Below are 121,896 nucleotides of genomic sequence, written 5' to 3'. Positions count from 1 at the left end.
ACAGAGAGTTCCAACAATACGCTGTGGCTAATAGCCACTGGTGGACCTCTGCTCCATACGCTTATCTGCTCCCCTCTGGAAGCCGTCTATGCTTGTAGCCGCCGCCACTTCCTGTGGCAGCGAATTCCACGTGTGAATCACCCTTTGGGTGAAGAAGGACTTCCTTGTATCCGTTCTAGCCCGACTGCTCAGCAAAACCCCTGAGCGTCCACAAGCTCTTGTATCGTGAGTAAGGGAGAAAAGGACTTCTTTCTCTACCTTATGGTCTTTAAAAGTGCCCCACTGGACTTGAGCAAGGTTATTATCCGGCGAGGATTAAACCATGTTTGCATCCTGTGGTTTCTCAGGCATCCTCTGGGTCAAAAAGCTGGCATCTACATTTGTAAAAAATAAAGAACTAAGCGCAGTCACAAGGCTCCGGTTGTCGGCTTTTGCATCATCACAAGAGCTTTCCCCGTTTCAGTGGGAAACGTCACCCGTTTCTCAATTTCGGCTACGAGAAAGAGGAACGCTTCCCAGGGTTCCTTCCCTCCCCCCCCCCCCCCCCCCACCAATGGCTTTGTAGAGAAATGTAATCCAAGGCCAACATCCCTGAGGGTACAGGCCGTTAGGACAGACACCGAGGAGCAGCCGGTTAGATTCTGGAAATGCTGGGAGCATTCGTGGACGCACCGTCGGTCTCCCCGTTTCTTCCTTCTCCTCCCCCCCCCCCGCCAAAGCATTTGTGTCATCATCATGTGTGACATAACCCAAACACGTTGGAGGGGAGCTTCCCTCGACGGAGAAGCCTTTAAACCCGCTCAGCCGCATCGGCAGCAGCCGCTTTAGGTTGGGCAGAAAAGGGAAATTCACGCCGGGGACGCAAACAAAATCCAAACGTGGTTGGGGAGGTCCGATCTCGGGTCGCCCAAGGACTTGGTTCTTGGCCGAAAGCACAAAACAGCAAAGCCGATGCACACAGAGCAAGGGGAGGGGCAGGGGGGCGGCGGAGAGAGCGAAGGGGTTTGCCGCAGAGCTGTAAGGGGCGCAGTCTGGTTTGTCCTTTCTCTTCCCTGGATGGTTATTTGTTTTTCTCCTTATTTTTTTTTTTCGCATTTGGCGTTCGTCAGCCTGGAGACTCTGGCCCAACAGATGTTCTCCTGCTTCTTCCTCTGAGGTCAGTTCCAGAAGGAAATCCGCACAGCTCTCTGGGTGTGTCCTGAGAAAAAAAAGCCAGACGGTGCGGTGCCCACCGCGCGCTCCGTCCTCACTGCATGGTGCCCCGCGAATGGTAGAAGTCCGGGACGGGCAAGCCGGTATGGAGTGTCACCTGCAAACAGAGAAGACGACACTGGATTTATATTCTGCCCTCCGCTCTGAATCGGAAACTCGGAGCATCTCGCAGTCTCCTTTCTCTTCCTCCCCCACAACAGACACCCTGTGCAGTGGGAGGAGCTGAGAGAGCTCTGACAGAAGCTGCCCTTTCAAGGACAGAGTCTCAGAGCGGCTCACAATCTCCTTTCCCTTCCTCCCCCACAACAGACACCCTGTGAGGTGGGTGGGGCTGGAGAGGGCTCTCACAGCAGCTGCCCTTTCAAGGACAGAGTCTCAGAGCGGCTCACAACCTCCTTTCCCTTCCTCCCCAACAGACACCCTGTGAGGTGGGTGGGGCTGAGAGGGCTCTCCCAGCAGCTGCCCTTTCAAGGACAACCTCTGACAAAGCTATGGCTGACCCAAGGCCATTCCAGCAGCTGCAAGTGGAGGAGTGGGGAATCAAACCCGGTTCTTCCAGATAAGAGTCCGCGCACTTCACCACGACACCAAAGGTTGCACCGTTCAGTCTTGGGAGCATTTGAAAGCCCCTTTGCAATCACAATGCCTAATCATTTAGGGTTGGGAAATAGCAGGAGATTTGGGGGCGGAGCCTGAAGAGGGCAGGGCGTGGGAAGGGGAGGAGCTTCAACCGAGTATAATGTTAAACAGTCCACTTTCTAAAGAGGCCATTTTCTCCAGAGAAAATAACCTCCATTGCATGGAGATTGGTTGTAATCTTGGGAGATCTCCAGGCACTACCCGGAAACTGGCACCCCTACCTTCTCTAGCATTGATGAAGGGAGCTCTGACTCTCAAAAGCTTCTGCCCACAATATCTTGTTGGTCTCTGTGGTGTGACTGAACTCAAATATGGCTTTTCTGCTGCAAACCAGGAGGCTGGACTAGATTGACCCTCACTGGCCTGATTCAGCAGGGCACTTCTGATGTTCTTATGAAGGCCTCGGCCTCTATGCCCTGTTGTTGGCCCTCCAGAGGAACTAGCTGGCCACAGTGTATGAGACAGGAGGCTGGACTAGATGGACCCTGACTGGTCTGATCCAGCAGGCTGCTTCTGATGTTCTTATGAAGGCCTCGGCCTCTATGCCCTGTTTTTGGCCCTCCAGAGGAACTGGTTGACCACTGTGTGAGACAGGAGGCTGGACTAATTGGACCCTCACTGGTCTGATTCAGCAGGGCTCTTCTGATGTTCTCATGAAGTCCTCGGCCTCTCTGCCCTGTTGTTGCCCCTTCAGAGGAACTGGCTGGCCACTTTGGGAGACAGGAGGCTGGACTAGATGGACCCTCACCGGTCTGATCCAGCAGGCTCTTCTGATGTTCTCTCTGCCCTGTTGCTGACCCTCCAGGGTGAGACAGGAGGCTGAACTTGATGGACCCTCACTGGTCTGATCCAGCAGGGCTCTTCTGAGGTTTCTAATAGGCTTTCTACTCCCTAGGTGGGGATGGAGGAAGCCCAGCTTTCACAGGTTCCTGTCTGTTGTCTCTGCACCTTCTTGGCTTCTCCATCTCTCCCTACAGCTCTGAGTTCTAGTCCTTCTGCTCTGAACCGGATTTCCTCCCTCCAACATTGGATGGCGGCACACCCCCACTCCATAAATGACAGCCTCCACCTTCTCTCTTTGCAGCCCCGCCCCCCCCCCATCCCTCCCAGGCCTCACCTGGACATTTCTGTTCAGGCTGACGGCGGGGAAGAAGACGCCCTCCAGGTTCTCAAAGGCGACAGGCCCCTGCTGGTCTTCATTGATGGAGAAAGTCAAGGTCCTCCGGCTCAAGTCGAGCAAGACGCCCACCGTAGCCCCCTTGGTTATGCCTCCCTCGGTCCTGTCAAGGAAGAGAGCAAGTCAGAGCGTGAGCAAAACAGCCAAGGAAAGCGACTGGAAGGCGTTTTCTGTTGCAGAGCTCGCCAATGTATCCCGGCAACAGAGAAATGGGTTTGCACTGGTAGAATTCAGCTACGCACGGAGTATACCCTTATGCATGGCAGTAGCTTTTCCATCCCTGGGTGAGGGCTGTACCACCCTGGAGTCTCAAGCAACATGACTACTTTCCCTATGAAGAAAGGTTGAAACGCTTGGGGCTCTTTAGCTTGGAGAAACGTTGACTGCGGGGTGACATGAGAGAGGTCTACAAGATTATGCATGGGATGGAGAAGGTAGAGAAAGAAGTCCTTTTCTCCCTTTCTCACAATACAAGAACTCATGGGCATTCGATGAAATTGCTGAGCAGTCGGGTTAGAACGGATAAAAGAAGGTACTTCTTCACCCAAAGGGTGATTAACATGTGGAATTCACTGCCACAGGAGGTGGTGGCAGCTACAAGCACAGAAAGCTTCAAGAGGGGACTGAATAAAAATATGGAGCAGAGGTCCATCAGTGGCTATTAGCCACAGTGTGTGTGTGTGTGTGTGTGTGTGTGTGTGTGTGTGTGTGTGTGTAGGCCACAGAGTGTTGAACTGGATGGGCCATTGGCCTGATCCAACATGGCTTCTCTTATGTGTGACACAGAGTGTTGGACTGGATGGGCCATTGGCCTGATCCAACATAGCTTCTCTTATGTTCTTATGTGTGACACAGAGTCTTGGACTGGATGGGCCATTGGCCCGATCCAACATGGCTTCTCTTATGTTCTTATGTGTGACACAGAATGTTGGACTGGATGGGCCATTGGCCTGATCCAACATGGCTTCTCTTATGTTTTTTATGACTATATAATGAGGAAAACAGAAGGAAACCGCTAGATTCAAGTCCAATAATACCGCGGAGCCCAACCAAATTTTCGGGGTAGGGGCTTTCCAGTGCTCCCTTCGTCAGATACACCACTGTGGCCAGACGGTGGCTCTGGAGCCACATGTGGCTCTTTCACTCATATTGTGTGGCTCTCAAAGCCCCCACCGCCCCATTGGCCAGCCTGGAGAAGACATTTCTCTCTTTAAATCACTTCTCCAAGTTAAGCCTCATGGCGCAGTGTTAAAGCTGCAGTTCTGCAATCCTAAGCTCTGCTCACGACCTGAGTTCGATCCCCGGCAGAAGCTGGGTTTTCAGGTAGCCGGCTCGAGGTTGACTCAGCCTTCCATCCTTCCGAGGTCGGTAAAATGAGTCCCCAGCTTGCTGGTGGGAAAGCTTAGAGGACTGGGGAAGGCAATGGCAAACCACCCCATAAAAAGTCTGCCATGAAAACGTTGTGAAAGCAACATCACCCCAGAGTTGGAAATGACTGGTGCTGGCACAGGGGACCTTTCCTTTCCTTTTCCCAAGTCAAGGCATCCCACAGCTTGGAGAATGCATTTAAAGATAAAGTTGCTTTCTTTCTACCTCTCCCTCCCCCAACGTGATGGAGCATAAGTCCATCGGTGGCTTTAGGCACAGTATGTATATATATGTGTGTGTGTGTGTGTGTGTGTGTGTGTGTACACACACATATATTGGCCACTATGTGACACAGAGTGTTGGACTGGATGGGCCATTTACCTGATCCAACATGGCTTCTCTTATGTTCTTAACTATTTTCCTTCCTTCCTTCCTTCCTTCCTTCCTTCCTTCCTTCCTTCCTTCCTTCCTTCCTTCCTTCCTTCCTTCCTTCCTTCCTCCCTCCCTCCTCCCTTCCTTCCTTCTTCCTCCCTCCCTCCCCCCTTCCTCCCTCCCTCCCTTCCTTCCTTCCTCCCTCCCCCCTTCCTCTCTCCCTCCCTCCCCCCTTCCTTCCCTCCTTCCTTCCTCCCTTCCTTCCTTTCTCCCTTCCTTCCTCCTCCCTTCCTTCCTTTCTCTCTTCCTTTCTCTCCTCCTTTCTCCCTTCCTTCCTCCCTCCCTCCCTTCCTCCCTTCCTTTCTCTCTTCCTTCCTCCCTCCCTCCCTCCCTCCCTTCCTTCCTTTCTCCCTTCCTTCCTCCCTCCCTTCCTCTTCTCTCTTCCTTTCTCTCCTCCTTTCTCCTTCCTTCCTCCCTCCCTCCCTTCCTCCCTTCCTTTCTCCCTTTCCTCCCTTTCTCCCTTCCTTCCTTCCTTCCTTCCTTCCTTCCTTCCTCCCTCCCCCTCCCCTCCCTCCCTTCCTTCCTTCCTTCCTTCCTTCCTTCCTTCCTTCCTTCCTTCCTTCCTTCCTTCCTTCCTTCCTTCCTGTGTCTTTACTTCCAGCTCTTGCCTGACATTACCGATGTGGCTCTTACGTGAAACAATAGACCAGCTTGAGAATTGATTCCCAAAAGCTTATACCTCAAAAGTCTTGTTGGTCTCAAAGGTGCTAGCTGTCTATCGCAATGCGCACAGCTACCCTCCTGAAATGAAGGCCGATTCCCACTACCTTCTACCTCTCAAGCTCCTTTTTACCGTGCTTCCAGCCTATTTCCTTGGCATCAGCGATTTGCAACTGCCCCGGAGCTGCGACTTGCTCCGCCTCTTTCCCAAGCTCTCTTCGCGGCTTCAAAATGCAGTTTTCAGAGAATCCTACAGCCCCGGAGTTGGAAAGAGCGGGCAAAGTCTCTTCTCTTTACTCTGCTCTGGGAAGGCCTCACCTGGAAGCTAGTTTGCTCAGTTTTGGCACATTTTAAGAAGGATACAGACAAGCTGGAACGGGTCCAGAAGAGGGCGACAAAGATGGTGAGGGGTCTGGAGACCGAGTCCTATGAGGAAAGGTTGAAGGAGCTGGGGATGTTTTGCCTGGAGATGAGGCGGCTGAGAGGTGATACGATCACCATCTTCAAGTACTTGAAGGGCTGTCATCTAGAGGAGGTGCGGAATTGTTTTCTGTGGCCCCGGAAGGTAGGACCAGAACCAATGGATTGGGAATTAAATCAAGAGTTTCTGGCTCAACATTAGGAAGAAAGTCCTGACCATTAGAGCGATTCCTCAGTGGAACAGGCTTCCTTGGGAGATGGTGGGCTCTCCTTCCTTGGAGGTTTTTAAACAGAGGCTAGATGGCCATCTGACAGCAACGAAGATCCTGTGAATTTAGAGGAAGGCGTCTGTGGGTTTCCTGCATTGTGCAGGGGGTTGGACTAGATGACCCTGGAGATCCCTTCCAACTCTAGGATTCTATGACCGTTAGAGCGATTCCTCAGTGGAACAGGCTTCCTCGGGAGGTGGTGGGCTCTCCTTCCTTGGAGGTTTTGAAACAGAGGCTAGATGGCCATCTTACAGCAATGAAGATCCTGTGAATTTAGGGGGAGATGTTTGTGGGTTTCCTGTACTGGGCAGGGGGTTGGACTAGATGACCCTGGAGGTCTCCTCCAACTCTAGGATTCTATGATTCTATGACTGTTTGAGTGGTTCCTCAGTGGAACAGGCTTCCTTGGAGGTGGTAGGTTCTCCTTCCTTCACGGTTTTTAAACAGAAGCTGGATGGCCATCTGACAGCAATGAGGATTCTGTGAATTTAGGGGGAGGTATCTGTGAGTTTAGAGTGGTTCCTCAGTGGAACAGGCTTCCTTGGGAGGTGGTGGGCTCTCCTTCCTTGGAGGTTTTGAAACAGAGGCTAGATGGCCCATCTGACAGCAACGAAGATCCTGTGAATTTAGGGGGAGGTGTTTGTGTACCCAGCTTGCTGGGGGGAACTGTAGAACACTGCAGAAGGCAATGGCAAACCACCCCGTAAAAAGATTGGAGGCGGGCGAATGTTGTCCCCATCTTCAAGAAGGGGAAAAAAAGAGGATCCGGGTAACTGCCGACCTGTCAGCTTAACGTCTATACCTGGAAAAGTTTTAGAACAAATCATCAAACAGTCGGTCCTGGAACATTTAGAAAGAATGGATGTGATTACTAAGAGCCAGCATGGTTTTCTCAAGAACAAATCATGTCAGACTAGCCTGATCTCTTTTTTTTGAGAAAGTCACCACCTTGCTGGATCTGGGGAATGCTCTAGACATCATCTTGATTTCAGTAAGGCTTTTGATAAGGTTCCACATACTATCCTTGTTGACAAGTTGGTAAAATGTGGTTTTGGATCCTGTTACCGTTAGATCCGTTAGATACCGTTGACAGATCGCACCCAAAGAGTGCTTGTGAATGGTTCCTCATCCTTTTGGAGAGGAGTGACAAGTGGAGTCCCTCAAGGATCTGTCCTGGGACCTGTTTTGTTCAACATCTTTATCAATGATTTGGATGAGAGAATAGAGAGAATGCTTATTACATTTGCAGATGATACTAAATCGGGAGGGGTTGCAAACACAGAAGAGGGCAGAAACAGGATACAGCAGGGGGCGGCCAACGGTAGCTCTCCAGGTGTTTTTTTGCCTACAACTCCCATCAGCCCCAGCCATTGGCCATGCTGGCTGGGGCTGATGGGAGTTGTAGGCAAAAAAAACATCTGAAGAGCTACCGTTGGCCACCCCTGGGATACAGGATGACCCTGACAGGCTGGAAAACTGGGCTAAAACCAATAAAAAGAATATTAACAGGGATAAATGTAAAGTTCTGCATTTAGGTAGGAAAAATCCCATGCATGGCTATAGGATGGGGGAGACTTGTCCTTAGCAGTAGTCTGCGCGAAAAGAATCTCGGGGTCTTAGTGGACCATATGCTGAACATGAGTCAGCAGTGTGATGTGGTGGCTAAAAAGGCAAATGCAATTTTGGGCTGTATCAACAGAAGTCTAGTGTCCAGATCACGTGATGTTGATGGTATCACTTTACTCTGCTTTGGTAAGACCTCGCCTGGAGTCTTGTGTTCAGTTTTGGGCACCACATTTTAGGAAGGATAGAGACAAGTTGGAACAGGTCCAGAGGAGGGCGACGAAGATGGTGAGACCAAGTCCTATGAGGGAGGGTTGAAGGAGCTAGGCATTAGCCTGGAGAGGAGGCGGCTGAGAGGTGATAGGATCACCATCTTCAAGTCCTTGTAGGGCTGTCATATGGCCCCAGAAGGTAGGACCAGAATCATGGGTTGATATTAAATCAAAAGTGTTTCTGTTCAACATGAGGAAGAACTTCCTGACCGTTAGACCGATTCCTCCGTGGAACAGGCTTCCTCCTCGGGAGGTGGTGGGCTCTCCTTCCTTGGAGGTTTTTCAACAGGGGCTAGATGGCCATCTGACAGCGATGAGGATCCTGTGAATTTAGGGGGAGGTGTTTGTGAGTTTCCTGCATTGTGCAGGGGGTTGGACTAGATGACCCTGGAGGTCCCTTCCAACTCTAGGATTCTAGGGCTCTTCTGATGTTCTTCTCAGAGGAAGGCCTCAGCCTCTGACCTGTTGTTGGCCCTCCAGGCTGGCCACTGTGTGAGACAGGATGCGGGACTAGATGGACCCTCACTGGTCTGATCCAGCAGGGCTCTTCTTGTGTTCTAATGAAGGCCTCAGCCTCTCTGCCCTGTTGTTGGCCCTCCAGAGGAACTAGTTGGCCACTGTGTGAGACAAGAGGCTGGACTAGACGGACCCTCACTGGCCTGATCCAGCAGGGCTCTTCTGATGTTCTTCTCAGGGGGAGAACTCAGCCTCTCTGCCCTGTTGTGGCCCTCCAGAGGAACTAGTTGGCCACTGTGTGAGACAAGAGGCTGGACTAGACGGACCCTCACTGGCCTGATCCAGCAGGGCTCTTCTGATGTTCTTATGAAGGCCTCAGCCTCTCTGCCCTGTTGTTGGCCCTCCAGAGGAACTAGTTGGCCACTGTGTGAGACAAGAGGCTGGACTAGATGGACCCTCACTGGCCTGATCCAGCAGGGCTCTTCTGATGTTCTTCTGAAGGCCTCAGCCTCTATGCCTTGTTGTTGGCCCTCCAGAGGAACTGGCTGGCCCCTGTGTGAGACAAGAGGCTGGACTAGACGGACCCTCACTGGCCTGATCCAGCAGGGCTCTTCTGATGTTCTTCTCAGGGGGAGAACTCAGCCTCTCTGCCCTGTTGTTGGCCCTCCAGAGGAGCTGATTGGCCCCTGTGTGAGACAGGATGTGGGACTAGATGGACCCTCCCTGGTCTGATCCAGCAGGGCTCTTCTGATGTTCTTCTCAGGGGAAGGCCTCGGCCTCTCTGCCTTGTTGTTGGCTCTCCAGAGGAACTGGCTGTCCACTGTGTGAGACAAGAGGCTGGACTAGACGGACCCTCACTGGCCTGATCCAGCAGGGCTCTTCTGATGTTCTTATCAGGAGGAGAACTCAGCCTCTCAGCCCTGTTGTTGGCCCCTCCAGAGGAGCTGATTGGCCCCTGTGTGAGACGGGATGTGGGACTAGAAGGACTATTGGCCTGATCCAGCAGGGTTCTTCGGATGTTCTTATGAAGGCCTCGGCCCTCTATGCCGAACCAGCAGACCACCAGTGCGGTGTAGCAATTGTAGTCTCTGACTAGGATCTGGGAGACCCAAGTTTGAACCTCCACTCTGCCATGGAAGCCGGCTGGGAACCCTGAGCCAGTCACTCAGCCTAATCTGCCTCCCAGGGTTGCGACAATAATATGGAGGAGAATGTAAGCCCCTTGTGACCCCCATCGGGGAGAAACGCAGAGTATAAATCAGCAAACAAATAGTGAAATGAATGTTTTCCGCCTAGCTCCAGCCTATGAAGAGGGAGTAGATTATTTTTCTGTTGCGCAGCAGTGCCACCAGCTGGCCAGGAGCTAATATTACATCTACCAACTTGCAAAGGCTCAGGTGACATCGGAGAGCCCGATGGCTGCCAACTCCAGGCTGGGAAATTCCCAAAGATTTGAGGGTGGAGCTTGGGTTCAGGTTGGAGAAGGACCTCAGCGGCTGTCAACCTCCAGGCGGGGCCTGGGCATCTCCTGGAATTGCAACTGATTCCAGATGACAGAGATCAGTCCCCCCCACCCCCCCCACCCCGAGGAAGTGGCTGCTTGAGAGGGTGGTCCCTATGGCATTATGCCTTGCTGAGCTCCCTCCTCTCCCTAGGCACACCCTCTAAAAATTACAGGTATTTCTCAACTTGGAGTTGGCAACCCAAAGAATAATGCAACAAAGTAGCCATTTTCTCCAGGGGTTCTGATCCCTGTGACCTGGAAACCCATCTAGGGAGCCCTTCGGATTGCACTGTGGTCCAACAAGGAGCTGAGTGTGGCCTATTCCTTCACTTTGAGCAAGCTGTCACTCAAGGAGAGACGAGGTGACCTCCTGGATGGCTCATAAGAACATAAGAGAAGCCCCTGTTTGGATCAGGCCAATGGCCCATCCAGTCCAACACTCTGTGTCACATAAGAACATAAGAGAAGCCCTGTTGGATCAGGCCAGTGGCCCCTCCAGTCCAACCACTCTGTGTCACATAAGAGAAGCCATGTTGGATCAGGCCAGTGGCCCCTCCAGTCCAACACTCTGTGTCACATAAGAGAAGCCATGTTGGATCAGGCCAGTGGCCCATCCAGTCCAACACTCTGTGTCACACAGTGGCCAAAAAACCAGGCGCCATCAGGAGGTCCACCAGTGGGGCTAAAACCCTTCCACTGTGCCCCCCCCCAGCACCAAGAATACAGAGCATCCCTGCCCCAGACATAAGAACATCAGAGAAGCCATGTTGGATCAGGCCAATGGCCCATCCAGTCCAACACTCTGTGTCACACAGTGGCCAAAAAAAAACCAAGTGCCATCAGGAGGGTCCACCAGCAAGGCCAGAACTCCAGAAGCCCTCCCAATGTTGCCCCCCCAAGTACTAAGACTACAGAGCATCACTTGCCCAGATAGAGTGTTCCCTCTATATATTGTGGCTAATAGCGGCTGATGAACCTCTGCTCCAGATGTTTATCCCATCCCCTCATCAGAACATAAGAGAAGCCATATTGGATCAGGCCAATGGCCCATCCACTCCAACACTCTGTGTCTCACAGTGGCCAAGAAACTCAGGTGCCATCAGGAGGTCCACCAGTGGGGCTAGAAGTCCTCCCGCTGTTGCCCCCAGGCACCAAGAATACAGAGCATCAGGGCCTCATTGGTCATGCTGGCTGGGGCTGATGGGAGGTTGTAGGCAAAAAACATCTGGAGAGCTACCGTTGGCCACCCCTGCTCTAGAACTGAGGTTCCTAAACTTATTTAGCCTAACACCCCCCTTTTCAGAAAAAAAATTACTCAGCGCCCCCATGAAAATCTACCTTCAAGAAGTGGACTAAAAGATGCCGTGACATATTTGCACACAGAGTCAACCAAGCTGTTGTAAAAAAGACACTATGAAGCGTGCAATTCTAAAATTATTTTATAAAAATCAGCTATGGAAACATTCGCATTCACAGAGAATTTTTGAAATTTCAATTCCCGCTGACAAGGACAGGAGGCCATCTAGTTTAACAGGTATTTGACAGAAGATTTAGATGGGTTCAGCTAAATTGGTTGTTTTGTACCAACGATTGAACATAAGAGAAGCTATGTTGGATCAGACCAATGGCCCATCCAGTCTAACACTCTGTGTCCACATAAGAACATAAGAGAAGCCCTGTTGGATCAGGCCAATGGCCCATCCAGTCCAACACTCTGTGTCACATAAGAACATTAGAGAAGCCATGTTGGATCAGGCCAGTGGCCCCTCCAGTCTAACACTCTGTGTCACATAAGAACATAAGAGAAGCCATGTTGGATCAGGCCAATGGCCCATCAGTCCAACACTCTGTGTCACATAAGAACATAAGAGAAGCCATGTTGGATCAGGCCAGTGGCCCCTCCAGTCTAACACTCTGTGTCACATAAGAACATAAGAAAAGCCCTGTTGGATCAGGCCAATGGCCCATCCAGTCCAACACTCTGTGTCACATAAGAACATAAGAGAAGCCATGTTGGATCAGGCCAGTGGCCCATCCAGTCCAACACTCTGTGTCAAGAACCTAAGAGAAGCCATATTGGATGAGGCCAATGGCCCATCCAGTTCAACACTCTGTATCACATAAGAACCTAAGAGAAGCCATGTTGAATCAGACCAATGGCACATCCAGTCCAACACTCTGTGTCACATAAGAACATAAGAGAAGCCATGTTGGATTAGGCCAATGGCCCATCCAGTCCAACACTCTGTGTCACATAAGAAACCTAAGAGAAGCCATGTTGGATGAGGCCAATGGCCCATCCAGTCCAACACTCTGTGTCACATAAGAACATAAGAGAAGCCATGTTGGATGAGGCCAATGGCCCATCCACACACACACACTGTGGCTAATAGCCACTGATGGACCTCTGATCCATATTGGTTGCACAATTCTAGCAGTTTGACACCCAATCAGGGATATAAGTGGATTAGTAAAATATCAAAACTCAAGAAGAGGAACAGAAGGCCAGAGCCTAGGCAGAACCCCACGCGCACCCCGCCACCCCCCGTGTGCTCCTAAGGGGGGATATTCTTCGCATGCCGGTGATGATGTCATCACGCCAGCCAGCAGGCAAGCCCAGAGTCCCGGGTGATGCACACAAGCGCTGCCGCAATGCCGCTTTTCTTCACTGGGCAAACGTTGTCTGTGCTTGTCGGAGCCTTCAAAGGAAACCTCTAAAGAGTGCCCAGTTTTACTGCTGCCTGCTGTTTTCGGATTGAAAAGATTCCAATTAACAAAAGTAGAGGGTTCCTTTTTGTCTGCTACTTAGTGCGAATTCACCCAATTAGACTAGTAATGAGGATCAGAACTCTGTCCAAGTAAAATATAAGAAGGATGCAGTTTATTTTCAAGACAGAACAAGAAAAAGAGGTGTACAGACACACAAGCAACACAGAAACAAAAAACCTTCCTCGTCTATCCTAGCCAATACTTGTTACAGCTAGCAGCTTCTCAAGGTTGCTTGCAGTTGCACTCGTCAGCCCCAACTAGTGCAATGGGAAGGTGCCGCCACCCAGCCACTTTTAACCTGAAAGCAGCAGGCAGCAGTGAAATGGGGTGCTCTTTGGAGGCTTCCTTGGAAGCCTTCAACAAGCGCAGGCAACGTTTGCCCTGTGAAGAAAACCACCCAGGGCTCTTGGCTTGCCTGCTGGCTGGCACAATTGTGCCACATGGGAAGGGGAAGTAAGGGGGTGCCCAGCAGCACACCCTAGGTGGTTGCCTACCCTGCCTACTCCCATGTGCTGGCCCTGCAGAAGACACTGTGTCTGGGGCACTGCAGTTGGTTGAAATCAACGGAAGCAAGCAACTGGTAGCCAGAGGACTGTAAGAAGTTTGATGGTCTGCAGAAAACTTTGTGTGGAGAAAGCCACAGGTTGGAACTCTTCTGAGAGGTCTGTGCAATTGCCTCAATGCTCCCATTGTCCTGATTTAAACTGTGTTGTGTTGCTAAAGAGAAACTGCAAGCAACCTTGAGAAGCTGCTAGCTGTAACAAGTATTGGCTAGGATAGACTAGGAAGGTTTTTTGTTTCTGTGTTTCTTGTTTGTCTGTACACCGCTATTTTTTATTCTGTCTTGTAAATAAACTGCATCCTTCTTATATATTTTAATTGGACGGAGTTCTGGTCCTCATTACTAGTCTAATTGGGTGAATTCGCACTAAGTAGCAGACAAAAAGGAACCCTCTATTTCTGTTAATTGGAATTTTTCTCTAAATTAGAAATTCTGGACACAGAAACATGATGTTTTGACACCTCCCACCCTCTCCTCTCCTCTCCTCTCTTTATGCTTCCACCGCCCTCTTATTTTTATTCACCGCCCCCCAGTTGCACCCAAGGCTACTACCGCCCCCCCTGGATCGTTCCAGCGCCCCTCAGGGGGCTATATCGCCCACTTTGGGAAACACTGGTATAGAACCTACTGTAAGCTCTTGGAGGATTGGCTACATCAGGGGGCGTGGCCTAATACCGTGTTTCCCCCCAAAATAAGACACTGTCTTATATTTGTTTTTCCTCAAGAAGACACGCTAGGGCTTATTTTCAGGGGATGTCTTATTTTTTATTAAGTATGATACAACAATCTACATTTATTCAAATACAGTTGTAGCAGATAAAAGGTATTTCAGTCTTCCTTACCACTCTGCTCCGAAATGCAGGGCGTGGCTATGCAGATACGCTGCATAGCCACACCCATCACTAGGTCATTATCAGGGAAGGGCTTATATTTAACAAATGAATAGAAATCCCGCTAGGGCTTATTTTTTGGGTAGGTCTTATTTTCAGGGAAACAGGGTATGCAGAGGAGCTCCTGCTACAAAAAGAGCCCTGAGGGTGGGCGTGGCCCCCCCAGGCCCCACTGTAACTATTGTCCTGCCCCCGCCTGCTGGTCTTCTGGCTGGTGGTGGGGAAGAACCTACAAAACCGGAGGATCCCCCATCGGGTGCTAGGGGCCGGCAAGCCTAGCGTCAATCGGACAGGAGGGCCCGGGACCACGTACCTGTTGGTGTGGGAGTTGTTGTGCATGAACCAGCTCCGGTTATTGTCCACGTACATGGCCCAGGCCTTGTCATCCTTCCCCAGCATGACATCCTTGAGAACGTCAACACGAGCCACCCCGAAGGCGGGGTCCGGGTGGTTATCGTAGCGGTCAATCGACAGCTCCCAGTAGTGGAGCCCTTTGGAGAAGCCGGTCTTGCCCAGCACGACCCGGTCGTCGTAGCTGTTGCAAGTGACGGTCAGGTTGTCATTGGAGAAGATGATGTCAGAGTGGGCGGTGTTGGGATCGAAGGAGAACCAGGCCACTGGAAACATACACAAGGGGGGGGGCAGGCGAGTTAGTAGCAGGAAGGCAAATGGGGGATGCCCGGGAGGGATGGGAAGGTGGACGGGTGCACGTTGCCATGCAGGGAGGGGTGCCGGATAAGGCCCAGGCAGTTTGGGCTTTCAGAGCGCTTCTGGGAAAAGGGCAAGCAGCTGCGGTCAGCGACGTCAGTGTTCCCTCTAAGCTGAGTTCGTCTGAGCTAGCTCACGGTTTTTAGCCTCTGGATCGCACATTTTTGCCTTAGCGCAGGAAAAATGGCCCCAGGGCATACTAAGACCGATTCCCCACTAGGTTTGTTCCGACATCGGAGCTCCCCTCCCCCCCCCCCCCCCGACGCTTCCATCTGATTTCACACAAGCTGCCGTGCGGCTGTGACTCACCCCGCCTCTTTCCCGTGGCAAGCAAGGGTCTCTGAAAACTGGGTTCTGCTTGCCACGGGAAAGAGGTGGGGCGAGTCGCAGCCCCACAGCAGCCTGTGTGAAATCGGATGGAAGCGTTGCGGGGAGGGGAGAACTCTGACGCCGGAACAAGCCTAGGGGGGAATGGGTCTAATACTTATACTGGAGCTCAGAACTTGAATGTGAGAAGCTCACAAAGCAGAATTTCTGCGCACAAGACTCCAGAGCTTAGAGGGAGTATTGGCCAGCGTCAGCATACGGTGAGATGGGGCAGAGGGCAAAGGCCCCCCACATCCACACACCTGGCCTACTGTCTACCCTTCCCCCACCTGCAAATCAGGGCTCACCTACCCATGCTCCCAGCTAAATAGGAGCCCAGCAGGGCTTTTTTGGGTAGCAGGGACTCCTTTGCCTATTAGGCCGCACACCTCTGATGTAGCCAATCCTCCAAGAGCTTACAGGGCTCTTCATACAGGGACTACTGGAAGTTCCAGGAGGATTGGCTGCGTCAGGAGGGTGTGGCCTAATAGGCAAAGGAGCTTCTGCTAACATTCCACCTCTGTAGCCAATCCTCCAAGAGCTTACAGGGCTCTTCGTACAGGGCCTACTGGAAGCTCCAGGAGGATTGGCTGCGTCAGGAGGGTGTGGCCTAATAGGCAAAGGAGCTCCTGCTAACATTCCACCTCTGTAGCCAATCCTCCAAGAGCTTACAGGGCTCTTTGTACAGGGCCTCCTGGAAGTTCCAGGAGGATTGGCTGCGTCAGGAGGGTGTGGCCTAATAGGCAAAGGAGCTCCTGCTAACATTCCACCTCTGTAGCCAATCCTCCAAGAGCTTACAGGGCTCTTCGTACAGGGCCTACTGGAAGCTCCAGGAGGATTGGCTGCGTCAGGAGGGGGTGGCCTAATAGGCAAAGGAGCTCCTGCTAAAATTCCACCTCTGTAGCCAATCCTCCAAGAGCTTACAGGGCTCTTCGTACAAGGCCTCCTGGAAGCTCCAGGAGGATTGGCTGCGTCAGGGGGATGTGTGGTCTAAAAGGCAAAGGAGCTCCTGCTACAAAAAAAGCCCTTGCTGGGGAAGAGCATACAGGTTACGCGGGACCGTGGTGCTCCTGCCAGACACAGTGGCATCAACTATATGCATCGCCTGGTGCTCTTAGGCAAAGCGCGGGCAGCTGTGACTGCAGATGAAGGTTCACAAACAGGGGAAGGACACACAAGCACCTGGAGGGGGGCACAGGTTGGGAGGGGAGCGAGGTGCAACCAGTTCAGGCACAGAAGGGGCCCATGAGCACTCTCTGCCCGAGCCCCCCGTCCCCAACCTGGAACCAGCCTTACCAACTGGCCAATCCAAAGGGGGAACCACAGAAAAGCAGGCTTGGGGAGACGGCATGCAGGAGATCAGTCTAGCCTGGGGCCACCCATGTCAAGGCAAGAGAAGAACAGAGGTGGTTGGCCCTTGCTTGCCTCTGCGTAGCAATTCTGGACTTCCTTGGTGGTCTCCCATCCAAGTATGAACCAGAGCTGATCCTGCTTAGCTTCTGAGATCTGATGAGGTCGGGCTAGCCTGGGCCACCCAGGCCAAGGCAAGAGATGAACAGAGGTGGCTGGCCATTGCCTTCCTCTGCGCAGCAACCCTGGATTTCCTTGGTGGTCTCCCATCCAAGTACTAACCAGGGCTGACCCTGCTTAGCACCCAGGAGCTGATGATACTGGGCTACCCTGGGCCAACCAGGTCAAGGCAAGAGAAGAACAGAGGTGGTCTGCCTTGCCTGCCTCTGAGTAGCAACCCTGGACTTCCTTGGTGGTCTCCCATCCAAGTACTAACCGGGGCAGACCCTGCTTAGCTTCCAGGAGCTGATAATACTGGGCTAGCCTGGGCCACCCAGGCCAAGGCAAGAGAAGAGCAGAGGTGGTCTGCCCTTGCTTGCCTCTAACCTGATGAGATGGGGCTAGCCTGGGCCACCCAGGCCAAGGCAAGAGATGAACAGAGGTGCTTTGCCCTTGCCTGCCTCTGCGTAGCAACCCTAGACCTCCTTGGTGGTCTCCCATCCAAGTGCTAACCAGGTCTGATCCTGCTTAGCTTTTAGGATCTGATGAGGTCAGGCTAGCCTGGGTCATCTAGACCAAGGCAAGACATGAACAGAGATGGTTTGCCCTTGCCTGCCTCTGCGTAGCAACCCTAGACCTCCTTGGTGGTCTCCCATCCAAGTGCTAACCAGGTCTGATCCTGCTTAGCTTTTAGGATCTGATGAGGTCAGGCTAGCCTGGGTCATCTAGACCAAGGCAAGACATGAACAGAGGTGGTTTGCCCTTGCCTGCCTCTGCGTAGCAACCCTAGACCTCCTTGGTGGTCTCCCATCCAAGTGCTAACCAGGTCTGATCCTGCTTAGCTTTTAGGATCTGATGAGGTCAGGCTAGCCTGGGTCATCTAGACCAAGGCAAGACATGAACAGAGGTGGTTTGCCCTTGCCTGCCTCTGCGTAGCAACCCTAGACCTCCTTGGTGGTCTCCCATCCAAGTGCTAACCAGGTCTGATCCTGCTTAGCTTTTAGGATCTGATGAGGTCAGGCTAGCCTGGGTCATCTAGACCAAGGCAAGACATGAACAGAGGTGGTTTGCCCTTGCCTGCCTCTGCGTAGCAACCTAGACCTCCTTGGTGGTCTCCCATCCAAGTGCTAACCAGGTCTGATCCTGCTTAGCTTTTAGGATCTGATGAGGTCAGGCTAGCCTGGGTCATCTAGACCAAGGCAAGACATGAACAGAGGTGGTTTGCCCTTGCCTGCCTCTGCGTAGCAACCCTAGACCTCCTTGGTGGTCTCCCATCCAAGTATTAACCGGGGCAGACCCTGCTTAGCTTCCAGGATCTGATGAGGTCAGGCTAGCCTGGGCCACCCGGGCCAAGGCAAGAGATGAACAGAGGTGGTTTGCCCTTGCCTGCCTCTGCATAGCAACCCTAGACCTCCTTGGTGGTCTCCCATCCAAGTATTAACCGGGGCAGACCCTGCTTAGCTTCCAGGATCTGATGAGGTCAGGCTAGCCTGGGCCACCCGGGCGAAGGCAAGAGATGAATAGAGCTGGTTTCCCCTTGCCTGCCTCTGCGTAGCAACCCGGGACTTCGTTAGTGGGCTCCCATCCAAGTACTGACCCTGCTTAGCGTCTGAGATCCGAGGAGATGGGGCTATCCCATGTCATCCAGGGCAGGGTCCTCATATGTATATGATATCTAAAACAGGGGTTCCCGCTTGGAATGCTCTCTGCCCAAAGATTTCAGGTTTTCACGGCTGGTAACATCATTAGGGTTTGTGGAATCTTTCGGGCTCAAGTGCCGTGTTCTACTGGAGAAAGTTTTCCTTCCAGACGTTTCGTTCTCAGCTGCGGAGAACATCCTCAGTGGCGTTGCAGCCGCAGCAGGCGCTCAGACCTTCTTGGCTGCTGTGCATTGAGTGGGGCCAGGGCTGCTGGAGAGCTGCTATTTCTAGGCTGGAGGGGTGTGGTGAAAGGGCAATATTGCCTAGAAATAGCAGCTCTTCAGCAGCCCTGGCCCCACTCAATGCACAGCAGCCAAGAAGGTCTGAGCGCCTGCTCCGGCTGCAACGCCACTGAGGATGTTCTCCGCAGCTGAGAACGAAACGTCTGGAAGGAAAACTTTCTCCAGTAGAACACGGCACTTGAGCCCGAAAGATTCTACAAACCCTAATGCTCTCTGTCCGTTTCTAATACAGAAGAGGACGAAGGAGCCTCCATACAAGCCCTGAGGGGCCGTGGAGCTTCCCGAGAGCGATTTCAGGAAGTGCAAATTCCAGCTCCACAATTTTGATTGGGTGACAAGAATTAGCGCGGACAAGACACCGTCTTCTTGACACAAAAGGAGCACACTTCTTTGGCCATGCCACATGTATTTTTAAAAATAAATAAATAAAATAAACATCTCCAACCAGCCAGTATGATTTCCTGGCACCTCCACCCCACCCCACCCCAAACCACGAATTCAAGAATTTCCTACCTGCTACCAGTTTTTTAATATCGACTGTAGTCATTTCCCAGAGAGAGGCATGAAAGAAAAACACACAGGAAGCAAAATCGGGCATTATAAACAGGGGCTGACAAGACTGCCCGGCGGGTTGGACAGCGTTCATCCGGAGGCATGTCCGTCGCCCCACACAAAAAAAGCAGTACATCGTTTGGAGGTTCACAGAAACCCTGCACAGGTATACATAAAAACACACCTAAGACCACGTTCACGTGCGGCGATGGAAGAAAGAGGATGCACAAAGCCAAAAAGACTCATTCCAAAAAATGCACCCTTCTTTTTTCGAAAAAAAGAAAATAAAAGCCGAAGAAGAAGACAACATTGGAGTCTCAGAGCAGCTCACAATCTCCTTTATCTTCTTCCCCCACAACAGACACCCTGTGAGGTGGTGAGGCTGAGAGAGCTCTCCCAGAAGCTGCCCTTTCAAGGACAACCTCTGCTGGAGCTATGGCTGATTCCAGCAGGTGCAAGTGGAAGGCCAAGGCCATTCCAGCAGGTGCAAGTGGAAGACTCAAACCTGGTTCTCCCAGATAAGAGTGAGCACACTTATCCACTACACCAAACTGGCTCTCTCACATTTATCTTTTTGGCCGTCCATGAATCCCTGCTCAGCTGTTGTGGATTGTGGATTGAACTTATCTTTGACCTGGCCACTGTGTCTCCATAGAAAGCTAAAGACCAGGAGTCCCCAATGCTGCTACCTACTGACTCTTTTCCTGGTTGCCCACCAATGTTTCAAAAAATAGGAGGGACCAGATGGGACTTTCCCAGCAAGGTACTCAGTAAGGTACAATTCTCTGGAGCTTCAAGAGGGGATTGGAGAAACATATGGAGCAGAGGTCCATCAGTGGCTATTAGCCACAGCTTATCGTTGGAGCTCTCTGTCTGGGGCAGTGATGCTCTGTATTCTTGGTGCTGGCGGGGGGGGGCAAGAGTGGGAGGACTTGTGGAGTTCTGGCCCCACTGGTGGACCTCCTGATGGCTCCTGGGTTTTTTGGCCACCATGTGGCACAGAGCATTGGACTGGATGGGCCATTGGCCTGATCCAACATGGCTTCTCTTATGTTCTTATGTGACACAGAGTGTTGGACTGGATGGGCCATTGGCCTGATCCAACATGGCTTCTCTTATGTTCTTATGTGACACAGAGTGTTGGACTGGAGGGGCCACTGGCCTGATCCAGCATGGCTTCTCTTATGTTCTTATGTGACACAGAGTGTTGAACTGGATGGGCCATTGGCCTGATCCAACATGGCTTCTCTTATGTTCTTATGTGACACAGAGTGTTGGACGGGATGGGCCATTGGCCTGATACAACATGGCTTCTCTTATGTTCTTATGAGTCCACCCTCCAAAGCAGCCATTTTCTACAGGGGAACTGATCTCTCCTGGAGATCTGGGATATCTCCAGGTCCCGCCTGGAGGCTAGCATCCCCAGGCTCAGTGTTGCTTTCTGGTAACAGCTCTCTAGGATCTCTGGTACAGAAAGGTCTCCTTCAACAGCTGGCATATTTTCATTGGACGAACCAAGAACACCGCTCTCTGCCTTGTTCTCTCTCTCTCTCTCTCTCTCTCTCCCTGACTGGAATTCCACTTGAGCTTCTGACCTACCATTGTGTCATATTCAGATTTTTGGAGGGGGGGGGGGAATAGGCGACAGAATTTGTGTCCAGAAGAGGTAGTGATGGCCACAGGCATAGACAGCTTTAAAGGGAGATGAGATAGATTCATGGGAGAGAGGTCTACCAGAGGCAGTCAGTGCCCTGTTGTTGACCCTCCAGAGGAACGGATTGGCCCCTGTGTGAGGCTGGACTAGATGGACCCTCCCTGGTCTGATCCAGCAGGGCTCTTCTGAGGTTCTTCTCAGGGGAAGGCCTCAGCCTCTCTGCCCTGTTTTTGGCCTTCCAGAGGAACTGGCTGGCCACTGTGTGAGACAGGAGGCTGGTCTATATGGACCCTCCCTGGTCTGATCCAGCAGGGCTCTTCTGATGTTCTTCTCGGGGGAAGGCCTCGGCCTCTATGCCCTGTTGTTGGCCCTCCAGAAGAATTGATTGGCCTCTGTGTGAGACAGGAGGCTGGACTAGATGGACCCTCACTGGTCTGATCCAGCAGGGCTCTTCTGATGTTCTTATGAAGGCCTCAGCCTCCGTGCCCTGTTGTTGGCCCTCCAGAGGAACTGGTTGGCCTCTGTGTGAGAAAGGAAGCTGGACAAGATGGACCCTCACTGGTCTGATCCAGCAGGGCTCTTCTGATTTTCCTATGAAGGCTTCAGCCTCTCTGTTCTGTTGTTGGCCCTCCGGAGGAAGTGGTTGGCCACTGTGAAGGACAGGAGACCGGATTAGATGGACCCTCCCTGGTCTGATCCATCAGAGCTGGTCTTATGTTCTTTTGAGTCCTGCAGAAACCTAGACCCTTACTTTCCCAGCCCAGATTCTACAGGCAGGCTCAAAACTCATCCAGTGAAGTTCAAAGGGAGAGAGGAATGTATGGTGTTTCCTCTACTGGAGGGAATGAAATAAGAAAAAATCCTCGGAAATGAATTCCAAACATTCACTGGGCATCAAAATCTGCTTTTTACAATAAGCTGAGCAGATCAGGGGAATAAAACTTTCTCCTCTTGAAATCAAAAACGGTACACATTAGTTTTAAAAAAAACACACTACAAACAAGTATAGACAGGTTAGGGCTGCCAAGCCCCCGATCCGGCAGGGAAAACTCTATGCTACAATAGGTACCATAGAGTTTCAACTTCCCAAATGGCTAGAGCATCTGGGGAAACCATAGAGTTTCCCCGGAAATGCCTAGAGCGGCCCCACACGGATGCCGCCATTTTGATGATGTCACTTCCGGGTGACGTCATCGCGGAAGCTGGGGATTTGGCAACCCTGAGACAGAAGGACATGTCCTCAGATCCAACGGTCATCAGAAGCAAATGAGAAAACCAGGGAAAGGGGAGACAAGGGCCCGAGGGCCCAGAAGCGGAATAAATATACTTGCCTAATTGAGAGAAAGGTCCTGACTGAGGATCAAAACCTACAAAGAGATACTACATTTCACACGTCGACACTTGGAAATACAACCCCACCCACACAACAGAAATCCCTCCGAAGCGCTATCAAAACGTGGCTGGAACAAACTGCCAGATCCATGTCAAAAATCGGAAGACCCGGCTGTCCACATTCAGAGGCTAAACCTCTGGATCCCAGAGCCTGGAGAGGCAACATCAAGGGAAGGCCTCAGTCTCTCTGCCCTGTTGTTGGCCACTGTGTGAGACAGGAGGCTGGACTAGATGGACACCTTTTCTGATCCAGCAGGGGTCTTCTTAGGTTCTCATGAAAACCTTGGCTTCTGTGCCTGTGGCTGGCCCTCCAGAGGAACTGGTTGGCCACTGTGGGAGACAGGAGGCTGGACTAGGTGGACCCTCACTGGTCTGATCCAGCAGGGCTCTTCTGACATTCTTATGAAGGCCTCGGCCTCTCTGCCCTGTTGTTGGCCCTCCAGAGGAACTGGTTGGCCACTGGGAGACAGGAGGCTGGACTAGGTGGACCCTCACTGGTCTGATCCAGCAGGGCTCTTCTGATGTTCTTCTAAAGGCCTCAGTCTCTCTGCCCTGTTGTTGGCCCTCCAGAGGAACTGGTTGGCCACTGTGGGAGACAGGAGGCTGGATTAGATGGACCCTCACTGGTCTGATCCAGCTGGGCTCCTTTGATGTATTTATGAAGGCCTTGACCTCTGTGTCCTGTTGTTCGGCCCTCCAGAAGAACTGGTTGGCCCCTGTGTGAGACGGGATACTGGACTAGATGGACTCTCAGTGGTATGATCCAGCAGGGATCTTCTAATGTGCTTCTCAGGGGAAGGTTTCTGCAATTGTAAAAGCTCAGCTCTCCAGCACATCAGGCAGAAGTCTTATCCAAAAAGACCGGCAGCCATTTTCTCCGGGTGAACTGATCTGTCATTTGAAGATCAGTTATAATCCCAGGAGATTTCCAGCTTCCACCTGGAGTTTGGCAACCCCAGTTGAGCGATACCTCAGCTGGGCAAAGTGCCAGAAAACCTACCCTGCAAAGGAGATATTTTCTCCAGGGGAAATGATCTCTGTACAGCGGAGATCAGCTGACATTTCAGGAGAGCACCAAGTCCCACCAGGAGGTTGGCAGCCTGGCGTTCCAGAGACAGAGCAGACGTTTGTGCGTCCAGCTCTGTTTATAGGAGTTTTGGAGGGCATCCTTCCAAATGAATCTGGCCTCGAACCAGCTTGGGAAACCACCTTTGTGACAATCGGGTGTTCTCCCAGTATGCAGGAAAGGAAAGGTCCCCTGTGCAAGCACCAGTCGTTTCCGACTCTGGGGTGACCTTGCTTTCACAATGTTTTCATGGCAGACTTTTTTACGGGGTGGTTTGCCATTGCCTTCCCCAGTCATCTTGGGAAACCACCTTTGTGACAATTGGGTGTTCTCCCAGTATGCAGGAAAGGAAAGGTCCCCTGTGCAAGCACCAGTCGTTTCCGACTCTGGCGTGACGTTGCTTTCACAATGTTTTCATGGCAGACTTTTTTACGGGGTGGTTTGCCATTGCCTTCCCCAGTCATCTTGGGAAACCACCTTTGTGACAATTGGGTGTTCTCCCAGTATGCAGGAAAGGAAAGGTCCCCTGTGCAAGCACCAGTCATTTCCAACTCTGGGGTAAACTTGCTTTCACAATGTTTTCATGGCAGACTTTTTAATGGAGTGGTGTGCCATTGCCTTCCCCAGTCGTCTTGAGAAACCACCTTTGTGGCAATCGGGTGTTCTCCCAGTATGCAGGTTCTCCTTAAATCATGGTAAGAGCAGTGGGGAAAAGCATCAAAACGAACATTTTAAGGACTCCGCTTCCCCCCATCCCTCTCTGCCCAGCTTAAGACCAGGTTGCTCCAAAGATACAAACTCCACGTACAGGTAAGCAGACAAAACCATTAGCTCTTTGTTCATCGGACACGAGGCAGAAGACGGAACAGGAAAGCCAGTCTCACAAAAGCATTAGAGATGCAAAACCCATAGAAAAACACAAGGGGGGGGTAAGAGAGAGAGGCAGGGAGGAGGAGGAATAAAACCAAAAAGGGGGACTCCAAGCCGAGGCCTCGCTGCGTAGCCGAGCAATGAAAAAACAGCATCATTCCTCATTCCAAATCATGAGGTGGAAAGAAAACAAAATGCCCGGGGCTGTTCTCCGCCAGCTAACATCAGGCAGGCGCTGCTGATGGGACTATGAGGGGCGTAAGCATGCGGCGATGGCGGAATTCCGCCCCCCCCCCCCCCAAAAAAAAAGGAAAAGTGCAAATGCTGAGTTTTGCAAAAGTGGAAAAGGAAGATCTGGGCCGTTTTGACAGGGTGTGAGAAGAGACCTGAATACCACCTGAAGCCTTGTGCTGGAACAGAGGGTATCGATGTTGCCACCAGCCAGCAGTAGCGAGATAAAGGCAAAAAACACAGAACCCCGCAGGACTTTCCTCCTTTCTGGTTGGTTGGAGAAACGTCGACTGCGGGGTGACATGAGAGAGGTTTACAAGATTATGCCTGGGACGGAGAAAGTAGAGAAAGAAGTCCTTTTCTCCTTTTCTCACAATACAAGAACTCGTGGGCATTCGATGGAATTGCTCAGCAGTCGGGTTAAAACGGATAAAAGGGAGTCCTTCTTCACCCAAAGGGTGATTAACATGTGGAACTCACTGCCACAGGAGGTGGTGGCGGCTACAAGCATAGCCAGCTTCAAGAGGGGGTTAGATAAAAATATGGAGCAGAGGTCCATCAGTGGCTATTAGCCACAGTGTATGTATATATGTGTGTGTGTGTAAATTTTTGGCCACTGTGTGATACAGAGTGTTGGACTGGATGGGCCATTGGCCTGATCCAACATGGCTTCTCTTATGTTCTTATGTGACACAGAGTGTTGGACTGGATGGGCCATTGGCCTGATCCAACATGGCTTCTCTTATGTTCTTAAGGCTGGCCTGGCTCGCCAAAGGCCCTGGCGATGGTTTAGGGTTTACGGTTTTCCCCGGATGTTCTAGCAATTTGGGAAGGAAAACTCTATGGCAGCGGTCCCCAACCTTTTTGGCCCCAAGGGATCGTCCCCAGGGCCGGCCCGCCTACTGTGGCCCCAGGACCAGCAGGGTGGGGGCACCGAATCTGGCCTCCTCCCCCTGCAGTGCCTCCTCCTTCCCCACCTCCCTTGCGGCACCTCCTCCTCCCTCCGCTTGTACAAGTTTAAGGCCGGGGAAGGCGGCGGTGAAACGCTCCCCGGCTCTTTAAAGGCCGACCCCGCCCCCCACGATCAGCTGATCGGCGGGGAAACTGAGGCAGCAGCGTGAGCCACCGGCTGAAAAAGCTGTGCTGACCTTGCCTCCTTCCCACTTCCTTCGTGAGTGTGGGAAGGAAGAAGGCAAGGGCAGCACGGCTTTTTCAGTTGGTCACTCGCGCTGCTGCCACGGTTTCCCCACCGATCAGCTGATCGGTGGGGGCGGGGCAGAGGTCGGCCTTTAAAGAGCCGGGGAGTGCTTCACCTCTGCCTTCCCTGGCCTTAAATTTGTACAAACGGAGGGAGGGAGGAGGTGATGCAGGGGCGAGCATGGCGGTGAGGCTGTGCGTCGCTGCAGGGAGAGGGGGAGGGGTTGTGTGGCCCAGTTGCCAACACGCCACGGATTGGTACCGGTCCACGGCCCAGGGCTTGGGGACCCCTGCTCTTTGGTACCTATTGGCGGAGGCTGCAGGGGACTTAGCAACCCTACTAGGGTTGCCAAATCTGGGTTGGGAAATTTCTGGAGATTTGGAGGGGCGGAGCCTGGGGAAGGTGAGGGTTGGGGAGGGGAGGGGCCTCCGTGGGGTACAATGCCACAGAGTCCACCCTCCAAAGCAGCCATTCCCTCCAGAGGAACTGATCTCTGATGTCTGGAGATCAGTTGAAACACCAGGAGATCGCTAGGCGCTCCTGGAAGTTGGCAACCCAATGAGTCCACTCTATGGCCCTCACTACGAATCTTCTCTGTTATGCGTTTGGTGGGCTAGCAAAGAAACCAAAGATGACTTCAAAATGTATAAAGCTTCGTATGGGGCTCCCTGACATCAAAGCCTCCCTGCCCCTAGAAAACCAGCACAAGAAAGCCCAGCCTTATCCCTGACAAGCTAGATTTCTACGAGCGGGAAGGTTTTTGTTTTACAAGAGGGAAGCTGCAGTCAGACATCCTCTGACCTGCATTCCAAAATGGCCCTGACACTTCACCAAGAGCCAGTTTCGGAAACTGTTTATTTTATGCTGTTTTGCGTGCGCGTGTTCACTTTCATTTAGTGGAAGTGCAGCTGCTGGGGAACCCTTTGACGGTAATAAAAGAGGAAGAAATGAAAACTGTATCGAGGGGAACTGCACTGATGTATATTTATTTATATATTTATTTTAGGGAGTGGGGAAGTCTCCAGGCTCCACCCCAAAACTCCCCAGATATTTCCTGAGTCGGACCTGGCAACCATAACTGACAATCTTCTTGGTCTTTTTAAGGGGCTACTGGATTTGAATCCAACTCTTCTACGGACGACCAACACCGCTACCCTCTGGAAACTTGATTGCTCTAGTATGTTGTTATTTTAAAAGCCGTCACAGAAACATCCTTTGCACCTTTGTGACAATTCCACTCCCTGATGCCTCCGCTCCGGAACCCTGTGGAGCCTGCAGGAAGCAGCTTCTGCACAGAGACTGCCAGTCTACCCAGCACAGTGTGCGATTGCGACAAAAAAGGCCAACGCCATGCTGGGAATTATTAGAAAGGGAATTGAAAACAAATCAGCCAGTGTCATCATGCCCCTGTATAAATCGAAGGTGCGGTCTCATTTGGAATACTGTGTGCAGTTCTGGTCACCGCACCTCAAAAAGGATATTATAGCATTGGAGAAAGTGCAGAAAAGGGCAACTAGAATGATTAAAGGTTTGGAACACTTTCCCTATGAAGAAAGGTTGAAACGCTTGGGGCTCTTTAGCTTGGAGAAACGTCGACTGTGGGGTGACATGAGAGAGGATTACAAGATTATGCATGGGATGGAGATGGTAGAAAAAGAAATCCTTTTCTCCCTTTCTCACAATACAAGAACTCGTGGGCATTTGATGAAATTGCTGAGCAGTCAGGTTAAAATGGATAAAAGGAGGTCCTTCTTCACCCAAAGGGTGATTAATGTGTGGAATTTGCTGCCACAGGAGGTGGCGGCGGCTACAAGCATAGCCAGCTTTGAGAGGGGATTGGATAAACATATGGAGCAGAAGTCCATCAGTGGCTATTAGCCATAGCATATTATTGGAACTGCCTGGGGCAGTGATGCTCTGTATTCTTGGTGCTTGGGGGAGGAAAGTGGAAGGGCTTCTAGCCCCACTTGTGAACCTCCTTTTTTTGGCCACTGTGTGACACAGAGTGTTGGCCTGATCCAACATGGCTTCTCTTATGTTCTTATGACAGGAACAAACACAGCACAAGTCCACATCTTCAGAGTTTCCTCCACACAGGAAAGCAGGCCACTGACAACACGGAACAACTGACCCCATCTCACATGGATGTCATGGGTGGGAGGGGCATGAGGGGAACAAAAAAATCCCAAAAGAAAAGAAGCAAAACAGCAACAAAACAAGAACCGGACTCCCCCAAAACAAGCAGGAGGGAACGTCCGGAAGCACAGCATCACAGGCGATGTCCGGAAGCGCAACGTCACAGGAGACGTCCGGAAGCACAACGTCACAGGAGACGTCCGGAAGTGCCACGTCACAGGCAGCGCCCGGCGTGCTCGGCTCACCCACCAGCGGAATTGAGAGACTGCAAAGAAGAGTGCAAGCTCATTTGGTGGGCTGAGGATCGAAGCTCAAAGTAGGATCTCCCCGGGAAGCTGTTTTGCAGATTTAAGGTGGAAGAGAAAGGGCTGGATCTACGCAGCTGCAGCCTTTCCAAAGGCACGGGGAAGGTCAAGGCCTGCTCCTCGGGCTCGGAGTCTAAACGCAAGATCAAGGGAAACGCAAGGTCAGAAGAACATCACGATACCAATCAGAATGGCAAAGGGATTGTAGAACACTCCTCGACGAGGACGCCTGGACCAAAATATGGAGCTCAAAACTGTTAACTTCACCGATCATAACTACAAAGCTCCACAATCGTGACTAGATGGTACAATACACCTCTTACAATCTCACATATGATACCATCCCAAAGCCTTAAATGTTGGAAAGATTGTAAGCAGATTGGGACATATATTCATTGCTGGTGGTCCAGTGGAAAAAAAAATACAAAAATTCTGGAAGGAGGCACTGTCCCAAATTAATTTGATGAACATATGAAGCTGTCTTCTACTGAATCAGACCCTGGGTCCATCAAAGTCAGCCTTGCCTACTCAGACTGGCAGCGGCTCTCCAGGGGCTCAAGCGGAGGTTTTTCACGCTTATTTGCCTGGACCCTTTTTCAGTTGTAGATGCCGGGGATTGAACCTGGGACCTTCTGCTTACCAAGCAGATGCTCCACCACTGAGCCACCGTCCCTCCCGACTGGCAGCAACTCTCCAGGGTCTCAAGCTGAGGTTTTTCACGCCTACTTGCCTGGACTCTTTTTAGTTGGAGATGTCGGGGATTGAACCTGGGACCTTCTGCTTACCAAGCAGATGCTCTACCACTGAGCCACCACCCCTCCCCGAGGGATATATAATGTTAATATATGAAGCTGCCTTATACTGAATCAGACCCTTGGTCCATCAGAGTCAGTCTTGTCTACTCAGATTGGCAGCGACTCTCTATTTGCCTGGACTCTTTTTAGTTGGAGATGCCGGGGATTGAACCTGGGACCTTCTGCTTACCAAGCAGATGCTCTACCACTGAGCCACCGTCCTTCCCCGATATCTGGGCGTGACATTCCAGTTAGACCTGAAATCTTACTGCTGAACTATTTGGCCACAAGAAATGTCTCCTCCAAGAAACAAAGACCTAATAGATGCAACGACTGGAGCTGCCAGAACAACAATTGCCCCCAAAGGGAAAAACCCAGCAGCACCTAACTCATGTCAATGGCATTGCAAACTGTAGCATCAATATAAACTGGAGAATATTTCAGATAGAATCCACGGAACAATGAAATTTCCTAAACAAACTCACTTTACTGAAAAATGGTGCCCCTTACTAGACTACTTGGTAGCCAAAAACTTTATACCACTGGATTAGGCACAACTACAGGAAAGGAGGGAAAGGTCCCCTGTGCAAGCACCAGTCGTTTCCGACTCTGGGATGCTGCTGCTTTCACAATGTTTTCACAGCAGATCTTTTTACGGGGTGGTTTGCCGTTGCCTTCCCCAGTCATCTACGCTTCCCCCCTCCCCCCCAGCGAGCTGGGAACTCATTTGACTGACCTTGGAAGGATGAAAGGCTGAGTCAACCTGGAGCTGGCTACCTGAAACCAGCTTCTGCTGGAATCGAACTCAGGTCCTGAGCAGAGGGCTCCGGCTGCAGTACTGCAGCTTTACCACTCTGCGCCGTTACAGAGATGGCTATAAAAACTGCTTTTCTAGGACAGGAAACGTTATCGCTCTTTGTTACAAATACATTTTTGTTGGTGTGACTCTTTATACCTCTGTAACTCTGTGGAGGTGGGTGGGGCTGAGAGGACTCTCACAGCAGCTGCCCTTTTGTCATGAGCCCTGACGAGGAGGAGCTGGAAGGGTTAACAGACCTGGAAGAGTTGCCGGCCAGTTCCTCAGCTGAACAAACAGCAGCTGGCCCATCAATCACTCTCCAGGCACCAGTGTCAGCTGTTGACGATCAATCTCCTCTAAGCTCTCCTCCTCCCATCTCAAGAGTTCGAAGCAGGCTCCGGAAAGAACTTTCAGTGCGATGACATGAGGCACGCCGAGCCTTCAGATCTCTCAGCCCTCAGTTCTAGCAGAGTCCCTGCCACCCAGGGAGCAGCCTGACTGAGACTCCCATATAGCTCCCACTCAGGAGCTGGTAACCTTGTGGAAGCAACAAGTCTATTCTCTGGCTTGCATCCATGCTCCTTCATGATTCCTGACCTGCTTGATTTCCTTGGCACCCTGACCTTCTGGCTTTTGGACATTGACTTCTGATTCCAGTTTGTGATTTTGCATTGGTGACTTGGCTCCTGCTTGACTTCCTGGACTTTGACCTTGGACTGGCTTTGGATCCTGCCTGCCTGCACCCGGAGAACGTGACACCTTCCAAGGACAACCTCTGCCAGAGCTATGGCTGACCCAAGGCCATAGAAGTTCGATTGTCCACTACTTGAGCCAGAGCATTCTCGGTAATAGCCCCCGCTCTGTGGAATGCCCTCCCCCAAAACATCCTCAGTTCCGCCAGGCCTGTAAGACCGAATTATTTAAGGGGAGGTAGCAAATGTCCCAAAGCACTGACAATCCCGTTGGACAAATGTAGATATTGAGAAACACCAACGTGCATCTTGATGATGATGATGATGATGATGATGATGATGATGATGATATTGGATTTATATCCCGCCCTCCACTCCGAAGAGTCTCAGAGCGGCTCACAATCTCCTTTCCCTTCCTCCCCCACAACAGACACCCTGTGAGGTGGGTGGGGTTGGAGAGGGCTCTCACAGCAGCTGCCCTTTCAAGGACAACCTCTGCCAGAGCTCTGGCTGACGCAAGGCCATGCCAGCAGGTGCAAGTGGAGGAGTGGGGAATCAAACCCGGTTCTCCCAGATAAGCGTCTGCACAATTAACCACTACACCAAAACAGGGACAGATGATGAATAAAAAGACTGCAGATTTATACCCCACCCTTCTCTCTTAATCAGAGACTCAGAGCGGCTTACAATCTCCTATATCTTCTCTCAGTCACAACAGACACCCTGTGAGGTGGGTGGGACTGGGAGAACTCTCACAGCAGCTGCCCTTTCAAGGACAACCTTTGCCAGAGCTCTGGCTGACCCAAGGCCATCCCAGCAGCTGCAAGTGGAGGAGTGGGGAATCAAACCCGGTTCTTCCAGATAAGAGAACTCTGGCTGACCCAAGGCCATTCCAGCAGGTGCAAGTGGAGGAGTGGGGAATCAAACCAGGTTCTCCCAGATAAGAGAGCTCTGGCTGACCCAAGGCCATTCCAGCAGGTGCAAGTGGAGGAGTGGGGAATCAAACCAGGTTCTCCCAGATAAGAGAGCTATGGCTGACCCAAGGCCATTCCAGCAGGTGCAAGTGGAGGAGTGGGGAATCAAACCCGGTTCTTCCAGATAAGAGAACTCTGGCTGACCCAAGGCCATTCCAGCAGGTGCAAGTGGAGGAGTGGGGAATCAAACCAGGTTCTCCCAGATAAGAGAGCTATGGCTGACCCAAGGCCATTCCAGCAGCTGCAAGTGGAGGCGTGGGGAATCCAACCCATTTCTCCCAGATAAGAGTCTGCCCTTTCAAGGACAACCTCTGCCAAAGCTACGGCTGGCCCAAGGCCATTCCAGCAGCTGCAAGCAGAGGAGTGGGGAATCAAACCTGGTTCTCCCAGATGAGAGAGCTCTGGCTGACCCAAGGGCATTCCAGCAGGTGCATGTGGAGGAGTGGGGAATCAAACCCGGTTCTCTCAGATAAGAGAGCTATGGCTGACCCAAGGTCATTCCAGTAGGTGCAAGTGGAGGAGTGGGGAATCAAACCTGGTTCTCCCAGATAAGAGAGCTCTGGCTGACCCAAGGGCATTCCAGCAGGTGCATGTGTAGGAGTGGGGAATCAAACCCGGTTCTCCTGTCAAGCATGGTGAAATTCCATTGATAATTGATTGTTATAGGGTCCTGCCTAACACTGGTCTGTGAACTATCATGGAGGACCCAGCTTTGCTAGCTCTGTTATTCTTTCCCTCCCCCCTTCTTGCTTTATTGCCTGAAAAATAGAAGTAGTGAGAAATGAAACTAACTTGAGAAGAAGTAATCAGCACCTTCCCATACATTCCTGGTAGGGAGTGCGACACATCTGGGGAGAGCAAGGACAGAGTCCTGATAACACTATGAGAACGTAGACATTTATGATAGTTTATGTGTGAGAGCTACCCCGCCCCCCCCATCCTTTGGAATCCTTTTGAAGTAAGCCTTAAAAGTATTGTATCAATGTATTTGCAGCATTACTCTCAAGAACCTGTTACACAGAAAGTATCGGTCTATCAATAAACGTAGTCTTTGTATCAACTTTGACTCGTCATTGAACCCGCATGCTTGACATCTCCCAGATAAGAGTCCGCGCACTTAACCACTACACCAAACTGGCTCTCAGTGATACTATTGCCGTAGAGGTATCCTTCTGGTATTTAGGGGAGGCTCAGAGCTTGAAAATCAAGACATTGGGAGGGAGGAGAAAGTGAACTCCAGGAGGTGGGAAGGCCAAGAGGCAGGGGACAAAGAGGGGCACAAACTGCCTTCCATCCAGAGTGGGGGACACCTCCGAAACGACAGCTCTTTTCTCAAGTAAACATGGCCTCTTGGGCAACATATTTTAAGGACAAAAGTGGAGACAAATAATTCTTGGGTTCCAACTTCCGCTCTTTTTTTGTTGGCTTGTTTGGTCCTAGGTCTGCAAGTGGAATTAGGGTTGCCAAGTCCCCCACGTTCCCAGGCGCTCTAGCATTTTGGGAGATAAAAACTCCATGGTACCTATTGAACCATAGAGTCTTCCCTCCCAAAATGCTAGAGTGTACAGGGAAACCATAGAGTTTACCCGGAAACGCCTAGAGTGGTTGGCGTGCGCGTTGCTGGCACGATGACCTCACTCACAGGTGATGTCATCATGGCCGACAGGTTGGGAACCTCCCAGGCAGGAGAACCCCTGCCCGGCCCGGGGCATTGGCAACCCTAAGTGGAATCCAGACAAGTGGTGACGCCAAACAATGCACACGACCTCTAACAGAGTGGATCCACGGTGCCCACAGAAGAAGGCCCTTTCAGCTGTGGCTTACCCTCAGAGGTCTGGAGGACCAGCGTCTTGCTGTAAGGGCTGACCCCTGTCTTGTTGAAAGCTTTGACCCGAGCGCTGTAGGTGCTGTTGAAGTGAAGCCCATCCACGGTGCACATGGTCTCCTTCCCGACGTAGACCTCCTAGATGCCAAAGAGAGGAAATGGCTCTCTAACAGCCCAGCAAAGCAAAACTGACCCCCCCAGAAACATTCATAAAACAAACATCTCACGGGATAGAAAGCCACAGGTCAGCTAATGTGGATCAGAGCAAGATCTGAGTCCGGTAGTACTGACCTGGATGACCCGTGCTGTTTCATCAGATCTCACGATCTAAGCAGGGTTAGTCATAAGAATGTAAGAGAAACCATGTTGGACCAGGCCAATGGCCCATCCAGTCCAATGCTCTGTGTCACACAGTGGCCAAAAAACCCAAGTGCCATCAGGAGGTCCACCAGTGCGGCCTGGACACTAGAAGGCCTCCCACTGTTGCCCCCCTCAAGCACCAAGAATATAGAGTATCACTGCCCCAGACATTGGAACATAAGAGAAGCCATGTTGGACCAGGCCAATGGCCCATCCAATCCAACGCTCTGTGTCACACAGTGGCCAAAAAACCCAAGTGCCATCAGGAGGTCCACCAGTGGGGCCAGGATACTAGAAGCCCTCCCACTGTTGCCCCCCCCCCAAGCGCCAAGTATATAGAGCATCACTGTCCCAGACATAAGAACATAAGAGAAGCCATGTTGGACCAGGCCAATGGCCCATCCAGTCCAATGCTCTGTGTCCCACAGTGGCCAAAAACCCCAAGTGCCATCAGGAGGTCCACCAGTGCGGCCAGGACACTAGAAGCCCTCCCACTGTTGCCCCCCTCAAGCACCAAGAATATAGAGTACCACTGCCCCAGACATAAGAACATAAGAGAAGCCATGTTGGACCAGGCCAATGGCCCATCCAGTCCAATGCTCTGTGTCCCACAGTGGCCAAAAACCCCAAGTGCCATCAGGAGGTCCACCAGTGCGGCCAGGACACTAGAAGCCCTCCCACTGTTGCCCCCCTCAAGCACCAAGAATATAGAGTACCACTGCCCCAGACATAAGAACATAAGAGAAGCCATGTTGGACCAGGTCAATGGCCCATCCAGTCCAACACTCTGAGTCACACAGTGGGCAAAAAACCCAGGTGCCATCAGGAGGTCCACCAGTGGGGCCAGGACACTAGAAGCCCTCCCACTGTTGCCCCCTTCAAGCACCAAGAATATAGAGTATCACTGCCCCAGACATAAGAACACAAGAGAAGTCATGTTGGATCAGGCCAATGGCCTCCAAGTTGGGGGATCCCCTGCCCCCAACTGGGGATTGAGAAACCGAAAGAGTAACGTGGAAAAGCGCAGCAGGAGCAAAGCCCGAAGGCATCCACGAAAAGCCAGCCTCAATTATGAAAAAATTAACAAATTTATACAAGTTACTTCCTACATAAGCAGACGATACTTCTTCTAAACGGCTGCCACGGTGTGGTGCAACTACTGCCAAAGCAACCTTTTTTTAAAAAAATCTCCATAAGAACATAAGAGAAGCCCTGTTGTGTCAGGCCAATGGCCCATCCAGTCCAACACTCGGTGTCACACAGTGGCAAAATTTTTTATATATACACACACACTGTGGCTAATAGCCACTGATGGACCTCTGCTCCATATTTTTATCTAAACCCCTCTTGAAGGTGGCTATGCTTGTGGCCGCCACCACCTCCTGTGGCAGTGAATTCCACATGTTAATCACCCTTTGGGTGAAGAAGTACTTCCTTTTATCCATTTTAACCTGTCTGCTCAGCAATTTCATCGAATGCCCACGAGTTCTTGTATTGTGAGAAAGGGAGAAAAGGACTTCTTTCTCTACTTTCTCCATCCCATGCATTATCTTGTAAACCTCTATCATGTCACCCCGCAGTCGACGTTTCTCCAAGCTAAAGAGCCCCAAGCGTTTCAACCTTTCTTCATAGGGAAAGTGCTCCAGCCCTTTAATCATTCTAGTTGCCCTTCTCTGGACTTTCTCCAATGCTATAATATCCTTTTTGAGGTGCGGCGACCAGAACTGCACACAGTACTCCAAATGAGACCGCACCATCGATTTATACAGGGGCATTATGATACTGGCTGATTTGTTTTCAATTCCCTTCCTAATAATTCCCAGCATGGTGTTGGCCTTTTTTCGGCCTTTTTTTTGGTCGACTCTCCAGTGGACTTCCACCACAAAGAAAATGAACTTTGGCTTTGAATGAAAGGACTTTGGGTTCGGGCGATATTGTATTTGTATTTATAGGAAGTATCGTCTGCTTATGTAGGAAGTAACTTGTATAAATTTGTTAATTTTTTCATAATTGTGGCTGGCTTTTCATGGACGCCTTTGGGCTTCGCTCCTGCCCAACGGGGGATTGGTAACCCTACTTGTAAGACACCAGGAAAGGTGTCCACAGATGCCTTGACAACTTTCTTGGTGCCCACCGAGAGGTTTTAAAGAGTGGGTTGGGCTACTGGCCACTGGAAGAAGATGAAGATATTGGATTTATATCCCGCCCTCCACTCCGAAGAGTCTCAGAGCGGCTCACAGTCTCCTTAATCTCCCTCCCCCACAACAGACACCCTGTGAGGTAGATGAAGATATTGGATTTATATCCTGCCCTCCACTCCGAAGAGTCTCAGAGCAGCTCACAATCTCCTTTACCTTCCTCCCCCACAACAGACACCCTGTGAGGTAGATGAAGATATTGGATTTATATCCCGCCCTCCACTCCGAAGAGTCTCAGAGCGGCTCACAATCTCCTTTACCTCCCCCCCCCCACCCACAACAGACACCCTGTGAGGTGGGTGGGGCTGGAGAGGGCTCTCACAGCAGCTGCCCTTTCAAGGACAGAGTCTCAGAACGGCCTACAATCTCCTTTCCCTTCCTCCCCCACAACAGACACCATGTGAGGTGGGTGGGGCTGAGAGGGCTCTCCCAGCAGCTGCCCTTTCAAGGACAACCTCTACCAGAGCTCTGGCTGACCCAAGGCCATTCCGGCAGCTGCAAGCGGAGGAGTGGGGAATCAAACCCGGTTCTCCCAGATAAGAGTCCGCACACTTCACCACTACACCAAACCGGAGAGTCAACCGGCAGTGAAGATTTTTTTTAAAAAAAAGTTGCTTTGGCAGTAGTTGCACCACACCGTGGCAGCCATTTTGTGGCTGGCTCCGCCTCCTGCTGTGGCCATTTTGTAGCAGCCATGTTGCAATTCTGCCCACCCCACTGGCTCTTGGGGACCCCAGTTCCCCCCATACTGATGTGTGCACCGCCTCCCCGAAATACCCACCCTGAACTGGCCCCCGTTGCCGTCATCCAATTCCAAGATGTAGCCGTCCACCTGCACGGAGGAGAGAGGAGGCTGCTTCCAGGACAAGGTGGCGCTGTTGTTATGGGTGCAGCACTCTTCCAGTTGCAGGATCGGAGCAGCCGGCACTGGGGAGCAAGCTAAACAGACATTAGTGTCACCCCGACTTCTCCCACTAGCCACAATGGAAATCTTTAGCCTCTGGGCTCGACAAGGATTCGCTTGGTTCAGATTTGCAGGCAATTTCAGAACATTGTAATGAACGAGGAGAAGAATAGGACAAAGAAGAAATTAGATTTGTATCCTGCCCTTCGCTCTAAATATTAGAGCAGCTCCCAAACTCCTTTCCCTTCCTCCCCCACAACAGACACCCTGTGACGTGGGTGGGGCTGAGAGAGCTCTCCCAGAAGCTGCCCTTTCAAGGACAACTCCTATGAGAGCAATGGATGATCCAGCAGCTGCAAAAGGAGGAGTGGGGAATCAAACTCGGTTCTCCCAGATAAGAGTCCATGCATTTAACTATGGCTCTCGAGGGGGGTGGTCTTCCTGAGCCCCTGTACCTTTCATCTGGACAAAGTCGAGCTGATGGATGGACTGCAGCAGAGGTGCGCTGTCCAGGTTCAGATCGAAGTCCGTAGTCATCCTCGGGGAGAGCGTCCCCTTCCCCCACTGGTCCTCGGTCAGGTGGACTCTCCGGATAAGGGCGTCGGAGATCTGATGGCAAAGGAGACAGGAGAACAGGCATGGACTGTCAATAACAACAAACAAGTACTGGGAATAAACATATGCTGCAGGGTTTCCCAACATGGTGCCCATGGGCACCAGGGTGCCCTCCAACATTTTTCCTGAGTGCCCACTAATTTGTAAGAAACTGGGTGGAGCCAGATGGGTCTACTTCTGGACAGGGCTTCTAATTGGCCATCTCATTGGCTTTCTATCTATCTGTCTGTCTGTCTGTCTGTCCTGTCCTGTCCTGTCCTGTCCTGTTCTGTTCTGTTCTGTTCTGTTCTGTTCTGTTCTATCTATCTATCTATCTATCTATCTATCTATCTATCTATCTATCTATCTATCTATCTATCTATCTATCTATCTATCTATCATCTATCATCTGTCTGTCTGTCTATCATCTATCTATCATCTATCTATTCCAGGGGTGGCCAATGGTAGCTGTGACGGAACCGGCCCGATTCTGCCTTCAGACCCGGTCCCGTCAGCTCCCTATTGAGTCGCCAACTCCTGGAGGGAGCTATTTCTCCTCCTGCCCCTTGGGCTCGCTGCCACCACCTGCTCAGTCCCGGGGTTCAGATTGAGAGGAACAGGACTCCCAATCCCCCTCTCCAGCTATGAGGCCGGGCCTCCAGGTCCTCTGCCACCCTGCACTTGGGTTTCACAGAGACCTCAGCGCTTCTTTGGGGCACCCCTGGAGGATTGGCACCGTATCCAACTGCATGCCTTCCCCCTTCCCCGGGGCCCCCTTCTCAAAAACAGCGTGGTCTAAAGCGGTCTGGGGATCTAGGTGGTACAGAGATTGACTGCCAGCATTTAAACAGTAAAAATATATTTATTTAAAAAGAGAAAAAGAGTTGGGAAAGAAAAACAAAACAAAAACAGTTGCCTTTAAAAAGTTAACACAGCACAGCACAGCAAACAGCATAACAAAGAAAAGTTGATTATAAACGCATCCGGTTGGCCCTGATCTAAACATACTCTGCCCTTCTTGATGACTTACTTTGTCTTGCTGCCTGGAGGCCTCATTTCCCTGAGCAGGCCTCCCCCCCCCACAGGCAGGAGCTCACAGGCAAGCCACCTCTCTTCTCGAGCGCCAGCTGCAAACTGAGAAACTCTTCCTGCCTAGCACATGGCAAGAACAACAGCACTTCCTGCTTCTCTAGGAGACTTTCCCCCTAGCGTTGTTGGTTTGGCTCTGGAAGGGAGGGGGGGGAGTGAGGGGAAGGCCACAAAGCCTGCTGAATGGATTTACTGATCCCTGCCTTTTTGGATGAAGCACCAACACTCTCAGATGGCATTTCTCCACACGTCCCCCTCCTTAAATTCTGAGCCGGAGGGGTTGCCTCCTACAGAGGTGACCCCGTAGCAGAATCCAAACAAACAAGGAGAAACCCGTTAACCAAAATATTTCACAAACATTCAGGTATTTCTCCAATAATACACAAAGTCCCACAACCTGGGTGTCCATGTCCTTTCTGGACAAGTCGCACTGCTGCAGTCGGAAGGAATGTCCAGTCTTTAAGATGTACTCCTCTATTTCCCAGGACCACCTCTGGAGTTTGGTGCTCTCCCTCCGTTGCTGCTGTTGCTGGGGTGAGTGGCCCATCAAAGGAGGGAATTCCTGGCCCCACATATGAGGTTGGAAACTGCCCAGTTCCCACACAGTTGCTTCTTTATCCCTCATTGGTGGAATGTTCCCTCTGTCCACTCTGACCTCCCAGAAACCCACCCCTGGGGCCCCAAACAATTGCTGTCCCAGCTTCTTTTTGTCTCCTTCCTTCCTACCTCTATGCAACACCATGGACCTTGCAGAGACTGGCTGTGGTGCATCCACCTGCACCACTTGAACTGCCTTTCCCATTTTCTCCATAGCTACCACATAAGTAGCATCGCCCAGGTCATCCACAATCACATGGGGTCCCTCCCATTCCACTTTCCATTCACCAGTATGAAGGGGCAGGAAATCCATCACCCTATCCCCTGTCTCAGCTTCTGAGAACTCCACTTTCTGGTCCCTTGCCACCTCACACAGTGGATCCAGCCTAGGGTCACTTTGAACCTCAGACAGGAACATTTCTGGCTCCCCCAGACTTCCTGTCACCTGTTCCTTCAAGCCACCCCTAGTCCCACTGTTTCCAGAACACTCAGCCAAAGTTTGATCTGGGTTCTCCGCCCCCTCAGTTGGTTTTTCAGTGTCAGCCAACTGAGCTCCTTCCTGCCTGGAACGCTCCACAGCATACTGCTGCCCTTGTGGAAATTGGCACCCCTCTTCCCATTGGGCACACCCTCCTGCAGGGCTTGAGACAGGCTGGTCCTCCCCCTCCCTGGTTGGTGAGGTGGCTTCCCTAAAGTCGCCTTCCTCCCCCCACCTTCCCCTGAGGGTTTGGCTTGGGTTCTCAGTCCCCTCGGTTGGTTTTTCAGCACTACCAAACTGACCCCCTTCCTGCCTGGAAGGTTCCACAGCTTCCCAGTATTCCTGTCTGCCCTGCTTCAAGACGACCTGTTTTGAGAGCGTCTCGGACGATCCCACTTCCTGATCCACAGCTACTTGGTGAACCAGTTCCAACCTAAGGCCGCTCCGGACCCCCTTCTGGAACCGCTCCCGTTCCCCCAAGCCTTCAGCTATGTGCTCCTCTGAGCCCACATTAGCCTTGCTGCTCTCAGAACCCCCTGTGAAATCTCCACTCTCCACCTCGGTCTCTTCAGGATGCACATCCTTTACGCTAGACAGGTTCCCTTCCTCGCTAGGAACATCCACAGCCTCTTGCTGCACTTGGGGAAAGCTACACCCCTCTTCCCCTTGGGAACACCCTACTCCAGGGCTTGAGACAGGCTGGCCCTCCCCCTCCTTGGTGACTGCCCTCTCTTCGTCCTCAGTAACCTGGGCTGTTTCCCCCTCCCTGGTTGGTGGTGAGGTGGCTTCCTTAAAGTTGCCTTCCTCCTCCCACTTCCCCCTGGGGGTTTGGCTGCGGGGTACAGCCTTGATAGAGTACTGGCCAACCACCAAATCCCGGCCCAATAACATTGGAACTGTTTGTTCCTTCATTACCCCACATTCAGAATAGGATTTACCTTCTTGTGGAGCCAAACCCCTGAACTGCTTTCGGGAGTGGTCTGGCCCCAGTTTAAACCTTTTAAATACAGTGGCTTTATAGGCCGCAAAAGTTATCCCCCCATCTTCCATAGGCATGCTGTGATAGATGGCTGAAAGCTCTCCAGTCAGGTTGCTACAGAGGTAAGACATATAGTCCTCCTCTGCAATCCCCCACTGTTTGGCTGCCCTCTCAAAGTTGGAGAGGTATATGGAGGGGTCTTCTCCCTCTTGGTACACTGCAAAGTCCTTAGGGGTGACTTGGATCTCTTTGCTTAGTTCAGCTTCCAGACGTAGCACCTCAAGCTCATGGCGACGTTGCTCTTCCTGCTCCCGTCTGTAGATTTCAGCTTTCTCTCTTTCTTCCTGTCTGCGGATCTCAGCTCGTCTCAGCTCTCTCTCTCTTTGTCTTTCCTCCCTCTCTCGTTCCTCCTGTCTGCGGACTGCATCCCTCTCTGCTTGTCGTTCCTCTCTCTCTCGTTCCTCCTGTCTGCGCTCTTGGTACGCCTTGGTACGGATTCTTGCCAGTTCCAACCGTAGCCGCAAGAGTTCTTCTGACTGGGTGGGAAACACTTTTGCAAGTGCCCCTGCATGCTGATGATACTCCAAAAGGAGGTCTTTCATATCTACTACAGTCATGTTGTCACACTCCAGCTTGTGCCTTGCACACTCTTCCTGGAGCTGTGGCTTTGTCATCTTCAGGATTTCCAGCATCTTAGCACGCTCCATCCTAACTAGCTAAACTTTCCCTACTCCAGTTGACCCGAAAATAAAACAAAACCGCTGTTGCTTCCTCTGGGTGCTTGCAGGTATCAAAAAAACCCAAAATGCCTGGCCAATCAAGTTCTCTGTTTGTTCTTATCCCACCGCTGCCGCCAAGTGTGACGGAACCGGCCCGATTCTGCCTTCAGACCCGGTCCCGTCAGCTCCCTATTGAGTCGCCAACTCCTGGAGGGAGCTATTTCTCCTCCTGCCCCTTGGGCTCGCTGCCACCACCTGCTCAGTCCCGGGGTTCAGATTGAGAGGAACAGGACTCCCAATCCCCCTCTCCAGCTATGAGGCCGGGCCTCCAGGTCCTCTGCCACCCTGCACTTGGGTTTCACAGAGACCTCAGCGCTTCTTTGGGGCACCCCTGGAGGATTGGCACCGTATCCAACTGCATGCCTTCCCCCTTCCCCGGGGCCCCCTTCTCAAAAACAGCGTGGTCTAAAGCGGTCTGGGGATCTAGGTGGTACAGAGATTGACTGCCAGCATTTAAACAGTAAAAATATATTTATTTAAAAAGAGAAAAAGAGTTGGGAAAGAAAAACAAAACAAAAACAGTTGCCTTTAAAAAGTTAACACAGCACAGCACAGCAAACAGCATAACAAAGAAAAGTTGATTATAAACGCATCCGGTTGGCCCTGATCTAAACATACTCTGCCCTTCTTGATGACTTACTTTGTCTTGCTGCCTGGAGGCCTCATTTCCCTGAGCAGGCCTCCCCCCCCCACAGGCAGGAGCTCACAGGCAAGCCACCTCTCTTCCCGAGCGCCAGCTGCAAACTGAGAAACTCTTCCTGCCTAGCACATGGCAAGAACAACAGCACTTCCTGCTTCTCTAGGAGACTTTCCCCCTAGCGTTGTTGGTTTGGCTCTGGAAGGGAGGGGGGGGAGTGAGGGGAAGGCCACAAAGCCTGCTGAATGGATTTACTGATCCCTGCCTTTTTGGATGAAGCACCAACACTCTCAGATGGCATTTCTCCACAGTAGCTATCCAGATGTTTTTGCCTACAACTCCCATCAGCCCCAACCAGCATGGCCAATGACAGGGGCCGATCAGAATTGTAGGCAAAAAACATCTGGAGAGCTACCATTGGCCACCCCTGATCTATTCTATTCTATTCTATTCTATTCTATTCTATTCTATTCTATTCTATTCTATTCTATTCTATTCTATTCTATTCTATTCTATTCTATTCTATCCTACCCTATCCTATCCTATCCTATTCTTTCTCTCATCTGTCTGTCTCTCTATAATTTATCTACCAGCAGGAACTCATCTGCATATTAGACCACACCCCCTGACATCACCAGAAGTGACGTCACCTGTTCAGTAGGTTACTTTCCACATATTGCCATAGAACAGCACAGTGCCATCAGCTGCATTTCATCAATGTGTGTTCTCACACAGCCCAATGAGAGACCTTGTTTTGCCCGCCCCCCCTCACAGCCAGAGAGAGAGAGCTATGTGCAGTGAAGTGGTTAATGGCAGGCCCAGCTCCTCCCAGGAGGGGGCACTCGTGGACGGCTCCACATCTCTCACTCTTCCCAAGCCTGCTGGAAGCTGAAGGCAGCAGAGAGGACAAAGCACACGGTCTGGGAGCGCATGGATGCCTAGTGCCTTCCCTCTGCCAGAGGCCCTTTTCTGAGCCGGAGCCCTGGCTAAGGGCTGGAACTGTGCTTCTGTGCATTCCTGCTCAAAAAAGCACTGCATCTACTTACCTACCCATCTACATACATACATACCTCATGCTGCTTCTTAACATTTTAGTTCTAAGCAGATTACTAAAATATAAGGAGTTAGATCACATTTGAAAGTCTCACCCAGTTCCTCTGGAGGGCCAGCAACAGGGCAGAGAGGCCGAGGCCTTCGTAAGAACATCAGAAGAGCCCTGCTGGATCAAACCAATGAGGGTCCATCTAGTCCAGCATCCTGCCTCACACAGAGGCCAACCAGTTCCTCTGGAGGGCCAACAACAGGGCAGAGAGGCCGAGGTCTTCATAAGAACATCAGAAGAGCCCTGCTGGATCAGACCAGTGAGGGTCCATCTAGTTCAGCCTCCTGTCTCACTCAGTGGCCAACCAGTTCCTCTGGACAGCCAATAACAGGGCAGAGAGGCCGAGGTCTTCATAAGAACATCAGAAGAGCCCTGCTGGATCAGACCAGTGAGGGTCCATCTAGTCCAGCCTCCTGCCTCACACAGTGGCCAGCCAGTTCCTCTGGACAGCCAATAACAGGGCAGAGAGGCTGAGGCCTTCATAAGAACATCAGAAGGGCCCTGCTGGATCACACCAGTGAGGGTCCATCTAGTCCAGCTTCCTATCTCACACAGAGGTCAGCCAGTTCCTCTGAAGAGCCAACAACAGGGCAGAGAGCCCAAGGACTTCATAAGAACCTCAGAGGAGCCCTGCTGGATCAGACCAGTGAGGGTCCATCTAGTCCAGCCTCCTGTCTCACTCAGTGGCCAACCAGTTCCTCTGGACAGCCAATAACAGGGCAGAGAGGCCGAGGTCTTCATAAGAACATCAGAAGAGCCCTGCTGGATCAGACCAGTGAGGGTCCATCTAGTCCAGCCTCCTGTCTCACTCAGTGGCCAACCAGTTCCTCTGGACAGCCAATAACAGGGCAGAGAGGCTGAGGCCTTCATAAGAACATCAGAAGGGCCCTGCTGGATCACACCAGTGAGGGTCCATCTAGTCCAGCTTCCTATCTCACACAGAGGTCAGCCAGTTCCTCTGAAGAGCCAACAACAGGGCAGAGAGCCCAAGGACTTCATAAGAACCTCAGAGGAGCCCTGCTGGATCAGACCAGTGAGGGTCCATCAAGTTGCAGCATCCTGTCTCACACAGTGGCCAACCAATTCCTTTGGAGGGCCAACAACTGGACAGAGAGCCCAAGGCCTTCGTAAGAATATCAGAAGAGCCTTGCTGGATCAGACCAGGGAGGGTCCATCTAGTCCAGCATCCTGTCTCATACAGTGACCACCCAGTTCCTCTGGAGACCCAACAACAGGGCATAGAGGCTGAGTCCTTCCCCTGAGGTTAGCTGTCTTCCCCCTCCCCAAAAGGAATATGAAAAAAGAGAACAGAATTGGCTCCCACCTGCAGGAATCCGCTGGGGTCGTTCTCCTTGATGACTTCCAGACAGTACTCCATTAGACCTGTCGTCTGGCGTAGCTTCACTGTGCAATGAGAGATCTGATCTCGCACCACCTTCAATAAGAATAAAAGGCAATCACATTTGAAAGGGGTGCAGAGTGCCTGGAACTGTATGGTCCTTTTGTCAATTCTGGTTTCTGAGGACTTTGAATCACAGAGTTGAAAGGTACTTCCAGAGTCATCTAGTACAATCCCTTGCAAAATGCAGGAAACTCACAAATACCTCCCCCTAAATTCACAGGATCTTCATTGCTGTCAGATGGCCATCTAGCCTCTGTTTAAAAACTTCCAAAGAAGGGGAGCCCACCACCTCCCAAGGAGGAAGCCTGTTCCACTGAGGAACTGCTCTAATAGTCAGGAAGTTCTTCCTCATGTTGAGCCAGAAACTCTTTTGATTTAATTTCAACCCACTGGTTCTGGTCCTACCTTCTGGGGCCACAGAAAACAATTCCACCCCATCCTCTCTATGACAGCCTTTCAAGTACTTGAAGATGGTGATCATATCACCTCTCAGCCGCCTCCTCTCCAGGCTAAACATCCCCAGCTCCTTCAACCTTTCTTCACAGGACTTGGTCTTCAGACCTCTCAAATTCAACAAACAACATATTTTAAGGTTTTCATGGGGGTGGGGGGAATCATTGAATCATACAATCATAGAGTTGGAAGGGACCTCTAAGGTTATCTAGTCAAACTCCCTCCACAATGCAGGAAACTCACAAACACTTCCCCCTAAATTCACAGGATCTTCATCGCTGTCAGATGGCCATCTAGCCTCTGCTTAAAAACCTCCATGGAAGGAGAGCCCACCCCCCCCCCCCCAAGGAAGCCTGTTCCACTGAGGAACCGCTCTAACGGTCAGGAAGTTCTTCCTCATGTTGAGCCAGAAACTCTTTTGATGTATGTGACGGAACCGGCCCGATTCTGCCTTCAGACCCAGTCCCGTCAGCTCCCTATGGAGTCGCCAACTCCTGGAGGGAGCTATTTCTCCTCCTGCCCCTTGGGCTCGCTGCCACCACCTGCTCAGTCCCGGGGTTCAGATTGGGAGGAACAGGACTCCCAATCCCCCTCTCCAGCTATGAGGCTAGGCCTCCAGGTCCTCTGCCACCCTGCACTTGGGTTTCACAGAGACCTCAGCGCTTCTTTGGGGCACCCCTGGAGGATTGGCACCTTATCCAACTGCATGCCTTCCTCCTTCCCCGGGGCCCCCTTCTCAAAAACAGCGTGGTCTAAAGCGGTCTGGGGATCTAGGTGGTACAGAGATTGACTGCCAGCATTTAAACAGAAAAAAAACATATTTATTTAAAAGGGAAAAGGATAGGGAAAGAAAAACAAAACAAAAACAGTTGCATCTACAAAATTAGCACAGCACAGCCCAGCACAGCACAGCCCAGCACAGCACAGCCCAGCACAGCAAACAGCATAACAAAATAAAGTTGATTATAAACGCATCCGGCTGGCCCTGATCTAAACTTGCCCTGTCTTGTGAAGTACTTACTTAGTCTGCCTGCCTGGAGGCCTCATTTTCCTGAGCAGGCCTCCCCCACAGGCAGGAGCCTCCATGGCTCACCACATGCTCGCTCGAGCCCCAGTTCAAATCTGCTTCTCTTCCTGCCTAACACATGCAAGGAACAACAGCACTTCCTGCCTCTCTAGGAGATTTTCCCCCTAGCGTTGTTGGTTTGGCTCTGGAAGGGAGGGGGGGAGTGAGGGGAAGGCTACAAAGCCTGCTGAATGGATTTACTGATCCCTGCCTTTTTGGATGAAGCACCAACACTCTCAGATGGCGTTTCTCCACACGTCCCCCTCCTTAAATTCTGAGCCGGAGGGGTTGCCTCCTACAGAGGTGACCCCGTAGCAGAATCCAAACAAACAAGGAGAAACCCATTAACCCAAAATATTACACAAACATTCAGGTATTTCTCCAATAATACACAAAGTCCAGCACCCTAGGTGCCCATGTCCTTTCTGGACAAAACGTTGCATGGCTGCATGCAGCAGGAATGTCCAGTCTTTAAGATGTACTCCTCCATCTCCCAGGACCACCTCTGGAGTTTGGTGCTCTCCCTCAGTTGCTGCTGTTGCTGGGATGAGTGGTCCATCAAAGGAGGAAATCCCTGGCCCCACATATGGGGTTGGAAACTGCCCAGTTCCCACACAGTTGCTTCTTCTTTATCCCTCATTGGTGGAATATTCCCTCTGTCCACTCTGTCCTCCCAGAAAACTACCTCTGGTGCTGCAAACAATTGCTGTCCCAGCTTCTTTTTGTCTCCTTCCTTCCTACCTATATGCAACACCATGGACCTCGCAGAGAATGGCTGTGGTATATTCACCTGCACCACTTGAACTGCCTTTCCCATTTTCTCCATAGCCCCCACACAGGTAGCATCGTCTAGATCATCCACAATCATATGGGGTCCCCCCCATTCCACTTTCCGTTCACCAGTATGAAGTGGCAGGGAAAGCATCACCCTATCCCCTGTCTCAACTTCTGAGAACTCCACTTTCTGGTCCCTTGCCAACTCACACAGTGGATCCAGCCTAGGGTCACTTTGAACCTCAGACAGGAACATTTCTGGCTCCCCCAGACTTCCTATCATCTGTTCCTTCAAGCCACCCCTAGTCCCACTGTTTCCAGAACACCCAGCCAACGTTTGATCTGGGTTCTCCGCCCCCTCAGTTGGTTTTCCAGTGTCAGCCAACTGAGCTCCTTCCTGCCTGGAACGCTCCACAGCATCCTGCTGCCCTTGTGGAAATTGGCACCCCTCTTCCCATTGGGCACACCCTCCTGCAGGGTTTGAGACAGACTGGTCCTCCCCCTCCCTGGTTGGTGGTGAGGTGGCTTCCCTAACGTTGCCTTCCTCCCCCCACCTTCCCCTGAGGGTTTGGCTTGGGTTCTCAGTCCCCTCGGTTGGTTTTTCAGCACTACCCAACTGACCCCCTTCCTGCCTGGAAGGTTCCACAGCTTCCCAGGATTCCTGTCTGCCCTGCTTCAAGACGACCTGTTTTGAGAGCGTCTCGGACGATCCCACTTCCTGATCCACAGCTACTTGGTGAACTGGTTCCAACCTAAGGCCGCTCCGGACCCCCTTCTGGAACCGCTCCCGTCCCCCCAAGCCTTCAGCTATGTGCTCCTCTGAGCCCACATTAGCCTTGCTGCTCTCAGAACCTCCTGTGAAATCTCCACTCTCCACCTCGGTCTCTTCAGCTTGCACATCCTTTACGCTAGACAGGTTCCCTTCCTCGCTAGGAACATCCACAGCCTCTTGCTGCACTTGGGGAAAGCTACACCCCTCTTCCCCTTGGGAACACCCTACTCCAGGGCTTGAGATAGGCTGGCCCTCCCCCTCCTGGGTGACTGCCCTCTCTTCGTCCTCAGTAACCTGGGCTATTTCCCCCTCCCTGGTTGGTGGTGAGGTGGCTTCCTTAAAGTTGCCTCCCTCCTCCCACTTCCCTCTGAGGGTTTGGCTGCGGGTTACAGCATTGATAGAGTACTGGCCAACCACCAAATCCCGGCCCAATAACACTGGAACTGTTTGTTCCTTCATTACCCCACATTCAGAATAGGATTTACCTTCTTGTGGAGCCAGACCCCTGAACTGCTTTCGGGAGTGGTCTGGCCCCAGTTTAAACCTTTTAAATACAGTGGCTCTATAGGCCGCAAAAGTTATCCCCCCATCTTCCATAGGCATGCTGTAATAGATGGCTGAAAGCTCTCCAGTCAGGTTGCTACAGAGGTAAGACATATAGTCCTCCTCTGCAATCCCCCACTGTTGGGCTGCCCTCTCAAAGTTGGAGAGGTATATGGAGGGGTCTTCTCCCTCTTGGTACACTGCAAAGTCCTTGGGGGTGACTTGGATCTCTTTGCTTAGTTCAGCTTCCAGACGTAGCACCTCAAGCTCATGGCGACGTTGCTCTTCCCGCTCCCGTCGGCGGAGCTCAGCTTGTCTCAGCTCCCTCTCTCTTTGTCTTTCCTCTCTCTCTCTTTCCTCCTGTCTGCGGACTGCATCCCTCTCTGCTTGTCGTTCCTCTCTCTCTCGTTCCTCCTGTCTGCGGATCGCATCTCTCTCTGCTTCCTCCCGTCTGCGGTCTTGGTCCGCCTCGATACGCATTCTCTCCAGTTCCATCCGTAGCCGCAAGGTTGCGTCTGACTGGGTGGGGTGCCCTTCTGCAGGTGCCCCTGCCTGCTGATGACACTCCAAAAGGAGGACTTGCATATCTGCTACAGTCAGGTTGTCACACTCCAGCTCGAGCTTTGCACACTCTTCCTGGAGCTGTGGCTTTGTCATCTTCAGGATTTCCAGTTTCTTAGCACGCTCCATCCTAACTAACTAAACTTTCCCTACTCCAGTTGACCCGAAAATAAAACAAAACCGCTGTTGCTTCCTCTGGGTGCTTGCAGGTATCAAAAAAACAAAAATGCCTGGCCAATCAAGTTCTCTGTTTGTTCTTATCCCACCTCTGCCACCAAGTGTGACGGAACCGGCCCGATTCTGCCTTCAGACCCAGTCCCGTCAGCTCCCTATGGAGTCGCCAACTCCTGGAGGGAGCTATTTCTCCTCCTGCCCCTTGGGCTCGCTGCCACCACCTGCTCAGTCCCGGGGTTCAGATTGGGAGGAACAGGACTCCCAATCCCCCTCTCCAGCTATGAGGCTAGGCCTCCAGGTCCTCTGCCACCCTGCACTTGGGTTTCACAGAGACCTCAGTGCTTCTTTGGGGCACCCCTGGAGGATTGGCACCTTATCCAACTGCATGCCTTCCTCCTTCCCCGGGGCCCCCTTCTCAAAAACAGCGTGGTCTAAAGCGGTCTGGGGATCTAGGTGGTACAGAGATTGACTGCCAGCATTTAAACAGAAAAAAACATATTTATTTAAAAGGGAAAAGGATAGGGAAAGAAAAACAAAACAAAAACAGTTGCATCTACAAAATTAGCACAGCACAGCCCAGCACAGCACAGCCCAGCACAGCAAACAGCATAACAAAATAAAGTTGATTATAAACGCATCCGGCTGGCCCTGATCTAAACTTGCCCTGTCTTGTGAAGTACTTACTTAGTCTGCCTGCCTGGAGGCCTCATTTTCCTGAGCAGGCCTCCCCCACAGGCAGGAGCCTCCATGGCTCACCACATGCTCGCTCGAGCCCCAGTTCAAATCTGCTTCTCTTCCTGCCTAACACATGCAAGGAACAACAGCACTTCCTGCCTCTCTAGGAGATTTTCCCCCTAGCGTTGTTGGTTTGGCTCTGGAAGGGAGGGGGGGAGTGAGGGGAAGGCTACAAAGCCTGCTGAATGGATATACTGATCCCTGCCTTTTTGGATGAAGCACCAACACTCTCAGATGGCGTTTCTCCACAATGTAATTTCAACCCATTGGTTCTGGTCCTACCTTCTGAGGCCACAGAAAACAATTCCACACCATCCTCTACATCAGTGGTCCCCAACCTTTTTGGCACCAAGGACCGGTTTTGTGGAACAAGAGGTTCAAGTAACATCTTTCCAGCAACGGTACAAGCTCAGAAATGAACCCCATGCATAATGAAGCCTGTGAGTCATAACGCAACACTTGTCCTAGAATTATAGAATCATAGAGCTGGAAGGGACCTCCAGGGTCATCTAGTCCAATGCAGGAAACTCTCAAACACCTCCCCCTATATTCACAGGATCTTCATTGCTGTCAGATGGCCATCTAGCCTCTGTTTCAAAACCTCCAAGGAAGGAGAGCCCACCACCTCCCGAGGAAGCCTGATCCACTGAGGAACTGCTCTAACAGTCATAGAATCATAGAATCCTAGAGTTGGAAGGGACCTCTAGGGTCATCTAGTCCAACCCCCTGCACAATGCAGGAAACTCACAAACACCTCCCCCTAAATTCACAGGATCTTCATTGCTGTCAGATGGCCATCTAGCCTCTGTTTCAAAACCTCCAAGGAAGGAGAGCCCACCACCTCCCGAGGAAGCCTGATCCACTGAGGAACTGCTCTAACAGTCATAGAATCATAGAATCCTAGAGTTGGAAGGGACCTCTAGGGTCATCTAGTCCAACCACCTGCACAATGCAGGAAACTCACAAATACCTCCCCCTCAATTCACAGGATCTTCATTGCTGTCAGATGGCCATCTAGCCTCTGTTTCAAAACCTCCAAGGAAGGAGAGCCCACCACCTCCGGAGGAAGCCTATTCCACTGAGGAACCGCTCTAAACTCACAAATACCTCCCCCTAAATTCACAGGATCTTCATTGCTGTCAGATGGCCATCTAGCCTCTGTTAAAAAACCTCCAAGGAAGGAGAGCCCACCACCTCCCGAGGAGGAAGCCTGTTCCACTGAGGAACCGCTCTAATGGTCAGGAAGTTCCTCCTGATGTTGAGCCGGAAACTCTTTTGATTTAATTTCAACCCGCTGGTTCTGGTCCTACCTTCCGGGGCCACAGAAAACAATTCCACCCCATCCTCTATATGACAGCCGTTCAAGGACTTGAAGATGGGGATCATATGGTGACTTAAAAGTTCCCATTGTACCTGACAGTCTGGGTCTGCATTTCTGAAAATATAGACTGTGGAGTTTCAGGGCTCACATGGTCTCTGTCTGATGGAGCCAATTTAGCCTGATTAGGCTGTTTACGCCAATGGAGTCACTGCTGAAGTGAGCAACTCCGCAATTGACTCAGCCAGTAATTATAAACCGTTCAAAACTGTTCCGTAATATTCACAAATAATCATACAACAATACAAGAATCGCAATCACGGTCAACCAGCAGTGTTAGAGGCGACGGCGTTCCGTCGAAGACAAACGGGGCGAGATTATCAGTGACTCCAATTCTGAATATTTATACTCGTATTCTCCAAATATTGGGACGGTAATAGGTCTTGAAAATAACGGGACCGGAGGCTGTAGCAGCAGCAAAACGGATGGATGAGATATGGATTCGTATACCCTGGACAAAGGATAAATTCAGAACAGGATAGTTTGGACCAGCCATCTGTTTGGTAGATGTTGGCATTCCACTGTTGGTTCGGACGGAATCTCTAGCACTGAAATTGATATCAGCCGCAAGACTGATCTCTACCTATAACATGTGAGAAAAGAAGGGCTTTTTTTGTAGCAGGAACTCCTTTGAATATTAGGCCGCACCCCCCTGATGTAGCCAATCCTCCAAGAGCTTACAGGGCCTACTGTAAGCTCTGGGGAGGACTGGCTACATCAGGGGGTGTGGCCTAATGTGCAAAGGAGTTCCTGCTACCAAAAAAACAAAAAAGCCATGGAAAAAAGGAGTATTGGACTGTAGATTCGTTAGAATTGCATAGTGGCGAATGGTGACTTTTGTATGATTATTGGTGAATATTCGTGTATTGTTGTACAATTGTGAATACTTTTGAACAGTTTTGAATAGTTTATAATAACTGATTTAGTGACTTGCATACTTTGGTATATCTGTTATTGTGGGTTTGTCACAGAAGTAATTTTTTGCTAACCCCTCGCCCCCCCCCCCACGGTCCTAATCAAGCCTCATTTGGGGCAGGAGCTCACAGGAATGTAGCTCCACAACCTCTAAATTGTGTGTTCTTTTTTTTATTACTTCCCACACACACACACAAAAAAAAAATACTGGCTTCTGGGCTCCCTTTTTCAAACGCTCTGTGAGAATTTTGCTGCGCTCTAAAATTTGACAAACATTATAATATCCCCCCACCCACACACACACACACACACAAAATATGGGGCAATAACCAAAACATATACAGCAAACAGATGGAAATCATCATGCCACTGTGGCCGCATAGGAGTAAGTATCACAGAATCCTAGAGTTGGAAGGGACCTCCAGGGTCATCTAGTCCAACCCCCTGCACAATGCAGGAAACTCACAGACACCTCCCCCTAAATTCACAGGATCTTCATTGCTGTCAGATGGCCGTCTAGCCTCTGCTTCAAAACCTCCAAGGAAGGAGAGCCCACCACCTCCTGAGTTGGAAAGGACCTCCAGGGTCACCTAGTCCAACCCCCTGCACAAAGCAGGAAACGCACAAACACCTCCCCCTAAATTCACAGGATCTTCATTGCTGTCAGATGGCCGTCTAGCCTCTGTTTCAAAACCTCCAAGGAAGTAGAGCCCACCACCTCCTGAGTTGGAAGGGACCTCCAGGGTCATCTAGTCCAACCTCCCCGCACAATGCAGGGAGCTCAGACACCTCCCCCCAAATTCACAGGATCCTCATTGCTCAAGTACTTTAAAAAGTATGATGGGAGGAAAGTTTCCTGATGACAATTCTAGTTCAAGAAGAAGCATTTGAAGGTAGAGGCTGAGCGGATAGAATTTAGCACACCTCCTGGTGATGTTAGGGATGTGTGGCAGATGCAAATGAGTTGTGCTAATGAGCTCCGGCACCTCTTTTTCCACCAAATGATCCCTGGTCCTGAGAGCTCTGTAACCCACCTGAATGTTGGGAACCTTACTAGGGAGGAGGGGGCTTAGAGAGTGCCCACCCTCCAAAGCAGAGATCCGCTCTCCAGGGGAACTGGTCTGGGCGGCCTGGAGACCAGCTGTGATTCTGGGAGTTTTCCAGCTCCTGCCTGGAGGTTGGCAACCTGAGGAGGAGGAGAGTGCACTCCTGCCCTTCCCTGAGTCTCTGTCCTCAGCCTTCCAGTTTGTAAGCCAGGATCCTTCCCTCCTGACTCTCTGTGCTCCCTCTCTCTCTTTCTCTCAGAGGGCACAACAGACGTCAGCTCGGCTTCTGTGCTTCGAATGCGCAATTGTGGGGAAACTGGAGATCTCGAGCAAGGATTAGAAAAGCCATTTTCCACCTGCGACAGAGCCCATAATTCACTGAACAGAGAGGAAAGCGGTGTATTCAAACAAGGCCTCAAGCCAGTCTCCCCCCCACTCTAGAGCCAGTTTGGTGTCGTGGTTAAGTGTGCGGACTCTTATCTGGGAGAACCGGGTTTGATTCCCCGCTCCTCCACTTGCACCTGCTGGAATGGCCTCGGGTCAGCCATAGCCCTGGCAGAGGTTGTCCTTGAAAGGGCAGCTGCTGTAAGAGCTCTCTTAGCCCCACCCACCTCACAGGGTGTCTGTTGTGGGGGAGGAAGGGAAAGGAGATTGTGCGCCACTCTGAGACTCTTCGGAGTGGAGGGCGGGATATAAATCCAATATCTTCATCTACCTCGCAAGGTGTCTGTTGTGGGGGGGGGGGAAGGTAAAGGAGATTGTGAGCCGCTCTGAGACTCTTCGGAGTGGAGGGCGGGATATAAATCCAATATCTTCATCTACCTCACAGGGTGTCTGTTGTGGGGGAGGAAGGGAAAGGAGATTGTGAGCCGCTCTGAGACTCTTTGGAGTGGAGGGCGGGATATAAATCCAATATCTTCATCTACCTCACAGGGTGTCTGTTGTGTGTGAGGGGGAAGGTAAAGAAGATTGTGAGCCGCTCTGAGACTCTTCAGAGTGGAGGGCGGGATATAAATCCAATATCTTCATCTACCTCACAGGGTGTCTGTTGTGGGGGTGGGGAACGTAAAGGATATTGTGAGCCGCTCTGAGACTCCTCGGAGTGGAGGGCGGGATATAAATCCAATATCTTCATCTACCTCACAGGGTGTCTGTTGTGGGGGGTGGGAAACGTAAAGGATATTTGAGCCGCTCTGAGACTCTTTGGAGTGGAGGGCGGGATATAAATCCAATATCTTCATCTACCTCACAGGGTGTCTGTTGGGGGGGAGGAAGGGAAAGGAGATTGTAAGCCGCTCTGAGACTCTTTGGAGTGGAGGGCGGGATATAAATCCAATATCTTCATCTACCTCACAGGGTGTCTGTTGTGGGGGAGGAAGGGAAAGGAGATTGTGAGCCGCTCTGAGACTCCTCGGAGTGGAGGGCGGGATATAAATCCAATATCTTCATCTACCTCACAGGGTGTCTGTTGTGGGGGAGGAAAGGAAAGGAGATTGTAAGCCGCTCTGAGACTCCTCGGAGTGGAGGGCGGGATATAAATCCAATATCTTCATCTACCTCACAGGGTGTCTGTTGTGGGGGTGGGGAACGTAAAGGATATTGTGAGCCGCTCTGAGACTCTTCAGAGTGGAGGGCGGGATATAAATCCAATATCTTCATCTACCTCACAGGGTGTCTGTTGTGGGGGAGGAAGGGAAAGGAGATTGTGAGCCGCTCTGAGACTCCTCGGAGTGGAGGGCGGGATATAAATCCAATATCTTCTTCTTCTTCTTCTAGGGTCACCAACCACTGGATGTTATGCTGAAAATCTGGTGCCTCTAACTCAAAAAAAGGGGCCACATGTGGCTCCCAAGCCACAATTTGGCCACCCTGCACGAGAATCTCAATTTGTTGTACAAAGCAGGAGTCAAGTATCACCTTGAAGACCAACCCATTTTTATTGAGAACGTCAGCTTTCGTGTGCTCTTAAGCACACTTCCTCAGACGAGGAATCCGGCACAGTGAGCAAAGCCATACAGAGCTGAGCAGAGCCACACAGAGCTGGTAGGCAGTGGCCCAGAATGCAACATGGTACAGATTTAAGAACCAAAGACAGTGAAGTGAAATTATCCGGTAGGCAGGGGTTTAGAATGTAAAATGGTCCAACGACAGAATAGCCAAATTAACAACTTGAGCAAACCTTTGAGCTGAGTAGCAGGAGCGTGCGAAAGCAACAAAACAGCAGTATGCCCAAATGTGAGACTGTCTGTCAATGACAATGGGAGATGGGTTCAATACATGCATGAAAGCTTCCGTTCTCAATAAAAATGGGTGGGTCTTAAAGGTACCACTTGACTCCTGCTTTGTTCGACTGCTTCCGATCACCACGGCTGCCCGCTTGGATCTTTCAATTTGTTGTAGTACTGCTTATAGGCAGTAGGAGGAGCCCTTTCTCTACGATGAATCAGCAACGGCAACTGCCCTATGGACTTTAGCGGGTCTCGAAAACAGCGACGGCCGTTCACTCGCATTGTGCGATTTCTTTTTGCAGCGGAGGGAGGCCTTGGGAATTGAAACCGCTGCATGAGAGGCAGGCGGCCGCAGCCAGAGGCCCCCCAGCCATTAACGCCATCCAGAGCAGACCGCTCCTTTCTAGCTCTCACCAGCAAATAAAGGACAGCGAGTTGACGGTCAAATATTATTTTCATTGCATTTTTATTCACAAAAATGGTGTCATGCCCTTCTGCCCTTGCAAAGGGGCACTAGATTCCATGTCGATGTATATTTGTCAATGTCTTGGGGTTGCCAGGTCCGAATCAAGAAATCTCTGGGGACTTTGGGGGTGGGGCCAGGAGACTTTGGGGGTGGGGCCAGGAGCAAGGTTGCAGCAAGCACAAGTGATCTCCAGAGGGAGTTCTGGCCATCACATTTAAAGGGATCGTTTCTTTTAAATGCCTGATCTCTACGGTTCCTAAGTCCAGTTCAAGAAATATCTGGCGACTTTGGGGGTGGAGCCAGGAGACACTGGGGGTGGAGCCAGGAGCAAGGGTGTGACAAGCATCACTGAATTCCAAAAGGAGTTCTGGCAAACACAGTTAAAGGGACCACACACCTTTTAAACACCTTCCCTCCATTGGAAATAATGGATAGAGAGCACCTTCTTTCATGGGCTCATAGAATTTGACCCCCTGGTCCAATCTTTTTGAAACTTGGCTGGTGTTTTGAGGAGAGGCACCGGAAGCTATGCTGAAAATCTGGTGTCTCTAATGCAAATAACAGCCCCCTCCCAGAGCCCCAGGTACCCACAGATCAATTCTCCATTATTCCCTATGGGAATCAGTCTCCATGGGGAATAATTTCCCTCCCCCCTCCCCCCCCCTGCTTTCTGATGACCCTGAAGCAGGGGGAAGGCCACCAAAGCAGGGGATCCCCTGCCCCCACCTGAAAGCTCTTAGAGGATTGGCTACATCAAGGAGGCGTGGCCTAATAAGCAAAGGCGTTCCTGCTCCCCATATATGCCCCAGAGAACACTACAATCTGGCACTCAACATCTGCTGACCATCTCTGGCCCGAAGGACAACCGACTAGCCTCGATCAGGGCCTTTTCAGCCTTGGCCCCAGCCTGGTGGAATCAGCTCCCCTCAGAGATCCGGGCCCTTACTGAATTGTTAGCTTTTCGTGGGGCCTGTAAGACGGAGCTCAAAAAGGATATTATAGCATTGGGAAAAGTGCAGAAAAGGGCAACTAGAATGATTACAGGGTTGGAACACTTTCCCTATTAAGAAAGGTTAAAACACTTGGGGCTCTTTAGCTTGGAGAAACGTCGACTGCGGGGTGACATGATAGAGGTTTACAAGATAATGCATGGGATGGAGAAAGTAGAGAAAGAAGTCCTTTTCTCCCTTTCTCACAATACAAGAACTCGTGGGCATTCAATGAAATTGCTGAGCAGTCGGGTTAGAACGGATAAAAGGAGGTACTTCTTCACCCACTGTGTGACCCAGAGTGTTGGACTGGATGGGCCATTGACCTGATCCAACATGGCTTCTCTTCTGTTCTTATGTGACACAGAGTGTTGGACTGGAGGGGCCATTGGCCTGATCCAACATGGCTTCTCTTATGTTCTTATGTGACACAGAGTGTTGGACTGGAGGGGCCACTGGCCTGATCCAACATGGCTTCTTTTATGTTCTTATGTGACACAGAGTGTTGGACTGGAGGGGCCACTGGCCTGATCCAACATGGCTTCTCTTATGTTCTTCTGTGACACGGAGTGTTGGACTGGAGGGGCCACTGGCTTGATCCAACATGGCTTCTCTTATGTTCTTATGTGACACAGAGTGTTGGACAGGAGGGGCCATTGGCCTGATCCAACAAGGCTTCTCTTATGTTCTTATGTGACACAGAGTGTTGGACTGGAGGGGCCACTGGCCTGATCCAACAGGGCTTCTCTTATGTTCTTATTCCACCAGGCATTCGGTTGAGGCGACGGGCGTCCTATTCCAGTTTGGTGTAGTGGTTAAGTGTGCGGACTCTTATCTGGGAGAACTGGGTTTGATTCCCGCTCCTCCACTTGCACCTGCTAGCATGGCCTTGTGTTAGCCATAGCTCTGGCAGAGGTTGTCCTTGAAAGGGCAGCTGCTGTGAGAGCCCTCTCCAGCCCCACCCACCTCACAGGGTGTCTGTTGTGGGGGAGGAAGGGAAAGGAGATTGTGAGCCGCTCTGAGACTCTTCGGAGTGGAGGGCGGGATATAAATCCAATATCTTCTTCTTCTTCTTCTTCCATCGGCTGACCCTAGGCTGCAAAACCATCTCTTCTGAAATACTGAGTTGATATCTGATATTCAGTATATTGTGATGTGCCGAACCGAGCCGCCAAATTGTATTGTTTGCCTTTATCGGTTTTAATTGCTGTTTTACAGTTTTAAAAATGTTGTTATCAACCCTGAGCCCATCCGGGAAAGTGCGGAATATAAATTATCTACAATATAAATAAATACCAAAAAAGCCCTGGCCGTGAAGAATTCGCTGAGAAATCCGCAGTCCGGAGGCGCATCACGAAAACTGTCTGTCTCTTCCCTTCCCAAGATGTCTTGGAGAGCGGCCCCAAGTGAGAGATGAGAGATACGGGATTGGGGGCGGGGGGGGGGGGGAGAACCATCATTTATCGCCTTATCTTCTTTACAGCTTAAGCCGAGGGTCCTGCTCTCCCCAGATAATGAAACTGCTGGCGCTCCTCGTGGAGATGACACATTCTCAAGGGATCTGCCATCTGCTCCACGGGGCCCCAAATGTATCAATCACAGGCCCAGTGAAAGCTTGAGCCCTCCATGTGAAGGAAACCGGCCGGTCAAGGACAGAGAAAGGTTGTAATCCTGGCCTAAGGTTGCCAATCCCCAGGTGGGAACCAAATAAATCAAAACCGCTCTTTGAAGAATATTATTACAAAATGTAATTCATACGAGGAAAAAAGTGCATTTCATCAGCCTCATCATTTTACATTCCGCATGTGCACGTTTATGCATATATACAACAGTGTGCAAATAGACCAAATAATAAATAAGTCCAAATCATAAATCCAGAAAGAGCTCCAACGGGCCCTGCTAGCAGAGTAAAGCCCGTTTCGGATAGCCAGGTCCTTCCTCCAGGGAGCGACTTGCAAAACTTGCAGTATATATGTAGAAAATATTCACAACGTTCAAATCTTTCACAAATTTATGCACAAATTCGGAAAGCTGCTGCCTCCATCTGGTCAGCAAGTTAATTGGGATGCAATTTGATTTATTTGGTTGCAACTTCCTTCCTCTGTGTAGCATATTGTGTATCTTCACCTAATCCCCAGGTGGGGGCAGGGGATCCCCCAGTTTGCGGAAGGAAATGTCTGCTGGGACTCCATTATTCCCTTAGGGTATAAAGGAGAATTAATCTGCAGGTATCTGGGACTCGTGGGGGGGGCTGTTTCTTGACGTAGAGGCATCACATTTTCAGCATAGCATTCCTTCCCTCTCCCCAAAATACCTTCCAAGTTTCAAAAAGATTGGACCAGGGGTTCCAATTCTATGAGCCCCCAAAGAAGGTGCCCCTGTCCTTCATTATTTTCAATGGCGGGAAGGCGTTTAAAAGGTGTGCAGTCCCTTTGAATGAGATGGCCAGAACTCCCTTTGGAGTTCAAGCACGCTTGTCACAACCTGGCTCCTGGCTCCACCCCCAAAGTCTCCTGGCTCCACCCCCAAAATCCCCAGATATTTCTTGAATTGGACTTATGAAGCTGCCTTATACTGAATCAGACCCTGGGTCCATCAAAGTCAGTATTGTCTTCTCAGACTGGCAGCGGCTCTCCAGGGTCTCAAGCTGAGGTTTTTCACACCTATTTGCCTGGACCCTTTTTTGGAGATGCCAAGGATTGAACCTGGGACCTTTTGCTTACCAAGCAGATGCTCTACCCCTGAGCCACACCCCCATTCATGGCTCTCCAGGGTCTCAAGCTGAGGTTTTTCACACCTATTTGCCTGGACCCTTTTTTGGAGATGCCAAGGATTGAACCTGGGACCTTTTGCTTACCAAGCAGATGCTCTACCCCTGAGCCACACCCCCATTCATGGCTCTCCAGGGTCTCAAGCTGAGGTTTTCCACACCTATTAGCCTGGATCCTTTTTTGGAGATGCCGGGGATTGAACCTGGGACCTTCTGCTTCCCAAGCAGATGCTCTACCACTGAGCCACCGTCCCTCCCCTTGGCAACCCTATCCCGGCCTGGAGAGTCCAGACCCAACACAAGGCCAGTGTCTGGTTTCTCCCAAGCCAGGAAGCGGCTGCTGGGCAGTAGAGCTTTGCACAGAGAGCGATTCAAATGTGGATGCAGCGGTGGCCACAGGCATAGACAGCTTTAAGAAGGGGATTGAAATATATTCATGGAAGAGAGAGCTCTATCAGTGGCTGCTAGCCCCGGTGACTGACTGAGGGGAACCTCCACATTCAGAGGCACTAAACCTCTGAATCCCAGAGCCAGGAGGCAACATCAGGCGAAAGCCTTGGTCTCCATGCCCTGTTGTTGGCCCTCCAGAGGAACCGGTTGGCCACTGTGTGAGACAGGAGGCTGGCTTAGATGGACCCTCACTGGTCTGATCCAGCAGGGCTCTTCTTGTGTCTAATGAAGGCCTTGGCCTCTCTGCTCTGTTGCTGGACCTCCAAAGGAACTGAGTGGCCACTGTGTGAGAAAGGAGGCTGGAGTAGATAGACCACTGCTCAGATCCAGCGGAGCTCTTCTGGTGTTCTTATGAAGGCCTCAGCCTCTCTGCTCTGCTGTTGGCCTTCCAGAGGAACTGGTTGGCCACTTTGTGAGACAGGATGCTGGACTAGATGGACCCTCACTAGTCTGATCCAGCAGGGCTCTTCTGATGTTCTTCTCAGGGGAAGACCTCGGCCTCTCTGCCCTGTTGTTGGCCCTTCAGAGGAACTGGATGCTGGACTAGATGGAACCTCACTGGTCTGATCCAGCGAGGCTCTTCTAATGTTCTTATGAAGACCTTGGCCTCTCTGCCCTATTGCTGGCCCTCCAGGGGAACTGGATGCTGGACTAGATGGAACCTCACTGGTCTGATCCAGCAGAGCTCTTCTGATGTTCTTCTCAGGGGAAGGCCTCGGCCTCTCTGCCCTGTTGTTAGCCCTTCAGAGAAACTGGCTGACCTCGGTGTGAGACAGGAAGCTGGACTAGATAGACCCTCACTGATCTGATCCAGCAGGGCTCTTCTGATGTTCTTCTCAGGGGAAGGCCTCGGCTTCTCTGTCCTATAGTTGGCCCTTCAGAGGAACTGGCTGGCTACTGCATGAGACAGGATGCTGGACTAGATGGAACCTCAGAGGTCTGATCCAGCAGAGCTCTTCTGATGTTCTTCTCAAGGGAAGGCCTCGGCCTCTCTGCCCTGTTGTTGGCCCTTCAGAGAAACTGGCTGACCTCTGTGTGAGACAGGAAGCTGGACTAGATAGACCCTCCCTGGTCTGATCCATCAGGGCTCTTCTGATGTTCTTCTCAGGGGAAGGCCTCGGCCTCTCTGCCCTGTTGTTGGCCCTCCAGAGGAACTGGCTGACCTCTGTGTGAGACAGGAGGCTGGACTAGATGGACCCTCCCTGGTCTGATCCAGCAGAGCTCTTCTGATGTTCTTATCAGGGGAAGGCCTTGGCCTCTCTGCCCTGTTGTTGGCCTTCTAGAGGAACTGGCTGGCCACTGCATGGGACAGGAGGCTGTACTAGGTGGACCCTCACTAGTCTGATCCAGCAGGACTCTTCTGATGTTCTTCTCATGGGAAGGCCTCGGCCTCTCCGCCCTGTTGTTGGCCCTCCAGAGGAAGTGGTTAGCAGCTGTGTGAGACAGGAGGCTGGACTAGACAGACCTGATTGGTCTGATCCAGCAGGGCTCTTCTGATGTTCCTATGGAGCTGACTTGGGTGGGGGATTCGAAAGAGGACATTATACAGAGCTGAGCAAAAGGCTGAAAGCCCCCAAAGTATTCTCACCCAGTGGAATCCTCATCTCCTTGTGCCTCTTTGGGCACCAGAGACTCCCCAAGTCGACTCTTTGCTGCTAATTAGCACCCGTCAGAAACCATTTGGCTCATCACCTCCCTGCAAGACACAATTTGCATCGGAAAACTGGCCTGAAGTTCCAAGAATAGCTGCAGGCGTCTGCAAGCACGCCTGTTTCCTACTATTTTTAGAGTTTGACGTAATAGGAAGAGCGGTGCATTCCTCACAAGGGAATGCCCCTCCAGCTGAACAAACCGAGAAGTCCCCAGAGAACTTCATCTCTTCCGCATCTAAGTCCAGAATTTGGGACTGGCCAGGCCAAGAACCCCGTGGCGCAGAGTGGTAAAGCTAGAGTACAGCAGTCCGAGCTCTCTGCTCATGACCGGAGTTCGATCCCCAGCGGAAGCTGGGTTTTCAGGTAGCCGGCTCGAGGTTGACTCATCCTTCCGAGGTTGGTCAAATGAGTCCCCTGCTTGCTGGGGGGAAAGCGTAGAGGACTGGGGAAGGCAAGGGCAAACCACCCCGTCAAAAGTCTGCCGTGAAAACGTTGTGAAAGCAACGTCACCCCAGAGTCGGAAACGACTGGTGCTTGCACAGGGGACGACCTTTACCTTTATAAAGTGCTCCGCACTCCTTCGGTAATGTTCACAACAGCCTTGTGAGGTAGGGTTAGTGCTTTAGAGACCCTTTGAGCAGGGGAAGTCCGGGGACTTGTAGGCATGCACTCCGCCCGCTCCGCCGCTGAGGAGCAGTGAGCTCTTTTCTCTTCTCCCCGTTGAAGCTCTGCCTTTCATGCAGTGGGTCAAGCTACAAAAGCCCCAGGACGATCACGGTCGGCATGCAGGGCCCCGGCCTTCCCAACCGCTGGGCATTGCCAGTCTGACCTACTTTACCTGACATACATTTCCACCAGCACAAAAGAGCGTTAATCCAATATCGCAGGCTAAAAAGCAGCTTAATTTTTCTCCCTTCCTCTAGTAGTAGGAGAAAGTGAAGCAAAGCGACATACAGGCCGTTTTCCCACCGACCTTGCTCCGGAGCGACGTCCCTCTTCACCGCGCAGCGTCTGCGCGGATTTCCCACCAACTGCTGCGCACAACCAGGAAGAGCCGCGGCTTTTGCGTCGCAGATGTAAACTGGTTTTTAGCGGTTTACATCTGCGATGCAAAAGCCGCGGCACTTCCTGGTTGTGCGCAGCAGTTGGTGGGAAATCCGCGCAGACGCTGCGCGGTGAAGAGGGACGTCGCTCCGGAGTAAGGTCGGTGGGAAAACGGCCACAGTGATTCCTTCCTTTCCCTCCTTCCTTAAGAACGTAAGAACATTGACCCAGAGCTTAAACATAGACGGAAACAAAAACTAACCCCTTTTGAAACGCTGATTACAAAACCCCACCTATTGCGAAGAAAAGCTATATCCACCCTCTGCAAAATTTTACTTTCAGTGAAGCTCCCAAATATACACGACTATGGCATAAGGATTTAGGATGTAACCTAACTTTAGATAACTGGCAAAAATCATGGAAGTCACATACTTTTTCAGCTCCAAACATTGAAATCAGGACTCAGCTATTTAAAACAGTCTCTAGGCGGTATGTTACCCCTGTTAAACTCCACCATATGCATCGTTCTTTCTCCAAAAACGGTTGGAATGGCTGCAACTCAATTGGGAGCCGGCTTCGCTGCTGGCGGCGATGCCAAAACGTTCAAAAGTTTCGGAAATCTATTCAAAGCAAACCGCATGCTATTCTACATGTTCCTATCCCTCTGAAAATCTGAACGTTTTATTTTAAATATTTGGGCATGCCTTTTAGAAAACTTTTCACAATTACAAACTGCTAGAGAAATTATGCGCAGCGGCGCGTTTGGAAACAGCATCGAAATGGAAATCTTCAAAACAACTATCAACAGACGATTGGCGCATAAAAGTTCAGGAAATGACTCATTAAAGAAACAGGACTCAGAGTTTTATGAGTCCACCTTTTTCACAACTTGGTCCCCCTATCTAGATTATCTTGCATTGGACAAACTTTATGGCTCTCAACTGGAAGTGATTAGCAATATTTATTAAAGGTATGTTTTTAATGTACTTGATGTTGGAAACGTAAAGTTTCACTCGAACAAGGTTCATAGCTGCTTTTAGTTATTGAATGTGGCATAACTGATATTTGTATATTCTTGCCTAAGCCTTAATACTGTCAAGACTCATCCCAACTTTGGGAAAGTTTCATTTCATTTATATTATTTAAAAAAGAACATAAGAAGAGCCATGTTGGGTCAGGCCAATGGCCCCTCCAGTCCAACACTCTGTGTCACATAAGAAAATAAGAAAAGCCCTGTTGGATCAGGCCAGTGGCCCCTCCAGTCCAACACTCTGTGTCACATAAGAACAGAAGAGAAGCCCTGTTGGATCAGGCCAGTGGCCCATCCAGTCCACCACTCTGTGTCACATAAGAACATAAGAGAAGCCATGTTGGATCAGGCCAATGGCCCATCCAGTCCAACACTCTGTGTCACATAAGAACATAAGAGAAGCCATGTTGGATCAGGCCAATGGCCCCTCCAGTCCAACACTCTGTGTCACAGAAGAATATAAGAGAAGCCATGTTGGATCAGGCCAATGGCCCATCCAGTCCAACACTCTGTGTCTCATAAGAACATAAGAGAAGCCCTGTTGGATCAGGCCAATGGCCCATCCAGTCCAACACTCTGTGTCACATAAGAACATAAGAGAAGCTATGTTGGATCAGGCCAATGGCCCATCCAGTCCAACACTCTGTGTCACATAAGAACATAAGAGAAGCCTTGTTGGATCAGGCCAATGGCCCCTCCAGTCCAACACTCTGTGTCACATAAGAACATAAGAGAAGCCCTGTTGGATCAGGCCAATGGCCCCTCCAGTCCAACACTCTGTGTCACATAAGAACAGAAGAGAAGCCGTGTTGAATCAGGCCAATGGCCCCTCCAGTCCAACACTCTGTGTCACATAAGAACATAAGAGAAACCATGTTGGATCAGGCCACTGGCCCATCCAGTCCAACGCTCTGTGTCATAAGTACATAAGAGAGGCCATGTTGGATCAGGCCAATGGCCCATCCAGTCCAACACTCTGTGTCACATAAGAACATAAGAGAAGCCCTGTTGGATCAGGCCAATGGCCCCTCCAGTCCAACACTCTGTGTCACATAAGAACAGAAGAGAAGCCGTGTTGGATCAGGCCAGTGGCCCATCCAGGCCAACACTCTGTGTCACGTAAGAACATAAGAGAAGCCATGTTGGATCAGGCCAATGGCCCATCCAGTCCAACACTCTGTCACATAAGAACATAAGAGTCCCCCAAAGTCCCCGGATCTTTCTTGAATTGGACTTGGCAATCCTGTCTGTCAAGGTCCCTCCAAGAGCCGAGGCGCGGCTACTTCATGGTGAGAGGTGTTCTGGGATGCGCTCTCCGCGTCCCCCGCCTCAGGCAGCAAAGACCTTGCGCTGACCTCAATTGCTCTCTTGCCCAGCTGGGAGGACGGCTGAGCCACTCGGCTTTAAAAGCAGCTCTGCTCCCCTCCGCTCTGGAAAGGCCAGCAGTGCTCTGGCGGATCAAGGCCTAATAGAAGGCGGAGAGGCCTTTTGTGCTGGGCTGGATGCTCTCATGCGTGCGGAGGGAGGAGGTGGGGCGGGGGGGGGGGAGCCTGGGGAGGGAAGTGTTTCTGCTGAGTGGGCACAAACGTATTCCACTGGACTTGAAAACGTTTCTTGGCTTGCGGCCCTATACAGTCCCAGCAGGGAAAGGTCTCCGGCTTATAGGGTTGCCAATCCCCAGGTGGGGGCAGGGGATCCCCCGGTTTGGAGCCCGCCCCCCGCTTCAGGGTCATATATCATCGTTTCCAATGGAGGGAAGGCATTTAAAAAGGTGTGCAGTCCCTTTATGTCTGCTGGGAACGCTATTATTCCCTATGGCAGGGGGTGGCCAACGGTAGCTGCCCAGACGTTTTTTGCCTACGACTCCCATCAGCCCCAGCCAGCATGGCCAATGGCTGGGGCTGATGGGAGTTGTAGGCAAAAAAACATCTGGAGAGCTACTGTTGGTCACCCCTGCCCTATGGAGGTCACCCCTGCCCTATGGAGATATTTCCCATAGGAAATAATGGAGAATTGGTCCACGAGTATCCGGGGCTTTAAGGGAGAAGGACTGGGGGTTTTTTTAGGTAGAAGCACCAAATTTTCAGCATAGCATCCAGTGCCTCTTCCCCAAATACGCTCCAGGTTTCAAAAAGATTGGGCCAGGGGGTCCAATTCTATGAGCCCCCAAAGAAGGTGCCCCTATCCTTCATTGTTTCCAACGGAGGGAAGGCATTTAAAAAGGTGTGCAGTCCCTTTAATACAAAGCAGAGTTCAAGGCCGTTTTCTGAGCTGGGGCCGGTTTGTGAATAAAAAACAGAGCCTTTTGAGTCTAGTTGTAAATGTACTAAATGAGGTGTCATGAATCAGGGGTGGCCAACGGTCGCTCTCCAGATGTTTTTTGCCAACGACTCCCATCAGCCCCAGCCATTGGCCATGCTGGCTGGGGCTGATGGGAGTTGTAGGCAAAAAAAACATCTGGAGAGCTACCGTTGGCCACCCCTGTTATAGATTATTGGCGGAGGAAGAGTTTGGAGTTGCCTTCCCTTTGGAGTGTGGTTACATTGACTGGTCTCCATTGAAGAGCTTACCTTTGCTGGAAGACACTTCAAAGCAGAACATCAAGTCAACCACCTGTACATTGGAACTCTACTTTGCATTGCGTGTTTTTTGCAGAAGTATATTTGTATTGTGTATTGTTTGATATATATGTATTATTGTGAACGATGTAGAAATTTATACATTTGCAGCACATTGCATTTAGTGACTTTTGGTCACTATAACCCTTGGGAGCAGTTAGGCTCTTTAGCTTGGAGAAACGTCGACTGCGGGGTGACATGATAGAGGTTTACTCAAGGAGATTGTGAGCCGCTCTGAGACTCTTCGGAGTGGAGGGCGGGATATAAATCCAGCACTCTGTGTCACATAAGAACATAAGAGAAGCCATGTTGGATCAGGCCAATGGCCCCTCCAGTCCAACACTCTGTGTCTCATAAGAACATAAGAGAAGCCATGTTGGATCAGGCCAGTGGCCCATCCAGTCCAACACTCTGTGTCACATAAGAACATAAGAGAAGCCATGTTGGATCAGGCCAATGGCCCCTCCAGTCCAACACTCTGTGTCTCATAAGAACATAAGAGAAGCCATGTTGGATCAGGCCAATGGCCCCTCCAGTCCAACACTCTGTGTCTCATAAGAACATAAGAGAAGCCATGTTGGATCAGGCCAATGGCCCATCCAGTCCAACACTCTGCATCACATAAGAACATAAGAGAAGCCATGTTGGATCAGGCCAATGGCCCATCCAGTCCAACACTCTGTGTCACATAAGAACATAAGAGAAGCCATGTTGGATCAGGCCAGTGGCCCATCCAGCCCAACACTCTGTGTCACATAAGAACATAAGAGAAGCCATGTTGGATCAGGCCAGTGGCCCATCCAGCCCAACACTCTGTGTCACATAAGAACATAAGAGAAGCCATGTTGGATCAGGCCAGTGGCCCCTCCAGTCCAACACTCTGTGTCACATAAGAACATAAGAGAAGCCATGTTGGATCAGGCCAGTGGCCCCTCCAGTCCAACACTCTGTGTCACATAAGAACATAAGAGAAGCCATGTTGGATCAGGCCAATGGCCCATCCAGTCCAACACTCTGTGTCACATAAGAACATAAGAGAAGCCATGTTGGATCAGGCCAGTGGCCCATCCAGCCCAACACTCTGTGTCACATAAGAACATAAGAGAAGCCATGTTGGATCAGGCCAGTGGCCCATCCAGCCCAACACTCTGTGTCACATAAGAACATAAGAGAAGCCATGTTGGATCAGGCCAGTGGCCCCTCCAGTCCAACACTCTGTGTCTCATAAGAACATAAGAGAAGCCATGTTGGATCAGGCCAGTGGCCCATCCAGTCCAACACTCTGTGTCACATAAGAACATAAGAGAAGCCATGTTGGATCAGGCCAATGGCCCCTCCAGTCCAACACTCTGTGTCTCATAAGAACATAAGAGAAGCCATGTTGGATCAGGCCAATGGCCCCTCCAGTCCAACACTCTGTGTCTCATAAGAACATAAGAGAAGCCATGTTGGATCAGGCCAATGGCCCATCCAGTCCAACACTCTGCATCACATAAGAACATAAGAGAAGCCATGTTGGATCAGGCCAATGGCCCATCCAGTCCAACACTCTGTGTCACATAAGAACATAAGAGAAGCCATGTTGGATCAGGCCAGTGGCCCCTCCAGTCCAACACTCTGTGTCACATAAGAACATAAGAGAAGCCATGTTGGATCAGGCCAGTGGCCCCTCCAGTCCAACACTCTGTGTCACATAAGAACATAAGAGAAGCCATGATGGATCAGGCCAATGGCCCATCCAGTCCAACACTCTGTGTCACATAAGAACATAAGAGAAGCCATGTTGGATCAGGCCAGTGGCCCATCCAGCCCAACACTCTGTGTCACATAAGAACATAAGAGAAGCCATGTTGGATCAGGCCAGTGGCCCATCCAGCCCAACACTCTGTGTCACATAAGAACATAAGAGAAGCCATGTTGGATCAGGCCAGTGGCCCTTCCAGTCCAACACTCTGTGTCACATAAGAACATAAGAGAAGCCATGTTGGATCAGGCCAGTGGCCCCTCCAGTCCAACACTCTGTGTCACATAAGAACCTCACAGGGTGTCTGTTGTGGGGGAGGAAGGGAAAGGAGATTGTGAGCCGCTCTGAGACTCTTCGGAGTGGAGGGCGGGATATAAATCCAATATCTTCATCAACCTCACTGGGTGTCTGTTGTGGGGGAGGAAGGTAAAGGAGATTATGAGCCGCTCTGAGACTCTTCAGAGTGGAGGGCAGGATATAAATCCAATATGATCTTCTTCTTCTTGCTGGGGCAGGCCAGCAGCAGCGGGAAGGACCACGAAGCCTGAAAGGGCGGCCTCAGTGCTGCCTCCTCCCATCCCATTCAGGAAGTGGGGAAGAGGCAGCGGCAGCCTTCGTGGTCCTTCCCGCTGCTGCTGGCCTGCCCCGGCACTGACGGTGAGCGTGCTGCGTGGCTTTACCCGCCGATCAGCTGATCGTGGGAAGGGCGCCTTTAGATAGCCCGGGAGCGCGGCACTCGACCGCCCATTCCTGGGTGTTGAAATAGATCTGGTGGGGGAGGGAGGAAAAGGCTGGGGAGCAGGCAAACTAGACATTTGCCTAGGGGGGGAGCCCGAATTTGGCGCCCCCCCACCATGCCCCTGTATAAATCGATGGTGCGGTCTCATTTGGAGTACTGTGTGCAGTTCTGGTCACCGCACCTCAAAAAGGATATTATAGCATTGGAGAAAGTCCAGAAAAGGGCAACTAGAATGAGTAAAGGTCTGGAACACTTTCCCTATGAAGAAAGGTTGAAACGCTTGGGACTCTTTAGCTTGGAGAAACGTCGACTGCGGGGTGACATGATAGAGGTTTACAAGATAATGCATGGAATGGAGAAAGTAGAGAAAGAGGTACTTTTCTCCCTTTCTCACAATACAAGAACTCGTGGGCATTCGATGAAATTGCTGAGCAGTCAGGTTAAAACGGATAAAAGGAAGTACTTCTTCACCCAAAGGGTGATTAACATGTGGAATTCACTGCCACAGGAGGTGGTGGCGGCCACAAGCATGGCCACCTTCAAGAGGAGGTTAGATAAAAATATGGAGCAGAGGTCCATCAGTGGCTATTAGCCACAGTGTGTGTGTGTGTGTGTGTGTGTGTATACACAGTGTGTGTGTGCGTGTGTGTGTGTATATATATTTGGCCGCTGTGTGACACAGAATGTTGGACTGGATGAGCCATTGGCCTGATCTAACATGGCTTCTCTTATGTTCTTTTTTTTTTTAAGAATTTATTTTTAATTGATAAACATCTTATGTTCTTATGTTCAAGCCAGCACCATAGTCGACCACCTAGTTTGCCTAGTGAGCAAACCGGCCCTGGGCATGATGCCATAAAATCTACCCTCCAAACCTTCCCTTTTCTCCAGGGGAACTGATCTCTGTAGCCTGGAGATGTGCTGTAATTCTGAGGGCTCCTCAGGCCACACCCAGAGGCTGGCATCGCTATAAAATATCCCTCCTCTCCCCAAAGCTCACCCGCCTCAAACTCCACCCCCAGAAATCTCCAGATATTTCTCAATAGAGTTGGCAACCCAGTTCTCCTTCCAGAGCCACAACCGCCCTCGAAAAGGCCACCGGAACCGTAACTGTTGGAGCCCGGCCTGTCTCTGGGTAGGGAAATTCCTGGAGGTTTGGGGGTCTGGAGCGCGGGGAGGGCAGGATACGGCAGACGGACCTCAGCAGCATAAATCTGGGAGGACTCCGGGCCCTACCTGGAGGTTGGCAAGCCCCCTGGCATCCCCTCTCCCCCCTTCAAGGCCTCTCCTCACGACTGATTGGTCGCTGCTCCTCTGAGAGCAAAACTGCCATTCCTCCATCCATCCTTGGCTGTTGCTGTGGCAACGGTCGCCATGGCAATCCTCAGCCTCCCCCCCCCCCCACTTTCTTCCCAGGGCCTGTTGTGGTCTCTTCTAATCCATCGGAGTGGTTCTCTCGCTCCCTTCCCCCTCTCCCAGCAGTGAACTTGGGAGCTTTTCGGAGAGGGGTGGGCAGGAGAGGAGCCAGCCTTCCAGCTCTCTCTGGACTGGGGAGGGCCTGGCCATGTCCAAATTAGAGGGGGCCGTGGGGGGGGGTCCGTTTAGGGTCGCCAATCCCCAGTTGGGGGTAGGGGATCCCCCAGTTCAGAGGCCCTCCCCCCACTTCGGGGTTATCAGAAAGCAGGCAGGGAGGGGGAGAGGTGGAAATGTCTGCTGGGCACTCCATTTTACCCTACGGAGACCGATTCCCATAGGGTAAAATAGAGAATTGATCTGTGGGTTTCTGGGGCTCTGGGTGGCTGTTGGGTTTTTTTTAGATAGAGGCACCACACGTGCCTCAAAGCATCTGGGGAAAAGGTAAAGGTCGTCCCCTGTGCAAGCACCAGTCATTTCTGACTCTGGGGTGACGTCGCATCACGACGTTTTTCACGGCAGACTTTTGACGGGGTGGTTTGCCCTTGCCTTCCCCAGTCCTCTACGCTTTCCCCCCAGCAAGCTGGGGACTCATTTGACCAACCTCGGAAGGATGGGAGGCTGAGTCGACCTGGAGCCGGTGACCTGAACCCAGCTTCCACCGGGGATCGGACTCAGGTCATGAGCAGAGAGTTTGAATTGCAGCTTCACCACTCTGCGCCACGGGGCTCTGTATAGCATCTGGTGCCTCTCCTCAAAAGACCCTCCAAGTTTCAAAAAGTTTGGACCAGGAGGTCCAATTCTAGGAGCCCCCAAAGAAGGCGCCCCTCTCCTTCATTATTTCCAGCAGAGGGAAGCCAGTTCAAAGGCATGCGGTCCTTTTGAACATGAACATATGAACATATGAAGCTGCCTTATACTGAATCAGACCTTTGGTCCATCAAAGTCAGTCTTGTCTACTCAGATTGGCAGCGGCTCTCCAGGGTCTCAAGCTGAGGTTTTGCATGCCTACTTGCCGGGACCCTCTTTAGTTGGAGATGCTGGGGATCGAACCTGGGACCTTCTGCTTACCAAGCAGATGCTCTACCACTGAGCCACCGTCCCTCCCCTGACTGGCAGCAGCTCTCCAGGGTCTCAAGCTGAGGTTTTCATGCCTACTTGCCTAGACCCTTTTTAGTGGAGATGCCAGGGATTGAACCTGGGACCTTCTGCTTACCAAGCAGATGCTCTACCACTGAGCCACCGTCCCTCTCCTGACTGGCAGCAGCTCTCCAGGGTCTCAAGCTGAGGTTTTCACGCCTACTTGCCTAGACCCTTTTTAGTGGAGATGCCAGGGATTGAACCTGGGACCTTCTGCTTACCAAGCAGATGCTCTACCACTGAGCCACCGTCCCTCCCCGACGGTTTAAATGTGATGGCCAGAACTCCCTTTGGAGTTCAATGATGCTTGTCACAACCTTGCTCCTGGCTCCACCCCCAATGTCTCCTGGCTCCACCCCCAATGTCTCCTGGTTCCACTCCTAAAGTCCCCAGATATTTCTTGGACTTGGCAACGCTAGATTCTTCCAGAGAGCCATCCCAGGCAGTCCAGGTGTTTCCTCTGGCATAGGGTTAGCTTCTCTGCTTCTAGTCCAACCTCTAGCACAGGATCCACATTGCTGTCAGATGGCCACCTAGCCTCTGTTTAAAAACCTCCAAGGAAGGAGAGCCCACCACCTCCCGAGGAGGAAGCCTGTTTAGCCTGGAGGAATCGCTCTAATGGTCAGGAAGTTCTTCCTCATGTTGAGCCAGAAACTCTTTTGATTTAATTTCAACCCATTGGTTCTGGTCCTACCTTCTGGGGCCAAAGAAAACATTTCCACACCATCCTCTTTAGGACAGCCCTTCAAGTACTTGAAGATGGTGATCATATCACCTCTCAGCCGTCTCCTCTCCAGGCTAAACATGCCCAGATCCTTCAACCTTTCCTCATAGAACTTGGTCTCCAGACCCTTCACCATCTTCGTCGCCCTCCTCTGGACCTGTTCCAGCTTGTCTATATCCTTCTTAAAATGTGGTGCCCAAAACTGAATCCAATACTCCAGATGAGGCCTTACCAGACATCCACCAGTTCCTCCCACTACCTTGATTTATAGGATCATAGAATGTTAGAGTTGGAAGGGACCTCCAGGGTCATCTAGTCCAACCCCCTGCACAATGCAGGAAACTCACGAATACCTCCCCCTCAATTCACAGGATCCTCATTGCTGTCAGATGGCCCTCTAGCCTCTGTTTAAAAACCTCTAAGGAAGGAGAGCCCACCATCTCCCGAGGAAGCCTGTTCCACTGAGGAATCGGTCTAATGGTCAAGAAGTTCTACCTCATGTTGCGCCAGAAACCCTTTTGATTTAATTTCAACCCACTGGTTCTGGTCCTTCCTTCTGGGGGCACAGAAAACAATTCCACCCCATCCTCTATAGGACAGCCCTTCAAGTACTTGAAGATGGTGATCCTATCACCTCTCAGCTGTCTCCTCTCCAGGCTAAACATCCCCAGCCTTTCCTCATAGGACTCGGTCTCCAGACCCCTCACCATCTTCGTCACCCTCCTCTGGACCCGTTCCAGCTTGTCTAGATCCTTCTTAAAATGTGGTACCCAAAACTGAACACAATACTCCAGGTGCAGTCTTACCAGACGTATACCAGTTCCTCCTACTACCTTGATTTATAGGATCATAGAATCCTAGAGTTGGAAGGGATCTCTAGGATCATCTAATCCAATTGTCTGCACAATGCAGGGAACTCACAAACACCTCCCCCTCAATTCACAGGATCTTCATTGCTGTCAGATGGCCATCTAGCCTCTGTTGAAAAACCTCCAAGGAAGGAGAGCCTACCACCTCCCAAGGAGGAAGCCTGTTGAGGATTCGCTCTAACCGTCATAGAATCATAGAATCCTAGAGCTGGAAAGGATCTCCAGGGTCATCTAATCCAATTGCCTGCACAATGTAGGAAACTCACAAACACCTCCCCCTCAATTCACAGGATCTTCATCGCTGTCAGATGGCCATCTAGCCTCTGTTTAAAAACCTCCAAGGAAGGAGAGCCCACCACCTCCCGAGGAAGCCTGTTCCACTGAGGAACCGCTCTAACGGTCAGGAAGTTCTTCCTAATGTTGAGCAGGAAACTCTTTTGCTTTAATTTCAACCCACTGGTTCCGGTCCTACCTTCCGGGGCCACAGAAAACAATTCCAGACCATCTTCTATATGACAGCCCTTCACTGAAGATGGTGATCATATCACCTCCCAGCCGCCTCTTCTCCAGGCTAAACATCCCCAGCTCCTTCAACCTTTCCTCATAGGACTCCGTCTCCAGACCCCTCACCATCTTCGTCGCCCTCCTCTGGACCCCTTCCAGCTTGTCTAGATCCTTCTTAAAATGTGGTGCCCCAAACTGAACCCAAGACTCCAGGCGAGGTCTCACCAGAGCAGAGTAAAGCGATACCATCACTTCACATGATCTGGACACGACACTTCTGTTGATAAAGCCCAGAATTGCATGCGCAGTATTGATTTCCCCAGCGGAGGCCGTCGCAGGCTCACCTTCAGCTTGTGCTCGTGCTCCTTGTTGACCCGCGTGAGCAGCTGGGCTTTCCTCCGGTTGAGAGCGTCGATCAAGGCGTCGCACTGAGCCACCAGGCAGGCTTCGAACTCCACGCTGTTCTCCTGCAGGGCGGGAAGATCCCCATCAGCAGGCCTCGGATTCAGCAGGAGCTGACAGGAGCGCAACCTTTCTGACGCCCCCCCCCCCTCCTCCTCCCCGCCTACCCTGTCCATTGAATAGGGGCTGCAGCTGCACAACAATCCCTGCATTAGGAGAGCGGGCAGCCAGCCAGCCACCAGGGGCTTTGCCACGGCCTGAGCAGTCCTCAATAACCCCTGGGGAAGGTCGTGCCACCCTTTCTCCACTTCTTATGTGATTTTGGGCTGGGAGGGCAGGAGAACCCCAGGAGAGCCCCAGGTGAGCGAGGCCTGCTTGGGCTGGCTGGATCTCTAGCCAGCCCAAGCAGGCCTCACTCACCCAGGGCTCTCCTTTCTTCCATTGGGTTGCTTTTGGCTGGGAGCAGCATATGCTAATGAGTTATGCTGATAAGCTCTGCCACCTGTTTTTCTACAAAACGACCCCTGCCCATCAGTCACCACAACAGAGAGGCCTGCAGCGCCTCCCGTCATACCGTCTCACTTGGGAAGATGAGCCACGGAGGTATGATCTCACCTATCCCCACCTCCGCTTCATGTTCTTATTCCCCAGATGCCCATTTCACAGACTTGGAGCCGGGGGAGCTAATGGAGCTGGCTTGGCTCGCCCAAGAAAGAGAAGATAATTTATCCCACACGGCCAACAACAGGGCAGAGAGGATGAGGCCTTCATGAGAACATCAGAAGAACCCTGCTGGATCAGACCAGTGAGGGTCCATCTAGTCCAGCATCCTGTCTCACACAGAGGCCAACTACCGTAGTTCCTCTGGAGGGCCAACAACAGGGCAGAGAGGCTGAGGCCTTCATGAGAACATCAGAAGAGCCCTGCTGGATCAGACCAGTGAGGGTCCATCTAGTCCAACATCCTGTCTCACACAGTGGTCAACTAGTTCCTCTGGAGGGCCAACAGCAGAGCAGAGAGGCCGAGGCCTTCATAAGAACATCAGAAGAGTCCTGCTGGATCAGACCAGTGAGGGTCCATCTAGTCCAGCATACTTCTTTGGAGGGCCAACAACAGGTAAGACAGGATGAGGCCTTCATGGGAACATCAGAAAAACCCTGCTGGATCAGACGAGGGAGAGTCCATCTAGTCCAAAATGCTGTCTCACATAGTGGCCAACTACCGTAGTTCCTCTGGAGGGCCAACAACAGGGCAGAGAGGCTGAGGCCTTCATAAGAACATCAGAAGAGCCCTGCTGGATCAGACCAGTGAGGGTCCATCTAGTCCAGCATCCTGTCTCACACAGTGGCCAACTAGTTCCTGTGGACGGCCAACCACAAGGCAGAAAGGCCAAGGCCTTTATAAGAACATCAGAAGAGCCCTGCTAGATCAGACCAATGGTCCATCTAGTCCATCCTCCTGTCTCAAACACTGACCAACCAGTTCCTCTGGAGGACCAACAACAGGGCATAGAGGCCGAGGCCTTCATAAGAACCTCAGAAGAGCCCTGCTATATCAGACCAGTGAGGGTCCATCAAGTCCAGCATCCTGTCTCAAACACTGGCTAACCAGTTCCTCTGGAGGATCAACAAGAGGGCAGAGAGGCTGAGGCCATACGGACCCACCAGTCTTTAAAATATATTCTAGAGAACGTTGTGGTTAGGCCACAGAGTTTGGAGCGAATGTTATAGCCCGGGGTGGCCAAACTTGCTTAACGCAAGAGACACACAGAATAAATGTCAGATGTTTGAGAGCCGCAAGACAGGAAAATAGATGGGGAGAGAGGTCGAAAGAAAGCAACTTTAAATGCATACTCCTAGTTGCCAGCTGGCTTGGCTTGGAGAAGCTATTTAAGGAAAAAAATGCCTTCTCCAAGTTGGCTGACGGGGCAGTGGGGGCTTTGAGAGCCACGTAATATGTGTGAAAGAGCCGCAGTTCGGCCACCCCTGGTTCACGCTCCAGCGCTGCCATTTCCTCCAGAGGAACAGATCTCTGTAATCTGGAGAGGAGTTGTAATTCCAGAACTCCAGGTCCCACCTGGAAGATGGCAACTCTGCCCTGTTCTTGTGGCTGCCAGAGTCTCATGTGTGTTGGCTCCTGATTAGGAGAGGGAAGATTCCCCTGCCTGCCCACCATGCTTCAGAGGATACTACTGAAAGGAAAACGGACATCACTGGTGGGGCCGGTCATGCCCTACCTGGATTTGCTGCACCATGTTCCGCAGCTGCACTAGGAACTCTTTGGCTTCCTTTGCTCTGTCCGACAATCCGTTCAGGGCCTGGGACAACTGGCTCTGTAGGCAGGAAAGAAAGAGAATTAGTGGATGCAAATACACTCTGCACATTCTCAGAGGACCCTTAGATTGGGGGGGGGGGGTTTGCAACATTGCAAAACTGAACAGAGGCACTGCGAAGAAGAATTGCAGATTTATTTCCCGCTCTTCTCTCTGAGTCAGTGTCTCAGAGTGGCTTACAATCTCCTCTACCTTCCTCCCCCACAACAGACACCGTGTGAGGTGGGTGGGGCTGAGAGGGCTCTCACAGCAGCTGTCCTTTCAAGGACAGGGTCTCAGAGCGGCCTACAATCTCCTCTACCTTCCTCCCCCACAACAGACACCCTGTGAGGTGGGTGGGGCTGGAGAGGGCTCTCCAGCAGCTGCCCGTTCAAGGACAGAGTCTCAGAGCAGCCTACAATCTCCTCTACCTTCCTCCCCCACAACAGACACCCTGTGAGGTGGCTGGGGCTGGAGAGGGCTCTCACAGCAGCTGCCCTTTCAAGGACAGAGTCTCAGAGCAGCCTACAATCTCCTTTCCCTTCCTCCCCCACAACAGACACCCTGTGAGGTGGGTGGGGCTGAGAGAGCTCTCACAGCAGCTGCCCTTTCAAGGACAACCTCTGCCAGAGCTATGGCTGACCCAAGGCCATTCCAGCAGCTGCCAATGGAGGAGTGGGGAATCAAACCTCGTTCTCCCAGATAAGAGTCCACGCACTTCACCACGACACCAAACTGATTACTGAGCGAAGGCTTAGGCTCAGATTAAGGGCTGCAAATTAAGAAAGACGTAGATTTTCAGGTTCGGAAGGTGGTCCACTGCTCCTAGGGTTGCCACCTCTGGGTTTGGGGAATTCCTGGAGATTTGGGGAGGAACCTGGAGAAAGAGGGGATTAAGGAGGAGAGGGATTTCAGAGGTCTATTAATACCACGGAGTCCACCCTCCGAAGCAGCCGGGGGAACTGCTCTTTGCAGTCTGGAGTCTGCGGGGTGACATGATAAGAGGATTACAAGATTATGCATGGGATCGAGAACATAGAGAAAGAAGTCCTTTTCTCCCTTTCTCACAATACAAGAACTTGTGGGCATTCAATGAAATTGCTGAGCAGTCGGGTTAGAATGGATAAAAGGAAGTCCTTCTTCACCCAAAGGGTGATTAACATGTGGAATTCACTGCCACAGGAGGTGGTGGCGGCTACAAGCATAGACAGCTTCAAGAGGGGATTGTATAAGCATATGGAGTAGAGGTACATCAGTGGCTCTTAGTCGCAACTTATTGTTGGAACTTTTTTTCTGGGGAAGTGATGCTTTCTATTCTTGGTGCTTGGGGGGCACAGTGGAAGGGCTTCTGGCCCCACTGGTGGACCTCCTGATGGCACTTGGGGGAGAGCCAGTTTGGTGTAGTGGTTAAGTGTGCGGACTCTTATCTGGGAGAACCGGGTTTGATTCCCCACTCCTCCACTTGCACCTGCTGGCATGGCCTTGGGTCAGCCATAGCTCTGGCAGAGGTTGTCCTTGAAAGGGCAGCTGCTGTGAGAGCCCTCTCCAGCCCCACCCACCTCACAGGGTGTTTGTTGTGGGGGAGGAAGGTAAAGGAGATTGTGAGCCGCTCTGAGACTCTTCGGAGTGGAGGGCGGGATATAAATCCAATATCTTCTTCTTCTTCTTCTTCTTTGGCCAGTGTGTGACACAGAGTGTTGGACTGGATGAGCCATTGGCCTGATCCAACTTGGCTTCTCTTATGTCCTTATGTGACACAGAGTGTTGGACTGGATGGGCCAACACTCTGTGTCACACAGTGGCCAAATATATATAGCCACACACACTGTGGCTAATAGCCATTGATGGACCTCTGCTCCATATTTTTATCTAACCCCCTTTTGAAACTGGCTATGCTTGTAGCCGCCACCATCTCCTGCGGCAGTGAATTCCACGTGTTAATCACCCTTTGGGTGAAGAAGTACTTCCTTATATCCGTTTTAACCTGACTGCTCAGCAATTTCATCGAATGCCCACGAGTTCTCGTATTGTGAGAAAGGGAGAAAAGTACTTCTTTCTCTACTTTCTCCATCCCATGCATTATCTTGTAAACCTCTATCATGTCACCCCGCAGTCGACGTTTCTCCAAGCTAAAGAGCCCTAAGCATTTTAACCTTTCTTCATAGGGAAAGTGTTCCAAACCATTACATCACGTGATCTGGACACTAGACTTCTGTTCATACAGCCCAAGATTGCATTTGCCTTTTTGACTTCTTTCTCTACCTTCTCTATCCCATGAAGAAGAAGAAGAAGAAGAATTGCAGATTTATACTCTGTCCTTCTCTCTGAATCAGAGTCTCAGAGCGGCTTACAATCTCCTTTACTTCCCACCCCCCCCAAAAAAACAGACATCCTGTGAGGTGGGTGGGGCTGAGGGAGCTCTCACAGCAGCTGCCCTTTCAAGGACAACCTCTGCCAGAGCTATGGCTGACCCAAGACCATTCCAGCAGCTGCAAGTGGAAGAGTGGGGAATCAAACCCGGTTCTCCCAGATAAGAGCACTTAACCACTACACCAGGGGTGGCCAACAGTAGCTCTCCAGATGTTTTTTGCCTACAACTCCCATCAGCCCCAGCCAGCATGGCCAATGGCTGGGGCTGATGGGAGTTGCAGGCAAAAAACATCTGGAGAGCTACCATTGGCCACCCCTGCACTACACCAAACTGGCTCCTGAGCTTGGTGGGCCAAAAGGTCTCATTCAATATAAGCCTGCTTCCTGTGTGTGTTCATCATGCGTGGAGTCTTCTTTGGAGAGAGGGCCCTGCTCAGTGACAGCGCCTTTGCCCGGCCCGCAGAAGGTCCCAGGTTCAATCCCCGGCATCCCCAGTTAAAACAGCAACAGGCAGGAGGTGATGGGAAAGACCTCAGCCTGAGACCCTGGAGAGCCATGAAGTGGGGCTGTAGCTCAGTGGCAGAGCATCTGCCTGGCATGCAGGAGGTCCCAGGTTCAATCCCCAGCACCTCATAAGAACATAAGAGAAGCCATGTTGGATCAGGCCAACGGCCCATCCAGTCCAACACTCTGTGTCACACAGTGGCAAAAAAAATTATATATACACTCTCTCTCTCTCTCTCTCTCTCTCTCTCTCTCTCTCGGCTTGACTTCGCGAACGAAGATTTAAGAAGGGTGCAGTAGTCCACGTCTGCTGCAGGCTCGTTGGTGGCTGACAAGACCAATGCGGGACAGGCAGATCCGGCCACAGTGGCTGTGGCTAATAGCCACTAATAGCCACCTCCAATTAGAAGGACCAGGTAGTAGGTGATGGGAAAGACCTCCAACTGAAACCCTGGAGACTCATGAAGTGGGGCTGTCACTCAGTGGCAGAGCATCTGCCTGGCATGCAGGAGGTCCCAGGTTCAATCCCCAGCATCTCCAGTTAAAGGGACCAGGCAGGAGGGGATGGGAAAGACCTCAGCCTGAGACCCTGGAGAGTCATGAAGTGGGGCGGTAGCTCAGTGGCAGAGCATCTGCTTGGCATGCAGGAGATCTCAGGTTCAATCCCTGGCATCCCCAGTTAAAACAGCACCAGGCAGGTGGTGATGGGAAAGACCTCAGCCTGAGACCCTGGAGAGCCGCTGCCAGCCTGAGTAGACAACATCATTCTTGGTGGACTCAAAGGTCTGATCAGCGTTAAGGCAGCTTCAGGCATTCATACATTCAACCGGGCGCGATCGTGTGCTTTGAGAGAGAGCAGGCAATCCTCACGCTTGTTCAGACAGCGACTTCATTCAGGCAGGAAGCTGTTTTCAGCAACTGAAGACGTTCCTTCCAAGCGACTCTGTCTCCATGGAGACAGGACCGGCATGAAGGGTGAAGGGAAGAAGACCTGGCCAGGGCTTCCCTATCAGGACGGCTGACTTGACTCCCGTTAATAGCTTCTTGCTGTCTGTTTGCCTCCAATCCCTCACATCAATCTTCCTTCCTCGTCGCCCCCCAAGCCCCACCCTTATCAGCACCGAGGCATTTCAGGAATCGGAATCAGCTCTTCGACTTTGCGTAAGGCACTGGAAGCCATTGACGGCATGGATGCAAATGCTGGGAAAGTACTGCAGGAATGGAATGCACACACACACAAAAATCCTGCTAATAATTACAAAAAAACTTTCAGTTATTCATTATTCTTAAAGGATGTATTGGGGGTGTCAAACAGGTGACCCTGGGGCCAAATCAGGCTCTCGGAGGGCTCCTATCAGGCCCCCGAGCAACTGGCTGCCATCTGCTTCCTTCTTTCTCTCTGTCTTGCTTCCTTCCGAGAGCCAGTTTGGTGTAGTGATTAAGTGTGCGGACTCTTATCTGGGAGAACCTGCCACTCTCCACCCTGAGCTGGCAGTCTGGTGTAGTGGTTAAGCGTGCGGACTCTTATCTGGGAGAACCGGGTTCGATTCCCCACTCCTCCGCTTGCACCTGCTGGAATGGCCTTGGGTCAGTCAGACCTCTCGCAGGGGTTGCCCTTGAGAGGGCAGCTGCTGTGAGAGCCCTCTCGGCCCCACCCACCTCACATGGTGTCTGTTGTGGGGGGGGAGAAGATAAAGGAGATTGTGAGCCGTTCTGAGTCTCTGTCCTTGAAAGGGCAGCTGCTGTGAGAGCCCTCTCAGCCCCCCCCCCACCTCACAGGGTGCCTGTTGTGGGGGAGGAAGGGAAAGGAGATTGTAAGCCGCTCTGAGACTCTGTCCTTGAAAGGGCAGCTGCTGTGAGAGCCCTCTCCAGCCCCACCCACCTCACAGGGTGTCTGTTGTGGGGGAGGAAGGGAAAGGAGATTGTGAGCCCCTCTCTGTCCTTGAAAGGGCAGCTGCTGGGAGAGTCCTCTCCAGCCCCACCCACCTCACAGGGCGTCTGTTGTGGGGGAGGAAGGGAAAGGAGATTGTGAGCCGCTCTGAGACTCTGAGATTTGGAGTGGAGGGCGGGATATAAATCCAATATCTTCATCTTCTTCTTCATCATCATCTGAGCTTCAGGATGCCTGAGGGGAGAGGGGAACAGGAGATCCTCCAAAGCGGGGGATCCCCTGGCCCTACCTGGGGATTGGCAACCCTATCATCTCTCCTTTGCTCTCCTCAAAATACACAGCCAGGCATTCTCTCCTCTGCTGGGAGGCGTCCGTCAATCAAGTGCGGTTTAATTAAAGCTACATTGCCAGGGTAGCAAGGCCACCGGTGGAATCCGTGGGGGGAGGATTTGTATGAACACGAAGAACTGAGCAAATGCCAGGCGCAGGGAGGGGCCTGTGCCCACAATGCAGCCCGCTCGGTATGGCTTTCCTCCAAGACCAGAAGGGTTGTCTCTTGGTCATGCTCAGCTTCCTGTCCCCAGTGCTCCACTGGATGCTCCTTGGGTTGGCCTCCCCCTCTTTGGAAAGGCATGCCCGGGGTGCGGTTACTGCAGCATTTGTGGCTGGCCCCCCCTCGGTGCAGGGTGGTGTGGGGAATTGAGTTCCCAGCCTTCAGGTGAGGTCAGGAGATCTCCCAGAATTGCAACTGAACTCCAAACAATAGATCGGGTCCCCTAAAGCGCATAAGAACATAAGAGAAGCCATGCTGGATCTGGCCAATGGCCCCTCCAGTCCAACACTCTGTGTCACATAAGAACATAAGAGAAGCCCTGTTGGATCAAGCCAATGGCCTATCCAGTCCAACACTCTGTCACATAAGAACAGAAGAGAAGCCATGTTAGATCAGGCCAGTGGCCCCTCCAGTCCAACACTCTGAGTCACATAAGAACATAAGAGAAGCCATGTTGGATCAGGCCAGTGGCCCCTCCAGTCCAACACTCTGTGTCACATAAGAACATAAGAGAAGCCATGTTGGATCAGGCCAGTGGCCCCTCCAGTCCAACACTCTGTGTCACATAAGAACATAAGAGAAGCCATATTGGATCAGGCCAGTGGTCCGTCCAGTCCAACATTCTGAGTCACACAGAAGCCAAAAAAAATAGGTGCCATCAAGAGGCCCACCAGCAGGGCAGGAACTTCAGCAGCCCTCCCACTATTGCCCCCCAAGCACCAAAAATCTAAACCATCACTATCCCAGTCATAAGAACAAAAGAGAAGCCATATTGGATCAGGCCAATGGTCCACCCAGTCCAACAATCTGTGTCACATAAGAACATAAGAGAAGCCATGTTGGATCAGGCCAGTGGTCCGTCCAGTCCAACATTCTGTGTCTCATAAGAACATCAGAGAAGCCATGTTGGATCAGGCCAGTGGTCCGTCCAGTCCAACATTCTGTGTCACATAAGAACATAAGAGAAGCCCTGTTGGATCAGGCCAATGGCCCACCCAGTCCAACACTCTGTGTTTCATAAGAACATAAGAGAAGCCCTGTTGGATCAGGCCAGTGGCCCCTCCAGTCCAACACTCTGTGTTTCATAAGAACATAAGAGAAGCCATGTTGGATCAGACCAGTGGCCCATCCAGTCCAACACTCTGTGTCACATAAGAACATAAGAGAAGCCATGCTGGATCAGGCCAGTGGCCCATCCAGTCCAACACTCTGTGTCACATAAGAACATAAGAGAAGCCATGCTGGATCAGGCCAGTGGCCCATCCGGCCCGACACTCTGTGTCACACAGTAACCAAAAAAACTAGGTGCCATCAAGAGGCCCACCAGCAGGGCAAGAACTTCAGCAGTCCTCCCACTATTGCCCCCCAAGCACCAAAAATCTAAACCATCACTACCCCAGTCATAAGAACATAAGAGAAGCCATATTGGATCAGGCCAATGGTCCACCCAGTCCAACATTCTGTGTCACACAGTAGCCAAAAAAACCAGGCGCCCTCAGGAGGTCCATCAGTGGGGCCAGGACACTAGAAGCCCTCCCACTCTTCCTGCACTCCCCAAGCACCAAGAATACAGAACATCACTGCCCCGGACATAAGAACATAACGGAAGCCATGTAGGATCAGGCCAATGGCCCATCCAGTCCAATACTCTGTGTCACATAAGAACATAAGAGAAGCCATGTTGGATCAGGCCAATGGCCCATCTAGTCCAACACTGTGTCACACAGTAGCCAGAAAAACCAGGCACCATCAGGAGGTCCACCAGTGGGGCCAGGACACTAGAAGCCCTCCCACTGTGTCCTCCCCAAGCACCAAGAATACAGAGCATCACTTGCCCCAGACAGAGAGGGCAAGCATGTGAACACAGAAAGCTGCCTTCTAGTGAATCAGACCCTGACTCCATCAAGGTCAGTCTCGTCTACTCAGACCGGCATGGGTCTCAGACCTCCAGGGTCTCAGGCGGAGGTCTTTTCCATCACCTCCTGCCTGGTCCCTTTAACTGGAGAAGCCGGGGATTGAACCTGGGACCTTCTGCATGCCAAGCAGATGCTCTGCCACTGAGCTACAGCCCCACTTCATGACTCTCCAGGGTCTCAGTCTGAGGTCTTTCCCATCACCTCTTGCCCGGTCCCTTTAACTGGAGAAGCCGGGGATTGAACCTGGGACCTCCTGCATGCCGGGCAGATGCTCTGCAATTGAGCTACAGCCCAACTTCATGTCTCTCCAGGATCTCAGGCTGAGGTCTTTCCCATCACCTCCTGCCTGGTCCCTTTAACTGGAGATGCCGGGGATCGAGCCTGGGACCTTCTGCATGCCAAACAAATGCTCTACCACTGAGCCACCGCCTGTTCCCCTCTCCCCTCAGGCATCCTGAAGCTCAGGGTGGAGAGTGGCAGGTTCCTAATAAAACTTCCCATGCAGCTTCTAGAGTTGCCAACTTTAGGCTGGGAAATTCCCTGGAGGTTTGGGGGTGGAGTCTGGGGAGGGCAGGGTTCGGGGATGGGAGCGGCCTTAGTGGGGCACAATGCCATACAGCCCACACTCCAAAGCAGCCATTCCCCCCTAGGGGAATGGAGCTCGGTTGTCAAGAGATCTGTTGCAACAGTGAGAGATCTCCAGGTGCCACCAGGAGATTGGCAACCCTACTGGGAAGGCGGAGTTCGTGGATGGGAAAGATCTTATCGCAGCTTTTGGGATGAAGGTCAGTCCACTCTCCAAAGCAGCCATTTATTTTTTGTCTGCTGTGGGTCTATGGTTGCCAAGTCCAATTCAAGAAATATCCGGGGACTTTGGGGGTGGAGCCAGGAGTCTTTGGGGGTGGAGCCAGGAGAAATTGGGGTGGAGCCAAATGCAAGAGTGTGACAAGCGTAACTGAACTCCAAGGGCGTTCTGGCCATCACATTTAAAGGGACCGCACACCTTTTAAATCAGGGGTGGGGAACCTTTTTTCTGCCAAGGGCCATATGGATATTTATAACATCATCCCCCCCCCCCCCCCGCTTTCTGATGACCCTGCAGTGGGGGGGAGGGCCTCCAAACCGGGGGATCCCCTGCCCCCACCTGGGGATTGGCAACCCTCTGGGGGTCTGACCTCTTTCACCTGCTCGAGCCCTGCGGCACCCTTAAAACCCTGTTTCATTCAGTCAAAGAAGCTGATCCTAAAGGTGCTCCAAGTTTCATCCGGCTGCTTCAGACCCAGACAGTGACCCACCCGCATCTATTGGGAGCGTGGTTGTAATTCCAGGTGGTCTCCAGGTCCCACCTGGAGGCCGTCAGCCCTGTCGTCTGGATGGCGTTGCGGGGTGGGAAGGCAGCAGGGAGTGAAGCAAAGCTCTCGAGGAGTCCCCCAGGGGGCGGCTACTTTTGGCAGAAACCTCCAGAGCAGGGGGGGGGGCAAACTTGCTTAACATAAAAACCACGTAAAATAAAGGTCGGATGTGTCAAGTCTGCTTAAAATCTCTGGTCAAGTCTGTGCCTAAACTTTGGTTCAGGGGGAAAGCACCCTGGGTAAAGCCATACTGTATTCCATTGCTGCTAGCTTGAACTATCCTCCCTCCCCCCCCCCCTCTCCTTTCCTTTGTTATGTAGCATCGCTTTGAAATGGGAATGTGTGAAGCAGTTTATCGGGCCTTCTCAGGCTGGGCATCGGGGGAGGTTGGAGCCAAGAGAGGCCTGAGAAAGAAATTGTAACATCAATGTGTGAATGTACCCTGCATAGTACCCCTCCCTCAAGAATCCCTTTGAAGTGTACCTTATATGATTGCATTCTACTGCATGATGTTTAGTCTTTCAATCTTACTGTAGTCGAGAACCATGATATCAATAAACTAGCTACTTTGTTTCAACGAAGACTCATTATTGAATCAGCTGTCTTGACAGGATGTTTGAGAGCTGCAAGACATACATGTCAGATGTTTGAGAGCCACGAGGAGGGAGGGAGAGAAGGAAGGAATAGATGGGGGGGAAGGAAGAGAGAGGTGGAAAGAAAGCAACTTTAACTTTAAAGGCCTTCTCCGAGCTGCCTGGAGAAGTGATTTAAAGAGAATGCCTTCTCTGAGCCAGATGATGCGGCGATGGGGGCTTCAATAGCCACACAATATGTGTGAAAGAGCCGCATGTGGCTCCCGAGCCACAGTTTGGCCACCCCTGCTCCAGAGGAATGTGCATGCAGGGTAAACACTGATGTTCCTCCTTTGGACAAACCACTGGGCCCACCTAAATCATAGAGTCATAGAATCATAGCGTTGAAAGGGACTGCCAGGGTCATCTAGTCCAACCCCCTGCACAATGCAGGAAACTCACAAACACCTCCCCCTAAATTCACAGGATCCACATTGCTGTCAGATGGCCATCCAGCCTCTGTTTAAAAACCTCCAAGAAAGGAGAGCCCACCACCTCCCAAAGAATCATAGAATCCTAGAGTTGGAAGGGACCTCCAGGTTCATCGAGTCCAACCCCCTGCACAATGCAGGAAACTCACAAACACCTCCCCCTAAATTCACAGGATCCACATTGCCGTCAGATGACCATCTAGCCTCTGTTTAAAAACCTCCAAGGAAGGAGAGCCCACCACCTCACGAGGAAGCCTGTTCTACTGAGGAATCGCTCTAAGGGTCAGGAAGTTCTTCCTGACGTTGAGCCGGAAACTCTTTTGATTTAATTTCAACCCATTGCTTCTGGTCCTACCCTCTGGGGCCACAGAAAACAATTCCACCCCATCCTCTATAGGACAGCCCTTCAAGTACTTGAAGATGGGGATCCTATCACCTCTCAGCCGCCTCCTCTCCAGGCTAAACGTGCCCAGCTCCTTCGACCTTTCCTCACCCTCTTCCTTCCCTCCAGACCCCTCACTATCTTCCTTCCCTCTAACCCCTGAAGCTGTTGCTTCCAGCCCCTCCAAACCCAGTGGCTTCCCCTCCCCTTCGCTTTCTCTCCTCCTCTCCCCGCCCCTCCCATTCATTCTCTCCATCCCCAGAGATGCCTTTGCTCTGCTCTACTAATCTCCTTTCTCCCCGAAGCGGCAGAGTGCCAGTTTATTACAATCGGAGCGGGCCTCCCCCAGACCCGACAAGACACACAGAGAGAGAGAGAGAGAGAGCCCTCCCTTCTCCCAAGGCCGAAGCAGCCAGAGGCCCCCCGAATGCTGGAATCCCTTTATGGCTTGGCAGAGACTCAAAAAAAGGAAGGCGGCGGGGGAGAAGCTGGGTTCAAGAGGATTCCCGGGGCCATTTTAAAGAGAAGAATAGCATTACAGGCAAGCTTTTTTGGTCTGCCTCCCATGCCAGCATCGAAGCCCACCCAGCCTCAGCGGCAGCTGTCTGGAAACCAGAGCTGGATGAACAATTAGGCCAAGGAAGCACTGGTCTATGGGCTGGCTTCCCCCCCCCACACACACGGTTTCCCCCCTGCCTGCGCAACCAGCCACTGAGCCGCTCTTTGCCCGGCTTGCCTGGTGCAGCTGCTGCTGGCGTTGTTGCCGAGTTTGCCTCTCTCTGCCTCTCTTAGGCTTCCCAATCCCCAGGTCCCAGCGGGGGATCTCCTGGTTTTACCGGTTTCCCCCTGCCCCCAGCCAGCTAGCTGGCGGGGGAAGCCTCACCCCCACCCTAACCCATAGCTCCAGATCTCCGGCAGTTTTAGGGAATAATGGGGAATTGATCCATGGATATCAGGGGCTCTAGGGGGGCTGTATTTTGAGGTAGAGGCACCAAATGTTCAGAATAGCAGCTAGTGCCTCTCCCCAAAATACCCTCCGAGTTTCAAAACGATTGGAACAAGGGGTCCAATTCTATGATCCCCAAAAGAAGGTGCCCCTATCCTTCATTATTTCCTATGGAAGGAAGGCATTTAAAAAGGTGTGCTGTCCCTTTAAATGTGATGGCCAGAACTCCCTTGGAGTTCAATGATGCTTGTCACACCCTTGTCTCCTGGCTCCAACCCCAAAGTCTCCTGGATCCACCCCCAAAGTCCCCAGATATTTCTTGAATTGGACTTGGCAACCCTAGCTTCTCTCCCCGCAGTGTTGTCAAACAGGGTTTTGAGAAGGCGCTTCCAGGCTGCTGTGGGGACCGCGGGCGGCGGGGCGGGTGCTCAGACGCTGAGATAATTTGCAAGGGACCCCCCAAACTTTCGACTGCCTAGGGGCCTCCGCAGAGTTAAATCCGGCAGTGCTGGAGACGCCTCTAATCCTGCCGTGGCTCAAGAGGGCACGACCTGGGGTTCCTAGAGATTTGGGGGTGGGGTTTGGGGAAGGGCGGGGTTCGAGGAGGGGAGGGTAGAATGCTGCGGAATGTGTTAAGTCAGGGGTGGGGAACCTCCATCCCGAGGGCCGTATATGGCCCTCAAGGTCACTTGGTGTGGCCCTTTACTTTATTTTATTGTAATCCTTCTGCTAGCCCATGCGTGCCGTCACTGGTGATGAAGGAAAGCAGTGCCAGGTTGCAGCAGAGTTATAGAAACCCCATTGGGGGTTTTCAAGGCAAGAGACAAAACAGAGGGGGTTTGCCACCGCCTTCCTCTGGGCAGTAACCCTGGACTTCCTTGGCGCTCTCCCACCCAAGGACTCACTGGGATATTTTGGAGGTGCCACTGGACTTGAGCCTTTTCCTGGACGAATTAATGAATGAACCAAGAAACAGACGTGGCTCTGGTTGCAACAGAAGATGGGGAAAGTCTTGACTCCTTGAGCTGAACGAAAGGGAAAGGAACCTGAACAGGGACAGATGTTGCAATAGTTACACTGAGATTTTGTGGTGGTTGTTCTGTCGCACAGTTGAGTCCGACTCTTTGCGACCCCCTGGACTGAGTCACGCCAGGCCCTCCTGTCTTCCACCAGCCTGGAGAGCCAGTTTGGTGTGGTGGTGAAGTGTGCGGACTCTTATCGGGGAGAACCGGGTTTGATTCCCCACTCCTCCACTTGCACCTGCTGGCATGGCCTTGCGTCAGCCATAGCTATGGCAGAGGCTGTCCTTGAAAGGGCAGCTGCTGGGAGAGCCCTCTCAGCTCCACCCACCTCACAAGGTGTCTGTTGTGGGGGAGGAAGGGAAAGGAGATTGTCAGCCGCTCTGAGACTCTGTCCTTGAAAGGGCAGCTGCTGTGAGAGCCCTCTCAGACCCACCCACCTCACAGGGTGTCTGCTGTGTCAGAGGAAGGGAAAGGAGATTGTAGGCCGCTCTGAGACTCTGTCCTTGAAAGGGCAGCTGCTGGGAGAGCCGTCTCAGCCCCACCCACCTCACAGGGTGTCTGTTGTGGGGGAGGAAGGGAAAGGAGATTGTAGGCCGCTCTGAGCCTCTGTCCTTGAAAGGGCAGCTGCTGGGAGAGCCCTCTCCAGCCCCACCCACATCATTGGGTGTCTGTTGTGGGGGAGGAAGATAAAGGAGATTGTGAGCCGCTCTGAGACTCTTCGGAGTGGAGGGCAGGATAGAAATCCAATATCTTCTTCTTCTTCAGCCTCCGAAGTCTGCTCAAATTCATGTTAGTTACATCAGTAACACTGTCCAGCCATCTGATCTTCTGCCGTCCCCTTCGTCTTTGGCCTTCTGTCTTTCCCAGCATCAGGGTCTTCTCCAGGGAGTGCTCCCTTCTCATTGGGTGGCCGAAGTATTTGAGCTTCAGCTTCAGCATCCGACCTTCCAGGGAACAGTTGGGGTTGATTTCCCTTAGGAGTGAATGGCATTTGCAGTAAATTTTGTTCGGTTCCATCCTGAATATCAAGAAGAGCGGATCTTCAAACGTGGCCCAGACTGGCCCCAGCAGCTCCCTAATCGCATTGGCCTGCCCTGTTGGGACCTGAGACTTGTTTCTGAGGAGAAGGGAACTCTCTTCAGGCCTCATAGCTCTTGGTGGGTCTCAGCTCCCCTCCCCCCATCTCCTGATGCCTCTTTGTCTTCTACATCGCTTTCTGGGGAGGGGCGGCTAAACCCCCGGTGATGTCATTTTCAGCCAGAGACCTAATCCATTGATTAGCAACGTGCCCAAATACTGATGTTGCTGTAAGTTACCCAAGAAAGAAACTGCAAAGGATTGCATTTAAATCTTCCTCTGGATGCAACTCTGAGGTTATTTTCCAGCCCATTAAACTGCACCCCCAGGCCTCCCCCCCATCTCATCTCCAGTCTCTTGGACACCGGCTCCCCTTGGAGACAGAGAGGGGGAGGGGGTGAAGGAACGAAGTTTAACCTCCATGAATTTCCAGTCACTGCTCACTGCCAAGGACTCCAAATACTGTCTGTCTCCATTTCTTATGCTCCAACGAGCCGAAGAGCTTTACGGGGGTGTGGGAGGGGGGTGGTCCTGGAGAAGACTCTTGAGAGTCCCTTGGACTGCAAGAAGATCCAGTCAGTCAGTCCGCAGGGAAATCAACCCAGACTGTTCCCTAGAAGGTCAGATGCTGAAGCTGAAGCTCAAATCCTTTGGCCACCCAATGAGAAGGGAGCACACCCTGGAGAAGACCCTGATGCTGGGAAAGACAGAAGGCAAAAGAAGAAGGGGATGGCAAAAGATGAGATGGCTGGACAGCGTTATTGATGCAACAAACGCGAATTTGAGCAGACTTCGGAAGATGGTGGAAGACAGGAGGGCCTGGCGTGACTTTGTCCATGGAGTCGCAAAGAGTCGGACTCGACTGTGCGACTGAACAACAAAAGGGGGTGTGGATAGGAAAGTGGACAGAGCTGGATTATCCGTAAGGCAAACTAGGCACCTGCCTACAGGCCCTATGCCTTTAAGGGCCCAGGACCCGTCCGGGGGCCTGATTTGGCTCTCAGGCTGTGAGTTTGACACCCCTGGGTTACAGTAAACTCCTGTGACTTCCTGTTGATTAATAAAGCTAACTCTATAATAACTGCAGTAATTATATGATAGGATCACCATCTTCAAGTACTTGAAGGGGTGTCCTATAGAGGATGGTGTAGAATTGTTTTCTGTGGCCCCAGAAGATAGGACCAGAACTAATGTGTTGAAATTAAAACAAAAGAGTTTCCGTCTCAACATTAGGAAGAGCTTCCTGACCGTGAGAGAGATTCCTCAGTGGAACAGGCTTCCTCCATGGGAGGTGGTGGGCTCTCCTTCCTTGGAGGTTTTTCAACAGAGGCTGGATGGCCATCTGACAGCAATCTCCTTTGAATTTAGGGGGAGGTATTTGTGAGTTTCCTGCATTGTGCAGGGGGTTGGACTCGATAACCCTGGAGGTCCCTTCCAACTCTAGGATTTTATGATTCTAAGATAGAAGAAGGTTTTTCAACAGAGGCTGGATGGCCATATGACAGCAATGAAGATCCTGTGAATTTAGGGGGAGGTGAGTTTTCTGCATTGTGCAGGGGGTTGGACTCGATGACCCTGGAGGTCCCTTCCAACTCTAGGATTCTGGGATTCTTCAGGAGGTGGTGGTCTCTCCTTCCTTGGAGGTTTTTAAACAGAGGCTAGATGGCCGTCTGACAGCAATGAAGATCCTGTGAATTTAGGGTGAGGTGTTGGTGAGTTTCCTGCAATGTGCAGGGGGTTGGACTAGATGACCCTGGGGGTCCCTTCCAACTCTATGATTCTATGAAGTGTTGCTAACTTGCTAATTTCAACACTCTCCCAATCATAGGCTTGTCAAATTATGGGCCTATTCAGCCCTCATCCTTTACACCCGCCCTCCCTGTAGAGTGGGCTCAGGTGGAAAGGCGCATCGATGCAACCTGCACCCGGTGCCTTCTTGATCCCCGTGGCCTCTAACATGCCTCACCTGTCCTGCAAGGAGTCCAGGAAGAATTGTTTAGCTTGGGACTACACGCCTGCTTTAGGGCAGGGAGGGGCAGTGGCTCAGTGGTAGAGCATCTGCTTGGAAAGCAGAAGGTCCCAGGTTCGATCCCCAGCATCTCCAACTAAAGAGGGTCCAGGCAAGTAGACATGAAAAACCTCAGCTTGAGACCCTGGAGAGCCACTGCCAGTCAGGGGAGGGATGGTGGCTCAGTGGTAGAGCATCTATTTGGTAAGCAGAAAGTCCCAGGTTCGATCCCCAGCATCTCCAACTAAAGAGGGTCCAGGCAAGTAGGCGTGAAAAACCTCAGCTTGAGACCCTGGAGAGCCGCTGCCAGTCTGAGTAGACAAGACTGACTTGGATGGACCCAGGGTCTGATTTAGTATAAGGCAGTTTTATATATGTTCAATAGAGGAAGAAAGGCACAGCAAGGATTTTAAGGCAATGAACACACGAAGGTGCCGTACACTGAATCAGAACGCAGGTTCATCTGAGTCATGTCTACTCAGACTGGCATCAGCTCTCCAGGGTCTCAGGCAGAGGTCTTTCATGTCACCTACCACTTGAACCCAGGGTTGGCCCTCCCACTAGGCAGATTAGGCATTTGTCTAGGGTGCCGGGCTGGGGAGGGTACCAAATTGGGCCCTCCCAGCCACAGGCAAATGCTCAATTTTTTGCACCCTCCCTGCCTGCTCTCGGATGACTCCGATCATCAGAGAGCAAGTGGGAATGGCGCCTGCCTGGCACGCAGTCTCTGTAACATTCTCTGAGTGTCCTCCGCATTTGTCAAGGGCATGGGGGGCATTGGGGGTAGGGAGGGGCTGAGAGAGCTCTGACAGAAGCTACCCTTTAAAGGACAGCTCTACAAGAGCTGTGGCTGACCCAAGGCCATTCCAGCAGCTGCAAGTGGAGGAGTGGGGAATCAAACCCGGTGCTCCCAGATAAGAGTCCGCGCACTTAACCACCACACCAGACCGGCTCTCTCTCTCTCTCTCTCTCTCTCTCACACACACACAGGCACGCATGTATGCTGGGAAGGAGGCCACTGGGCAGTGTTGCAGGGGCAGCAAGGAGCTCTACTCAGCTGAGGGAAAAGGCACAAGTAACACCCCGGCTATGAAAACTGGAGGTGGGGGGGATCTGGTCCTGGGCCCTTAAAGGCATAGGGCCTGTAGGCAGGTGCCTAGTTTGCCTTACGGATAATCTGGCTCTGTCCACTTTCCTATCCACACCGCCTTTTGTTGTTCAGTCGCACAGTCGAGTCCGACTCTTTGCGACTCCATGGACAAAGTCACGCCATTCATTTTAAGAAGGATCTAGACAAGCTGGAATGGGTCCAGAGGAGGGTGACAAAGATGGTGAGGGTCAGGGACAAAGTCCTTTGAGGAAAGGTTGAAGGAGCTGGGGATGTTTAGCCTGGAGAGGAGGTGGCTGAGAGGTGATAGGAGCACCATCTTCAAGTCCTTGAAGGGCTGTTCTGTAGAGCAGGGGTGGCCAACAGTAGCTCTCCAGATGTGTTTTGCCTACAACTTCCATCAGTCCCAGCCAGCATGGCCAATGGCTGGGGCTGCTAGGAGCTGTAGGCAAAAAAAATCTGGAGAGCTACCGTTGGCCACCCCTGCTATAGAGGATGGGTGGAATTGTTTTCTGTGGTCCTGGAAGGCAGGACCAGAACCTATGGGTTGCATTTAAATCAAAAGAGTTTCCGGCTCAACATTAGGAAGAACTTCCTGACGGTTAGAGCGGTTCCTCAGTGGAACAGGCTTCCTCGGGAGGTGGTGGGCTCTCCTTCCTTGAAGTTTTTCAACAGAAGCTGAATGGCCATCTGACAGCAATGAAGATCCTGTGAATTGAGGGGTAGGTATTTGTGAGTTTCCTGCATTGTGCAGGGGGTTGGACTCGATGACCCTGGAGGTCCCTTCCAACTCTAGGATTCTAGGATTCTTCAGGAGGTGGTGGGCTCTCCTTCTTTGGAGGTTTTTAAAGAGAGGCTAGATGGTCATCTGTCAGCAATGAAGATCCTGTGAATTTAGGGGGAGGTGTGAGTTTTCTGCATTCTGCAGGGCGTTGGACTCGATGACCCTGGAGGTCCCTTCCAACTCTACGATTCTAGGATTCTTCAGGAGGTGGTGGGCTCTCCTTCCTTGGAGGTTTTTCAACAGAGGCTAGATGGCCATCTGACAGCAACGAGAATCCTGTGAATTTAGGGGGAGGTGTTTGTGAGTTTCCTGCATTGTGCAGGGGGTTCGACTCGATGACCCTGGAGGTCCCTTCCAACTCTATTATTCTAGTATTCGTATCACAGGCCTGTGCTTTGCCACAGGGGCTTGGCCTGATGCAGCCCACTAGCAGAGTGGGCCCAGAAAGCAATCCCAGTCAACTCCAGGGCCAGTGGTAGCTGGGAACCAGCCTGCTCATGCAGTGGCTTGGTGCCCTGGCCCCTGTGCCTCCTTCAGCAGTCATAGAATGATAGAGTTGGAAGGGACTTCCAGGATCATCTAATCCAACCCCCTCCCCCACATACACACACACAACGCAGGAATGAGCCCTGGGAGACAGTTACTTCATTGGCTCCCTGAGCCACTTGATCAATGCAATAGGGGTAGATGCAATACCACCTCTGAACACTTCCAAGGGTGGCGCTGCAATGAATCAGAAAGAAAGCTGCCCAATCCTGCCACGCACAAACCACGGGAAACGCGAGGCGCCCCTGGGGTCCTCCTAACAATGACCCTGGCCGGAGACTCCGCTCCCCCACTGCAGTACCTTGCACACACATAACCAGAGAACCTCCCCCCTATTTGCTCTGCCCTCTCCAAGCCACATCCATCAGTTCTTCCCACTGCCTTGATTTAGAGGATCATAAAATCCTAGAGTGGGGAGGGACATCCAGGGCCATCGAGTCCAACCCTCTGCACAATGCAGGAAACTCACAAACACCTCCCCCTAAATTCACAGGATCCCCATTGCTGTCAGATGGCCATCCAGCCTCTGTTTAAAAACCTCCAAGAAAGGAGAGCCCACCACCTCCCGAAGAATCACAGAATCCTAGAGTTGGAAGGGACCTCCAGGGCCATCGAGTCCAACCCCCTGCACAATGCAGGAAACTCACAAACACCTCCCCCGAAAGTCATAGGATCCACATTGCTGTCAGATGGCCACCTAGCCTCTGTTTAAAAACCTCCAAGGAAGGAGAGCCCACCACCTCCCAAGGAGGAAGCCTGTTCCTCTGAGGAACCGCTCTAACGGTCAGGAAGTTCTTCTTCATGTTGAGCCGGAAACTTGATTTAATTTCAACCCGTTGGTTCTGGTCCTACCTTCCGGGGCCACAGAAAACAATTCCACCCCATCCTCTCTAGGGCAGCCCTTCAAGTCCTTGAAGATGGTGATCGCATCACCTCTCAGCCGCCTCCTCTCCAGGCGAAACAGGCCCAGCTCTTTCAACCTTTCTTCATAGGACTTGGTTTCTCAGTCAATTAGTAAAATAATTCCCTAGCAACAGAACATCAATAGAGCAGGGGTTGGGGGTGAGGGGAGGGATTGTCACCTGGCCTGGTGTAACGCTTAAAGACTTGACACGTCTGGTTGCAAATTCACAACTCCTGCTTAATACTCCCGACTTGTTTGGTAACACCCACCTCTGCCTGACAGACTAAAAGCTGTTGAACAAACGTGTCTTTGCGAACTCTGGGTCTGCAGACAAGCTCAGCTGCTTGAATGGAATTGTAGTCCCCTCAAATGCACACGTCGCCCAACCTGCCCACTCCCACCTTTAGCGGTAGGTGTAGTGGCTCGCCTCTGAGCTGTGATTCTGAACACTCCCCGGTACAAATTTCATGGCAGAGACAAACAGGCTCCGTGAAAACATAAGAGCTCCACTGGATCAGACCGGTGAGGGCCCATCCAGTCCAGCATCCTGCCTCACACAGACGTCAGCCAGTTCCTCTGGAGAGCCAACAACAGGGCAGAGAGGCTGAGGACGATAAGAACATCAGAAGAGCCCTGCTGGATCAGACCAGTGAGGGTCCATCTAGTCCAGCCTCCTGTCTCACACAAGGGCCAATCAGTTTCTCTGGAGGGCCAACAACAGGGCATAAAGGCCGAGGCCTTCATAAGAACATCAAAAGAGCCCTGCTGGATCAGACCAGTGAGGGTCCATCTAGTCCAGCATCCTGTCTCACACAGTGTTCAACCAGTTCCTCTGGAGGGCCAACAACAGGGCAGAGAGGCTGAGGCCTTCATAAGAACCTCAGAAGAGCCCTGCTGGATCAGACCAGTGAGGCTCCATCTAGTCCAGCATCCTGTCTCACACAGTGGTCAACCAGTTCCTCTGGAGGGCCAACAAAAGGGCATGGAGGCCGAGGCCTTCATAAGAACATCGGAAGAGCCCTGCTGGATCAGACCAGTGAGGGTCCATCTAGTCCAGCCTCCTGCCTCACACAGAGGCCAACCAGTTCCTCTGGAGGGCCAACAACAGGGCAGAGAGGCTGAGGCCTTCATAAGAACATCAGAAGAGCCCTGCTGGATCAGACCAGTGAGGGTCCATCCAGTCCAGCATCCTTTCTCACATAGGGGCCAATCAGTTCCTCTGGAGGGTCCACAACAGGACAGAAAGGATGAGGCCTTCATAAGAACATTAGAAGGGCTGTTCTGGATCAGACTAGTGAGGGTCCATCTAGTCCAGCCTCCTGTCTCACGCAGTGGCCAGCCAGTTCCTCTGGAAGGCCTACAACAGGGCAGAGAGGCCGAGGCCTTCCCTAGAACAAAAGAAGAGTCCTGCTGGGTCAGACCAGTGGTCCATCTGGCATTCAGAGGACCATTTTGGTGTAGTGGTTAAGAGCTGCAGACTCTAACCTGGGGCACCGAGTTTGATTCCCCATTTCTCCCCATAATGCCATCTAGGTGACCTCGGGTCAGTCACAGTTCTCTCAGGGGTCTCTCAGTCCCACAGGGTGTCTGTTGTTGGGAGAGGAAGGGAAGGAGATTGTAAGCCGCTCTGAGACTCCAAGCGAAGCGCAGGGTATAAATCCAACTCTTCTTCTTCGTCCTCCTCCTAGCTCACACAATGTCCAACCAGGTCTTCTGGAGAGGCAACTGCATGACACAGAGGTCACAGTTTCCCCTGATGTTGCCTCCTGGCAAAAGATTCAGTGGTTGACTGCCTCTGAGAATGGAGGTTCCCTTTAGCCACCATTAGGGGTGGAATTCTAGCAGGAGCTTGTTTGCATATTAGGCCACACACCCCTGATGTAGCCGAGAGCTTACAAAAAAGAGCCCTGAAAGCTCCAGGAGGATTGGCTACCTCCGAGTTGTGTGGCTTCATATGCAAACTAGCTCCTGCTAGAATGCCACCCCTCGTCACCATGGTTACTAGCCACCGCTCAACCTGTTCTCCATGAATCTGCCAAATCCCCTTTGAAAGTCCTCTACGCCTGCGGCCACCACCGCATCCTCCAGCAGCGAGTCCCACATTTCAATTGCTTCTTGCTGACAAGGGTGGCCAAATTTCCTTAACTTAAGAGCCGCATAGAATAAACGCCAGATGTCTGAGAGCTGCAAGACAGGGGGGGGGGAAGCAAATAGGGAGGGAGAGGTGGAAAGAAATCAACTTTAACTTTAAATGCATTTTTCCAAGCTACCAACCAGCTTGGCTCAGAGAAATAATTTAAAGAGACAAATGCCTTCTCCAAGCCAGTCCATGGGGCAATGGGGGCTTCAAGAAGAAGATATTGGATTTATATCCCGCCCTCCACTCCGAAGAGTCTCAGAGTGGCTCACAAACTCCTTTCCCTTCCTCCCCCACAACAGACACCCTGTGAGGTAGATGAAGATATTGGATTTATATCCCGCCCTCCACTCCCAAGAGTCTCAGAGCGGCTCACAATCTCCTTTCCCTTCCTCCCCCACAACAGACACCCTGTGAGGTAGATGAAGATATTGGATTTATATCCCGCCCTCCACTCCCAAGAGTCTCAGAGCGGCTCACAATCTCCTTTCCCTTCCTCCCCCACAACAGACACCCTGTGAGGTAGATGAAGATATTGGATTTATATCCCGCCCTCCACTCCCAAGAGTCTCAGAGCGGCTCACAAACTCCTTTCCCTTCCTCCCCCACAACAGACACCCTGTGAGGTGGGTGGGGCTGGAGGGGGCTCTCACAACAGCTGCCCTTCCAAGGACAGTCTCAGAGCGGCCTACAACCTCCTTTCCCTTCCTCCCCCACAACAGACACCCTGTGAGGTAGGTGGAGCTGAGAGGGCTCTCCCAGCAGCTGCCCTTCCAAGGACAGAGTATCAGAGCGGCTCACAATCTCCTTTCCCTTCCTCCCCCACAACAGACACCCTGTGAGGTGGGTGGGGCTGGAGAGGGCTCTCCAGCAGCTGCCCTTTCAAGGACAGAGTCTCAGAGCGGCTCACAATCTCCTTTCCCTTCCTCCCCCACAACAGACACCCTGTGAGGCGGGTGGGGCTGAGAGGGCTCTCACAGCAGCTGCCCTTTCAAGGACAACCTGTGCCAGAGCTATGGCTGACCCAAGGCCATTCCAGCAGGTGCAAGGGGAGAAGTGGGGAATCAAACCCGGTTCTCCCAGATAAGAGTCCGCACACTTCACCACTACACCAAACTGGCTCTCCTCAAGAGCCGCACAATATGTGTGGAAGAGCCACAGTTTGGCCACCTCCGTCTGGCATAAAGAATTCCTTGAATTGGATCGGGCGACCTTAGCTGTGAGGTAACAATCTTTGAAATACACCGTATACATGCCACGTGCCATTACTGTTCTAGTCCCAGTGTTAATTTATCTATTTATTTATTTTATGACTTATATCCCGCCCTTCCCAACAAGTGGCTCGGGACGGCTCACAACACAAGAACCTGACATAAATACATTTTAAGCATAAAAACATTTAAATTTTAAACATTAAACCCTTTAAAACATTAAACCATTTAAAACATTAAACCGTTGGGGATAGCAGACATCTAATGTAACTATGCTCAGTATCTTGTACCGGCTAGTCATAGGCCAGCCGGAAGAGGGTCGTCTTACTGGGCAAGGTCCCGCAGGGCCCTCACCTCTTCCGGCAGCTGGTTCCACCAGGAGGGGGCCATAATAGAAAAGGCCCGGTCCCTTGTCGATTTTAAGCGGGCTTCCTTTGGCCCGGGGATAACCAGGAGATTTTGAGTTCCCGATCTCAGTGCTCTCTGGGGAACATGTGCGGAGAGACGGTCCTTCCCAGACGCCCTTCTCTGGATGTCCCAGGCTAGCCCCATCTCCTCAGATCTCAGAAGCTAAGCAAGGTTAGCCTGACTCAGAACTTGGATGGGAGATCCCCAAGGAATACACGGCATCCCAACTCTCTTACTGTGAGTCACTATAATTCAGGTGTGACCTGACAGCATGGGGGCGGATGGATTCCTATCAAGGGTGCCGAACATACGTCCCGGGGGCTGAATCAGGCCCTCAGAGGGCTCATATCAGGACCCCGAGCAACTGGCTGTCATCTGCTTCCTCCTCCCTCTCCTCTTGCTCCTCAGTTTGGTGTAGTGGTTAAGTGTGCGGACTCTTATCTGGGAGAACCGGGTTTGATTCCCCACTCCTCCACTTGCAGCTGCTGGAATGGCCTTGGGTCAGCCAGAGCTCTGGCAGAGGTTGTCCTTGAAAGGACAGCTGCTGTGAGAGCTCTCTCCAGCCCCACCCACCTCACAGGGTGTCTGTTGTGGAGGAGGAAGGGAAAGGAGATTGTGAGCCGCTCTGAGACTCTTCAGAGTGGAGGGCGGGATATAAATCCAATATCTTCAATATCTTCTTCTTCATCATCTTCCTTCTCCCTCTCCTCTTGCTTGGAGAGCCAGTTTGGTGTAGTGGTGAAGTGCGTGGACTCTTATCTGGGAGAACCCGGTTTGATTCCCCACTCCTCCACTTGCACGTGCTGGCATGGCCTTGGGTCAGCCAGAGCTCTGGCAGAGGTTGTCCTTGAAAGGGCAGCTGCTGGGAGAGCCCTCTCAGCCCCACCCACCTCACTGGGTGTCTGTTGTGGGGGAGGGAGGTAAAGGAGATTGTGAGCTGCTCTGAGACTCTTCGGAGTGGAGGGTGGGATATAAATCCAATATCTTCATCTACCTCACAGGGTGTCTGTTGTGGGGGGAGGAAGGGAAAGGAGATTGTGAGCTGCTCTGAGACTCTTCGGAGTGGAGGGCGGGATATAAATCCAATATCTTCATCTACCTCACAGGGTGTCTGTTGTGGGGGGAGGAAGGGAAAGGAGATTGTGAGCTGCTCTGAGACTCTTCGGAGTGGAGGGCGGGATATAAATCCAATATCTTCTTCTTCTGCATCACAGCTTGCTATGCAAGGCTTGCTCAATTGCACAGGAGCTTCTATTTTCTCCATTAGCTGAGCCTCCTCCCTTGGGGAGGAAGGGGGCGGAAGGCAGAGCTTGCACTGCCAGGCTCTCTCAATCACACAGCAGAGCTACTGAGCCCAGCCTCTCTTCCTTCTGTTGGCCAAGGCTCCTCCCCCTCCTGGTCCCCTGGGGAAGGAAGGAAAGAGCCAGAGCTTCCTTTGCCCAGTTTCTTGAATCCCATAGGAGAGATACAAAGAAAGCACCTTTAAGACCAACAAGTGCTAATGTTTTTAGCATGTTTTAAGGTTTTTAAAAAAATCTTTAATCGTGTTTGTCTGAGTCTTTTATAAAGTGTACGTCTCTGCAACCTAATCTTAAATAAATACACCCATAGCCTGGCCCCACATGGCCCGGCCCAACAAGATCTCATTTATGTCAGATCCGGCCCTCATAACAAATGAGTTCAACACCCTTGCCTAGATCATATCCCATCATTGTTCTTAAACGACTCCAGGGAAGCTGTGGGAATCACAGGGATGTCTCCGATGCAAGAGAAACACGCGGGATGGGGGAGGTCGGTCAAACGCTTCCCCTTGGGGAAAGAATTTCTTCTTTCGGCAGATGTCAGGGGCTTCGATTCCAGCTGCCCTCTCTTTTGGAGCAAACATACTCCTTCGCCAAGGCAAACAGGGCCTTTGTTTCCGAGCCAGTTCTGTGGAGTTTTCCCAGGGGTTATTTCTTATTTATTTATCGCACGGCACAGTTGCACAAAGGGAAGCGCGCAATCGTATAAAAGACGTAACCAAGCCGATACGCCGGTATGCGGGCCGGTGGCTCGATCCCCCTAAAGACTCAGAGCCAAATTTTCAGTCTGCTCGGTCGCAGCGGGGGGAGTTCAAAGAGCTCGGCCACATCTCCCTGGAAAGCATGATGCTCACATTCCCGTGACGGATGGGAAACAGTCAGGTTCCGGTATTTTACCAGAGGTGTCAAACATGCAGCCCGGGGGCCAAATCAGGCCTCCGGAGGGCTCCTATCAGGCCCTCGAGCAACTGGCTGTCATCTGCTTCCTTCTGCATAACAGCTTGCTTTGCAAGGCTTGCTCAATCAAGCTACAGAGCAAAGCCTCTACTTTCTCCATTGGCTGAGGCTCCTCCCTTGGGGAGGAAGGGGGGAAGGCAGAGCTTGTCTTTTCAGGCTCTCTCCATCGCACAGCAGAGCTACTGAGCCAAGCCTCTCTTCCTTCTATTGGCTGAGGCTCCTCCCTCTCCTGTCACCTGGGGAAGGAAGGAAAGAGCCGGAGCTTTCTTTGTGCAGTTCCCTCGATCCCATGGGAGAGATACAAAGAAAGCACCTTTAAGACCAACAAGTGCGAATGTTTTGAGCTTTTAAAAAATAAATATTAAATTGTGTTTGTCTGTGCCTTTTATAAAGTTTATATCTGTGCTGCCTAATCTTAAATAGGTACACACCTGGCCTGGCCCAACATGGCCTGGCCCAACTCGACATGGTCTGGCCCAACAAGGTCTCATTTATGTCAGATCCGGCCCTCACAACAAATGAGTTCGACACCCCTGTTTTACCCCATTTAAAAAACTGGTCTGCACGACCGCCAAAGCCTGTTCATCTTCTGTTAGCCAGTTTCCATACTTTACGTGGCAAGTCAAATCCTGCAACCTCTTAGAATCCTAGAGCTGGAAGGGACCTCTAGGGTCATCTAGTCCAACCCCCTGCACAATGCAGGAAACTCACAAACACACCCCTCCCCTAAATTCACAGGGTCTTCATCGCTGTTAGATGGCCATCCAGCCTCTGTTTAAAAACCTCCAAGGAAGGAGAGCCCACCACCTCCTGAAGAATCCTAGAGTTGCAAGGGACCTCCAGGGTCATCTAGTCCAACCCCTTGCACAATGCAGGAAACTCACAAACACCTCCTCCTCAATTCACAGGATCTTCATTGCTATCAGATGGCCATCCAGCCTCTGTTTAAGGAAGGAAAGCCCACCACCTCCTGAAGAATCGTAGAGTTGGAAGAGACCTCCAGGGTCACCTAGTCCAACCCCCTGCACAATGCAGGGAACTCACAAACACCTCCCCCTAAATTCACAGGATCTTCATTGCTGTCAGAGGCCCATCCAGCCTCTGTTTAAAAATCTCCAAGGAAGGAGAGCCCACCACCTCCTGAAGAATCCTAGAGTTGGAAGGGACCTCCAGGGTCACCTAGTCCAACCCCTTGCACAATGCAAGGAACTCACAGACACCTCCCCCTAAATTCACAGGATCCTCATTGCTGTCAGATGGCCACCTAGCCTCTGTTTAAAAACCACCAAGGAAGGAGAGCCCCCCACCTCCCAAGGAGGAAGCCTGTTCCACTGAGGAATCGCTCTAAAGGTCTTGTTGGTGTTTATCAGTTTATGGATACTGACTGCAGAACTGACTGCATCCATGTTCACAGCCATTCAGAGCCATACCGCCCACTAGGCAAATTAGGCAGTCGTCTACGGTGCTCGCGGTCCAGGGGAGCAGAATTGGGTGCCTCTCTGAGTCCTGCCTCCCGCACACCTCTCAGAGTCTCTGAGAGGCACAGCTGTGGGGCTTTCTCCCGGAAGGAAGGAAGGAAGGAAGGAAGGAAGGAAGGAAGGGAGGAAGGAAGAGAGGAAGGAAGGAAGGAAGGAAGGAAGGAAGGAAGGAAGGAAGGAAGGAAGGAAGGAAGGAAGGAAGGAAGGAAGGAAGGAAGGATGGGAGGAAGGATGGAAGGATGGGAGAAAGGAAGAGAGGAAGGAAGAAAGAAAGAAAGAAAGAAAGAAAGAAAGAAAGAAAGAAAGAAAGAAAGAAAGAAAGAAAGAAAGAAAGAAAGAAAGAAAGAAAGGCAACATTTGCTGAAAAAACGTATTGTTTGGAAAAGCCAACCTGGTTTCTAGTGGCCAATCAGAAGCCTTGCTGAGTGGGAGCCCTTCATGGCCCCACTCACTTTCTATAGGCACTTGGGGAGTGCAGGGAAAAAACTTGGGGGCTGCTGTGGTGCTCTCAGGTGCTCTCACCTCGCCTTTCTCCCCAGGGAAACCCAAAGAGGTTGACATCCATTCTCCTCTCCTCCATTTTAGCTTCACAACAACACGGTGAGCCCCCCTCCCTTACTAACCAATGAGCAAAACATTGAGTTCCTTTCATTTAGACCCCCCTTTCACCCCCGGTGGGAACACAAATGGTCAGGCTGGACCAAGGCCACCCAGTGCGCTTTCATGGCCGACTGAGGATTTGAGCTCAGGTCCCACAGATTCTAGTCCAACACTCTTAACCCCTACACCACACTGGCTCCCCAAACAAGAGGTCGTGGCCTGCCATCTGGCCAAGGAGCAGGAACTCCTTTGCATATTAGGCCACACACCCCTGATGTAGCCAATAAAGAACATAAGAGAACATCAGAGAAGCCATGTTGGATCAGGCCTATGGCCCCTCCAGTTCAACACTCTGTGTCACATAGTGGCAAAAAAAAAAACCCGGTGCCACCAGGAGGTCAATCAGTGGGGCCAGGACACTAGAAGCCCTCCCACTGTTGCCCCTACCCAAGCACCAAGAATACAGAGCATCACTGCCCCAGACAGGAGAAGATAAGAGAAGCCATGTTGGATCATGCCAATGGCGTATCCATCCAACACTCTGTGTCACATAGCAGCCAAAAAAAACCCAGGTGCCATCAGGAGGTCCATCAGTGGGGCTAGGACACCAGAAGCCCTCTCACTGTCCCTTCCTCCCAAGCACCAAGACTACAGAGCACCACTGCCCCAGACATAAGAACATAAGAGAAGCCATGTTGGATCAGGCCAAAGGCCCATCCAGTCCAACACTCTGTGTCACATAAGAACATAAGAGAAGCCATGTTGGATCAGGCCAATGGCCCATCCAGTCCAACACTCCGTGTCACTTAAGAACATAAGAGAAGCCATGTTGGATCAGGCCAATGGCCCCTCCAGTCCAACACTCTGTGTCACATAAGAACATAAGAGAAGCCATGTTGGATCAGGCCAATGGCCCATCCAGTCCAACACTCCGTGTCACTTAAGAACATAAGCGAAGCCATGTTGGATCAGGCCAGTGGCCCATCCAGTCCAACACTCTGTGTCACATAAGAACATAAGAGAAGCCATGTTGGATCAGGCCAATGGCCCATCCAGTCCAACACTCCGTGTCACTTAAGAACATAAGAGAAGTCATGTTGGATCAGGCCAAAGGCCCATCCAGTCCAACACTCTGTGTCGCACAGTGGCCAAAAAAACCCAGGTGCCATCAGGATGTCCATCAGTGGGGACAGGACACCAGAAGCCTTCACACTGTTTCCCACCCCCAAGCACCAAGAATACAGAGCATCTCTGCCCTAGACATAAGAACATAAGAGAAGCCACACTGGATCAGGCCAAAGGCCCATCCAGTCCAACGCTCTGTACACACAGTGGCCAAAAAAAAACCAGGTGCCATCAGGAGGTCCATCAGTGGGGCCAGGACACCAGAAGCCCTCACCCTGTTGCTCCTCCCAAGCACCAAGAATACAGAGCATCACTGCCCCAGACAAAAGAGTTCCAACGATATGTTGGAGCTTGCAGAAGGCCCTGCAAGACGAGCCTTGTAAGCTCTTGGAGGACTGGCTACATCAGCGATGTGCGGCCTAATAGGCAAAGGACTTCCTGCTACCCAAAAAGCCCAACCACGGAGCATTACTTCCTCTGCCCCGGGGGTGTGGGGGGCGAGCACAGTCTGCAGCACAAACTCTTCAGCAGAAGAAAGGCTCCATAGGCGAAAAGAAGGTGTAGCTATTAGCAGAGCAGTCATCCACCCACCAAGACAATTCAGGCATCCGTTGCTTGGTTACCAGCCCCGTTCCCCCCTCCCACGCCGACCATAGATCATGCACAATGAGCTGTCTCCGAGATTGCGGGTTGACCTCTTGCCTACATAATGTACTGTTTTTCTTAGTAGCGACTACCTGGCCGTTGAGGTATTGATTTCTACATATCTATGAATGATGCTTGGGAGAGCGAGGCCGTTCTGGACGTCTCCGGAGGTCATTACCGTTTATTAGAGAGGAGTATTAAAACGTATTTCAAAAGACGGCCGTAATGGCTTTCACGTTGATGCCGTGGAGCTGAGGGAACTCCACCTGGCTTGGAGCGGGACCAGGAAAACGCCACCGGGTACGTTTCTGCTCGACAGCAGTGTAGGGGTGCCGGTTCCCCCTTTGCCACCAGAAAGGTAGGGTTGCCAGATAAGAACAGAAGAGAAGCCATGTTGGATCAGGCCAGTGGTCCATCCAATCCAACACTCTGTGTCACACAGTGGGCAAAATCCAGGTGCCATCAGAGGGTCCACCAACGGGGCCAGAACTTCAGAAGCCCTCCCACTGTGCCCTCCCCCCTAAGCACCAAGAATACAGAGCATCACTGCCCCAGACAGGGAGTTCCATCAATACACGGTGGCTAATAACAACTGAGGGATCTCTGCTCCATATGTTTATCCAACGTTTATCTAGTCCAACTCGGTGTGCCACACAGTGGCCAAAACCCAGAGGCCATCAGGAGGTCCACCAGTGGGGCCAGAACTCCAGAGGTCCTCTCACTGTTGCCCCCCCCCCCAAGCACCAAGAAGACAGAGTACCACTGCCCCAGGCATAAGAACATCAGACAAGCCATATTGGATCAGGTGGAAGGCCCATCCAGTGCAACACTCTCTGTCACACAGTGGCCAAAACCCAGAGGCCATCAGGAGATCCACCAGTGGGGCCAGGACTCCAGAAGCCCTCCCACTGTTGCCCCCCAAGCACCAAGAAGACAGAGCATCACTGCCCCAGAGGTAAGAACATAAGAGAAGCCATGTTGGATCAGGCCAATGGCCCATCCAGTCCAACTCGCTGTTTCACACACAGTGGCCAAAACCCAGAGGCCATCAGAAGGTCCACCAGTGGGGCCAAGACATCAGAAGGCCTCCCACTGTTGCCTCCCAAGAACTAAGAAGACAGAGCACCACTGCCCCAGGCATAAGAACATCAGAGAAGCCATGTTGAATCAGGTCGAAGGTCCATCCAGTCCAACTCGGTGTGTCATACACAGTGGCCAAAACCCAGAAGCCATCAGAAGGTCCACCAGTGGGGCCAGAATTCCAGAAGTCCTCCCACTGTTGTCCCCCAAGCACCAAGCATTACTGACCCAGACATAACAGCATAAGAGAAGCCATGTTGGATCAGGCCAGTGGCCCATCCAGTTCAACACTCTGGGTCACATAAGAACATAAGAGAAGCCATGTTGGATCAGGCCAATGGCCCATCCAGTTCAACACTCTGTGTCACTTAAGAACATAAGAGAAGCCATGATGGATCAGGCCAATGGCCATCCAGTCCAACACTCTGTGTCACATAAGAACATTATATATACACACACACACACACACACAGAGTGGCTAATAGCCACTGATGGACCTCTGCTCCATATTTTTATCTAACCTCCTCTTGAAGGTGGCTATGCTTGTGGCCGCCACCACCTCCTGTGGCAGTGAATTCCACATGTTAATCCCCCTTTGGGTGAAGAAGTACTTCCTTTTATCCGTTTTAACCTGTCTGCTCAGCAATTTCATCGAATGCCCGCGAGTTCTTGTATTGTGAGAAAGGGAGAAAAGTATTTCTTTCTCTACTTTCTCCATCCCATGCATTATCTTGTCAACCTCTATCATGTCACCCCGCAGGCGACGTTTCTCCAGGCGAAAGAGCCCCAAGCGTTTCAACCTTTCTTCATAAGGAAAGTGTTCCAGCCCTTTAATCATTCTAGTTGCCCTTTTCTGGACTTTCTCCAATGCTATAATATCCTGGGAAGGACAGGGACCCTAGTGGGGTATAGTGCCCTAGGGTCCACCCTCCAAAGCAGCCATTTTCTCCACGGGAACTGATTTCTGCAGTGGAAATGAACTACAAAAACCTGCCTACTGGAAAAGTTTACTTGTCTATGTCTCATCTCGAGCTCTTTCATAGGGAGAAATACTGAAAAAGCTACAGTGGTTAGAATAGGGTTAGAACATTGAGAGCCGGTGTGGTATGGTGGTTAGAATGGCAGATTGAGTCTGGGAAACCCTGATTTGAATCCTTGCTCTGCCGTGGATGTTCACTGAGTGAACTTGGGCCAGTCATTGACTCTCACTGGGTTGTTGTGGGGGGGTGGGAGTAGGAGGGAATTGTAAACTGTTTCAGATCCCTACTGGGGAGATTAGGAAGGAAGGAAGGAAGGAAGGAAGGAAGGAAGGAAGGAAGGAAGGAAGGAAGGAAGGAAGGAAGGAAGGAAGGAAGGAAAAGATATTGGATTTATACCCCCCCCCCATACTCTGAATCTCAGAGTCTCAGAGCGGTCACAATCTCCTTTCCCTTCCTCCCCCACAACGGACACCCTGTGAGGTGGGTGGGGCTGAGAGAGCTCTCACAGCAGCTGCCCTTTCAAGGACAACTCCTGCGAGAGCGATGGCTGACCCAAGGCCATTCCAACAGCTGCAGGTGGAGGAGTGGGGAATCAAACCCGGTTCTCCCAGATAAGAGAGTCCGCACACTTAACCACTACACCAAACTGGCTCGGAAGGAAGGAAGGAAGGAAGGAAGGAAGGAAGGAAGGAAGGAAGGAAGGAAGGAAGGAAGGGAGGGAGGGAGGGAGGGAGGGAAGGGAAGGGAAGGGAAGGGAAGGGAAGGGAAGGGAAGGGAAGGGAAGGGAAGGGAAGGGAAGGGAAGGGAAGGGAAGGTGCATTAAGCTTTGTGGGTTATTTTGGGCCGCTTACTCACTCTCACTCTGTCTGTCTGTCTGACTCATCTCTCTCAGCATAAGCTACCTGACAGGGTTGTTGTGAGAAAACGGAAGTGGAGATAAGAACTATATGTCTTGCGACATACACAAATCAAATGAACAGGACCAGCCATGTTAACTCCATTGCAGAAAAAACCCAGGAAGATTTCTGCGGCACCTTGTATGGCATTGTATTGTTCCCTGGGGGGGAAACCCCTTTGCAAGCGGCAAAGATTGCTGGGGAGTAAACACGTACAAAATCGGACAGAAGCGCCTTGCGCTGTGAAGCCAAGGGGGCAAGCTCTTCTGCCGCAATAAATCAAATTTGACCTGTTATGGATTGATCCCCCTGGAGGAGATCTGGATGCAGCTTGCGAGATGAACAGAGGATCTTTCTATTTGCCACGGGGGATGCCAAGACACTCTGATCGGCCAGATGCATTCCATGTTCATCCCCTGCACAGAGGGTTGCCAAGTCCAGTTCAAGAAATATCTGGGGACTTTGGGGGTGGAGCCAGGAGACTTTGGGGGTGGATCCAAGAAACATTGGGAGAGTAGCCAGGGGACTTTGGGGGTGGATCCAGGAGACTTTTGGGGAGGATCCAGGAGACATTGGGAGTGGAGCCAGTGGACTTTGGGGGTGGAGCCAGGAGACTTTGGGGGTGGAGCCAAGACACTTTAGGGTGGAGCCAGGAGCAAGGGTGTGACAAGCCCAATTGAACTCCAAAGGAAGTTCTGGCCATCACATTGAAAGGGACCACATGTAAGCCTTCCCTCCCTTGGAAATAATGAAGGATGGGGCACCTTCTTTGGGGGCTCACAGAATTGGATCCTTTGGAGGGTGTTTTGACGAGAGGCACCAGATGCTGTGCTGCAAATTTGGTGCCTCCTTATTTAAAAACAGCCCCCCTAGAGCCCCGGATTAATGTTCCATTATTCCCTTGAAGAATAGGTCTCCAATGGGGAATAACGGAATAACGGAGTGCCCAGCAGACATTTCCCTCCCCCCTTCCGCTTTCTGATGACCCTGAAGCGGGGGGAGGGCCTCCAAACCGGGGGATCTCCTGCCCCCACCTGGGGACTGGCAACCTTACTTGCACAGCGGGGGCCACCCAACGAACGTGAAATTCAATTTCAATCTGAAACTTCTAATAAGAGACCTGAAACTACCAAAAATATTTAGGGTTGCACTGGTACGGTCTCACATTCATCTATCTTATACTCAGGGCTTTTTTTTGGGAAGCAGGAACTCCTTTGCATATTAAGCCAATCCTCCTGGAGCTTACGGCAGGTCTTGTACTAAGAGCCCTGTAAGCTCTTGGAGGATTGTCTACATCAGAGTGTGTGGCCCAGGGGTGGAATTCTAGCAGAAGCTCCTTGGCATATTAGGCCACACACACCCTGATGTAGCCAATCCTCCTGGAGCTTCCAGTAGGCCCTGTGCTAAGAGCCCTGTAAGGAATTCTAGCAGGACCTCCTTTGCATATTAGGCCACACACCCCTGATGTAGCCAATCCTCCTGGAGCTGACAGAGGCCCTGTAAGAACAGCCTTGTAAGCTCTTGGAGGACTGGCTACAAAAGAGGGGTGTGGCCTAATAGGCAAAGGAGTTCTTGCTATAAAAAAAAGCCCCACGTATACTGAATGAGACCGGTGGTCCATCTATGTCAGTTTTGTCTACCCAGATAGGCATCTTGTCCCCATGATAGGCCGTTTTACATCCTGATCATCATGTTATCCCCAGGGCCTTTTTTATAGCAGGAACGTCCGGAACTTTGGAGGTTTTTCAACAGAGGCTAGACAGCCATCTGACAGCAATGCAGAACCTGTGAATTTAGGGGGAGGTGTTTGTGAGTTTCCTGCATTGTGCAGGGGGTTGGACTCGATGACCCTGGAGGTCCCTTCCAACTCTATGATTCTGATTCTTCAGGAGATGATGGGCTATCCTTCCTTGGAGGTTTCTAAACAGAGGCTGGATGGCCATCTGATAGCAATGAAGATCCTGTGAATTTAGGGGGAGGTGTTTGTGAGTTGCCTGCATTGTGCAGGGGGTTGGACTAGATGACCCTGGAGGTCCCTTCCAACTCTATGATTCTGATTCTTCAGGAGGTGGTGGGCTCTCCTTCCTTGGAGGTTTTGAAACAGAGGCTAGACGGCCATCTGACAACAATGCAGAACCAGTGAATTTAGGGGGAGGTGTTTGTGAGTTTCCTGCATTGTGCAGGGGGTTGGACTTGATGACCCTTGAGGTCCCTTCCAACTCTATGATTCTGATTCTTCAGGAGGGGGTGGGCCCTCCTTCCTTGGAGGTTTTGAAACAGAGGCTAGACGGTCATCTGACAACAATGCAGAACCTGTGAATTTAGGGGGAGGTGCTTGTGAGTTTCCTGCGTTGTGCAGGGGGTAGGACTAGGTGACACGGTGGGGGGGGAGGGCTTGTTACCATCCAACTCTATAATTCTAGGTTTTTAGCCATAGCTGAAGCAATTACGGGGCAGAAGAGCACCAACTGTTCCAATCCGCAGTTGCATCCTGAAACCTTCTAAATCCAGATTTCCCAGCTTTGAAAATCCTCCATATGTCGAGTTCCCGTGAACCTTTGCCTCTTTTCCGGGCACAAAATGTCATTAGGGTGGCCACGTAGGCAATCCTCTCCATGTGCGGTGCGCCGCCCCTGCGATGGATGATGCTTGGCTTATATGTTCTGTACGGGGGCGGGGAGAGAAACTGTCCCCTTACAGTCACTTCTCTGCCCTAGTTACCTCAGAGACGAAGTCGCCTCTGCACAGCTGGCGTGGAAAGGAGGGGAAACGGAAGGAGTGGGCGACTGCCCCAAAATGGCCGACCTCTGCCTCCTTTCTTGCCCACCATCCTGTGCTCCACACTTCAGCTCCTCCTGGCTTCCTTCACCAAGGAGAGCCAGATAAAGTATGCCAGTGCATCTCTGTTTACTCATTTTTATATTAGAGCCAGTTTGGTGTGGTGGTTAAGTGGAGCTTCCAGGAGGCCCAGGAGGGTGCTGCTATAAGATAATGGTTCGATGTATAAATTGATGGAACGGGCTCATTTGGAGTACTGTGTACAATTCTTGTCTCCCCACCCCATAAAAGATATAACAGTATTTGAAAAAGGGCAGAAAAGGGCAACTAGAATGATTCAAGGCTTGGAACACTGTAACCCCCCCCCCCCACAAGCACCAAGCACACAAAGCATCATTTCCTCAGATATAAGAGAAGCCCAGTTGGATCAGGCCAACGGCCCATCCAGTCCAACACTCTGTGTCACATAAGAACATAAAAGAAGCCATGTTGGATCAGGCCAATGGCCCCTCCAGTCCAACACTCTGTGTCACATAAAAACATAAGAGAAGCCATGTTGGATCAGGCCAATGGCCCATCCAGTCCAACACTCTGTGTCACAGAAGAACATAAGAGAAGCCATGTAGGATCAGGCCAGTGGCCCATCCAGACCAACACTGTGTCACATAAGAACATAAGAGAAGCCATGTTGGATCAGGCCAATGGCCCATCCAGTCCAACACTCTGTGTCACATAAGAACATAAGAGAAGCCATGTTGGATCAGGCCAATGGCCCATCCAGACCAACACTCTGTGTCACATAAGAGAATCCATTTTGGATCAGGCCAATGGCCCATCCAGTCCAACACTCTGTGTCACATAAGAACATAAGGGAAGCCATGTTGGATCAGGCCAATGGCCCATCCAGACCAACACTCTGTGTCACATAAGAACATAAGAGAATCCATGTTGGATCAGGCCAATGGCCCATCCTGTCCAACACTCTGTGTCACATAAGAACATAAGAGAAGACATGTTGGATCAGGCCAGTGGCCCATCCAGACCAACACTCTGTGTCACATAAGAGAATCCATGTTGGATCAGGCCAATGGACCATCCAGTCCAACACTCTGTGTCACATAAGAGAAGCCCTGTTGGATCAGGCCAATGGCCCCTCCAGCCCAACACTCTGTGTCACTTAAGAACATAAGAGAAGTCATGTTGGATCAGGCCCATGGCCCCTCCAGTCCAACACTCTGTATCACATAAGGACATAAGAGAAGCCATGTTGGATCAGGCCAATGGCCCATCCAGTCCAACACTCTGTGTCACGGAAGAACATAAGAGAAGCCATGTTGGATCAGGCCAATGGCCCATCCAGACCAACACTCTGTGTCACACCGTGGCCAAAACTCAGGTGCCATCAGGAGGTCCAGGAGCTAGGCCAAAACTCCAGAAGCCCTCCCACTCTTGATTTCCAAGCACCAAGAAGACAGAGCATCACTACCCCAGACCTCAGAGTATACAAGAGGCCATGTTGGATCAGGCCAGTAGCCCATCCAGTCCAACACTCTGTCACACACCAGCCCAAACCCAGGCACCATCAGGAAGTCCACCAGTGGGGCCAGAACTCCACATGCCCTTCCATTGTAGTCCCCCTCCTCAAAGCACCAAGAATACAGAGCATCGCTGACCCAGATTTCCAACAATACACTGTGGCTAATAGCCTCTGATGGACCTCTGCTCCAGATGTTGATCTAATCCCCTCTTGAAGCTGGCTATGCTTGTAGCTGCCACCACCTCCTTTGGGTGAAGAAGTGCTTCCTTTTATACATTCTAACCCAACTATTCAGCAATTTCATTGAGTGCCCACGAGTTCTCATATTGTGAGAAAGAGGAAAGGACTTCTTTCTCTACCTTCTCTATCTCATGCATAATATTGTAAACCTCTATCATGTGAGCCATGAAGGTCAGATTACAGAGAGGATGGCGGATAAAGTTATGAAAGGAATAGAAGAAATCAAAGTAACTAAATTTAAAGAACTGGAATATCAATTCCTTACAAAATGGTATAAGACACCAGCACAGTTAGCTAACGATTCCAGGATTAAGCCCGTTGTGCTGGCACTGTAAACACTGTAAAGGTTGGTACGCTCACATGTGGTGGGAATGTTCGGAAGTAAAGACCTTTTGGAAGGAAATTATCGAAATTATTAGAAAAGTATGCAATATAACACTAACTATAGATTTTAATCTAATGTTGTTAAGTACAATAGGAGGTCTGATAATGGATGGGAGTATTCAAAATTTAGTTAAGGCTGTGATACTGGCGGAAAAGTAAATGGACAGTAGAAATCTGGAACAACTGTTTGTTTGAATTTATACAGCCAGGCATCGTGGCGTCAATCAACAAAGAGACAACATGGGAAGGGAAATCTAATGAAATTGAGACCAGATGGAAGACCTACCTAGATTGGATATTCAAAGAAGGAAGAAAAGACATTCAGCGGAAGATTAAGACTTTGTGCCCATGGTTGGGGTGAAAAGACTAAGAGTAAAGGGAGGGAGGGAGGAAGGGAGAGATTGAAATGTATATAGCTACAAATATTTGTTGTAACAGACTAAATAGAATAATAATAAATAAATAAAGATATTGGGGGGGGGGAACCAATCTCTTTCATGTCACCCCTCAGTCAGCATTTCTCCACACACACGTTGTGGCTAATAGCCACTGATGGACCTCTGCTCCATATCTTTATTTAACCCCCTCTTGAAGCTGGCTATGCTTGTAGCCGCCGCCACCTCCTGTGGCAGTGAATTCCACATGTTAATCACCCTTTGGGTGAAGAAGGACTTCCTTTTATCCGTTTTAACCCGACTGCTCAGCAATTTCGTTGCATGCCCACGAGTTCTTGTATTGTGAGAAAGGGAGAAAAGTACTTCTTTCTCTACTTTCTCCATCCCATGCATTATCTTGTAAACCTCTATCATGTCACCCCACAGTCGACGTTTCTCCAAGCTAAAGAGCCCCAAGCATTTAAACCTTTCCTCATAGGGAAAGTCTGGTTTCCTCTGCCTGATAGCAGCTCTCCAGGGTCTCAGAAGAGGTCCTTTACATCAGCTACCACCTCGGTATGCTGGAGATTGAACCTGGGACCTTCTACATGCCGCACAATGAGGCTCCACCACTGGGCCGCTGTTTCTCACACACACAAATAGACTGGAAATCTTGCTCACTCTGGCAATCGCACATCATCAAGCAACCTTATACTGAATCAAAACCTGGATCCATCAAGACGAGAACTGTCTACTCTGCCTGGTAACAGATCTTCAAGGGTCTCAGGCTGAGGTCTTCACATCACCTCCCACCGGGTGCTTTTTACAAGAGAGGCTGGGGGTTGAACCTGGGACCTTCTGCATGCCACAAGAATGCTAGAAGAGCCCTGCTGGATCAGACCAGGGAGGGTCCATCTAGACCACAATCCTGTCTCACACAGTGGCCAGCCAGTTCCTCTGGAGGGCCCATAACAGGGCACAGAGGTCGAGGCCTTCCCCTGAGAAGAACATCAGAAGAGCCCTGCTGGGTCAGACCAGTGAGGGCCCATCTAGTCCAGCATCCTGTCTCACACAATGGCCAGCCAGTTCCTCTGGAGGGCCAACAAAAGGGGAGACAGGCTGAGGCCTTCCCCTGAGAATACCAGAAGAGCCCTGCTGGATCAGACCAGTGAGGTTCCATCTAGTCCAGCATCCTGTCTCACATAGTGACCAGCCAGTTCCTCTGGAGGGCCAACAATAGGGCACAGAGGCCAAGTCCTCCCCCTGAGAAGAACATCAGAAGAGCCCTGCTGGATCAAACCAGGGACGGTCTATATAGACCACAATCCTGTCTCACACAGTGGCCAGCCAGTTCCTCTGGAGGGTCCATAACAGGGCAGAGAGGTCGAGGCCTTCCCCTGAGAAGAACCTCAGAAGAGCCCTGCTGGGTCAGACCAGTGAGGCTCCATGTAGCCCTGCTGGGTCAGACCAGTGAGGCTCCATGTAGTCCATCTCCTGTCTCACACAGTGGCCAGCCAGTTCCTCTGGAGGGCCATAACAGGGCACAGAGGTCGAGGCCTCCCCCTGAGAAGAACATCAGAAGAGCCCTGCTGGGTCAGACCAGGGAGGACCCATCTAGTCCAGCCTCCTGCCTCACACAGTGGCCAGCCAGTTCCTCTGGAGGGCCAACAACAGGGCAGAGAGGCTGAAGCCATCATCAGAACACAAGAGCCTTGCTGGATCAGACCAGTGGTCCATCTGTTCGAGCATCCTGTCTTGTACAGTGGCCAAGAAGATGCTTTACCACTAGTGCTGCCAGCTCCCCCCTGACCACCAGCAAGGGATGGGGGGGGGCGGGAATAATGTTGCCAGATTCAGGTTGGGAATGTCCTGGTGATTTCAGGGAGTAAAGGGACTTCAGTGGGGTGCAATGCTAGAAACACCCCCCACACCCAAAAAAGCTTCCATTTTCTCCAAGGGATCCAGCCTCTGCGGGCTGGAGATGAGCCATCATTCCAGGAGATCTCCAAGTCCCATCTTGAGGCTGGCAACCCCATCGACTGCTCAGCCATGAATTGCAGCCATGTCGGCCGGCCCTAGACCAGGGGTAGCCAAACTGCAGCTCAGTGTGGCTCTTTCACAAATATTGAGTGGCTCTCGACGCCCCCACTGCCCCGTTGGCCAGTTTGGAGAAGGCATTTCTCTCTTTAAATCGCTCCTCCAAGCCAAGCCAGCCGGCAGCTTGGAGAACGCATGCAAGGTTAAAGTTGCTTTCTTTTTACCTCTCCCTCCTTCCCCATCTATTTCCTTCCTCCCTCCATACCTCAAACATCCGACGTTCATGCCTTGTGGCTCTCAGACATCTGACACGGATTCTATGTGGTTCTTACATTAGGCACGTTTGGCCACACCTGCCCTAGACTACCTGCCACCCTAGGCAAAACTAACCTCTGGCACACACACGCACACACACACTCTGAGTTTCGTGGGGGAGCAAGTTCTGCACACCCAAAAGGCCAGCACCCTAGAACAGAACATCAGAAGAGCCCTGCTGGGTCAGACCAGTGAGGGTCCATCTAGTCCAGCCTCCTGTCTCACACAGAGGCCAACCAGTTCCTCTGGAGGGCCTAAAACAGGGCATAGAGGCTGAGGCCTTCCCCTTAGAAGAACATCAGAAGAGCCCTGCTGGGTCAGACCAGTGAGGGTCCATATAGTCCAACCTCCTGTCTCACACAGAGGCCAACCAGTTCCTCTGGAGGGCCTAAAACAGGGCATAGAGGCTGAGGCCTTCCCCTTAGAAGAACATCAGAAGAGCCCTGCTGGATCAGACCAGGGAGGGCCCATCTAGTCCAGCATCCTGCCTCACACAGTGGCCAGCCAGTTCCTCTGGAGGGCCAACAACAGGGCAGAAAGGCTGAAGCCATCATCAGAACACAAGAGCCTTGCTGGATCAGACCAGTGGTCCATCTGTCCAGGGGTGGCCAAACTTGCTTAACATAAGAGCCAAATAGAATAAATGTCAGATGTTTGAAAGCCACAAAGCATGAATGTCAGATATTTTAGAGCCACGAGGGAGGGAGGGAAAAGAAGAAGAAGAATTGCAGATTTATACCCCACACTTCTCTCTGAATCAGAGACAATCTCCTATATCTTCTCCCCCACAACAGACATCCTGTGAGATGGGTGGGGCTGAGAGGGCTCTTACAGCAGCTGCCTTTCAAGAACAACCTCTGCCAGAGCTATGGCTGACCCAAGGCCATTCCAGCAGGTGCAAGTGGAGGAGCAGGGAATCAAACCTGGTTCTCCCAGATAAGAGTCCACACACTGAACCACTACACCAAAAGGAAGGAAGGAAGGAAGGAAGGAAGGAAGGAAGGAAGGAAGGAAGGAAGGAAGGAAGGAAGGAAGGAAGGAAGGAAGGAAGGAAGGAAGGAAGGAATAGATGGGGGAAAGGAAATGAGATAATTGGAAAGAAAGCAACTTTAACTTTAAATGCATTCTCCAAGCTACTTGGAGAAGTGATTTAAAGAGAGATATTCCTTCTTTAAGCTGGCTGCCAGTGTGGGTGGGGGCTTGGAGAGCCATACAATATGTCAGGGGTGGCCAACAGTAGCTCTCCAGATGTTTTTTGCCTACAACTCCCATCAGCCCCAACCAGCATGGCCAATGGCTGGGGCTGATGGGAGTTATAGGCAAAGAACATCTGGAGAGCTACCATTGGCCAACCCTACAACGTGCGTGAAAGAGCCCCATGTTGCTCTGGAGCCACAGTTTGGCCACCCCTGCCTTAGAGCATCGCCTAGTTTGCCTAGCGACAGGGCCGTCCCTGATATTTGCAGAGTCAGGGAGGGGAGGGCGCCACCCCGAGGAAGGAAGCGGGGGGGGGGGCAGAGGTTTCGGGGCTGCCTCTCTCCCTCCCTCTCTCCCTCCCCCTCTCACCTTGTGGAGCTTCCACATGGCCCCCAGGGCCTTGACCTCGTGGCTGGCGTGCTTGCCCTCCTCCAGGCACTGGTAGCAGACGGGCACCTTGCACTGGACACAGTACATGCTGTGGTTCTCCAGCTCGTGGTCGGTGCAGGTGGAGACCTTGCGGGGGCTGAGGCGTCGGCTGACCCGGCCCTGGGCGGGAGGCACCAGGCGGTGCTTGGCCAGAGGCCCCCGGGGCGGGTGGCACCGCAGGCGGCAGGGGTCGCAGTAGAAGACGTCGCACTGCTCGCACATCACGGTGGCCTCTTTGGGCGCCTTCTCGCACAGCTGGCAGCGCAGGGCGGCCGCCTTGCTCTGCTGGTAGCGGTCGATGACCCCCTCGAGGACGCGGTTCTTGGGGAAGCCGCGCAGGCCCCGCTCGTCGAGGATGAGGCTGCGGTGGCAGAGCGGGCAGGTGAGGCAGGAGTTGCGCGGCACCGGGGCCAGCGCGGAGGAGGCCGCGGGCGGCTGGTGGGGGGGCGGCGGCACGGCGGGGGGGAAGACGCGCACGCCGTTGGGCGACTTCTGGCAGGGGGTGGTGGGCGCGCTGGCGAAGCCGCCGTAGGAGCCGTAGCCGCTGTCGGCCTCGCTGTAAAGGCTCATCTTGTCCAGGTCCAGGTAGTCGTAGTCGGAGGCGGCCGAGCCCGAGGCGCGGCGGCTCTGGGGGGAGTCGGTGTCGGGGGTCTGCACCAGGATGTTGCGGGCGCAGGCCTGGCACAGGTTGTGCGAGCAGGGCAGGATGAGCGGCTCGCGGTAGAAGGAGCCGCACACCGGGCACTTCAGCTCCTCTTCCATCTCGTCCATCGATTCAGCACCGCGGACAGCGACCGGCGGGCGGCGGCCACCAGCAGCCGGGCCGGGGTTCAGCACCGCGGGCAGCGGGCAGCGGGCGGCGGCGGCAGCCAGACCGGGGTTCAGCACCGCGGACAGCGGGCAGCGGGTGGTAGCAGCAGCCAGGCTGAGTTTCAGCACCGCGGATAGCGGGCGGCGGCGGCAGCCAGGCCGGGTTTCAGCACCGCGGACAGCGACCGGCGGGCGGCGGCAGCCAGCAGCCGGGTCGGGGTTCAGCACCGCGGGCAGCGGGCGGCAGAAGCAGCAGCCAGGCCGGGTTTCAGCGCCGCGGACAGCGATCAGCGGACAGCAGCAGCCAGCGCGCCGCCCGCCTCGCCCTGCGCTCCGGCCAAGACTGGCCGCCTCCCGGTTGCAGCCGGAGCTCCGCGCATCTCGGCACGCCCCCCGCGACTCCCATTGGCCGTCCGCCCCGTACCCTGCGCTGCCATTGGGCTTAAGGAAGGGGGCTGCCCGACGCCGCTCTGCCTCTCCCGGCGGTGACAGCAAGGGATTGGCCGGAGACTGCTCCCTCGCCGACGCGCCTCTCCAGCTCGGAGAGGGAGCGCGGCGGAACGAGGAGGCACCTCCCCGCCGTTGCCAGCTCCAGGCGGGGGATGTTCCGGGAGGTGGGGGGGAAGGAGGCGGGGAAGGGGAGGGATGGGACGGGGACCCTCCACGAGATCCGTGACTGCCTTCCAAAGCAACCGCATCACACCGGCTCTTATCCGCATAGATGCGGCTTCCGTGTTGCGGGACACATAGATGAAGCTTGCACATTCCGTGTTGCACCGCTCCTGTTGACAGAAGGGGAGGGGGTTCTGCTGCTGTAGCGGGCTGGGGATCGGGAAGGGGATGATTCAAGGCCGAGGCTGGCGAAGGGCACTCTGCAGTCTAGAAACACGCAAGGAGATGAATTTAAAATACGGGGTTTCAATATGAGGAAGAAAACTGCAGATTTATACTCCGCCCTTCTCTCTGAATCAGAGACTCAGAGCGGCTTACAATTTCCTGTATCTTTTCCCCTCACAATAGACATCCTGTGAGGTGGGTGGGGCTGAGAGAGCTCTGACAAAAACTGCCCTTTCAAGGACAACTCCTGCAAGAGCTATGGCTGACCCAAGGCCATTCCAGCAGCTGCAAGTGGAGGAGTGGGGAATCAAACCCGGTTCTCCCAGATAAGAGTCCACACACTTAACCATTACACCAAACTGGCCCAATGGAGGGGGGGCGGGGACTGCCAGATCCAGCTTTGGAGACTCCTGAAGATTTTGGGGGTGGAGAGTGGGGAGCCAAGGGACCTCGGTGGGGTAAAGTGCCACAAAGTCCTCCTCCCCCCTGTCCAAAGCATCCCTTTTCTCTAGGGGAATTCTGTAACCTGGAGATGAGCTGTGATTTCAGGAGACCCTCCAGGTCTCACCTGGAGGCTGGCATCCTTAAAAACCAAATATAGATTTATAGCCCGCCGTTCCTAATGGGCATCAAGGCAGACGGCCCAGAGTGAATCAATACAAGTAGGCGTCGTTTTGTAGAAAAATAGGTGGCGGAGCTCATCCAGGGATGGTTATGCGGCTGCAATGCTATTCAATTGACAAGGAGGTTGAACTCTCAGAAGGAGGAGGTGGAACTCTCAGAAAGGTTCAGGAGCTGTGTTCCTGTGAGCTCCCCACTGAATCTGAGGCCTGAATACAATACACAAGATAGGGCATTCAAGAAACGATACGACCCAGCATGAGGATCTACCTCCAAACCCATCCCAAAGGTTGTACAGCAGGCCTTCCCTGAGAACCAGTTTGGTGTAGTGGTTAGGTGTGTGGACTCTTATCTGGGGGAACCGGCTTTGATTCCCCCCTCCTCCACTTGCACCTGCTAGCATGGCCTTGGGTCAGCCAGAGCTCTCTTATCTGGGAGAACCGGGTTTGATTCCCCACTCTTCCACTTGCAGCTGCTGGAATGGCCTTGGGTCAGCCATAGCTCTTTTATCTGGGAGAACCGGGTTTGATTCCCCACTCCTCCACTTGCAGCTGCTGGAATGGCCTTGGGTCAGCCAGAGCTCTCTTATCTGGGAGCACCGGGTTTGATTCCCCACTCCTCCACTTGCAGCTGCTGGAATGGCCTTGGGTCAGCCAGAGCTCTCTTATCTGGGACAACTGGGTTTGATTCCCCACTCCTCCACTTGCAGCTGCTGGAATGGCCTTGGGTTAGCCATAGCTCTTGCAGGAGTCGTCCTTGAAAGGACACTTTCTGTCAGAGCTCTCTCAGCCCCACCCACCTCACAAGGTGTCTGTTGTGGGGGGAGAAGATTGTAAGCCGCTCGGAGTCTCTGATTCAGAGAGAAAGGCGGGGTATAAATCTGCAGTCTTCTTCTTCTTCCCAAGCAGGGCTGCCAACTCCCACTTGGGAAATCCCTGGAGATTTGGGGGGGGGGATCCTTTGAAGGGTGCTGCTTGGAGCAGGGAGCCGAGTGAAACCCCAGGGAACCCAGCCTCCACAGCAAACATTTTCTCCGGAGGAACGGATCTGGAGCTTGGCAATCCCACCTCTCAGGCCTGAGGGTCACTGTGGCCTTTGGCCCTCCTTTCTCCTGGCTACCCGCTCCAATGCATTCAGGGAATTCCGACTCCCTCTCCTTTCTGTTAACAGCACGTATTTTTATAAAGCCAATTCAGCTGGAGGGAGAGCAGTTTTGCCCAAACTCACTGCAGGCTCCTTCTGTATGCATTTCTGAGGCCTCCAAGTGCTCGTTTGTTTTCCTGATTGTCTTCCCGAGCTGCCTTTCCCCCTCACACACACACACACACAGCTCTCCTTGGCCAAATGCAAACCTTCCCTCATTTCCTCTCTCCCTGGGACCACCCTGGGTTATTTTTCACTGTGGCAGCAGGGCGAGCTATACAGCTGGGGTTTCAGTGACCTCTTTAGCATGCAAAGAAGGAGACACACGGAGACCCGGAAGCAAGAGAAAGGCACAGACACCCCCCCTTTCCTCCTCCATCATCTCCCACTTAATCCTGCAGTGTTCCCAGCTGAGAAAGCTTCAGGTTGTCGGAGATGCTGCCCGGCCCCTCACCGCCCGGGTTTTGACGTCACCCCGAGGAGCTTTGCAGCTCGTAGAGCCAAAATAGCTGTAATAATTGCTTTCCTGGTTGCCGAAGTCTTCCCAGAGCCACAGTGGTGGTTAGCAAGGCGTTGAAACACTTTAGAAAGCAGGAGAGAGATTGCCGGGCTCATCAGCTCTGGTTTTGCCCTTACCCAGCTATTCATTCACAGCATCGTTGTTTTACAGTTTGGGTGCTTTTGCCACGAACGTGCTTTTGGATATTGTAGCTCTGCTTGCCAGAGGATCTGGGAGGGAAAGGGTTGAGAGAATTCTCTCCTTCAGGTACACTCGGCAGTTGGTTCGAACCCTCTTATAGGTTAGATCGGGGTGGGCAAACTTGCTTAACGTAAGATTCACATAGAATAAATGTCGGAAGTTTGAGAGCCACAAGACATGAACAAATGTTACATATGTCTTTATTAAAACTCTTAACGCACCGAAAGATAAAATACATATGCATGCACTTTACGACATGATTGTGCTAGAAGGAGATTTTTTTTAAAGATAAAAGCTGGGAATAACAGTCCCCAAAAGGCCAGCAAAGGGAAAGCTTAGGGAATTATTTGATGGCACAAGTGGGAGACGGAAACACACATGCACCACCAAGATTAGTAGATACAGCTCTGGCAAGAGCTGTGAAACTGCGCCGCCCTCTTTAATTCCATCCCTCCTTCCAGTGGCTCCCATGGCTCTTACACTCTCTTTCCCCACTCTGGTGGCGGAAGAGAAAAGCTTGCAAGTCTGCCTATTGCACCCGCCTTCCCTGCTTCACACATGGTGGAAATAGATGCCTACCTCTGGGTCAGTGCTCAGAGGCGGAATGAGGTCCCAATGCTAAGCGCACTTACTTGAGAGTAAGCCTGCATTAAATTCCTCCTCTACTTCCAGGAACATAAGAACACAAGAGAAATATCTGGGGAATTTGCGGCTGGAGCCAGGAAACTTTGGTAGTGGAGCCAGGAGCAAAAATGTGGCCAGCATAACAGAACTCAGAAGGGAGTTCTGGTCATCACATTTAAAGGGACCTCACACCTTTTAAATGCCTTCCATTAGAAATAATAAAGGATAGGGGCACTTTCTTTGGGGGCTCATAGAACTGGACCCCCTGGTCATCTCTTTTTGAACTTTGGCATGTGATTTCGGAAGAGGCAGCAGATGCGAGGCTGCAGATTTCGTACCTCTACCTCAAAAAAAAAAAAAACCACAGCAGAGCCCCAGATACTCACATATCAATTCTCCATTTTACCCTATAGGAATCGGTCTCCGTAGGGAATAATGGAGTGCCCAGCAGACATTTCCCTCCCCTGCCGTGCTTTCTCATGACCCTGAAGTGGACCCTCACGCCAAAACGGGGGCTCTCCTGCCCTCACCTGGGGATTGGCAACTCTAAGAACATCAGAAGAGCCCTGCTGGATCAGACCAGAAAAGGTCCATCTAGTCCAGCATCTTTTCACATATGTGGCCAACTAGTTCCTCTACAGGTTAACAAACAGGGCAGAGAGGCCGAGGCCTTCATAAGAACATCAGAAGAGCCCTGTTGGATCAAACCAGTGAGGGTCCATCCAGTCCAGCCTCCTGTCTCACACAGTGGCAACCTGTTCCTCTGGAGGGCCAACAACAGGGCAGAGAGG

The 121,896-nt window shown here is 51.8% G+C and overlaps 1 protein-coding gene across 9 annotated transcripts; it reads right to left on the bottom strand.

The window, feature by feature from the left end:
• Positions 1–1,141: 1,141 nt before the first annotated feature.
• On the bottom strand, positions 1,142–117,141 carry TRIM9 (tripartite motif containing 9). Of its 9 annotated transcripts, none has more exons than XM_060261168.1 (13): positions 116,311–117,141; positions 75,761–75,856; positions 73,467–73,589; positions 44,248–44,358; positions 37,124–37,277; positions 36,546–36,703; positions 33,206–33,344; positions 28,067–28,255; positions 22,256–22,291; positions 19,232–19,255; positions 14,507–14,810; positions 2,969–3,131; positions 1,142–1,309 (listed from the first exon to the last, which is right to left on the bottom strand). In XM_060261168.1, the coding sequence occupies exons 1-13, from the start codon at positions 117,139–117,141 to the stop codon at positions 1,247–1,249; spliced, it is 2,391 nt and encodes a 796-aa protein (XP_060117151.1). In that variant the 3' UTR covers positions 1,142–1,246. The 9 variants fall into 9 exon arrangements, with proteins under 9 accessions (XP_060117151.1, XP_060117152.1, XP_060117143.1 ...); XM_060261169.1 differs by having other exon boundaries at positions 36,546–36,691; XM_060261160.1 differs by lacking the exon at positions 22,256–22,291.
• Between the last annotated feature and the right edge of the window lie 4,755 nt (positions 117,142–121,896).

Source organism: Heteronotia binoei, chromosome 21 (assembly GCF_032191835.1).
Source record: "Heteronotia binoei isolate CCM8104 ecotype False Entrance Well chromosome 21, APGP_CSIRO_Hbin_v1, whole genome shotgun sequence".
In the NCBI taxonomy this organism is placed as follows: Eukaryota; Metazoa; Chordata; class Lepidosauria; order Squamata; family Gekkonidae; genus Heteronotia; species Heteronotia binoei.
This window is presented reverse-complemented; position numbering and strand designations above follow the sequence as displayed.

Bases quoted from the DNA above. Each gene is read 5' to 3' on its own strand.
- TRIM9 (XM_060261168.1), bottom strand. From the start codon at position 117,141: ATGGACGAGATGGAAGAGGAGCTGAAGTGCCCGGTGTGCGGCTCCTTC. The intron at 44,359-73,466 runs GTGAGCCTGCGA...TTCTTATTGAAG, and splicing joins AGCACGAGCACAAGCTGAAG to GTGGTGCGAGATCAGATCTC. The intron at 14,811-19,231 runs GTAGGAAATTCT...GTATGTTTCCAG, and splicing joins TATTAAAAAACTGGTAGCAG to TGGCCTGGTTCTCCTTCGAT.